Here is a 108,289-nt window from a genome sequence, read left to right as displayed (position 1 = left end):
CTTTAAGTATCTATAGAGAAAACTCGAAGCATCATTATAGGAAAAATTTTTAATGCGTTTAAATTTTTAAATTTTTACAAAATAGCGTAACGATAACGATTTATCCTCAAACGATTTCAAATATAGGCACAATTTTTTTTATTAGCATTTAAAGTTCAAATATTGACAAAAATTCGTCAAAACCATGAATATTTGCAAATTATTTGTAGGTATAATTCATAAAAATTTTTATTTATTAAGTAGCTAAGAGTTGAAAATTCAATACCAGATTTTCCATAAGTTAAGCTTATAATAATTATAAAATAACTTAAATTCTGGTGTATTCAGGCCATTAAAGCATAAACCTCATTTTTCACCAACCATTCGAAATGATATCCTAGACTCACAAATCATCTTCGTTTGGAATCGTTTTTCGTATACAACTAACTGAATAACCCGGCTTCGCCCGTGTGCAGTTATTAAATTTTAAATCAGATGTTTATTATTTACCTTCTTTCTTTTTTTGGTCCCCTAGCAACATTCCTTAAATAAACAACGTGAATTTTCAAACGAAAATAATAGCACGTAGGTTGTACAATTAAAATTAGAAATGAAAATAAACTATATTTTTTAAATAGCTGATCCCGTGCACTTCGTTGCTCGTTAAATATACTAACTCTATATGACTCAAACGTTGTTCAATTCGTTATTTAATATTCGGTGGATTATGTTCTGGATTTATCTTAAGTTTTCTGTTGCCTGAAATAAAAATTCTGATTCGCAGCAGTATATTATCAGGTAGGCAATCTACCTGCGGTAAATCGCGGATCTAGTGCTGTTTGTACGTAAGTGTATGATTTAACTCTAATAAAGTACCTATCAAAGTTATACCAAGTTTGAAATAATACGGTGGATAAATATAATCAATAGCTGACCCCGTGCACTTCGTTGCCCGTTAAAATGTCAATTCTATAATATGATTCGAATTTTGATTAATTTGTTATTTAATATTCAGTTTAACGATGTTCAAAACTTAGACATTCTTATTGACTATTTTGATTCTCATAATACTTGAGCTAGCACCACTTTAAAATGCTTTCTTATTGCACACTAAATTTATAGTACGTTTGTACGAATGTACCGTGTAAATTGCAAGCATTAATCTACCATTGCTCATGCTTTACGTTTATCAGTCAGTGAGTTAATCAAGTACGATTTGAAAAAAAAAAAAATTAAAAATACGGTGGATAAAATACAATGATGTGCCATCTCGTGGTTTTTAAATTGTTGCCTGTTGGTAAAACAATAAAACTTGGTATAACTTTTATGTTAGTCTATTGATTTGATTTTGAGATTTACGGTGCAAATTAACTTATTTCGCTAATTCTTTTTTATGTTGTTATGGTTTTGACAAAGTATAACAACAGGTCTACAACTATTATATTCAATTTTAACCAATAGCGACCTTACAATAAACAAAAATATAGTTTATTTTCTTGCTGGACAGTGACACGACATTGTTGTTGTTTTATTACATCCAGATTCCGTTCTTTTTTGGTGGATTTTACTAAAATTGTATTACATAAGAACCTTCTCTTGCGACCAATAGGAGCGAATCACCATTGAAAAATGTTACAATGAACGGAGAAAATAAATAATAATAATAATAATCAGTACTTTTAATTAGTTTTTTTTGTTAAAATTGTTACCATGGTTACCAACAATTAAAAAATTTTTTTGTGCACTTAAGAGGCCATAACTCCGGAACCACTTATTGCACAGCTTTCAAACTTCACAGAAACTATCTACATATCAATCTTAATATGCCATGATATTTTTATCCAAATCGGTGCGATGGAACTTGACTTATAAAATTACTTCAAAATGTACACTAATTCTTATATATATATATAGAGATGATACCTATCATTGGATTCAAATTTAACGCTCCTACAATATAATATAATAATGATCCATACGGCACCTAATGTACAGCAGAGCGGTACTCACTTACCAAACATGAGTCATCTTAAGGTTTTAAATGATACCTAAATACCTAACACCAGTAGTATTTAACAGCAGTTCATACAATTATTATTTTTTTTAAGCATATTAACCGTTTCTGCAAAGGAAATGTATTGCATGACTATGAGAAGATCGTGTTTTTAAAAAAATTATATGCTTCAATCTAATTAATATCTTCAAAAAATGTAAATCTCATGAAAAAATTAGTATCATAATGTCTAACTAGAAATTTACTTCCCGACAAATCTATAATTTCATAATCAAATCATAACAATAATTGTCTTCAATTATTCAGTTGCGTGCCATATAGAGTAAATACATTGTAAAATAATATATAGAAGGAATATACCTCTGTGTGTGTGATAGTCGTATACAGAGAGATGAACGGGAGTCACACAGACCTTAGATTAACGTGTTTTATGTTTGTTTTAATGTAATAATACGTACCCGACTGTTTTTCGCGAAGTCCCGTTCAACTGAACACTACTCTATAATCTGTATATTATAGGTTTAGGCTGGGTATTATCTAATTTATTAAAGGTACCTAACAAGGTATTTTATTAGTAGACTGTATAAGTGTATTGTGCATATTATATAACTAACAGTCAGATATCAATTACAAGAGAGTAGCTTAAAAATTAATTATGGTTAGTCCTATTACAAATTATAAAATATTGAATTACAGAATAATCAGGCACAACGAACGTGGTATTGATAATTTAACTATACACGATGTAGATTACCCACACTCGTATAAGTCAAAACGGGCGCATGTAAACTCCACAAGTATCTTTTTTACTGTAAACTCCACCAGAAAAAAAAAAACAGGTAGAATTGGGTTCATGTAAACTCCGCTAGCGAAGAAAATCAAGTACATATTAGAATAAAATTAATATCTATGATATATTATTGAAAATAATATCATATCGTTCACATTAAATATTTAAATCATAGTAAAACAATCATAATACATAATATTTAGGTATACCTAGTATAGTAATATAAAATCATATTTTTCATAATAATAATTAATAATTATTCACATTAAATTGTCAAAGTAATATTATGTTACACAGCTCCAACAGTTTTTATAAATGCATTATAATTTTTGTTTTTACACTTGTACGAGCAACAGTAGAGATCAACAGTATCAAGTAGATAGTTAAAAAAATTAAGACTGATGAATTATTTCTAAGTGTTTTTTTTTATTGAAAAGTATTTAATTTTATTAAACTCTGAAAAAAGTCCAAAAAGTACAATGTTATTATTAAACTGGGTGACGTGAAGGTTCTCGCTCTAACTCTGGTGAATCACGTCTAAAATGTGTCTATTCAGGGCCCCCTTATATATCATCCAGAGACTCCCGCGGTACCCGCAGATCCCTGCTGGTCAGTGGCACGTGCGGCTTTCGCCTTCCCACGCTTTACGTCAATCATTTATAGATGATTTCCTGTTGAGTCAAAAGTGTGTGTCAACTGTATATCTATAATATTCTACCGGGTGGTAATTATTAACCTATAATATTCTACCGGGTGGCAATTATATATCCATAATATTCCAGCGGGTAGAAACTAGAAAGCGTACATGCTATGATACCTTTTTGATTAGTTCTTACCCTTCATTTTTAGGTCTAAGTTATAATCTATTATAATAGCCCAATTATAATAATAGTTGCTACCCCTAATGTTTGGTTATTGTAGGTTATGGTATGGAGTTTATGTATTATATTTAGTATGTAGTATCAGAGAACGTTGCGCACCTCCATTTTATTTTACCAGACGCGTATTTTAAATTTTTGTAATACTTATAGTTGTTAAATAAATCCAATAAATTGCCTAGTTGGCCAGTAATTAATTTTATATTATTACTTTGTTGCAACATATTTTGTTTAATATAAAATATACACGGAAACACGCAGACTACGAATGATTATGCTGTCAAAGTATACTTAACGACTTTACGTGTTATAAGTGCACCTTGATTTAATAAGAACAATGTTGATAACACTAACCATGATGTCCGTAGCATAGTAATATTATAATGTTTATGGATAATAACAATTATTTTTGTCCATGCAGTAATACAGTAAATAAAACAATTTTTAATTTAATTTAATTATTTTACATTTTCCGACAGTTAATTATAAAAATTATCTTTAAAATGTACTTTTCGATATAGTAGTGTTAGCTATAATTTTTGTCAACTATGCAGCGACACTGACGCGTGGCCAACCGGTCCGGACGTTGCCGTAACGATCGTTCTGTTTCGCTATATTCCCGTTGGACACGATGCGTATGTCCGCGGACGAACTGCCGTACCATTTAATTTAAAAGTATTGTAATGATGTGCGTTTAAGCCATCATATCTTTTAAATGTAAAGTATATAAGAAAATAATTATAATAATTATTAGCCATTAAGATTAAGCACACACACATACACACACACATTAAGATATCATATTATAAGAACTCCAGTCTGCCGTTCAGGCGGGCATTCGCGTTATTATTGTCTTCTTGTACAGACGGCCAAAGGTTATTTTAAAAGACTACGCAGATTGTCTGGACAGTAAGATATAGTTAAATAGTTATAAATGTTTGTAATAATAATTAAAAATATATATATTAATGTGTATCAAAAAATTAAATACAATTAACAAGTATAGTGATTCAAAGAAAAAGATTTTTTACTCTAAAATATAAATCGGTCACCTAATTCCACATATCAGACGAAAGCCACGATTTCAACAAACAAGTCGACACGGGAATCAGAGAGGTAATATAAGTTATGGTTATTTAATAAATAATGAATTTAGAAATATACAATCTCCCCCGATTAACTAAGTAATCCTCTTTTTCAAATCACTACAATGTTAAATACAATAAATTGCATCTTGTATTGATTCATAAATATGTTTTTTAATCAACCCTGACAACAATTGTTTCCTAATACCGTTATATTGTAAAAGTTTTTCATGGGTTCTCTCGGAGATACAGGATCCAGGAATCTAGCACTTCCTGCATCATTCTCTAACCGGAATTACTAAAATATAGGAACTACCTATTGTTTATTATTATTTCTTTTTAATACATGAATCCATTCAAATACGTAGTTTATATTTAAAAAATAAAAAACTTCATGCTGAAGTATTTTCGTCATGAAATGTCCCGTTCACGAAATTACTAATTAGTAATTATAGTTATAGCCGAATAGCCGTATCTATAATTCGTATTTTAGGTTTTGAGTAATGGTTTGGTCTTAATTCTATAATAATTCATTCATTTTTGTTTCTGTTTATATGCTAGTAGTTGAAAAAATAACCTAGTTTCTGATAAACAATTGAATAAATTAATAAATAAACTAAAAGATAAAAATTAAAAATCCCCTCTATTTTATCAAAACGTATAAAAGATAAATTAAAACGGAAGTTTTCATGTAATTCAAAACAAATAACCGTCGATACATGCATTTTTCAACAAATAAATGTTTAAAAATGTATTCAATTTTAAGATATAGAAATTTAACATTTTGTACTTAAAAAATAGTGTATACATTTTCATAGTTTTAACAAAATTCTAACTTAAGTAGGTATAAAATATTTTTTGAAAAAGATGTTGGACCAAAGTATTTATACATTTTTTATATCGCTATAGAAAAAAATTTGTTTTAAATTAAAATTATACAAATTGCATAAAATTCTACAATTCATCGCTACATTTACATTTGTAAATGAAGATTTTATGATTTTTTTTTAAAAATTGTACCTATATTATAAAAAGAAAATTAGACATCTGAATTATAATGTTAAAAACCATTTTAAAAGTAAAACGTTTTAAATTGACAATTTGTATTTCATATAAAATATTATAAGAGTGTACGTATATTAAGAATAAATTACAAAACTAAAGTAATAATGCACATAATAAGGACGTCGTACCCGCGTGTACTGTCTCCGTCTTAAAATATACACACGTACGACATAGCAAATTTTCGTTCATCATTTTTAATAATGTGCTGTTAATTCTGATATTTGAGGGAATTTACCGATTATAACACTAAAAAGTAAGATTATTATCTAGGACTCCCATGTAGCCTTTTATTGATATAATAATTTTTAAGCAAGTTGTGATCATTTTAAAATGTATAGTTTCAAAAAGACTATAACTTATTGAAAAAATATAAAATCAATAAAAGCCTAATCGAGGCCCTAGAAAAGAATCTTACCTATAAATTATATAATAGGTCAATTCACTGTAATATCAAAATTAATAGCACACTATAAATTAAAACTGGTAAACGAAAATTTACTATGTTATGCGTGTATAAAAACGAATACAACACATGTGGGTACAACGTACGACAACATTTTAAAAGCAAATACATCACATCTGCTTCACATATTACAATACAAGTGTGATCATAAAAAACAAAATTTTATTATTTCACATTGAAACATAATTAATAATCGTTTCATTTGTGCCACACCTATTCGCATCGATTGATTGTATTCTTTAAAATAATTTACAAGTTTAATTAATAATAACTCTATTTTTTTTTTAAATAAGTTACTATTTTACTAAGTAAAATAAATTTTAATTTTATAGACACCATGTACATCTCATTGGGACTTCTATGGTTAGGTTTCAAAATAATTCACGGAGAAATAATTAACTGTCCAATTGGTAATTAAGTTGATTATAGAACTAAATATTTAAAAACGTTAAAAACTATTTATAATTGACTTATCAAAACACAAAGAAATAATATAGTATAGTTGATTTACGTTACAATCAAAAACTGTAGAAATTATTTTAATTATTATTCGTACTCCAAGCGCATAAACTTTTTTTTAAATTTTTATCAACGTTTATGAAATGAATTATACAAATTAATGTTTTTTTTTTTTTTTAGGTGGATTAACTAATGATCAGATTTGCAAGCAACTAACTATTGGTATTATACTCATTAAATATATCTATTTTAATATCAAAATCCTAGATCAGAGTTTCACAAACCATATCTTGCGAAATTTTGTTGATGGGTTAGGTTAAAAAAAATTATGCAATTTTCATATTTTACTTATTTTTTTGTATTTTTTTATAATTAATTTTATTTATTATTCACTATTGTATTTTATTAAAATTCAATAATACAATTGATTATAAAAAAATACTGTTAGAACTTAGAACTATCGATGATGGAAGCATATTCCCTCATTTGATTAGACTGATGTCTTTCTAAAGAAAGACGATACATGAAGACTAAAACAAATTAAAAATATATTCACAAAACATAATAAATTAATAGGAATAATAATTATTTAAACATTTAACAATGTGTAAATTTACTTGAAAAATGTATGAGTATTTGTTTTCTACTTCCTCAGACTTTTATAGTAAAGAGAATTTGTTTACTGGTCGTCGAAATTTTATACCAATTGAGTTGCGTAAAATAATAATGCAATTCTAAATTGTTTGCGGTCCATGTATAATATATATATAATATATATACATATACAAATAAATATTAAAACAAAAGTCAAATTTCACTCACACAAAATACTACCTATCTCAATGCGTAATCATAGAATTTTATGATATTCACTTTATTTTTTCGAAATGTTAAAAATAAATAAAAACAATAATTTATTTGAATACGATAATAAAATTATTTATTTAATTATTTATGACTATTCAGTAAATATCATATTACCTATCATGAGTTAAAAACAGAAATATAATATAACGACAACTTTTCATTCCTTATCCGATAAGTAGTATGTTTTAGTCGGTTCTGTATCCCCCGCAAATCCGGTAAATCCGACTACCCCGCCCTCCCTATCGTGCGCGTGCCATGCCCCGCCATGCCTATCGCTGCCATGCCCCTCCATGCCGTGCCCGGCCTTGCCCCTCCCCTCCATACCGTGCCCGGCCTTTCCCCTCCCCTCCACTACCTGCCCGGCCTTGCCCTCCATTCCTATCCACTACATGCCCCCCCCCTGAAAATTATAAGTAGTCGAATTCAATATACTTGATACGATTTAGTTAAAAGTTTACTGATATTTAAAATCATGTGTAGAATACATTCGTTTTGAAACAGTGTATTAGTTAATTTTAGTTTATTGAGAGTTAGTAACCGATTAATAATATAATATACAACATAAATAAGTAATTATTGATGAGGTCTCATTATCTTTTATAGAAGTGAAAAATGAAAGTGTCACGTACACTTTCATATTTCATCTATATTATCATATATTACATTATATTATACATAACATAGCAAACTATTATTACAATAAATTATTCATTATATTTTCGTATTTTCACTTACCTATATCAGAAATCAATAATCCTACAGTTATCAATAATCAGTCAGTACCTTTGTCTCCAAACTTATACTACACAGTACATAAATGAATATAGTTATGTCTTTTATTAGGAATATCAAATACATTTTCCTTGCTATATATTTTTCTTTATTTCGTTTTAAACTATATTAGGCATAATGATCAAAATAATGATCATACTTAGTAAGTATGATAAATAAAAAATAACGTTCTATTTTACCCCCCCCCCCCCCCACCATATACATGTAATCGCAGCAAGCATAACAAACACAGGTCTACTTGATGTATACTATGTATATAGTAAAAAAATTAAAACATTATATATTTAACTACTTAAAATAAATGGAAATATTTTTAAAGTAAATGGTTAAATTTCATCTCTTAGTTTAAAATATTATCATATACTATCCCATACCTAATATTATAAGCTATTATTATAATAGATGATTCATTATATTTTAATTTATTGAAATAATAATAAGTATAGTATTAATAGTATTATATTACACGATATGCTCAAAATTGCTCTACTTTATAAATTAAAATAAATATACCTACAATAATATATCATTGTTTGAACAGCCCAGCTAGTTGTTTTAACTGGATTGATCTTATTTTAACGTGGTAAGTAGATATGAAATATTTTAGCAATTCAAAATGTTATTATTATATTAATATATAAATTATATACATCCTTTAACACAATTAAAATTATCAACTGAACATATTAAAGAATTTAAACCTGATCAAAATTATCGATTATCACATTTATATAATTCCAATATGTTAATCGAAATTCAAAGATTATTACATCTGAATAAAAGTATGGCATTTAAATTTTGCAAAACGTTAGTGACATCATCATTAACTATGTTATGTGCTATTAATTTAATTGAAAATTTGATTGATAATAATTTTCAAGAAAAAGGTCGTATATATGGGGTTATTAATCGATGTAAATGTTGTTCATTTTATCATGATACCATTTATACTGAAAACTCTGTAAAAGATTTCAAATGGCGTTATCCATTGTTAACTATTCAACAATATGAACAAATTATTAATAACTGTTTAATTAAAAAATATTTCTCTAGTATATAAGATAAATTGGATTTCGATGATAGTAGAAAAATATATAATAATTTTAAACATTGTCAATATTTTTAGTGTAATAGAATACATATACCATAAGATTTTACGATTATATAATAAGTTTTATAGAAATTGTTATAAATAAAATAGTTGTAATAAATGTATACACATTTCTTTAATAAAGTATTATTGTTGTACACTTCGATAATACAATAAATATATTTTTCCACTTCAGATTACGTTATATTATTTCATTTAAGTATATATTTTATATATTTATATATGCTATATCTTTCATATATATATATATATATATATTATTAATCAGTTGCTAACCTTCCATGAAGTAAAATTAACTATTCTATGCCCGATTTTCAATACCAACATATTATTATATTTTTAACTAAAATATCATATTGAGTATATCAGAATTTAACTATATAAATAATACTATATTAAATCATACGTTGGATTTGACTACAATCAATATTTATTAATTAATATATTATATTATGATTTTATCATGCCTGTTTAATATATGATCCACGATATGTGTGTTTTATTTAAAATACACCTTGGAATAAATATCATACAACTCTATTGATGATTACCTACACGTTATGAGCTAGAACGAATAGAAAAAAAAAAAAAAAAAAAAAACCAATTATGTACCCATGGTATAATAACGAGCTTGAGAAACGATTAACTGATATATTTAGTAAACTACCTATGTGCATTAATTATATGATATATTAGAAATGATAGTCTAATATTGCTACCTATTAAAAACATATGAAATAAATTTCACGGTAAAATTATTCATATTATTTATTCATTACAAGTTGTATGGTGTATGGCGATATGTATTTAAGTAATAATAACATTTTGAATTGCTAAAATATTTCATATCTACTTACCACGTTAAAATAAGATCAATCCAGTTAAAACAACTAGCTGGGCTGTTCAAACAATGATATATTATTGTAGGTATATTTATTTTAATTTATAAAGTAGAGCAATTTTGAGCATATCGTGTAATATAATACTATTAATACTATACTTATTATTATTTCAATAAATTAAAATATAATGAATCATCTATTATAATAATAGCTTATAATATTAGGTATGGGATAGTATATGATAATATTTTAAACTAAGAGATGAAATTTAACCATTTACTTTAAAAATATTTCCATTTATTTTAAGTAGTTAAATATATAATGTTTTAATTTTTTTACTATATACATAGTATACATCAAGTAGACCTGTGTTTGTTATGCTTGCTGCGATTACATGTATATGGTGGGGGGGGGGGGGTAAAATAGAACGTTATTTTTTATTTATCATACTTACTAAGTATGATCATTATTTTGATCATTATGCCTAATATAGTTTAAAACGAAATAAAGAAAAATATATAGCAAGGAAAATGTATTTGATATTCCTAATAAAAGACATAACTATATTCATTTATGTACTGTGTAGTATAAGTTTGGAGACAAAGGTACTGACTGATTATTGATAACTGTAGGATTATTGATTTCTGATATAGGTAAGTGAAAATACGAAAATATAATGAATAATTTATTGTAATAATAGTTTGCTATGTTATGTATAATATAATGTAATATATGATAATATAGATGAAATATGAAAGTGTACGTGACACTTTCATTTTTCACTTCTATAAAAGATAATGAGACCTCATCAATAATTACTTATTTATGTTGTATATTATATTATTAATCGGTTACTAACTCTCAATAAACTAAAATTAACTAATACACTGTTTCAAAACGAATGTATTCTACACATGATTTTAAATATCAGTAAACTTTTAACTAAATCGTATCAAGTATATTGAATTCGACTACTTATAATTTTCAGGGGGGGGGGCATGTAGTGGATAGGAATGGAGGGCAAGGCCGGGCAGGTAGTGGAGGGGAGGGGAAAGGCCGGGCACGGTATGGAGGGGAGGGGCAAGGCCGGGCACGGCATGGAGGGGCATGGCACGCGCACGATAGGGAGGGCGGGGTAGTCGGATTTACCGGATTTGCGGGGGATACAGAACCGACTAAAACATACTACTCCGATAATATAATCATTCTCAGACTTCTCAAACAATTATAATGAGGATTATTAATACTAAACCCTATTACTCTTATTTAATAATATACTATATTATCTTATTATATATACTTCTCTAATCGCATTCGTTTTTATTATAAATTAACGTTGTTATCCATTTCTTATATTAGCTTTTAATATTGTATTAAAATAATAATTAATACCCAACTATGTAATCAAAATATGTTTTTGTAATGTAACCATTGAGGACTGAGCTATCAACCCGTACTTTTAATAAACAAATAAATTAACGGATAATTAATTAGGACTTTTTTATTTTTTATTTTATATGCCTATTTTTTCTCAAAACATTCAAAAGCGTTGAAATTATCCCCAAAAGCATAATTTGGTTTAACTAATAGGTTATTAAGCAACGTTCTCCTGAACGATGAATGACTAAAGATTCATAAAAAATAATTATTTTTTATAACTTAACAAATAACTTAGATGATATATATTTTAATTGATGTTTTAAATATTATTTCATATTTAAAACAATTTAAAAAGTGTTATAAGTAGAAGACTATGTTTATATTTCAAGGTATGTTATGCTATTTTACTAAGATAGTATTTCAAAATCAAGTTTTTGTTTATTTACAGAAAGTGTTTTGTATAAATTCTATACAAGTAAGTAATATGTTTATAATTTATGAATATACAATAAGTTATTTTAAGTTAAGTATTTTCGGTTATCTAGTACCTTTAAATATGAGAATTGTACAACGTGAACTTTTAGGAGTAGTTGTTTTGTCAAAAACTACTATGGAGCAAATATTTCAAATTGTATTAGGAATATAATATGTTGCAATACGCTTGTTTTCTATTGCTATAGTAGTAGCACATCTGGTGTTGAGTATGTAGCTGGTGTTGCGTGCCAGTATCAGAGTTGAATCTAAATGGTTATTTTGAATGAAAGTTAAAACTTACTCTAACCTCTTCATAATAGACGAATAGTTTTATCTGAATGTCGATTCCACACTACTATTACATTTTTATTATTCCCTTGCCTTATATAGTTATCAATTTCTCGTTAAGTTATTTCTAGTTGAATTTAAACTTTGCCTCAACTGGTCTAAACACGCATCTCGTAACTCCGTTTTACACACAAATATTCTTTTTATTTCTCTAACTGCCACCTGTAATTCTTTCTCTATCATAGCTCTAGCTTTTTCATCTAATGGTAGCAATAAAGGTCTTTTCCTTCTAACTTGCTAACTTCAAATTTCTTCAAGCTATTCGACATAGCACCAGAGATAACTACCATACTCGTTATTTTTACCATTGAAAATTCAAAGTCCATGATTATGAATTTATGTGTTTCTTTTCTGAATAATATAAACAATTGAATATTAGTAATTATATACTATGTTTCATTTTTATATTTTATAATATTTATATATATAATTATTGATTATTATGTTATACTTATTTTTATATTATTATTATTATTTATTTATTTATTTTTATATATATATATTTTTTTTTGACTAATATTAATATTAACGTGGTGATGGTGGTGCGCTAAATGGTATTTCATCATGTAACCCCGAAGCATAATTTCTCCTTCTTACATTTTGTATTTGTGATCTATAATTAACCAATCTTCTTGGTATATCAATCACTTGGCGATTGCTAACGTATCTACATTTTAATAGTATATATATAGCTTTTATAATTAATATAATAGATATTATGGCCAAAGCTATTGTAGCATACAAAAGATTTGAATGTATGAACAGATGTTTTTGACTTTGTTCTCTAATAACTTCTTCATCTATCATTTGTTGAACCTCATTAAGTGATTTAGACACACTGTGCAAATCTGTTAATTATATATTTGATGTGTTGTTCCATACATCACTCAATTTGTAATTTTGTATTTATATATATGTTTAAGTATTTTATTAAATATATTCTGTATTTTAGTAACAGGTACAAAATCTTTATAATTTGTACTCGAAATATCTTCTATAGGGTTCAACATTGCGTCTCGTGTGAATACTTGACAATTTGTGTCTACTATAGTTATTGCACCTGAAACCTTAACTTCTTTAACAAATGGTTCGGGTAAATCTGTACAACTTATTGTTAAGGTATTATCTCACACATGTATTTATGTATTTTTATTAAGAAATCTGTGATAAATATTTCTAACTAATGAACATTTGTCGACTAAACATCTCATTGGTAGTGCGTCCGGTGATTTAAAATTTAAATAACTGCATTTCACATGGAGTTCTGTCATTATTATCTATCATTGGCTGTGTAGTTTTCTGTATATTGCCGTCTCAGTGCAATCTTTTATATAGTATAATTATCGTATTTTTATCGTAATTATCTCTTTTTCCGTGTAGGTAGTAAATTGTTTTCTATCCTTAGTTATTGCAACATAAGTATATGTAGCTATGGAAACATACCATGCTTCAACCTCGTTTTCAACATGGTTTATTGGTATAGGTATTATATTATATAATGAAAATTCTAACGTCGATAACCAGTGGTATTCTTGTAATAAATACCAATTGTTCATTTTCATAGTATAGGTACGCTTATTTTTGTTATTTTTAAAAATTCACTTAATTCTGATGCTTCTGTTCCTATAGGAATGCTATATTGTTTTTTAATTGTTCGTTCTGCTGTTTTCAATGTTGATGCAAGTTCTTGTGGTGTCATAAGACTTGGATGTATTAACCCCTCTCTTGCAGCTGTTATTATCTGTTCCAACGTTGAGGTTTCATACGCATACTGATAAGTTCAGCGGTTCCCAACCTTTTTGAGACTATTATCCATAAGTCAGGTTAGATATTAACAAATACCCCCGACCCAAAAAAAAGGTGAGTAAAAAAAACAAAACAAAATATATATTATGATGATAATTATAATTTATTTTATTTTTTCAAACAAAGAAAATAAGAGTTTTTATTAATTTATTACGACTTATGAATAACAGCAATGAACATTAATGAGACGGTTGATATCGCTTTTTTCTAACAATTTCTTTAATATTCGGTTCAGTTTCGGCCAATGCACATCTTAGGTCGTGTTCCAAGTTTAATCGGTTTCTTGCTTTTGTTTTCATTGTTACCATTGTTGAAAATCCACTTTCACACCTGTACGTTGTGGAAAATGGGATCAGTATTTTCAAGGCTTTTTCTGATAATAATGGATACTCTACACCAATTTTTCGCCAAAATGTTGCTAGTTGTGTGTTTTCAAAATCTATTTTCTGTGTGTTGTTTTCACGAAGTCCTAAAAATTGTGATTTGGTTTCAATTTCAGTATCTGGAAATACATTTTCATCCACTGAAAAGGGTCTTAGCACCCAAGCATTTACTTGACGATTTTTTAAATCTGGAAAATATTTACTGATTGAATCTACTACTGATAATAAGTGAAGAGCTATTTGGTCTGTGAATGAAAATTTTTCATTTCTTTCGTCGAGCACCATTGTTAGTTCTGGGAACATTGAAATGTCCTCGACATCAATTCTGCGTTGGTAAAGTTGCAATTTACGAAGAAAACTGGCAACCTTATCTTGAGCAGTTAAAATATTCGTCATATTTCCTTGCAAACTGAGATTAAGTGTATTTATTTCTCCGAAGAAATCCGCAAGATATGCCAGTTTAGAAATAAATACATTATCTGTTATTTGAGCGTGAAACTCTTTCTCCTTTACCTTCCCTGATTTTTTCCTTTCTAGAAACAAAGCAATTTATTCTCGGAGCTCAAACACTCGGTGCAACACCTTACCTCTCGACAACCAACGTACCTCTGTGTGGAACAACAAGACGTCGAATTTTCCTCCCATTTCATTACATAAGTCCTTAAAAATTCTTGTATTTGTCGCACTGCTTCGGATGTAGTTAACAATTTTCACTACATGAGTAAATGTGTCCATTAAATCAGGTGGAAGAGTTTTCATTGCCAAAGCATAACGGTGGATAATGCAGTGGGTAAATAACGCAAATGGAGCAACTTCTTTCATTAATGTTTGGAAACCAGAATGAATGCCCAACATGGCTGGTGCTCCATCTGTAAAGACACCTATTAACTTCGACCACTGCAGCTCATTTTCATCAACAAAATTTTTCACTGTCTGAAAAACATCTTCACCGCGTGTGGTAGTACTCAGTGATTCTGAGAATAAGTATTCTTCTTTTAAGTCGTCACCTTTTATGTATCGAGCATAGCCAAGTAGCTGGGAACAAGATGCAACGTCGGTCGACTCATCTAACTGTAAGGCGAAGAAAGGACTTGACTTTATTTCATTGAGCACTGTGTCCAAAATATTCTTGCTCATATCCTCGATACGATTTTTGATAGTGTTGTTAGAAAGTGATATCTTATTTATCTTTTCAACATGTTGCTCTCCAAGAACAAGTTTTACTGCATCTAGTATACACGGTTTGATGAGATTTTCTCCAATTGTATGAGGTTTCTTGTTTTTCGCGATTCGAAGAGCGATGCAATATGAAGCTTCAAGACCAGCTTCAGTTGACTTAAAAAAGTAACCGGATGAATCCATACGTGCATTTTTTAACGCATATTCTTTACGTTTGAAAAATGCAATATCTTTTTCTGCAAACTGAGAATGACTTCTCTCAAAATGTTCTTTTAATTTCCTTGGTTTCATACTTTCTGTTGTGAGAACTTTGTTGCACAGAACACATTGAGGCTTCTCGATACTTTTATCAACAAACTTAGTAAATCCCCATTGTAGAAAAGCTTCTTTGTATGACCGTTTTTTCCCCTGTGTCATGGTTCCTGATTCAAAGGAAAATTATTAAAATCCAACTTTTACTTTACGTCAAAATAATCAGAAAATCGACAATACTGATCGATATTCAGTAGACGGCACAGACAAGTACACTAATGAACAAACAGTGAACGACTGACTGATGGTTAAAAGATTAAAACCATTAAATTAAATATCGATATCATTTTATATTTTTATAATAATAGTAAATAGATAAATAGAATATAAAATGTGTTGACAATTGTACAACAAAAATAATTCCAGGAAATTCAATATAATGTAATATTCTAAGTATTATTTGAAGGTAATAAAATTATCAGTGTCATTAGGACATAAGATAAGGTATTTCCCAAAACTATTAACAACAATATTATATTATACAATTTCACTTACAGTCATAATACACATGAGTAAAATAAGTACTTAAAATAAAAATAAATAGTTTTACTTTTACCCCCCAAAAAATCGTGTTTTTACCCCTTAGGGTGTAATTACCCCCAGGTTGGGGACCGCTGGATTAGTTATTATAGTGTATAGATTATGGACTTCGATAGCCAATAGTAAATCTAATACATCATCAGTTCTATTCTGTAATTGTATCATTCTCTCATGTAATTTTTGTTCTTTAGTTGATATTTCCTTATATAGTTCCTCTGTTTGTTTTAGTGAACTAGCAATCTTTTTAACTGCTGTTTTTACTACTGTTGTTTGTGATTTCACTATGTGTAAAATATTAGCTCCTGTTTCCTCTGTTTGTTTGATTCCTTCTCTAGTTTTCTTTGCACATGTATCATCGCATACACCAAATAATATACCTATACATGACGTTACCAACAAAGTTAACTAATCCTCTTTTGTTTCGTTTATTTTCTTGATAAATATCTGTTTGATTAATACTACCTCCTAATAACATATACAATCGTTCCTTTTGATTAGTTATTTCATCATATACCTAAATCAGTTATTACTATTTGATATTTTCCACACAAATCTATATGATGTTTGTCAGTACATATATTTTTTATATTCTTCATTTTTAAACCTAATAAATCATACGTTGTATTATAATCCTTAAGTGAAAAATACGTAACAAGTTTATACTCTGCTCCTATCAATTTAGTGGGGCCTAAATTCTCATAGTAAAAAGCCCTGGTATGATCATAGGGTACATATGTATAATATTCCGATGAATTTATTTCATTAGCACTGTTAAGTCTAACCATTATCACCAATCTAAAAGTAAAAATTATACCTTTATAATTTATTATAGTACTACTTAATAGTCTTAATAACATCTAGTTATATGGTTCGTTAATTTATTACATATCATTAATTATTTTTTTTTTAAACAAACTTTCTTAATCTATTCATTTATACTATAATCTTATATTTAATTAATCATTTGCTTTATCATTATAATACCGTTTTACATTATTTTTATGTACGGTAATGCCTTGTCGGCCACGTTGTATAACTATATTTTCATCTCCTATTACTTCATATGGTCCTAATCATAGTGAATTAAGTTTTTTTTTATGCGCGTTATCTTTAAAAAGTACTAAATCTTTCATGTGTATATCTACAGGATTCTCATTTTTATCATATCGTTCCTTACTTTTTACTTTATGTTCAATTAACTTCTCTCTCGCTGATTTATGTGACACTTGCATACTTTGTTTCAAATCGTATAAATAATCATCATAATTATATTGCGGCCTTGGTTAGGATTTTAATTTAATTGTTAGACCGTGTTTGCCTGATGATTAGGTATTGGTACTCCTAGCGTGTATTTAGATAAGTCATCGTGAATTGTTAAAGTATAATTATTACTAGACAAGGTTGTTGGTAATGGACCTATGATATCTAAAAATATTTTTTCAAATGGTTTTGTACTTGCTGATGTAATAGCCATTGGTTGTTTTACATGCCGATTTGAAATCTTATTTACTTGACACGATGTACAATTTCTTACGTACTTTTTAACATCATCTTTCATACCTTTCCATCTAAATTGCTTCTGTATGCGTTTAATAGTTTTGTTAACACCTAAATGACCTCCTAGTTTAGAATCGTGAAACTGCTTTAATATAGTTACTTTCTCTTCTTCCGTATATTCTACGTTCGCACATACCATAATTTGGATCTTAGTATTACGAAATATGTATCTTAACATTGACCTTACTTTTTCCCACTGTAAATCATCATTCATACCTAGTTTATTCATTGCTATTTTATCTAAATTATTTTCCTCACAAAACTGTTTCAAGTTCACTAACGCTATATACATATTCTTGTACGTTGACCTCTGACGATCTTTATTTTTCGTTACTAGAAATATTATTTACCGGTCATTCTGTACTACATACGGCGTATCGCCTATCACTTTACTAACTGGTAAAAATGAAGTAATTCCAAACTTACGTTTTATTTCGTAATTTATTCCTAATGTTAAATTATATTGTTTCGCTTTTTCTGTCATTATATGATACTCTACTGGCGACTCCAAAAGTGTACCTATAGCTTCTTTTACATTGCTATTGGTAATTAACTGTGTTTCCATTTTCCCAAGAAATTCCTCGTACGACTCGTTTTTAATTTCTTGTATCGAATACATACGACTTAACGCATCTACGTTAGAATTTTGCACCCCAGGTTTATATGGTATCTCATAATCATATTCTTCAAGTTGTATTCGCCAACGTGCTAACTTCGATAATGGATTTTTTAAGTTGAAAAGCCACGTCAAAGGGCGATGATCACTAAGTATTATAAATTTCCTTCCATATAAATATGGTCTAAACTGTTTTACCCCAACAATTATAGCTAGACATTCTAACTCGGTTGTGGAATAATTATTTTCACTTTTATTCAACGTCCGTGACGCATAAGAGATTGGTAAGTCTTGACCTATTTCTCCCTGAGATAATATTGCCCCTAGTGCTTTATTACTCGCGTCCGTAGTTAATACGAAAGTCTTAGTGAATTCTGAATATTTAAGTATTGGTTCAGAACATAAAGCTGATTTTAATTTATCAAATGATTTTTGACATTCATCACTCCATAAAAAATTTAATGTCTTTCTTTAAAAGATTCGTTAAAGGTTTCGCAATTGCACTATATGAATTTATAAATTTCCTATAATACCCACTTTAACTTAAAATGATTTTATATCCTTTACATTAGTTGGTTTTGGAAATTCTAATACAGATTTCACTTTCTTTTTATCAGGTTTAATTCCATTTTCTGATATTACGTGTCCCAAATATACATATTCACGTTTTAAAAATTCACATTTATCTGGTTGTAACTTCAAATTAACACATACAAATCCTAGCTCTGCTTATGTGGAACTTTATATTTTCAAGCATTTTGACTTAGACAAAAAAAATGTTATCGATAGATATTTTAACAAGTTATGTTGTACACAGACGCAAAAATAAAAACAAAAAACACTCCATTGTAAAATTATTCATACATTCATTACTTCGTCTAAAATCTAAAATTCAGTAGCTTTATTCAGTATATTATTTTTTTATGTTCCTATTACCATATATACTTGATACCACAGCTAAAATAAAGTAGAAGTAGCCACTAGAGTTAGTAGGTGGAAAAAACTGTCTATAAACTGTCAATAAAAATGTCTGTTTACTACGCTAATGGATCCATCCAGCATATGTGAGTATAATTTTTTTTCATATTGCATATTTTAAAGCATATTTCATTTGTTTTTAATGCAAAAATGCATGCATATTTAAGACTTTTTTAGTGCATGAAATTCACAGCCATAGTTATTAATTTCAATTCCTCACTCTATAGGAAATAACTTAAATTGGTAATAATTAAATGGAATGTTATCAGCTATTAACACGCTAGGGTTATCAAACCTTGAAAAATTTTTTTTTTAATTTTAATTAATTCATTTGCTGTTTTCCATTTAAGATTGCTGACTTATACCCATCTTGAAAATTAATCTACAAAAATAATTTCTTCCTCCTTCATGAGCTTACCTGGTTAAATGGTATCTCATGATTCAGTAGCTCAGTTTTTTTATTACTTCTACTATATTAGAAACTATCTACACATTTCAACACTAAAAAAGTTATATCAGACATAATTCCAGGTCAATATACATGCTGTTTAGCCAACTGTTTTGTTTTTTCCTTTCCTTGGTGACTTCTATAAATTCGCTTTAACATTTCACATCTCAAAACTCTTGTTATCACTAGGTATCCTATTTTATAAATACATTAATTCATCTTAAATTTTAAATTCTGACTTTATTTTATGAAAATAATTTATTTCACACTTTTCCTTTATTTTGTTTGTTCATCCATTCACATTATACTCTTTCACCCGTTTAATATTAAATCTTTATTAGTCTGTAACTAAAATTCATTCAGTTTTTCTACACTGTATTTTATTTGAGTTGCCCTGCTGTGTGTATTAAATCTCTCAGCGACTCATCATCTTTTTCTTTTTTATAAATTATATTTTTTGTCAATAAATCAGCAATACACATATATTTTCTAAGCAAATATTCTAATGAGAAATTATAATTCAATAGTTTTAATTTTAATCTTTTGAGTGTTATTTTAATTTTTTTCTACATTTTTCTTTTCGATATTAACAGTTGGTGATCTGTGTGACTGTGTACATTTTTACTTCACTGTAACCATATATGTAATAGTGAAATTTTTTACTGGTAAACGTTATTGCCAACAACTCCTTCTTAATAATAGCATAAAGCTGCTCAGTTTCTGTTAACCACCTTGATGTTAACCAATTTGCTTGTAACAAACATATATTATATACACATATTGGTTTTCTGGCATCAAAATGGATTAATAAAGATTTATCATTGATAATAGCTTTTCACTTTTTCTATTATCTGACCATGTCTTTTTGTCAAATTCTACACTGACTCTTTTTTTAATAATTCTCTCATTGGCCCACTTATTTTTGCTATGTTTGGTATGAGTTGTCTTAAGACGTTTATAGTGCCTAAAACTAAAATTTAAATATTATTGAAGTTCTTTCTTATTACTAGAATATTTTTATTTTTTAATTACTCTAATCTTTCACTATCGGGGCTCATGCCTTTTTCATTAAAATTTAACTTATTTTTGTTTATACTGTAATATTGATGTATTGAATTTGATATTGTATTTTCTAGCTCTGTCTAACACCTTGTCATTATTTGTTCTTGTTGATCTATTGTCTCTATTGCTATTAATATATCATCAAAATATATAATTACACCTTCCATATTCCCAAAGTATTTCTTATTTTGTTTTATAAATAGTACTGATGCTACATTTACTCCAAACGGTTATCATAAAAACCTATAGTCCCTAAATGGTGTACAAAATGTATAGTATTTATTTCACTTTAAATACTATACATTTTGTACATTTTTCGTCAAATTTAATATGGTAATATCCATCTTTGAAATCAACTACACTATACATTTTTTTATTTAAAAATTTTGGAGTTATATCTTCCATTGTTGGTACTTGACATTGTTTTCTCACTAACCCTGTGTTCAGTTCTTTTAGATCTAATGACATTAGAGATGAATCTGGTTTTTGTACTACAATCATATTATTTGCCCATTCGTTAGGTTTATGAAATTATTATTTCTTTTTTTCACTAATTCTTCTAACTTTAATTTCCACCTGGTTTTGAGTTTTTGGTACCATTTTAGCTACACTACCTTCTGGCGTTACTCCTTCTTTCAATTCAAGATTACATACATTAGGAAAACCACTTACACCTTCAATCACATCATTATTCTTTCTAATGAACTCGTCTTTGTTCATTTAATTGCTATATTTTAAATGTTTTAATAACTTTAATTCTGAGATTATTTATAGTCTCATTATTAACCTACTATTATAAGCCTCATATACAACAACAAACTCTGATCCTATACTTTTATTACCAAAAGTTGACATTGTTTTAATTTGTCACATAGGTTTTATTTTAAATCCACCAAACACTTCCAATGTAATTATTGTATACCTATTTATTAAATTGTGCATACACAGATATTTACAATCTTCTTTTTGATAATGTGTTTATATCAGCTCCACTATCTAATTTAAACTCATTTTTTTATTGTTTATTTCAAAAGTCTTACAGCATTCATTCCTTATAAATCATAATTTATGTACAGAAACTAATGAAAATGTGTTATCCTTCACCCTATTTTCAATTTTTATCTTTTGTGCTTTTTTTATTATATACTTGTTATCATATTGTCTTTTTCTTTTTACATACTTTGGCAAAAAAATTATATTCATTGTAGTTATTACAGCATTTTCCAAATACTAGACAATTTTTATATACATTATTTAAATTAAATCTATTACAATTTATCATATCAGGCATTTTACCATACTTACTCATCCAATGGTTGACTGACTGCTATTCAACTGTTTTTAAATTGACTCGTTATCGTAATCTCATTTTTGGCATCAACAAACGTTTGTTCGTAACTTCATGTTATGTCCTGTTCTGTCCTACTGACGCTAATTTGTTCAAATCTTATGATTTGGGTCTAAACGTTATGTTTAAAATACTTTTGCATATCTATTGAGTATGAACAATTATTGAACATGTACCTATATGGATATAAAATCTTAATACAAACATTTTTTATTCTAATTGTTTAATACAAAAATCCGGTATAATTTATTAATAAATTAAAATTTCCCTTTTGGTATGAATAAAAATAATATAATTTGAAGAACGTAATTTGAATCATGGTCTCGCAAACAAAAAAAAAAATAATAATAAGTACCTATAAGAATAAGAAATATAAGAAAATAATAAAAAAGATTTTTTGTTTTTTTTTTTTTGTTGGGAGACATTTCAAGTGGATACTACGAATCTCGATGATTATGATTAAATCGTATATGGCGTGTACCATATACCAGGCGCCTGTGTTATTTCCTCATCCATCCACACTGCCAATCTGACCTTTATATGAGAAAATGGAGGTTTATTAATAAGCGATAGCTCATTATTAGCTACGATGCCGGCTTTCCAGCTGAGTGAGCCACTGGGTCATATCCAGTACTATGTGTATACTGTATTTTTTCATTTAATTCTCGATATATCCTATATGACCAGACACATCAAGTGTGGCCACAGCAATTTTTGTGTTTCTAAAATTCCTATCTGGTTACAGTAGTAACTATAAGGGGTTAGGGGAATCGCTAGCTTAATCATGCCGTCAAGGATAATTTGTTTATTATTAATATTTATATAGTATTTCTATATGCATTATACAAGCATAATAAAACATACGTATTATTCGTTTTTTTAATTTTAAACTTTTAGATGAGATGAATAGTGTATGCATAGAGTGTAATTAGAAGTAACTTGTTAAAAAATATGGGGTATAGAACATTTTGGATGAGTAAATTCATAATTTACTATTTAGATACGTAACTTTGTTTTAGACGTTGGTTGTTTATTTGACACCGAATTTGTGTTCAGTAGAGTGGAAGAAGGGGCATTAAAAAATTATACATTAATGAAAATTGATAATATTTTTGTTCATAATCAGGGCCGGTTCAAGCAAATTTTATATGTAGGCGAAGATGAAAATTGCCACTTCTTGTTTTATAATTTATTTTTATATGCCGCCTCTATATATAAATATAAATTTTGCCACCGTAGGCTTGGGCCTACGTCGCCTTCGCCTATAACCGGCCCTGTTCATATTGATATAAATGATAAATAATTTAACATTTTTCAATTACCAAGCAAACGTTGAATTCAGTGGTATTAAAAATTAATCATAAATGCTATTCAAATTTTAGTTGCTGATGATTCAAGTGAAATATGTAAGTTATTTTGGATAAATATTTAATATTTAAGTTTAAAATTCGATACAATCATACGTTAATCAACAATGGTTTTAGTTTTTCATACTTTTTCGTTTGATTTAAAAACTACAATGGTAGATATATTAATTTGCTTTTTTTTTTTGAAAGAATTGTTTTGTTCTTTTTAATTGGTTTTGTAATCACTAATTATACAACATAGTGTATAGGTACTTAAATTCAGTTATACCTACTTACAATACCTTGAGAAAAATAACATAATTTGATAAAGCGTTAACGTATTTGATTACTTCTTATCATTGTTTTTTTTCAAGTTAAAAAGAAATACATTTTAATCAAATTATTATATGAATTTTGTTTTATGTTACCTACCTACGTTATTAAAATATGAAAAAAAATATAAGACAATATAATTAGTTTAATTAATATTGCAAAATTTACGGTTTTAAAAATATTGTTTTGTATTCTATAGTTAGTATTATAAAATTAAGTAAGTGTTTAAATGCATAATTTTAGTTAATAAAATTCAGATCAAATATCATTGTGTTAAAACACATTAATCTATATTATAATATTATATTGTGTAAGAATGGTGTGAAATAATTATAGTAATTCATCAATTGAGAACGGCTGAACCGGCTTGTATCAAATGTTTTTCAGTCGTTCATAATTGCCAGGAGAAGGCTTCTATAAAATAATTTTTTGGAAAAATCCAATTTTGAATTTGAATTTCTGCATGAGATTTAAGTAAATCACACACATGTGCAGTGTGCACGATATGATTCAACAATTTTTCGGGGATGTCACAGAGCTAAATACACTTTTTAGAATCACCGTAGAGATGACGGAATACTTAGAGAATCGTTGAAAAACTGTAGGATAAATTTCGAATTTTCATGTTTTTCGCATGATCAGCTGTATGTTGCCAGTTTGTGTGTAGGCAAACCATCTTCGTTGTTTGTTTTTGCGACGGTTATTTAAACAAAAAAAACATTATTGCTTATTATATCGCTTTGTACTGATTTAGGTTCCATTTAAATAAATTACATTAAAATTGGATCTATAAGTATTTTATTATCTCTATACAAAATTAGGGCGTGACAAGTTAGTTAACTATTATTTAATATACTACATAATTCACTAGAAATGTATGGCCAAACAAATTTTTTCGGGTCAGCTAGCATTTCTATGAAGATAATAAGGTTTTATTTTATAGTTAATATTTATGTTTTATGATGCATTTTAATTCTACGTACAAATTAAAAACTCCAAATTAAAAATAAATATTATTTATAATACAATTTTGTGAAGGATACGTTGAAAAATAGTACACAATAGTTCAAAAAATATTAAGTTAATATAAAATAATTATTTATACCTACTTACTTGATAGATAATAATTTGGACCAATTTTCTTTTATCCTTAAACATTAGTAAAAGGCCATTCAATTATTTATTATTGTTCGGTCTTTTCATATTTTCGAATTCGCCGCTGCTCGGCGGCAAGTGGTGACCACGCTCGGTCACTCGTTATATTGGTCAGCCTGATGCTCTCGTCACCCGGGCTCGGGTAACGACGCGTAGGCCGCCGCCGTAACCGTCGCTTTTTACGATCGGTGTGTGTGTATGTGCGTGCTCCCGCAACTACGTTCCGTCTGCTCCGTCGCCATTGTTTTGTTACATGCGTTTTGCTCTTGCACGTGTTTTTGCACATATTATATCACTGGCTTGTGAACGTGTGAATATTTTATATTTTTTGGCTCCAAGTTTTGGAACGTGCAGCTCTGCAGTCCAGCTTCAGTGTGGTCATCGTCTCAAGTCATCGTGTGTCGTGGCTGTTCGTCGTCTTGCTAACGGTGTTCCCCGTCTCCCGCAGATCAGTGGAAATTAATATAATATATAAATTTATTGTCAATTAATAACTATTGTGTTTTCGTTTCTTTAATCCCCTTGCTCACAAGAGTTCTGAGGACCGAGCGTCCGACGACATCACTAATAAGGATTCGTCAGCATACAATTATTTATTTTAGATTGTGATATTATCACTATTATTATTATCATTATTATATTATCACTTTCTACCCATGTTAGCGGTTATGTTTCTTTGATTGTAGTTTTAGTTGTTTTTGTGCGAATGTGCGACGCACGTCGTTACTAACTTACTGTATTATTATGTATGCATATTGAAATTATTGAAAGTAATAAATTGTTGTAAGTGAAAGTCTTAGTTATTTCTTACAAGATTTTAAAATTGTAATACCTAACTTTGTTGTTAATTTTACTAGGTACAGAAAATACGAAGGAAACATTGGATAATCTATATAGTAAGTACAAATACAATACTCAATATGTTAATATGATTCTACAAATATAAATTTAAACCGAAGGTATAGTTTATAAAATATGAATTATAATTCAATTTTAAATACCAAATAAATGTATGTTATGGGTAAAATAAGAAGAGGGTTAATGTATATCATGTTTACGCTATAAATTAATAATATCGCTCTTAATGGAATACAAAGCGTTTGAAGTATTGATTTGTCTTTTTCTAATATGAATAACATTGGATTTCTTTGATATTTGGTGTGACTTATTTTTTTTTTTCCAAGTGAATTTCTAATAATACACCTCAATATATTTTGATTTTGTTAAATACCTTTAGAATACCTAATCGAATTTTCATTAATTACTTTATTGAAACTATCATAATATGAGAAAATATTTTAATAAACTATAAATAACAAAACTATAATACGTCGAACAAGTGTACACTGAAAGTGATTGCACTTCACTGAACTAGGTACTCAAGCTTAAAATTATATGATACCAACATCTACAAAAGTACAAATTATATTTTATCGTATTTTATTTTTTTCAAAACCCTTGAACTAACCAGTAGGTAATGTATAAATTACCCGATTAATGTACAAAATAAACATTTTATAAATAATATTTTTATTTTATCTAATAGATACCTATGAATAGTGTACACTATCGGATATTCATACTGTACCCTTATCTAAAAATGTATTTCTAAGTTCAAACTCCATAATACAATTAAATCAAATCAAATCCTATATTTTGTTAAGTTTTTATAAATAGATATAAAAATAATAAATATAGTAAGATTAGGTAATCAATACCTGTGATAATATTATTTTCATTCCATGTATCTCATTATTTAGTTGGAATTGATGATAACGAAATGCATGAAGGTAAATATAATATATAAATTATTATGCGTAAAAAATACAGAGTTCGTATTTTTAAATGGCGAAGAATACAATGAATATAGGAGAGCGTGTTTCTTAAATTATAAATTCCTTATAATAACGTAATTATGCTCATTGTGCTCTTCTATAATTGGCGGTGAACTGCACTATTCAAAAAATAAACAAACTTTTTTTAAAAGTATTATACTAAAAATTATAACTTGGCTGTTTTTACAAGTGGAGATATATAATTTGGATCTTGTGACATCAAATTTTATATTTTCAAAATAAATAAATAAATAATAAAATTAAAAATTAAGAATGATGTCAAATTATTTAAATTATAACAGTTTATACCAATGTCTTTTATCTTAGTCAGCATAATAATTTGTAAGTCTTCAACAGGAATAAAACACAAAAATTCTCTTCGATTTATATATAAATCCTCAATTTTATCTACAAACCAAAAGCATATCGAAAACTATTCAATAACACTCACATCTGGACTTTCATCAGCAATAGTAGAAAAACATCCATATTTGCTTACGATATTCGTTGTTACCTATTTGTTTACCAGATGTATCAATTATTTCGTTTTGAACGCGGTAACTTAGATACGTTGCATTTGCACCCGCGACGATAATTACATTCGTTGTCTACATTACGTAGATCATCAAATTGGTGAATTCAGGTGTCGATCAGTTATTTATAAGTTTATAACATTCTGACATTCACTGCATCATACAGTGTAATGAAACTTTTAATAAATACTTTAATTTACAAACGACGGGAAAGTTTTATTACTAATCATTTATTTTTATTTATTTATTAGTTACCTATACATTTGTAGGTCAAGTACCTATTTTATTTTTTATTCCTGGTATTTCGGAGGGGGGGTAGTTAAAGTTAGGGTTAAACACACAACCTACTCCCTGCGTTCGTGCTTTTCGTTGAAGAATCGTTGACAGTTTGGTTTATTTTTCTTTAATATATTGTTGGTTATATTTATTCTATAGACAAAAGAAACGAAAAAAAAAACCAAGACTATGTTCAGTCAATCAAAACAAACTTAAGTATAAGTAAGTAAGCACCTACAAACTTCCTTCACATTTTTTTTCATGTAAACACAATGTTTTTATATAGCAGCGGTTCCCAAACTTTTAATTCGTGGTGATCTGCTGTGAATACTATGAAAGAAAAGAAAAAAAAATTCTAATAAAACTTAAATTATTTATTATGAGTCGTAATCTGCGGTGCACAGTTTTGAAACCGCTGTCATAGAGCTATGAAATATTTAAATATTTTTTATATTTAATAGTATATTTATTAAATATCTAATTTTGTCTTAACTATTTATTATTATGAAGATGTTCTGATATTAAAATTATAGTTGTTAATTATAGTCAATTAATTTTGAAAAAATCTAAGGTGTCTTAAAAATATTAGAAAACATTTTTAAATTTTTAAATAAATAAAATTTATTAATTTCATGGGAATCTTCTAAAAATCAATACACGAAATCTGATTCAATATTTTACTCAATGATTATTAGTGATTATTTTTATGATGATTAATGAATTCTTAGTAAAATATTATAACCTTATCTAATTATATTTTAAGAGAAGTTTGATATGATATTATAATGATTTTAATGTTAATTATGAACAGCTGAAGCTACATTTCAACTGTACGTGATATTTAGTGAGTACAAAATTGAACAGATATTAAATTTATTGTTTAAATCAAAATAACTAGATTTTATTAGTTACCTACGTTTTAAATAGTCTTAGATAATTAAAACTTAATATAAGATACAGAATCAAAATTCCACATCTTCATTAAATATGCTTTACTGTAACAATCAGTTACTACCAAAACCGCTACACTGGTAGGTATACAATATAAATCCATAAAATCAATCTTCAACACCTCCCACGTTTTATGAACCCTGATGATATTAGTTAGTTTAATTATATATTATAGTATATAATTTTTGTAAATCAAAGACTGTCTGGAAGTAATGGCTTTCTCAATCAACCGCTCAGTCTAGACTATAGACACGCATTGCTGGCGTGACCAATGGCCATTGGCGTCAATTTGACTTTACCGCTCGCAAAACACAATCCAGTAGCTTCATTTTTAAACTTAAATGCCTTACAATATTGGCACATAAAGTTCATTGTTTCAATAGCAACGATTTCATGTAAACTGTCGATTTCCACGTTATAATTGAATGCAGCTCGATAAGGGTTAAACGCAACATTAATATGTCGTTGATTTCTATTCCATCGATTAATTGTTCAATTTCATTCCGCGCTTCGCGTTGCTCGTTAGGCTGACTTGCTCTTTTATATTTTTGACTTACAGAACTGCGAGTTCTGCGACATAAGTTTGTACGTACAATTGCTGGTATTTTTAAAAACAGCCATAACAAAACTCTTTAAAAAATGATTAACTCTTATTAATCAACTTACTGTACTGTGGAATTCTGACGGATGCATCTGTTTTATACGATAAACCGTAACCAAGGAAATGCATATCTATATATATATATATATATTAATATTTTTCAATATTATAACGCTGAAGAATTTGTTTGTTAGAACGCGCTATTGAATTGAATTGAAAAATTATTTTTATGTTGGATAGTTCATTTGTCGAGGAAGGCTTTAAGCTAAATACCATTACGTTGAGACCAATAGAAGCGAATCATCAGTGAAAAATGTTGCAAAAATAGGGAAAATAAATAATAATAATAAAAAATTGTTACCATGGTTACCAAAAATATAATAATAATAATCATCGGTATTTTTAATTTTCCATGCAACTTTCTTAACTTTTTCTTACATAAAAACCTTGTCCTGATAATTACGAACATAATAAAAAAGAATTAGCGAAATTGCCCCAGATGTTCACACGTGACTCCATGACCAAGGAAAATATTGATTTATTTTTATATATAGAGATATAATATACAGATCTATATACTCTATTATTTTTGTAACCAATTACATCCCAATGTGGCAGTGTGCATTTGAAATGTATTTGATTTTTGTGATCCACACCTACATAGGTGAAATTAGGTGGGAGCTTGGGGGGTTAATATTTGGTTAGCCTCATCAAATATTATTATTTCAGATATTATCAATGTTTCACAATCCATAAACAAAATATATATGCATTGCAAATTGTCTACTAAAAAAAAAAAAATTGACCCTAGTAGTGCCTATGATGAGCTAAGGTTAGTTGGAAATTGAGACTACACAGTACATACTCTCAGAGCTTCTAGGAATATGTCTGCCGAATTTATTAGAATAATTAGAGAATTGGCTCCTCAGAATATCTAGTACTAAAAAAAAAAAAGATAAAATGATTTTTTCATTACAGGAAAATCATTGATTTTAGATGATACTATTCGTAAGTATATAGCATAATATTAAGAATTTTTTTGTTAATTTTATATATTAATGCGTTTACTTGCGTATCTTATAATTACATTACACTACATTTCTAGTTTTTGCCTTATATATTCGCGTAGTCGATGGTTAAACTCAGAATGATATACCTAAGTACTTTTTTGAACTATTACTTAAAAATACTTACACAAATAATTATAATACTATATTATCAATGTTAGTTATATTATTTTCATAAGAATGATTTCTTTCTTTATACATATATCGATAATCATAATAATATGATCAGATAATAATTAATCTATACACATTTTGTACGGACTTCATAGTTCATAGAGACTAAGAACAATGTGTAAAGAAATGTAATACTTAGAGCTGGGGAATTCTAGAAGTTTGCATATTTTTCAATAATCATCAAAAACATAGTTAAGTAAAGTATAAATTTGTTTCATATCAATTAATACGGGTGTACAAATTAAAATGTAAAGAAGCATATTTTCATCATTTCCGCATTTATAAGTGAATATTTGATAATTAATAATAAAAAGGCGTAAGATTTATACTTTTACAAAAGAAAAAATTAATTCTAAATAAATTTCCCGGACTTCAGATATGAGTATGATGGTTTTATTTATATAAAGAAAATATTTTAAAAATAGTATGTGTTTTTCTTGCATTGTTACTAATTGGTACAGCGCACGTATAATTTCCGATAATGATACCAAACTAACATTCTATAGAGTATAGACTATGAGTATGACCTTCACATACGAGAACAGACGGTCCAGTGAATAATTTTTTTTTCATTAAGTTGACAGTTGTTGTTGTGCGTTGTTGTTGTTGCCATTTTAAAGTAATATAGATTAGGTTATCTTATTTTACAGCCTTATTAATAAAGTAAATTACTATATTTTAAGATATTCTATGTATCTAATAAGCCACCAGTAGGCCACTACGAAGCTGCGTAGCTAATGTAAAATATCCGCCAGCAATCATGCCTAATATATTGAATTTTTGTGAACAAAATATCTATGGCAAAACCAAAAGTCGTGCTTATTAAAAATTATTTTTTTTATTGTATAAACTAGTGCTTCATTTCATTTTCAGCAATTGAAACACGATGGATTGAAGCTCTTAAAATAGGAACTGATACGTACAGAATTAAATTTCATGAAAAATTAGTATACCAATACGCCTTAAAACAAAACTCACCACCATCTTCCCAAATTTGGTCCAATATTCCACCATTGAAAAGCGAAAAGGTAAATAAAAAAATAAACATTATCAATATTTATCAAAACTAATAAAATTTATTTAAATTTTTTGTTTGTATATTAAATACGTAGGTACAATCGTTGCCAGATAAATTAAGACGATGGCGGCGGCGGTGGGGCTTTTTAGCAGCCCAAATTATACTGATACTCTATTCAGAATAACCTAGCCTACTTTCGCGCATGCAACTGAAGCGCCGGCAGTCGACCGACCCTCCCGGCGAGTGTTAGGAGCACTGTGATTGGTCGTTAGCATTCATCAGCGCTCCCGTAGCAATAAACATATGCGGACCAGACGAATTATTCTGAATAGAGTATAGTCGTGGTGTGTTTCGCCTAAGTCGCTTGACCAATTTTTTTTCATAAATATTTATAAAAATGAACAAAGATGTTTTAAATTTTTAGTACATGTAAGCAAAACAATTGTTTTTGACTATTAACGAAATAAAATTGTTCATTATTAGTTTTAATATCAACTTGAGTTTTAAACTGTTGGTCAAATGCTTTATTAGTAATTATGGACATTTTAGAAAAATGTTTTTTACGAATCCTATAAGCCGATAGTATAGATGGCTGTTTACTTATTATGTTCGTATACTGTTGTAGTAAGTACGGAGAAAAGCTGGGTTTTCGTTATCGCGCCGCCGCCGCCATCGCCGTCTTAATTTATCTAGTAACGGCAGTATATTATTATTTATTTATTTTTCAAAAAAGAGTACTTGGTCTCACTGATCGAGTAATCTCCTGTGAAGGCCCAGACGTTATTATGTGTACACGAGTATAATTATTAATAACATGTTTATTAAATGTTAAAGAATTATTAATTATATAAAACTAGCTGACCCGACACGGCGTTGCCCGTGTATTACTTTCTCTTTTTGCATTTTCGTATGTCGTGTATTAGTTTTTAATTTAATTGTATGGATAGTGCCAATATCACGTCAAATTCTCAATTTAATTTTGTGTGTGTGTGGGTGTGTTAAAGATTCATTGAAAACATACATTTATAGGCCTTGAATATTATTATATTTTTTTTATTATTATTATTAGCACCTCCTTATATACTACATTGGTTGTTTTTCCACTTGTGGCAAAAATGACTAAATGTAAATGTCATACATAGAGCACCTTACGTCACCAAATAATTTTTCTTTAGTCAAGAGTGCCATTAATTTCTTTACTTTAATATGAAATACTCTCGCTATAATGTCATGACGATCGTCCAGCTTTTGTCCTGAAAACAGTGCATCTATGATGTCTTTCCAAGTAGGGTTACATGAAAATGTGATGAATAGATCAGGGCGACCATGTACGCGGACATATGTCATGACATCTTGAGTTCGTTCATGTATATACCTAGGTCCGCCAGTAAATGATGAAGGAAGTACTATGATTTGACCTAGATTAGTTTCATTAACATCATTACTCCCCACATTATCTTTGAGATGAATATAGTTCTCAGCTCTTAGCTGTTTCTGATGATTCCTTATACAATTCAACCTTTCAGTTTCAATTTTTGCGTATAATTCGACCAAAAATTGACTGAAGAGGGAACGGAAGTATACAATATGGTTAACTTCATCTTGCCTAATCATAATTCGGTAAGCATAAAAGGATGCCGCAGAAACTTTTTTTTCAAGAGGCAATTTCGTAGTGGGATTACACAATGGTATGTCAATAGAGTATCCGTCCTCGCCATGGCAAAACATAAGTGGATACTGCAGAGCGTCGTATGCTCGATGAATTTCACTGATACGCTGTAGTTTATTATCGTGACTTTGTCTCTATTTTCAAATTGCTGACTTCCAATTATCAGAGCTATTTCATTTTGTGTTGGTGCGTTAAAACGACCAACATGAGCATTATTTGGTTTTCTGTTTTAACGGATGACCACTTTAAATTCTTTACAGTTCTTTTGCACCGCATTAATCGTGGTCTTAAATTGTTTGACATAACTGTTTTTTTCCTGGAGTATGCTTTGCAATTGTTTGACCAACCCTGGTTTGACGTCTGTAAAATTGGCGCACCCAGAGCGAACTTCTCTCTCATTCTCTCCTACAAAATATATTTGTGAAAATTGGGCATTCTGATCAGGTTTATGCATGAGACTCCCTACCAAATGGTACACCTGTCCTTGAACTTTGAAGGTAGGCATAAATCCTTCTGTTACAATTTTTTTATCCCCAAATGATGTCATTTTAAAGCACCCATTGTATTTTCGTATAAGGTCCATAAAATGATTATGATGGGGGTGTCTGTCCATAAGCAGGCTGTTGAGAGGTTCCGCAAATGTTCAAAAGATGGAAGCTGCACTTTTCCATTATTGCAGCACATTCCGAGGGTTTCTTCTTTCCATTTTAGAGCATTGCAGTATTCGCACTTGTGGTTCATAGAACCAAGAGCTATAGTTTTTTCTGCCTCATAAGCCAGGTTAGGATTGTACGTCATTCCTGAGTTGACCATTATTTTCCATGGAAGTGTTAGTCTTTCAACTTTCCGGCGGGGATTAGTATGCTCATATCGAGACTTAGCAGCTCTGCCTACCTCAGGATTATCTAGCTGGTACCTGGCAACTGCAGATCTGTTCACTAAAGGATTACGAAGTGCATATGTCTTTGCCGCGTTTTTAAGTTGTTTTTTTCTTATATTGCCAGTGTATCTGGCACGGCGTTTTCTACCCTTCTTCAGGGATAAAGAGAAAGGTGACTGCTGTAATATGGAATCTCTCTGAGGGATCAATATTTCTGACTCATTAGGCAGGTATACATCAAAATGGCCCCTAGAGAGATTTTGCGTAAAACGCATCCTCAATACAGGGTAACCTTCAATACCAAAATGCTCATAGAGCTGATAATTGCGGTAAACTTCAAAAAAGTTGTTGAACAATTGTCCAGCGGCCATCAATTCACATAAACCACCATAAGTATATAATTGAGACATGTCAGCAAAATACTCAGCGGAACTCATATAGTTGTTCCCATTCTTGTCGTGAGACATGACAGAAAACTCCGTCCAATTTTTTGTTACGTGGCTCACAATAAGCTTGCGTATTTCTTTGGCCATTTGCTCAGTTCCGTACATAAGATAGGAGAACGAATTAAATAAACAGGCACCATCTCCTGTAATAGGTACAACGATGTCAGATACCATTTCCCCATTCACGTTTAAAAACTCGATGACAACGGTGCAGTGGCTGATCGGTCAATGGTGGGGGGTGAGTAGTGCCGACGGAGTTGTAGGCAGCACGTATTCACCATTTCGCGTTATCTTTGTACTTTGACCGTCTACCGCCCGTACCTATTGTGTTTTGCAATCGCGGTTCGCCGATAACTTCGACTATATGTATATAGATTAATTAAACTGTGTATACACTTAACAGTGTATCAATACACTGAACAGCGATAAACAATTTGAAAAAAATACATATTTATAGCTATATAAAATGTATACAAACTTTAAAAAAATGACTAAATGTAAATGTATCAACACATAATACAAGTTGTTATAGCAACTATTTATAAACAAAAATTCCATCGTAAATCACAAAATCCCAGTTTTAGCATTCCTTTAAAATGCGAATTTTGAAAAATCCTTTCTTAGTGCACCCTTACATTGCTTAAGGAACCTCTGTACAAAATTTCAAGTCTCTAGACCCAGCGGTTTGGTCTGGGCGTTGCACAGACGCGTATTTAAGGAAAAACATGGTCAAAACCGAAAGAAATAAAAATAACTGAATAAGATAACTATTGACGGTAATTTAAAGATTACATATCAGAGTACAAAGTTCAGTTAGATAAACAATCTTAGTGATGACAAATCGAATAGTAGATACCCAATCTATTTGTTCACCACAACTCACAAGTGAATACTACAAATAGTGTTTTATAGTTTTGCCTTAATATAATTTTGTTTTACACTTCATATTTAAGTAGTTTATTACATTAAAAATAAACGTTATTTGTTAGTTATAAAAGATGGAATCTATCCCTGGAGGTAATTATATTAATTATCGTACTAATTTTAGCAATAAAATATAAGTTACTAAATATCATATAAAGTGTATAGTTATATATATTTTACATTCCGGATCAAGCGAGATCAACTTAAAATTGTAACAGGTTTTAATAGTCATACTTATAACAAATATATTAAAGCAAAAAATATTTGCTAATATCTGCGATATTAGTCAAAATTAATTAAATCATATTAAAAACCTGTAAATATACAAAAAAAAATATTTATAATTTTATTAAATATTTTTATATAAATTACTTATTTTATTTTTACTGCAAGTAAACCTATATTTTATAGTTATTAGGATCATATTAAATCATAAATAAATTATTCTTTTAAAACTTATACTATTTAAAAATTAATTTTTTATATAGGATCTCGATGTAATGATATTGTTCTTAGTAGAAGAGACTTGTATACAATTTTAAAAGAAGGTTCAACAAAATCGAAACATCCACATGGAAATTATGAACACTTAACAAAATATATACTAGAAATTACTAAATATCCAAATGAATTACCGAAGGATATAAAAAAGGTTTTATCTTATTTTATTTCCCAGTTTAATACCAAATGGTCTGCATCATCTCGAAACGTAGATTATTTTTTAAAAAAAAATTTTGATTGGTTGGAAACTAAAATAAGTTTTCCTATGTACAAAGCTTCTTCATTTTCTTCAAATGATATAAAAGTTAAGGGTGGAAGACCAAAAGTGGATTTCTCTAAGAGTAGTGAACGTACAAAACGTAGAAAAACTCAATTGTTAAGGTCCGAGGTGGGTTCTTTAGAATTATCTTATGCGGCTCAGATGAGTCTCCGTGCAAGTGGCCAGTTAGATGCTGCTAATGTGATAAAAGATGTGACATTAACAACACCTAAACGAGCAGAAAAATATAGAAAGGCTTATAAAGAAACGTCAAAATCAGTTATGCCCTACACTGACGATAAAGCACTTTCCCTTATTATAGAAGCAAAACTATCAAAGCATCAGTATAATATTTTAAGGTCTACTGCTAAACTCAATAATTGCAATATTTACCCACCGTATGAAAAAATTACTTTAGCAAAGAAAAGATGTTATCCCGAATCTATGACAATAACTGAAATTTGTGCAGAAGTTCGATTACAAGCATTATTGGAACATACATGCATACGAATAATTCAAACACAAAGTGATGTAATAAATCATTTTTCAGATGAACAACTTAAAAATTTAAAATTAATTTGCAAGTGGGGCTGTGATGGTTCAAATCAAAAGGAATATAAGCAAATGTTTGAGGACAATAATAGTTCTGATGATAACGTTTTTTTAATATCGCTTGTCCCTCTTCAATTAATTTACTGTGAAAATAATGAAAATCCACCAATATATGTATGGACAAATCCACGACCATCATCACCAAGATTTTGTCGACCAATAAAAATTAAATTTATCCACGAAACCACAAAAGTAATTACTATTGAAACCAAGAACATAGAAAATCAAATAGAATCATTGATTCCTTCTTCTTTTATTTTTAATGATCGTGAAGTGGTAGTAAATTATCAATTATTATTTACAATGGTCGACGGGAAAGTATGCAATGCAGTGTGTGATAATAAATCCACGTTAAAATGTTACATTTGCGGTGCAACATCTAAGGACTTTAATGACATTAGTAATATTACTCGTATAAAAATCGACGAATCGAACATAAAGTTAAATTTTGGGCTATCTATATTACATGCCTGGATACGATTTTTTGAATGTTTGCTTCATTTAGCTTACAAATTAAATGTAAAAAAATGGCGAGTATTAGATAGCAAAATTAAGGAAGTTATTAAAACTAATAATATTACGAGTAGAATTCAACAAGAATTTAAATCACAATTAGGACTAATAGTAGATAAACCAAAACCTGGGTTCGGTTCCTCAAATGATGGAAATACGGCACGCAGATTTTTTGAAAATTCTTTCATATCATCTTCTATAACTGGAATAGATGAAGGTATAATAAAACAATTTCAAGTTGTACTTTTAGTCATATCAAGTGGTTATAATATAAATGTGGATAAATTCAAAATTTTTACTCTTGATACGGCAAAAAACTTTGTCAATAAATATCCATGGTATCCAATGTCTACAACTGTACATTAAATTTTAATTCATAGTTCAGAAGTTATATCGTCTTGTATCTTGCCTATTGGTCAATTGTCCGAGGAAGCGCAAGAGGCACGTAATAAGGATTTTAGAAAATATCGTGAGGACTTTTCACGTAAAATGTCAAGAAAAGTTACAATGGAAGACGTTTTCAATCGTCTTCTTGTATCATCAGATCCATATATATCTAGTATGAGAAACCTGCCAAAAAAAGGACTGAAAACTTATTCTAAAGAAGTTTTAGACTTGTTACAACCTCCTGATTATAATTTAGACACCGAAGAAAATATTAACGATTCCAGTTCAGATTCTGAATATAATTCCAGTACAGATAGTAGCGACTAGCGAATGGAAGTTTATTTTTAAAAAAATGTTTATTTATTTTTTATTTTTTGTATGCTGTATTTCTTATTTTAAAGATAATGTACAAAATCATAAGTTTATTTATAAGTTGCTCTAAAAATAAATTAAATTTGCAACTTTAATGAATATTAATGATGTATTATCACCTTGGAATGTTATTTAAGTTATGACCATGTTTTTATTTAAATACGCCACTGTGCGTTGATGAGTGAATAGGGGCCGTCTCCTATATGTATATAGATAAAGATAAATAAGTATCTTACTGTCTAGTGAAACATAAAAATTAAACACAGAGAAAAATCATTGTAATATATAAACATTAGATAACAATAACTAGAATATAGAAAATACTTAACACGACTGGTTTTTCATCTTTTAAGTCTGGCATATCCTCGGGTGGTAATGACGGCTTTTCTCTGGCATTAGGCCACAAACTTTCATCGACCTGCAACCATTGTGGGCACTCCCACCACAATTTGTGTTCACGTAGTGGATTCGGCCTACAACCTCTGGAAAGTACGTCCACGGGATTATCACTAGACTTAACGTGTGACCATTCTATTGCAGCGGAAAATTGTTGTACTTCTCCGACTCTATGTGACACAAAAGTTTTCCATTTAGACGCTGCTGAACTTATCCATGCCAAAACTATTGTGTAGTCGGACCAAAAATAACGTCGAATATAATTAATTTGCAAACTGGGCAGTATTTTGTTAACTAAGTGCACGAGTAAGACAGCTGCACAAAATTCTAATTTGGTCAAAGAAATTACTTTTAGTGGGGCTATTCGTGATTTGGCAGCAATTAAGCGGTTGACGTGATTGCCGTAATCGTGTGTTGCGCGTAAATACATCGCTGCCGCGTACGCTTTTATTGATACGTCGGCAAAACAGTGTAATTATATACGGGTCGCCTTATCAACTCCTATTACGCACCATGGTATCTGTATTTGTACTATTTCAAATAATCCTTCATAAAACGTGTTCCATTCGTATAATGGTGGTGGTAGTCTTTCGTCCCAGCTAATTTTATTTGTACATAATTGCTGCATAAACATTTTTGCTGTTACTACGACTGGACCTTTTAATGACAACGGATCGAATATTGTTGCGATCGCAGATAGTACCGTACGTTTCATAATGACCCCATTATTATTCATCTTATCGATTTTGTATGCATATGTATCATTAATCGGACTCCAGCTCAAGACTAACGTTTTAATAGCACTGCCATCTAAATTTAGTTCGTGTAACGGATCGTTATCGTCATTTGGGATTCCAGTTAATAGCCGCCTATCATTCGTTACCCACTTCCGTAAATTGAATCCACATTCGTTTGCAATCGCCACTATTTCATCACGTAATTTAACGGCTGCGTCGATCGTTTGAGCACCTCCGAGATAATCATTCATGTAGAAATCTGTTGGGAATGCGGAGTTCGCTTCCGAAAATAATGATCTCGTATCATTAGCCAACCCTTTTAGACACGCTGTAGCTAGATAAGAAGCTGAACTCGTTCCGTACGTTACCGAGTTAAGTCTGTATTCCTTTACATCGTCTTAGAATAATACGTTTTAATGCAATCGCTTTCGAACTACCTTCCTATTTTAATCGGATTTTTTTTTGAAAGGCAACTGTACAATGAACCACCTGTCTAACCCTTTAGTTACAGTTTTTCAAAATGTCCAATACATTGCTTTTCTTCGAGGCTGTAATATTCTACTTTCCCTAACTCTTCTAGATACCAAAAGTTGGAAATTTGTTTTTCTAGTTGTTGACAGCAATCGCTTGGTATATTCTGCGCGACAAATGTATGCTCTAAATCGCGCGTGTACTGTTGTACAGACCCCGTAACCACTCATCTAAAGGCGGTTTCTTGGTGAACAAGCCCATTTACCATCGATTTAAATTGATCAGAACGAAACGTATCAAAAAATACTTCAGCCCCTAAAAGCAAATCAATTTCTTCGGGCTTCACGTACGTCGGATCGGCGAACTCTAAATACTCCGGTATTTTGCATGAGTTGTTTAAATATATCGGACCGGTCAGTAATTTGGACGTTACCTTTGGCAATGTCATGAATTCGATTGACCTTGTATACGCGTCAGACCGTGCTCGCACTTTCGCCGTGACTACAGTATCAACTCGACATTCGGTTGAGTACACTCCAGAAATAGCACAATCAAATATGTGTTTTGCGAGCCGCAATTTATTCGCTAAATTGTTGGTTATGAAATTACTTAGAGAAGCTGAATTTAGTAACGCACGCGTTAAAACTGGTTTGTTTAAACTACTAAAAATTTTTATTATTGCCGTAGATAACAAAAACTTAGTACCCGATGCGCTAGCTGCATGCGCGCTTATTGACATAGATAGTGCCGTTTCTACGTTTTGTTCGGCAACATTTTCGTATAACAGCGTGTTGTGGTGTTCTCTACATTATTGACAACCTTTTGACTTGCACTTACCGTTTTCTTTATGTTTTGATAAGCAATTGGTACACAATTTTAATTTGATAACATTTTCTCGTCGTTCTTTCACCGCGAGATTTAAAAATTGTTTGCATTTATAAATCGCGTGAGGCTCTTCACAAACATAGCATTTGAATTTTTGGTTCGGTTTTTGGCAAACCGTGGTGTGGACAAATAATGACTTGTTTTTAGGCTTAATATTTCCCTTTATCTTGTTGTTTCTTATCGGCATTAGCGACATCCCGTTTCCGAATGTGTGTAAACTTTGCGCGTTTTCGATCGATTTTAAGATTTGTAAGCAGCCCTTTAAAAACGCTATCAGTTCTTCGAATTTTTGGAACTTCGGGTTTAGGAGCTTAGATTTTCTATGCTCGTAATGTTGCATTGTCGAGCTTTATTGAGATAATATGTAACAACATCGGGCCCCATGATATAAGGTTGTAGCCGATTTTATGTGACTGAAAAGCTTGTCGACAAACTGCTTCAACTTTTCTGACGATTCCTCTGTTATGCTTTCTAAGTCAAAAATCGCCATTGTAGTCGTATGTGTTTGTACCATAATTTGTTTGTTGTTAAATCGCTCGTTTAAACAATTCCACGCAATTTTATAATTTTTTGTGGATGTTTTAAAGCATTTTACAACTTCGGCTGCGTCTCCAGACAGTGCGGCCTTGAGGTAGAAAAACTTTTGAACTCCTGTTAAAGCTTCATTTGAATGTATAAGTGCCGTGGACATATCGTTAAACGTTGACCATTCTTTATAATTACCACTAAACTCTGGTACGGTTAGTGCTGCTAACTTGACTATTGACGGTTGATGACTGCTGACTGTACGTCCCGGTAGTTCACTGTTACTTATATTTTGGTTTATTTTATAATCTGCTTTATTTAACATTTTTTCGCTGTCTGCGATAGCTTGAAAGTACAAATTTTTAAAATCGAATCCATAGTTTTCTTCGACTGTGGCAGCTACTTCATTTGTGACCTTGATAGCGGACTGTGTATTTTGAAATTCATCCCAATATTCTTCGATTTTTTGTTTTCGTACTCGGATTTGTGATACATTTCCATGTGTAGCGAAATCTTGTAAAAATTTTATGAATTTCATGATACGAACTTTTAATGTACCCCTCCGTATTGATAGAGCAGGTAGGTCGTCTGACATATTCACAGATAATCTGGTAATTGGCTTATAACTAAACTATTATCTTGCTTTGCTTATCGTACGATTCGCGCTGTTGCGTACGAGTTTTACTTATAGTCGCGTTTATCTCGTTAATTTTTATCACCGTACTGTGTGATACGAGCAATAATTGGGAATTTTATTTTTCTATTATTGGTATAGCTTATGGGAAAAGGGAGGAAAAAAAATTATAATGTGACTCTCTTACTTTAAATCCTGTACAAGTACTGCATACTCTCCAATGATAAATGACGTGTTTCGACTTATGGTGGTTTCTTCGTCAACGTTGTCCTTGTTCTGTGTTGTTATCCTAACTCCTTGCACTGGTGGAACTGAACTTTCACTGTTTTAAACGTATTCGAGACACTCTACAAGTTCACCGTGTGAATTTTTCGGCATACTTGCTATTATTTAATATTTACAATTTATCCGGATGAATGGACCAAATGTTTGGGCTGAAGGGGAAATTTAACGTAATAAATCCGTACTAAGATTTAAATATTGTAGTCTTTATTGAGTTTAATAAAGTATTAGTAATGTAACACGTCGAAACGGTATTGATTGTTAGATAGCTATGACACTACTAAAATATAATATAAAATAAAATACGACGAAGTCGCTCGGGCGACGTCTTATCGCGCGCTGGTTGTCGCACCGGCCTACCTGCTTTAATGATAATAATTTAATTTTTCCGGCTCCAACAGTAAATAACAGGTATATATTTTTCTTTTAAAAACAGTTTTCTATGCTCATTTATTTAAAATACAATATTATTTAAATGTAATTGTTAATATTGATATAATATTAAAATATGCAAATTCAGTAAGAGAAAAACAACTAATATTTTCCATTACTTTAATTTCCACGCGTCGGTCCTTAACGGCGTACTTTCTTTCTCAATCTTTCTAGTACTTGCTTATAAAACACTTGATTTACTTTCTGACACATTGGTAGGTAAAAATTCATAATGAACTAAACGAAAAAAAAAAACAATGAGCATTACTTTTATGTTTAACCAGATCAGACATTTGCCAGACTAGGTGAATTAGCAAACTTCCAATTGCGATGATTCAATTTTATATTAGGATAATATCAATTAGCCTATGTTTCGTTACCTGTAGTAATCGATTTTATAAAATTTGGGTAATCGATAACTCGAATTTTTAGTTCCAAACATAATTCAATGTGATGTTCCATTTGTTCTTCGGTTAATAGTACTGAGTATTGATACTATTTTGTCCACACTCTTATAATCCTATAAAATCAAATGATAAGTACCAATTGATATTCAAACTTCATTGAATACTCTGACAGTTAATGTTTGGTCTTATCTAATTTTGTTTCGAGCAAGAGTAATGGTATCAATTGGTTTTGGTGTTGAATGTTGATAGATGATAGTAATCTTCAATAGATAATCAACCTAGGAAACCTTGAATTCGAGATTTTGTTCAAAACGACCAATTTTGAATTCGTATTGTCAATTATTGATTTGAGATAGTGATTATTACAGTAAAAACTCTAAATAGCAAATTCTAAAGGATCATAAAAAATGTTCGGCATTGGGAAAATAAATTAATTATTAAGACATATATATATATATATATATATAATACCATAAATGATGTAAATTAGTTAATAACATAGCCAATGTTGTGAAAGTCAAATATTTTGCTAACCCATTTAGAACTATGACTAGAAAATAATGTTATTGTTACTTCTAAAAATGGATAAATTGTAAAATAATTACAATGCAACACCGTTTCTAATTGAATAAACAAATAATTGATATAACATTTGTATCAATTATATCTGAAACCATCCGGAATGGTCATTATTACCTGTGAAATATTTCTAAGTCTATCATTACCTGGAAATAAAAATAACCTATCGTTATTTCCTAGTTAATATCTGATTGTCCAATTTTATATCTTTATTGGTTAGACGTACCTATTCGTAATTTTTTACTTTTTGCTCAAAATTATACTTGAGTCTAAACCAATGACAGTGCAATTGCTGTAAAGCCTCGATAAATTCGATACTGATAGTAAATATCAAATTGGGAAAGTATCAATATTCGTTAAATTGTAATTAGATACCTTATCGTATTCAATAAATCATTAAATTAAATATTTATATTAGAAATATAAATATACAGTACATAAATGTGTACGACGTTAGAATATTTTTAGTTCTCGGTATATCAGTCCGTTATTTAAAGTTATTAAAGTATATCGGAACACTTAAACCTGTCAGTGTTTGTTATTAAGAAATGTCCGCTATTTAGAAGTGTCCGTTAAGAGAGGTTTTAATGTATTATGTTTTGAAACAAAGATCATTATCTCTAGTTTATTTTTTAATAATTTAACCGAAAACATTAAACTTTTTTCTGTTATAATTTTAGTCTGGGTATTAATTGATAACACCTCGTATATAATAAATATTATTTATGGTAAAATTTCTTTTTTAGTTTATAAATTATATAATATGTATTCTGTAGGTATACTTGTATTGTAATATTTATATTATTCTACAAAAAAATTATTTTAGAATCAAAAGACGTTTTCAAAAGAATACATGGTTTTAATTCAATCGTACTACAATGCAGCGAGTACCTACTACTTTTCTATGAAATACAAATTGGCAAATCGTGTGATCGATGATGGTAAATATTATAACAGACATATATTTATTAATTAATAATTTACGGGCTGTGCCATTTAAATGTAATAGTTTATACGTTTAAATTTTAAGTAAAGTATAGGAAATACACATATAAACGAATAATAACAAAAATAAAAAAAATCTATAAAGGTAGTTGTATTAAAAAGGAGGGAACATTATTGGCGATGGACATTATGCATTCAACGGTTCATTTTTCATACAATAACTTTTAAAGTGGGGAGTATGGAAGGACAAAGGTGTTCAGCTTGAAAATTGAGGAACTTTAAAGGTTATAAGTGATAAAAAAGTAGGAGATTCAAAACCTTACATAAAAATTCTACTAGAATCAGCCTACAGTTAGCTAGGTATTAAAAGTCAAAAGTCTTTGAGAATGGTGAGTTATCTTTTAAAGGTCACTGAGTATCTAAAATTAAACTTGCATACATTAAAAAATCTACGATGGAGTTTTCAAACTGCAAAAAACCATTTGTGGTTACCGAATTAGTTAATCGTACTCAAAAATGGGTCTCACTAAGGTACTAAGACACTAAGGTTTTTACTGTGTTTTTTTGGAAAAACTAAGAGTTAGTCTGTTTTAACGTTACGCTCTTTGAAACCACGGCCCCCACACAACCTAACTCATAATACTCTTAATGTAATATCTAAATAACCTCTACGTTATACTGTCATGCTATCATTTAGTATGTTATTGACATTCAACATAGTTATTAGTTATGTTTTTTTTATTAAATACAATTGTATTCAAGTGATTTTTTTTTAAATGGAAAACATGTGTGAAGTATTTTATAATAAACTAAATGATATAGTATCTAAAGACATAAATTTTTGGTTAAATTAAACATATGTTATTTCTATTTTATAATATAAGATATATTCAACTACGAGTATAGAATTATAATAATGTGATAATATATGCAAATACGTATTATGTAGCTAAATCAACATTAAACAAAACCATATTATTTATGTCAACATTGATCAAAATCCTAATGTAAATGTCTGTATTATTTTCATTCTTCAACATTCACTAATTTATTAGTTGTATGTATACACTAACCAGATGACTGTCAGCATTCTCAATTTCAAACATTCACAGTAACATGCTGCCCTACTAGTGGAACAAGCAATTAGTGCCAAATTTCAAAATTTGATGTTATTTCATATTCGGCATAATTGCATAATTACGGGGGTTTTCGCCTATAAAAATCACCGTAACCCCGCTAGAAATGCCTTTATAATTCATAATAAAATGTCGTATCGACCAAAATATTGTCAAAAACTAGGGGAAAACGCTTTATGTACATTCATGTAGCATGTCCTAGAGAATAAAGCAGTATATCTAATGGAGATACTTCTTATTTTACTAGTAAAATAATTTCCAATAATTTTAAATTATTTTAATACACAAAAATACTAGATACAAATGCAATATCTCTTTAAATACCAAAAAAAAAAAAACAAAACAAAAATAATGATCCAAGTACAAAACAAGTGTCTCAAGAAATTAAGAATGCCTATAACTAATATTTAATAAAAATAATGATTTTATGGTGAAAAACAAAGAAATCGAAAAACTCATTTTCCCAACAATTCAATTATTGGAGATAGTGCTTGTTTCACTAAAAGAGTAGCATTTATACTACATCTACCAGAGCCCTTACTTGAAACCTAACGTTGGTAAAACTAAATTTCAAGTGGTAGTTGAAAGCCGGGACAAAACCGTGTTGTTCTTCTATGATAATTATATAAACTGGTAGCTGAATGAAATTTAATAATAATGACTCAAATATTTTTAAATAATATGATGGAATAGAAATTAGTCTACAATTTGAAAATGAAGAAATGTTAAAGAAGCAGTCAAACAAAATTAATTACTGATTTATGCAATGCATCATAAAAGATGTCTACCATTCAGTGTAGATCGTATAGAATAAATGAATAACTTCAATCAAATTATGCAATTCATAATCTGATAGTTGTAAAGTTAGCTTTAATATTTAAGGCAGGGGTTACTAAAAAGTTGATCGTGGACAATTTTAAAGTTGATCATGTTTGAATTTATTTTTAGGGCCACGCGTCCTATATGTTTCTTAATAATTATAGTTATTCAATGAAAAAAAAAATATATCAATGAAAGCCGTTCATAAAAAGTGAAGTATATTTTTACTAGATCGTGACCAAAAAAGTTTGGCCACCCCTGATATAAGGCATGTCCACTTTCACAGTAAGTAACAGATGTGTTAAATGTTAAAAGCGACAGAGAAATATAACGCTAGATGATTTTGGTACAATTGGTTCATCAGACTGCTCAACTACTAAAGATCTGTTACTAAAGATTAGATCTAAGAGAGAACCAATATTTATTTTATTTATTTTAATTAACTTACTCCCAGTCGGACAATTTAACAAAGTGTATAAAGATATAACAATGTTACGTACTTATATAATAATTAACAGAAGTTGACTTAGATTAAAATGGACAAGAGATAGTAAAGAATTATAAATATATATATATACATAAGTGGCCCAAAAAATAAGCTACAGTTACAACTTGTAATTTAAATTTCAAATCGTACGATGCATAAGGTGATTGTAACAATAATTTGAAGAGTGTAATGACTAATGGAACGTGAAAATGATTATCAAATAGTCGTGAGCGGGGGGGGGAGGGATCAATTTGCAATAAAAAGCTGCAAAAGAAAGGAATTTATTTTACTCTTTCCAGTCTTAATTGATCTTTGGCTAGGTAGGGATGCCAAACTTCGACACCATACTCTATCTTAGAGCGTACCAGACAGAAATAGAGTGGAGGCAGTTTGTCGAGAAGAAAATTTTAGAGACTCGTTAATAAATTCTACTACCTTAAGAGCTTTAAGAAAAATTACATTAATGTGGTGTTTGAAATTAAAGAGGAGGAATAGAAAATGCTGAGATCCTTGAATACTAACACTCGTTCAATAAGAACGTCACTGAAGCAATAAAGATGGTAGATAGGAAAACGACTTCAAGTAAATTACATTATATGACACTTTTCAAGATTGAGCAACAAACCTAGACGCAGAATTCAAGTGGAGAAGGTATCAAGTTTAAATTGGAGAATGAGACAACTATCAGGAAAATCAATTTTTTAAGTATAATTTTATGTCATTGGTAAATCGGGGGGACTTGGCTTTGGTGATCCATTTATTGATAGAGTTAATAAATAGGATAAATAATAGAGAGCTAAGGTGACCTCCTTGGGGAACCCTCGTGGAACATCTATTAATTAAAAAAGTTAATCATGAACCTTAACAAACAGTTTCCTGCTCCTTTTGATAAGATTTTAACCAAGTAAGGAGTGGATAACCGATGCCAAGTCCCTGTAGTTCATTAATAATAAGAAAATGATCAACTGTTTCAAACAACTTTCTAAAATCCGTAAAAATCACGTCAATTTGGTTTTTCTGCTCAAGGCATTCAACGATGTACGAACTAAATAATTCAACACTACTAATTATAGTGGACTCTCAAGGCCTGATCCCATGTTGTTCTCCAATAATGACATGATTCAAACTGTGTTTGACCCTATTGTACATAAGTTATTTAATTTTTTTAGCGATATTAGGGATGAAAGAAATAGGGTGATAGTTTTACACATCGGGTGAGTTACCAGATTTATGAATAGGAACAACGGGAAAATTTTTTCAAATACCAGGAGCCACTAAGGTATGGGCATAGGTTATGGCAATTGAAGAAGCAACAAGCAAATATTTCATCTGATCCGTTTAAGCTGGTGTAACTTAATAAATGAAGAGATAGTAAGACGTCTTCGTGAGAAAAGTTTATGTCAGATGGCAGTTCGAAAGGCAATCCATTATGAGTTAGAGCAAATTAGTTGAAAATAGATAAAAGAGGGTTAAAGAGTAGAGGAAAATTAGTTGCAAATAAGTTAGCTGCCTAGACGACATAATTATAGGTTATGCCGTCCAAATGGACTGAAGAAGGAATGGATGAATTCTGTTTAAGATCGTGGACGTATTTCCAAAAACTACTAGGTGAAGTTGTTAGGAAATTCTCAGTTTCTTTTGAATGTAATTTGCATTTCGCTCTTAATTCTGAGAATAATAGATAGACCGAAAGTCACTTAGTCTTTTTATATTTTTGATGAGCTTGTTTTTTTTTTTTTTTTTTTTTAAGTAGACCGTAATTAAATAACACAATGGCATCCTCAATAGAATATTTAGAGAACGTGAGTAGAAAGCTAAACGATTGAGATATAGGCACACGATGTAAAATCGTGGTAAGCGCGGGAGCTACGGTTGGGAGGTTTATAATGTAAAAGTAAACTATGGCAGATAGTAAGCAAGATAACAAACAATTGGAATGAAAGCACAATCAATAGAAGGTTCATTACAGGTTGAAAAAAATGAGATCAAGAAGCACACCATGACAGTTAGGTTCTGGAAGAGATTGAGGAAAGAAAAAATATCAACTAGGTGAGTAGAAGAGGGTGTTAAGCAACCGAAGGTAATTGAGCTTAACCTATCTTTGATACCAGGATACTTGAGGTACCTGTATAGTGTATAATGATCTCCACAAAATAGAGTGTATCAAGAATTAAGAGACAAAATTAGTTGTTCAACAGCGGAGGTATGGAATTTGAGATTCAAAGACAGAGAGCAGAGAATTAGGAGGAACCAATGAGTAGTACTAATAATATTAGTAATAGGCATACCAACGAGTACGCTAAAAGAATCTAAAGTGAGAGTGATAAATGCTTGCTCAACATCTACATTACCAGGAGGTATTATGGTTGTTTTAAGATTGGCTTTAACTGCGATAAGAATACCTCTGCTACAAGAAAAGTTACTATTAGAAGAGTTTATATGCTGCCGGAAAACAAGGAATCCATCAAAAACTAATTCGTTTCTATATATGACAGGAGATAGCCAGATTTTAGTAAGAATAATTATGTCGTAAGAAATAAAGGAAGGAAACGAAGATCTTACTTTAAAGAGCTTAGTTCTAAGACCACATAAATTTTGGTAGAATATACAGAGGTTGTGATTTACAGAAGTCTTAAGCAATAAATTATCAGTAGGAGTTAACGTATTATTACATAATTGTCTTATAAGATTACAGTATTTTTAATGGTAGGGTGGAATGAATAAAACGTGAGCATAATTTAAAATTTCGAGTGTTGAAAGGCTGAAGAGTTGGATGGGTAGGTTGATGAAGGCGATGGAGGAAGAACCCCAGACATAGTGACTAAATCTTGTTGACTGCATGACACTACGGGGCAGGACTGTTTTTTAGATATTCTGTACAATTTTTGGAACACCGCTCATGTATCTTATCTGTAAACCAACTTCACCAAAATTATCCCGACGTTCAATTTCGAAATGACATGCCCATATTAATCCTCATTCATACTCAATTTTGTCTCTGACATTCTGGAAACTGGTCGGAAACTCAATGCTTTTAAGCTTAGCCTCATTAAACCAACGTAAAAAGCTAATCGTATGGTCCTTGGAGAGAAGGACCATTTTCAGCGGTCGGACATTATCGGAACGTACTTTACCAAGACGTACAAGTTTCATGGTAGATTTAGGGGAAAAACTATAATATTTACCAAAAGTTTGCTCCAACATTTTTTTATCATCATTGATATGCTGAGGAGAAGAAGAAAACGATGAGAAAATATCTGTAACATTTGGGTAAATTAAGATGTTGAATGGGCAGGAGACACAGGGCACTCCTCTATAATCTTAACTTTTAATTTTTAAGGATGTTTGTTTCCACCTTGTATTGAGCATATTCGGCCTTGAGTTCAGCGATCAAAGAAGAATGCTGCTTTATATCGCATTTAATCTCATTAAACTGCGAGACCTGCACTGCAATCTGCGACTCAGAGGATTTCAAAAATTCATTGCGGAAAGACTGGAGTGTATACATAAGGTCGCTGATAGTAGAACTCCTAATAAAAGCACAATTATCAGCAGATAAGACCGGGATAACATATTTTTTTTTTTTTTTATGAGGTACTTATTGTTGAAGCGAAGCAGTGAAGCAGTAAGTACAAACCAGAAGAAGTAGACTAGAATTGGAGGTCACAACCGACACTACAGCAACGTAGTAAGATACAGGTAAACTAAAAGACCGAATTTGTGGCGTCATACACAGATAGAGCATACCTTATTGTTTTGCAGCAGCGAACAAACATAAATTGTAAACAAATGATCAATAGCTTCAGAAGGCAATAAGTGATAAAGATTAAGTGAAATTCTGGAGTAGAACGAGTTTCAGAAGTGGAGATAGACCTTAAGCTGATCTGCTTAAACACTTCTGAACACTAATATGGACTCACTGGTGTAAAATAAGTTAAACAAAACAAAAAAAAAATCAATTATGGTGACAATACAAATAAATAAAGTAACATCAAAAACAAGCAAAATCACCACGCTGTTATCACCGTAAAAATATATATATATATATATATATTTCTTTGGAAAAAACAGTGAGATTCTAAAATTTCGGGATCACAGTGAGCACATATAGACGTAGAAAAAAGTAAACTAACCTGTTTAAAAACATTATGCTAATTGCTAAGTTATTATTGGAAAATTTCAGTCGCCACAAAAAATTCAAGTGTGATTCGAAAACTGACAGAAAACTGATTCGATGGACTGTAAGTGTAACTCATAGATAAGTGAAAATACAGAAGGCGGAATATAAACTCCACTTATAACAAACTTTAATGAATCAACAGAGACATTCACAAAAATTGTTGAAAATAGACATTGGTAGTCAGATTTTTTTATTTATTTCAATTGGCTAGTATACAAATCAACACAATTAAAGCCACAATATAAATCTAACATAAATCAAAACATAAGTATAAAATAAAATAACTACAAAAAAAAATAAAACTATAAATATAAAATGTAAATAATTAAATAAATAATAAAATTAAAAGTACATTGTCATGGTTTACAGATAAAATCCATAGTCTTAAGGTAATGTCTAGTTCAGATGGTCAGATTAAATCTATACATACGCCAATAAAAATACTACCAAAACTTAGAAAAGTTTTAGTTAAGTTATTTCTATCACATCTATAAACAATATAATTAATAAAACCAAATTTTCAAACAGGAATATAATCTTATAAACATGTTTTGATAATAACAAGAAATTCATAATTAAAAGCAGACACATTACATTTAATGTTAGTAAGTTTAGACCTGACACGTGGTGGGTGTCTTTTTGAGCCGGTGGTGTAATAAAATTATATAATGGTCAAAGGACATAACAGTGTCTGACCACATATGTTTGCTATCGAGTGAATAATTTACTGAACATATGTGCGACTATGTACATGTAAGGGATTATGATGATGCCACTATTATAGCGTTATATGTGGCTATCATTACACAGTTAAGACAAAGTACACAAAAAACTACCCACATTTACTAGATTTATAAGTACGAGAAAGACTTGAGAGCAAATTTATTGTATAAACACGTCCAGTAAATTTTTATATTGTTGTTTGGATAGTAAAAAATAGAACATAAGATATTAATTCGTCCAGTTGTTCAAAGTATTGTTGATCAAACAAAACCAAATTATTTTTAAATAACAATAACAAAAAAAATCTATAATAGTTCTTCTGAATTGATTATTGTAGATCTTATAAGATAAAATTGGTGATAATGTATAATTTTTGTCAATAATAGAAAACAATCAATTAAATTATTATTTTTACATTCAATCACAGATACTAAGCTCCAACAAAAATGTTTTCATTTAACAATGAAGTGTTTGTGTGTGCACACAATAAGTCACGATTAAAATGATTCGTTTTTTTAATTCTGTCATCGAAGAGGGTCGCTTGGTTATTTTCAATTCAATAAAGCTAATAATTTTTTTGCTAATTTAACTTTTTTTTTTTGGGAGGGGGGTATTATTTACTGATTTATATGATTAAATAACCATTTCAACGAAATTCCTTAAAATCACGAATATGCCGAAAACTTTCTGTAATTAAACATTTATAAAATGAGCGACTTTTTTATTTAAGTATATTGTTAAGTAATGAACACCTATTGTTTTATTATGTTTATTCTATTTTAATCTTATTATATTAAACATATGATTCGTATTCTCAGGTTTGAATTTTTTCATATCTATACGAAACCAATTGTATGATCTTAATACTAGTACAGAACAAGAAATAAGACATGCACGAATATGGTATATACTATTACAAACATTGAAAGTAGATATTACTAAGTATGTACCATATGAAAATACCTTAATAGATGAAGAAACTAAATTATTAGACGCAGAAGAAGAGTTTTTTTTATTTCATAAATCATTTCCCAGTTCTGCAGTATTATTGTTTAGAAGATATTTTTTAGACAAGGTAAGTACCGATATTCAATTTATAAAATATTAATTTATTACTAACAAATGGCACAAATTACCATTATTATATATCTTTTCTTTTTTAATGTTTAAATAATATATTATATATTTTTCCTTTGTTTAATTAACAGCAGGGAAGGCTTTGTGTGAACAATTATTCTTCTTCTCTCATCGTAAATAAAAAGAAATAACTAAATAAAATAGTACTTCAGTCTACTCAAAAATTATATATGTAGTTGATATTAATCCAATAATCAAATACTTATGATTTTGACTAAAAACAGATAAGAAAAAATAAAATAAAACTATACAGTTAATAGACAAAGTTTAACGATAAATTTTATCTATTTTATCGAAAAGTTTGCTAAAAGTATTACACTTTATTAAAAATTGTAATGCTTGTATGAGAAAAAACGATTCATGTTTTAATAGATTATTTTAACGTTTTTAACTTTACGTATAAATCTTATGTAATTCTTGTGATGAATAAATAGCTGATTGTAATAGCTGATGACAATTTATTTATGTTTTATATTTTTATCTTAATTTTTACAAATAAAAAATAGTACATTTTAAAGTAATAGTAAAGAAAATATTTTATGATTTAACTATTTAAATACTGTTGACTGTCTTAGAGGTATACATTATATAAAGTTACTAGTTGACCCCGTGAACTTCGTTGCCCGTTAAAAATGCCAATTCTTTAATATGATTCGAGCTTTAATTAATTTGTTATTTTATATTCGGTTTAACGATGTTCTATTTTGAATCTCAACAAAATTATGCAAGCACCACTTCCAAATGCATATTTTATAAAATGCTTTCTTATTTCACTCTTAATCTTTTATACGAATGTAGTGTGTAAATTGCAAGCCTCGATTTATCATTCTTTAGGTTCTACGTTTATCAATCAGTGAATTAGTCAGGTTATATTATAGTCATTCCGCTTAGCCTTAACATATATATATATTTTTTAATAGTTTGTGTAACAATCTGACTTATTTTATTAATTAACTTAATATTTTTTTACCAATTTCAACGCTTTAAAATCAAAATTTTGGAAATCGGGTGACGTGGTTAGGTTTGGTAAAAAAAGTTAAATAGCGTCGTCACAAAATGGGTACATAAAAAAGGCCTGTTTTTTATATATGTAAGGATATTTTTTTTACATATAAATATATATTTTAGAACCATATCATATACATAATTCAACAATACTTTTAAAATTGGTTTTTAATGTAATGGAAGTGTAAGGTGATAGTGTGTGGCGTGAAGATGCTTTTTTGACTCAACGATTATATTGCTGATGATGCTGTATTAGCACCTTCATCTGTTGGGTCTCCATTCTTCTCCTATACCTAAAATCCACGACTTTTTTTTTTTCGTCCTTCAAATTTTCTTTATGTATAATTTATGTGATCTCATTTATTACTTTGTCATTATATGTGCTGGATACAATACTATAGTCGGGAGAATGAAAATTGGACGTTGGCAAATATGAGGTAGCGACGATGTTTTTTCTTGATAAACGAAAGTTCTCAATCTGAGTATTGAAAATCTTGGCTAGTATACATCATCTATATGTTGCGCAGTCAACCACTACTACAGGTGGTTCGCTTTTATAGATCTTTTTTCTTGTTCGCCTTTGTGTTGCCGCGTTCAACGCTTATTAATATAAAGGAAATAATATGTTGGGCTTTCACGACTTTGAGGTAGGCAACATAATATGAAGCACTACCTCAACGCATTAAAATAAAATCTATATCTATACTACTATATAAAATGAAGTCGCTTTTTTTTGTTCGGGATAAACTCCGAAACTACTTATTCAATCATCGTGCAATTTTTTTTTTAAATTAAAGAGAACATCGCAGAGAAGGTTTAAGGCAAAAAATTAGTCCGATTAAGTTAATAAATAATAAGTTATTATTAATTAAAATAAACGTGTAAATTGTATACCTATAATCTATACATTGTATATATATTATTGTACATATTGTGCGGGCCATGGGTTTCCTGCTACCTGCAACCTGACCTTTTTGTTCGTCGAATTGTATTGTGTTGATATCGGCAGTGTTCCGAAAAGTTTATCACACGTACACCAACAACATGTATATCCAATATTCGTATTAATATCTTAGTTAATAACCAAGGCAGGTATTGTGCGCTAGCGTCGTCTGGCGTTTCCCACTCACTATCATCCACTGCATTCAATATCAATCATACGCCGATGTTATTTTCTGTCGTTACGTCAAGACAGTTGCCTTCAGTGTGTTACGTAGACTGCATCGCTGTTTGCCGCTGTTTTTGCTGCGATACTATTGTACAGATTTGAGACTGCGGTTGTTTTTTATATTTTACTTCACTCAGTTTATTCTATATATTAGTATAGTCTATACTGTATAGATTTCCGCATTTATTTTAACATCGCCGTATGCTGATATTATTACCTATCGTTGTATGGACTGTGTAATAGTTTTCTATCGTTTTCGGTAAAACACGTCTTTTATCGATTTTGATTGTTATTTTATTAACTGTTGATTGTTGGTTGGTTTAATCATTTAAAGGGGTAATTAATTGTATTACTTTCATTTTTAAAATGCCTAGATGAAAGTTAAACTTTGGTCGATCTCAGAATGATGCCAAAAGAATGCGTGTAGTACGTAGAGAACGACAGCAAATAATGATGATGTTGTTAGCGACAGAGGTTCATGGTCGAGAAAAGATTATTATGCTATGAACTATGAGTTAACGGTGGATTACAAAAATAACCCATCAGTTTTTATAGGAAATCCTACAATAGTTTGCCAGTTTTTTTCTGCTCTGAGATGGAAAGACGATTGCAAAATCTTATGTTGCTCTAATGGCAAATTAAAATTAGATGATATAATTATACCATTAGAACCATTGAATTCCCTTCTTAATGGAAGTCACACAAAACATAAACAATTCACACGCGATATTCGTTATTACAACAATGCTTTCCAAATGACTTCATTCAGAAGAAAGCAGGTAGTTCATAAAGGGTTTATGCCTACCTTTAAAATACAGGGTCAGGTTTACCACGTTGCCGGCAGTTCTTTCCCATATCATCCTAATGATCATAAATTTTTGCAGATTTATTTTATTTTCGATCCCGATACACAAGTATCTACACGATGTAACATAAATTCAAGAGAGATCCTCGACAGAGTATTAATGAGGTCCCTACAAGACATGTTAAATACTCATAATAGACAAGTAAAGTCTTTTAAAACAGCCATTGAAAGTGTTCCTTCTAATGTTACAGACTATAAATTGGTAATTCACTCTAACAAAGTTCCGAATGGTGAACATCGCGGTCGTTACAATGCTCCGTCAACGAGCGAAGTAGCCGTTATAATTACAGGACAACAATTCGACAAAAGAGATATTGTATTGCGATGTCGTGATGACAATCTTCAAATAATTTCTGAATTGCACCGATCCTACGACAGTCTTCAATATCCATTAATGTTCCCCTACGGTGAAGATGGATACTCGATAGATATCCCTCAAGTTGGTCCTGTTACTACAGTTAATACACAAAAAAAAGTTTCATGTATGAACTATTATTGCTATCGCATAATGGAACGCTAGAACAATTCAAATCATTTACTTAGATATGGCATGTTATATAACCAATATATAGTTGATCAGTATACCAAAACCGAATCTGAGCGTTTGGCGTTTATAAGACACAATTAAAAGACATTGCGTGCTGAAAGTTATATTCATCTACAGGACGCATATGAATAAAGCAATAACATTGGGCAATTAGTTATATTGCCACTACATACAATAAAATTTGTTTAAACATTATGAAGAATCCATGGTGGCGACGCTAAATTATATATTATAATATTATTATATTATTATTATATGGCTACATTACCACGAAAAGGTGACTAAAAGCGGTCTTAAATAAAAAAAACATCCAGAAACATCCAGAAAATAAATAGCAATTTAATATCTGAGAAATCTTGCAATAGCGAAGCAGCTTGCTAGTAAAATAATAATAATATGCCTGAATGGCTACCAAATATAATAATATAACTCAAGATCCGATGGTCATACAAACACAAATATTTGGTCGACCAATACTCACATAACAGTTGAAACACACACCTAGTTTTACACACACGCTACCGGACCAGGGCCTGTAGGTATATCAAAAAAAAGTATAGGTGATAAATACTCTCATTGAGGGACACGATTCACCAAAACCAATTATTGATAAAATTTCCATAAGAAATGAGTGGTCCACACGGTCAAAAGCTATGGCGAAATAACACCTATCTGTGAGCCTGGTTCAACTGCATCCAAAACAAAATTCAATTTAAGGTGGCAGATCGTTAGTATCTAAAACCATTTTGCTCGTCTATTAAAACTGTGTTAACTGAAGGCAAAATATTTTTAAGAACTAACTATTCAAAATGTTTAGTAATATAGTTCTGGATCGAAATTGGTAGGTAATTTCTAACATAAGCATTATCCCCTGTTTTGACTACTTGAGTTACTGAACTCATTTTAAATGATGAAGAGTAAATACCATCTTTTAACAAACAACAAAATATCAACCATAACGGAAAACAGTATGCAGACCTAATATTAAATAGAAACGTGCTAAGTAAACCATCCGGCCCAGCTGATTTTACATTATTCAATGAGGATAAACCATTTTCAACATTGATAAGACTGATTTCACATTTGTTAGACAGATCAAAATAAAAACAAGGAATATCAGTTGCTTAATGGTGTATTAACATAAACGTTACTAAAATATGAAGAGGATAGATTAGAGATTGATTCAGGACCCGAGTAAATAATATTATCCTAGTGAACTGTGTTCGGAATTACACTATACGAGGTATTTTTTCGTATTAAGTTCCAGAATATGCACGGATTCAGCTTAAGTTTATTTTCAGTTGGGAATAAGAATGATTTATAGCATTTTTTATATTAAAATTTATAACGGCTCCCAAGGTTAGGGAGCGCATTATAGTCTAAAGGACACCACGACGCTTTATATTTAATATGGATGACTTTTTTTGAGAATACTTAAGATCTTTATAAAACCAATGCAGAAATTTAGATGATGTATAAATTATTTCAGGTACGAAATTTGGCTCACAATAATGTAAAGCATCATGCAGTGTATCAGTAGATGAATTAACATTAAGTAACCTAATAGCTTCCAACCAATTGTACGAATTATGAAACTTAGATATTTCAGTATAATTTGCATGACGAAAATCAAAGTATTTATTAGTATTATCAACGAAAGGTAATTCACTGTTAATGAAAAATTTGATTTCGAATGCAGGATTATACGTTTCGCAGGTAACAATAATAACATCAGATTTAACAACAGAGAGTATTGTCTCATTAGAGAAGATGAGTAGTATATCATCATGCGAATTTGATACCTGGTTCAGCTGAAAATTTGATAAAATAAAACAGTTTTGGAATTCATTAAAATCTTGGACCAGGAGTAGAGTAAGTGAGACCAAAGTCATCGTTAGACCATGATATATCAGGAAGGTTAAAGTCACCACAAAAAAATGAATAAGCATCCAGGATGAAAATCAGTTACAGATTGAACAGCAGTAACAAAAGATTCATATAAAACAACAGGACTAGAAGATGGAATATACAAAGAACATAAAACAAAGGTTGCATAGTACACATGAAATTACAAAATACATTTGAGATTTACGATGGATATTTTTGTTTATAAATGATTGCTATTGATTTTTATTATTAATTATAAAAACCATAAGCTGTAATAATAAATTGGTGAAAATGGTAACCTATTGGTATATTTTATATACATAGATAGTCTACTCAATGATATATATTGGATACTCAAATATAGCCAAAATTATAGTATTAATGGATTTCTGGCAACAGAATTCGCTGACGTGTTGTAGAAATATTAAATGTTAGGTATACATTTTGTAATATCCAATTTACTGTTATCAACGCTGATCATCGCTAATAAATTTAAATATTAACCATCATAAACCGTGATAATTATTAATTTTGTTAACTTTGTATACTCATAAGTCATGTTATAACTCTTTAATCCAGTGTAGTATTTGTTTATGTTTTAAAAGTTTTTCTTATAAAATCACTTTTCGACACGTCACAAAAACAAAGTGGAAATGAGTGTACATATAGGTACAATGCAGTAAAAGTGTTTGTTTTGAATCAGGTCTTAAATATACAGTTTTCCAAATGATTTACTTTTGTTGAGACAGATTGAGTCCAGATTATGGTAACTACTTCATTAATAAAGATTTATGAATATATAATGTACTTTTTGGTAGCCTTAGATCAAGACAAAATATTACACATTGAATTCTAATCGTTAAGTTAAAAAATGTAATTTATTAAAACCAAGTAATTAAGTTAGAAAGTTAGTTTTAACATTATTATAAAATAATACGATTAATCAAGACCTGCATATTGCTATATTAGATATGTTCTCATTAAAGATCTATTAAGTTTTTAAGACTTATAGATGAAAATTTCTCAGTTTCATTTTTGGTATATTGTGATTATACGATATTATTTTATTTATAATTTATAAAATTGTTTTATATAGGTAGATACTATATAAGAAATAGTGATATGGCAGATCTCAAATAAAATATTTTATACAGATACATAATGCAATAATAAAATAAATTTCACATTTGTGATAGTAATTTTTTTGATAAAAACTTTACTAGTTTTAACAAATACAGATTAAAAAAAGTTTAATCCCCCCAACCATTTGTTGAAACAGATAGCAATGATATACCTGTTAATATAAATATAAAAACATATTCTTCAGTCCTTTAAGTCCAGTCCAAATTGATTTATTCAAATAATTAGTTTACAGTATACATCAACTATCTTATTTTTTGAGTCAATTAAAATGATTAAATTATTAACACCAGTAAAATCTACTAAATATAGTTAACACAATCTAATAATTCCATTCCAGGAAAATTACCAAAGATTTTTTTTTCTAAGTGTTGGTAATTTGACATTAACTACTGCTTTAAAATGAAACTTCAGATGCAAATTTATTTCTAAAATTAAAATTTACAGTAGCTCGTCAGAAAAAAAATAGCTCTTAAATGAGTAACAATTTTAGAATTAAAAAACAATTTAAAAATGTCAAGAAAATACAACATCGTCAATATAAATACACTATGAAATTATTGATATTTCCATCTGAAAATTAAAAAACTCAAGTTAATATAGAAATATAGTTGATTTTAACTGTGGTCTTAAAAAAAAAAGTAATTTGCCCAAAGTTTATTTTAAGTTTACCTCTGCTTATACATTTTTATTTTATTTTAACCAGATATTGTTAATTGGTTTTTCCCCAAATAGATAAACGTTGGGTACTCGGGTTTAGAATATCTAAGTAGACCAGGATTAAGTCTACTATTATTTAAAAAATTAAAAATTAAGGTAGATTCAATGAGTGAGAAAGAAAAATACCACACTCTGAATTTTGATGACATGAAAATAAAGAATTTTTTTTAGTATTCTAAATATTTAGACTTAATTAAAGGATTTGAAGAATTGGGCCTCAAAGTTCACACTACATGGTCTCTATTAACTTGTTTCTATTATGATCCGATGGAGCATAATACCATGGGCTATACATAAATACTAAAAAATAGGATACATAATTTGATCTAAAGTTAAGTAAAAACTGCTCAATAGAAATACTCCAATAGTTTTTAAAATACGTACGATAATCTCATTGTATTTATTTTTTTGGATTAAATAATTTATCTTATTATATCATCCTTAGGACATTGATACGTATACGAGAAATAAATTAAAAAATTATTTGGACCGTCCGACGTTATGGAATACATTTGATGACGATATTTTGTACAGGGATCATATTTCTATGTACAAGTTTTTAGTATTTTTCAATAAAAGTGTTGAAGACACTGAAAAATTAATTAATATATTTGAAGCAATCAAAAGGCCGGTATTATCCACCGAAGTAAGTACAATATTATAACTTCTAAATAAACTCGAGACGTATTTTCGAGTTAAAATATGATAGTTACTTTATATACAAATATAATGTGTAATATGTGCACTACATGTTGCTATATACATGGTGATATTGGTGAGTAAATAGATAATAAACTATCAAGCACGTAAAATAGAATTTATTTATAATTATTTTATTTACAAATTTACAAATTACGAAAGAATATTAATAAAGAACCATTATTTTAGCTTGAGTTTCTAGTTTAAAATGATAAATTAATAGACTAAATAAATTTAATAAATAAATTGTAGTGGTGGTCGAACCCTGATTTTTGAAATCAAATCCAACTTAAATATTTTTTAGAACTCAAACCTAAACAAATCTGAAAATTGTCTAAAAATCTCAAACTCAACATTTTTTATCATTCAAAAATTAAATCAACTTTAATTTCAATTATACTTCGAGTGTTCATATTACCTATTCTAAATTTTAAATCTATGTAACTGCAACTACATAATATATAAATTAAGTACGCAATATTAATAATTAGGTCAACGAAAAGTAGGCCACGATCATAACGCGCCTATCGGCCGTTTTTTGTTTAGGAGTATTATTATTATTTTTATTTTATAACAGCACAGATGGTTTTCAGGCGGCATTTCATCACATATCATAATACATTTTCGTAATATTATTTATATTGGTACGTAGTGCTGTTGTTTCATAAACGTGACAACATTCGTGATACGAATTATGTTGTTAACAATCTCTTATGTGGTTATGTTTTAATCGTCGTAAAAGTCGTAGGTACCGTGGTTTGCGTTATACCAGCTTATTCCTGTGTTCACATAACTTTGGTTTTAAAATTGGCGCGAGTTTTAAAGTTAAAATTGTTTTTGCGTTGTTATTAGTTATACACTTATGTAGAAGTATAAGAAAACACCGAGGGACTTAAAGTACCTAATGGAAAAGGCGCTCGACTCATTGTATGCCACGCTGATTCACCTTCATTTGAATTTGTGAAAAATTCGACATTGGTCATTCGATATAAATCGGGTAGTACGAAATACTATCATTCGCAAATGAATGCTGATATTTTTGAAAAAAAGGTTTGTTGAAATGTTGATCAATTTAGAAGAACCTTGCATCATAGTGATGGACAATGCTTTCTACCATTCTGCGCTAGTCAAAGATTACCTTAAGGCAAACACGCGAAAGGCAGATGTTCAAAAATGGCTCAAAAAAAATATATATTAATTATTCACCTGTAGAAACACTATGTGAACTACGAGAAAAAGTTAAATTGGCAATACCGGAAGAGAAAAAATATAAACTCGATGAAGTCGCATTGCAAATGGGTCATGAAGTGATAAGATTTTCACCTTACCTTTATCAGTACAACCCAATTGACCTGATTTGGGTGCAAGTCAAGGGTGAAGTCGCCAAAAAAAATACTTTCAAAATGGCAGATGCCTTAGATGCGATCATCAAAGAAGTTAAGACAAAATGTGGTGAACATTGCAGCAAACTCGAAGACGTGGATTTGGTAAAAGAAGGATTAAGGAATGAAATTTTAGAGACTGTCATATTTACCATAAATCCCGATGAAAGTTCGACTGATGAAGATGAAAATGACAATGACGAATTATTATGTTAATTTTTATTACGACTATGACTTTGTTTGTAAATGTATATTTTTATTATTAAATCTGACTATTCATATTATATAAAGCGTAAAAAATAATTAAAGTCTAATAATATGGTAGACATTGCATAATTTGAAATTATTTTTGCTGGAAAACATTTGGATACTCTTGTCGTGAAATGGTCGATCGGGGCCTACTTTTCGTTAACCACACTATAATAATATTAATACGAATTAAATTTAAAATATAAATATAAAATATTATTATTAATTATTTATTACCATGTAAAAATACTAATTTTTCTACTGATCCAGGACTAAGTCACTGTTTAGTTAATCCAAAATTAAGTTGGTCCTACTACAGCTCGACGTCTCCCGTTTTTACCATCGTGACATTTCTTATGCGTGCTTGCCTGTTCGTTTTCTATCGTCAATTTGACGACACGTGTTTTTTGTCGTACGTGTCTATCGTTTTTTTCGCAATTTTGATTGTAATAGATTTTCAGTTTGGGATACCTTTTACTTCATAAGGCCATTACAATTGGTGTGTGTCGTCTGATCTACGCGATGTACAATTTTTTGCGATGCTGACTCTTATTCGTAGTACCCTAAACGCGTGGTTACATTGTTCTTCAGTGTCGACCTAGATAATCGTTGATCGAGTTCTATCCTCCTTTTTAGTGTTATCAATCGGTAATTTCGCTGCTTTAGTGTGCGCGAATTTAAATCAACATATTTGACTCATGACCTTCAGTTATTTTTATATCGTGTCCAATTATCAATTGAGTCAAGTGGTTCGATAGCAGATTACAATACAATTGGATACAACCGGTGATACGTATTACAGGTTATCAGTTTTAGTTTCATTTTTAGTTTATCGCATATTACTATTATACTTGTATATGTACATATTTGTATACAGTATACAATGCGTGTTGACATTTACCTACATTGAAATGTTATATTTTGTAATATATTAAGCGTTATTTTTTAATATCATATTGGTGATATTACTGACATTGAATCATTAATATTATCTATCATTATTATTATTATTATTATCAATTTTATTGTAATAGAGATCCTCAAATTTTGTATATTTATTGTAATTATGTTATCTCATTCACCTAAGTATATTCTGGGGTCACCCCATGACAAAATAGATAGATATGATCACATGTTTGCTGATACGCATTCCCTTCACCAAACCCCATCTATTACTTAGTTCTCCGCATCTCATTGGTCGTTCATATTATCGGATTATTGAAATTTGTTCACAAGAACAGAAGTAGGCGTGGTGCGCTGATCAGACGAAAACACGTACCGATGTGATCCTATCTATCTATACCTATCTATTTTGTCATGAATCACTTACTCTTTAGTCCACATTTCCACAGCAACAATTATTAAATGCAATAAGATAAGATTGCTATTTATTTATTTTAAAACGAGTATCTACCTCACGTCAAAAGTGCTCGTTCGACACAAATACTAAACAATAGACATTGAGTGGATGTTGATCATTATTATGTGTGTGTTCAATTTGAATTAAATAATAGTTATATCATTGTACACAATCATCAAGCAAAAAACAGTAATCAGCTTATATCATATTACATTAAATGTCATCGTATGTTTTTTGATACAACTTTTTACGACATTTATTTATTTTTAATACTTGGTTGTTCACATTTTTTTCGAAAACTATAAAAATACATTATATCAAAAATTGGATTTGTGTATTCACGTATTCCATCTTAAGTTTTTAATTATATCAATATATAATTATAATTATAATAATAATTCATAAAAAAATACTGTGAATTATTAAATTTGACCTCTCTATCATAACTAACTCCAATTTGATAAGTAGGATTTACTAACATCACATTTTATACTCTAAGCATTTTATTAAGCTAATATTTATTTTATTTTTATTAAAATTATATTTTTATATTTTTATAATTTTGTAATATAGGTAGGTACTAATGTTTTTATAATACTTTATAATATTTTTAATAAACACACTCACACACACATCATTAATCATTATAAATCAAATGTATTTAGTACTCTGTTCATTCAGAATCTGAAAGATGTTTATAATTTAGTAGTTTCATGACAGAATTCATTTTTTTTTTCGAAGAAACATAAATAATATTATTGATTTTTAGGATAGATTATTAAACTATGAAGCAACTAAATTGGCATTGGAAATTGTTAAACCATGCATTGATTTAACTACGTCGTCATCTCATACGGATGAGTGTAGCAAATTTCAAGAGTATATAGGTAAATAGTAATACAGAAATAAAAAGTAATATAGATTATGCGTGATACTATAAATTTATAATTGTTAATATAGGTAAAAAAATAATTTTAAAATAAAAAATATATACTTTTTTAAGATTAATTAATATAAACAACTAAATTCTGTGTAAAGGCAATGTAATAAATCAGTAATAAAATATTACTTTTTTAAATTTTTTATTGTTGAATGTTCTTTGAATACATTGATATATAGGTACTAGGTAGTACCTACTATATTGTCTATATATTATACTCAAGTTGCATAAAATCAATTATTTTACGATTACCTATGTATTTTTTAGATTTGGAATCCATAATTATTTCCAAATTACGAATTCTACATGATTTGGAAAAGGAAAAGTTAATAGAAAAACTTATAAAAGTAAAATTTGTACAAATAAAATTTACATAAAACTTAAATTTATGGAGTATAGCAGAGGTTTCTAAACTTTTTATGGTATGATACATTAGAGAAATTGTTTAAATGTTGGTCAATCACAATTATTTAAATTAGCCTTTTTTTTCGCTGTTTAGTGGATTTACTTACGACATTTATTTAAAAAAAAAAATAAAAACATTATTTCAAAAAATGTATTATTTAAAAATACAATCATGACCCACAGTTTGGGAACCTCTGGAAGATAGTATTATTGCTACAATAAGGATCATAATATATATTATATTTGCTGCATACTTATTGCGTCCTAAATACGAAATTATACATTACGATATTCGAGTTGTGTCTGTGGTTTCTGCAAAATGCATCCTAGTTGCATCCATAATTTTCACATGACATTTATAAGTTGCGTCCAGGCGTCCTGATATAATTAAATAATTAGTTAATAATATAATAATAATATATATATATTATATAATATAGATATTTGTTCTTGGTAAACCAGATATAGTAGGCATCTAACAGATTTATAGTTAAATAGGAAATCTGGCATTCCTCCTTTTACGTATATTTTGACAACCGATCCATGTATCCTTTAAACAGGAAATAAGTGGTTTTAAAACTTCTTCATTATCAGTGTAATACGTACTTTCACATTATGTCTCAAATACATCGATAACGTCATTTTCCGGAACACAAGCTAAGGCAGATAGGTAACGAACTTGCAATGAAAATTCTGAGTCTGTTTTATATTTTTCTACCATTTCGGAAATAGTTTGAATTTTTCGCCAAACGCGCATTGCTTTGATGAAAAAAAACTACCATTTTATTTTGTATTGGGAAATCTTATTTCAAATGCGTTTATTAAACTTTGTTCAAAATCGGAAATTATTATTTTGGGATTCAAACTAATATTGTGTGTTTTGATTTCCGAAAATAATCTTTCATACGAACTACGAACTTAGCGTTTTATCCGGCATTAAAGTGAAAACCACTGGTATAATCAAATTATTCTTTATACATGAATCCTATATCGTATATAGGTATTCTTACTTTGCGCTATTAGTGTTTTCACCGTTAAAATGTTCACGGTTTTTATTTTCACTGTTTTACTTCCGCGATTTTGATTATCACGATTATTTTTCGCGGTTTTCACATAGACTCGATATATTTTTGTTGAAGTGAAACTTCTTTACAGAGAAAACAAACAAAAAAAAACTGACTGAATGAAGTTTTACTTTATCCCCGAGTACCTGTTACATGCACGAATTTAAAGTATTTAATTTAATTTTAATTTAACGAATTTCTTTAATTTTTTGTTTTCTATTTGAGTCATAGTTTTCTTTTTTTTATAAATTCTACTTTTTGTTTTTCTCTATTTGATTGTTGGTTAAATTTGAGCTTCAAATTTTATAATGAATGTCAGTTTGAACATTTTTCAATATTTCAATAAATTTGAAAATGTTAAGAAACGATGAATAAAACATCTCATTTAATTTAGAGAGAAACGATTTGTGGTACGCATCAAAGAGTTTGAGAACTTAGCTCAACATGAATTGATGGTTAAACATTTTCCAGCGAAGTATAATTTTTTTCAAAATATTTAAAATAAATATGAGCTCTATAATCGTTTGGTTTTATAGCCATTAGGTTTTCATAATAACAGTTTTTAACCATATTTGGGTTTTAAAAATGAAATACCAAACAATAATTTCAAAACTTTCCAATTTCTGAATTAGCTTAAAAACTTTTGATAAACAAATACTTTTCTCCAGCCTTTGTATTTAACTCTAGGAAAGATATTCGAAACTGTGTGTGTAGCTTTTTAAATTCTACATAAATTATATTTCGTGCAAAATATTAATTCAAATCATTTATTTTTACTAATTTTAATAAACTATAAAACACATTAGTATGTATTGTTATAGTCTTGTCTATTACTAAAAAAATACCAAAAAAGTATAAATAGTAGGATTAGTGTTTTTTGGACATCACTTCCAAACTATATTTTGTATTTTTTGTACTGTCGTCCATATGATCTTCGTAGTACGACCCAAAATATCACGTGTTTTATCTTCCGTCCGTCTTAAGGAGTGTGAACACGTTGAACGTAGTCGTCGTTGTTACGTTTTATACCACTGTCAGTTTTTTCTTCTGCAATTGCGAATTTGCGATCAGAGTTGCACATACCAACGTGCTTAACGTTGTTTTTGTCTCTCTGTTCTCTGCAATGGTGTATACCTAACCATCCACCACCAGCTGCTCTACAGTGTCCGTACATCAACAGTTGCAATCAGTTCTCTGGATCAGGTCGTACATATATTGGTTTATCAATATTACCGGACGTATTATATTCATATTCTTTATTAGTAATTTGTTTGTTTTTAGCCGATCGGTTGTGATCATGCCTTCTTTTACTAACCGTAGTATATAAGATAACTTTTATTAAAAAATGGTCTCAATAAAATCATTCATATTTGTTTTCATCAAAAATTATTTTGTTTTTTATTACCTAAATGTTAAGGACATTTAGCACTCATCGCCACGATTTAATTTAATTTATGAGTTTAACATTCCTCAACTACGTAGTACTGTCCACTCCCTTTATATACCAATCTTATGAAATTCACCATTAAAAAAATTCAAGTCGTACACTGGTGTTACGTGTGCCACTGTTAAGTAGTTAATTTTTTTCACTAAACATTTTAATTATTTCAAGATTTTGCATTACTATATGGTAAAATTTAAATTAAAAATATGATGATTGAATATCGAATTGTTAATTATTCTAACAAGAATGAAATGAATTTCCAATAATAAATTGTAAGCTGATATTTACAGGTAAAATATCGGTTATTTATGAGTTTATCACCAAACATTATTCTCAGTCACCGAATAATCCGTGGGCGCAACTCGGATAAAGTATTATTTATGGACGCAATTTGAATGCGCCGGATATATAACTTAATATAAACATTGTTTCAGGAACTAACAACTAATAATCATATTATTGAACAGAACGTATTACATTCAATTGTGACTGCGGCTATAGATATCGACACAGACTCGGATAAATATAAAACAAATTTAAAAAATGTTAAAAAAGGTCTTTTATTTTATTTTTATTTTGCTATTTTACAATCTTAATTATTCAATAATTGATATCAGTTAAAATTATTCGTATTAGCATTAAACAATTAATTAGTAATTAGGGGTAGATGGGGGGAATGGCATCCCATAATCAAGAGTTCGTGAATCTCTAATAATTATATAAAACCAAGTATATTAAAATGGTTTATATTACTACTATAAAGTGTTAGCTACTAAGTACTAAGTAAATACTTTAAATTTTTTAGAGTTAAGTGCAACATTTATTTTTTTTTTTAAACCAAATTACCAGTATTACCCCATATTTAGTAGTTTAGAGTAATTTCCGTCACATGTAAATACTTATAAAATTATAAATAATTATTCGAATTATGATCAGAATATGATGTCATCATTACATAAATATTTATTAATATTTAGAATTACAAAAGTGTGTAAATAATATATATGTTATGTAGGACATAGGTACTAAAATAAAGTATAAATGGTAAATAAAATTTAACGAATTTTTCATTAAATCATATTTAAAATACTTTTCGGTATTGTATTTAAGTTAATACCTTTTTAAATATAGATAAGTAAATAACATACTGAAATGTACTAAAGTAACATAGTGAAAATACTTTCCCATAAAAAAAATCATTAAATATAATAGGTATATAAATATTAGTCCTGCTCAGTAAAAAAAAAAAAACTCAACACAATATTCATGGCATTAAGTCAATTTATCATATGTACCTAAAAACTGAATTCCGTGTAACTGCATCTTTTTATGGTAGGTATGTCATAATCTTATAAAAGCAAGCTACAAATCAAAACCCAGAAAGGTAGATTTAGAAAGTTTTATTTTGCAGTTTTGCATAACATTACATGTTTCGACTTTTTTTTTTATAAAAATGTACTAATTAGTAAGTACTATTGTATAAATATTTTTGCTTCATAGTGACATAGTCTATATTAAAACATCTCTCCTCTTCATCATTGCTATAATAGGTGGTAATATGAAGTACCTATTGGACTTATATATATATATATATATATATATTATATATATATATAAGAAAGCCGAGTTAGTTGATACGGTACGTATAGGTAGGCAGTACAAAGTACAGGCACCACAGCGACCGGTCACACCTTATCAACCGCCACCATGGCCAAGTCAACTTAGTCGACTCTCGCAGCAACTCCCCAAAGGTTAGACACGACAGGAAGACAAGTCATGCTGGACGAATACCAGCCGCTATCGATCATCTGCTCTGCGACACGTTACGTCAACAAGACAACACGAGCACTATGATCGCCCGTGAAATATTGACAAGAACGTCGGCCAACAGACTTGCCACGTGAATACATCAGCTCTCGTCCGATCACGAGGATTAACCGATTATCATCTCCGTCACCAGCACCATAACTGACAACGGTTACAGCTCAATAGACACCGACCACCCACCCGTGAGGTCGATCTAAAATCAACCTCCGCCAGATCCGCGTCAAATTGGCTCTCCGCTGAGGATTCAGTCCTATAAACGAGTAAAGTTAAAAGTTCCACACTGATATCTGCTTATATTACTTAGTATTAAGATAGTTAAGGAGAGACTTTTTAGATAACTAGGATATTTCTAAGTTAGAATTACGTGACAGGTATTTTAGTACGAAGAAATAATCGCGTGATCGAAAATAACCGTGTTCCGATTGCGGGAAGCAATTACATAAAAAATCGCCACCCACCGTCTCTTACATTGCTGATTATCTATTATTACTGATTTATTAAATACATAGTACAATAGTATCACAATACAATTATATATATATTATATATGATATATATAATATATATATATTAGTATTATATGCCATCATACTATCAGTTAATTACAACTCCGGTAATGCCCAATTGTCGCGGACCTGGTGGACGGATGGTTGGCCAGGTCTTGATAGTTATAGTGACGGTGTAGTGGATGTGTATTGGCCGTGGCTGGTGTACTGTAGAATGGTTGTTGGCGGTATCGGTGTGGTATGGTCATTGGTGGCATTGGTGTAGAATGACAATAAATGAAAAACGGTATGCGTCTTGTCACAAAGATGGTCAGAAAAAAGATGTTTAATCTCTAGAGGCTGGTGTTCGTACGGTTTAGATTTACCTTCCCATCTTAGTATCTTACTAAACGCCTTTGTGGGAGTCAGCTGAGACACGTCATTTACGTCCCGCAGTGGTGGTTGATGAAATGCAGGTGCGGACACGTCGTACGTTCCGGTGCTTTGTATTGGAGTACTTGCTGCAATGTATATCATGTCACAATCACAGTTCTTTTAAAATTTACTAAAAAAGCATAATATGTATTTAGATTAACTATAAATAACTATGAAATAACTCGTAATCTTCGTATATTCAGAAGTAATTAAAACCATTGATCTAGAAAAGAATTTAAAACTCTTAACTTGAGAAGATTTTCATTTTTAAAAAAATTACATCGAAAGTTGTAATAAAACAGGTAATAAACTTTTGGTTGGAAAAATTGTTTTTATCATTTTGAGAATCTGCCTAGGTAAGCCTAACAGGCTTTGATAACAACACTAAGCAAATAACGTGAAGAGATTATTTATGAGATACCTATGATTTTGACAGGAATTACCAACTGGCTCCCATTAAATTATTTTTCTTTTCCTTATAATATGATGTCTGAGATTAAATTTAATACAAATTTTTTAAAAACCAATTTTTATTATATTTAGCAACAAACTTAACAAACTTGTCAAAAAAATGAATTTTTTTAAATGTTATAATATTATGATAATTTCAAATAAATAATATTTATAATCATTACTGTTAATTATTATTATTAAATTGACTTACTAAATTATACTAATATACATTTTAAAATTAGGATACTTCTATGTTAATGATTTTTAAGCAATCAATCACAATTTTTTTAAATTTTTAATTTATTCACTAGATAAATGATTATTTTCACAAAAGATAATGTGAGCATTGTAAGCAATCCCTAAGAAGATAGATATATTAAAAAATAGATCATAATGATAGGTAATATATTTTTCAAAACTAGAAATCCTAATTACTAATTCAATTGTCAAACAATTTTATTAAAATTTACAGAGAATACTGCATAGCATATTTCAGCCATTTTTTTAGGCCTAACTCCTATCATTGGAAAATTGTGTGATAAAAATGCATATATTATGTACATACGTAGTATTTCATTTTTAATAGTATTATCATTCTTGTTGTTAGTGCATAATAAGATGTTGTCATGATGATTAATCTGAAAATTACAACAGTTGTGATTACTCGTAACATTCGGACATATTGTGCTTAGTACAGCACTCAGAGTTTTCGGTTGGCACACATATTTATGTATAATTACCTTGATTTTAACCGGGTTTAATCAAATAAATTACCCCAGCTCACCTCCGAGTAATTACCTTTAAAAAATATGTAATAATGAATATAATATGTATTCTAAATTTAAAACAGACACAGTACACAGTACTGTATTAATTCACAATTTTCTAAGTTGTTTTTATTTAAAAATTATTTATAATACTTGATTTTTTACGTTACTTATACGTATATTCAATTCATAGCTTTATAATATTCAATTTAAAATATATCTTTTTATTTTTATTTTTAAGCAATCGAATTACTTGATACTTACGTCGAATATTATGATAGAAACCTACAAGTAAATAATGAAATAGAAGATGAAAAGTCAAATGTGATATCAAAAAGAACTACTGAGAATAAATTCAGTACACTTTTAACCAAAGAACAATTGCTTAAGAAATTAGCAAATACAATACACACTACAGACGAAAATGTAAACAATCTTTTTATTGCCTATAAGTGGTTAATGGAACTGAATGGAGTAGTTGTTGGAAACGATTTACAAACTGATGATCGAAAAAAAGAATATTTAGATAAAATAAAAAAATTGGCTTCTGAAGAAAAAAGATTGCTTTGCACTGAAAGTATTAAGACAGATGCACATTATATGTATCTAAAAACTAAATTAGAGAGCAAAGTAATTAGTCTTAATATTATGTTTAATTTCTTACTATACTAAAATGATGAGATATTTTATTTTAAATACCTACGTTGTAATGATATGTGATATTGTAGTGCAACTTGGATACTAAATTCGGTAATACGTAATACATTTGTTAAGGGGATTGGTGATGGTGATTTCCTGTCTTTGTCTAACACACGCGCAACATAAGAATTCAGACATTTTTTTTGTCCAACGTACCGATTGATACGGTAAAGCGATAGGAATTCTGAAAACAGATTTGAATTCGTTGTCAAGTCTACTTGAGAACGGCCAGTCCACATTTTTGATATTATCTGCCAAAATCTTAAAATTATTATATTACAAACGAGTAATTAAAAAATTGTCATATTTCAATTATTTAAAAAGTTATATTTTAATTTAAAAAATGTGGACTGGCCGTTTTCAAGTAGACTTGACGACGAATTCAAATCTGTTTTCAGAATTCTTATCGCTTTACTGTATCAATCGGTACGTTGGACAAAAAACACGTCTGAATTCTTATGTTGCGCGTGTGTTAGACAAAGACAGGCAATCGCCGTCACCAATCCCCTTAAAATAAACCGTAGTAATAAAAAGCACAAAGGATGTAACACAAACGGTTTTTTAGGAGTTTGATTAACACAATTTTTAAGTCATTCAATAGAAATTGAATAAATTAAAATATTTAATATAATGATTAAATATTAATTTATAGTAAATTACAATATTTATTATTGATCCCATGACACCCGTGTGGATAAATAATTGTATGAAGAGTATAATATTCTCTGTGTCTTAGTGTGCGACGAAAAAGTTATTATTGTTTTACAATCAAATATTTTTATGTTTTTATAATTGTTTTTCATATAAATAAGTAAAAACACTACAAACAATGCTTCTATCAGGATAATGTATATAATATTTGGGTTGTCAACAATAATTAGTATAGCCAAATAGTCATTGAAAAATAAATTTAGTCATATACTCATATCTATAAAAGCTTTGTTATTAACAATTAACAGGTAGTATAATTTATTCTATATGCATAGGAATTAGTTGGTTATAAATAATAGTAAAATATAATAAGAAGTTTTAATTGCGTATAATGAAATGTTTTCTTTTGAATTAATTAAAAAAATAATTTTACATAAATAAGAAAATTAAAAAATAATAATTCTCACTACTAATCTTAATCCGTTAGCAAACATTAGTTTATTAAGCTTATACAAAAATAAAACTACTACGGATTCACGGTTCAGCACAAAAATACCAACCGGCAACCAAGAAAGATAATTCAGTTTAAAATTAAAGCAATTTTCTACCATCAACGTTTTTACTTACACAAAAATATATTATTTAATGATATAATTTTAAAATTAACACATTTGTCACTCAGTTTTAAATCTTAATCATACAAAACACAGTGCAACCCGGTAAAATACGATTCAGAACGGTACCATTGAAAACGTTATTTTTGGTAACACGATTGAGAACGCTCGAGTTTTTTTTTCCAACGTTGCCAATTGTAATCAATCGATAATATGAGCATAATAATCTGTTGATACTTCGCGAACTTTTCCGGATTTTCCGGATGTTAATAGTAACTTAGATACCAGATACGAGAGAATGACGACTAGATATTAGATTTGCAGTTGTGCAAGATTGCAGTCGTCGCACTAACTATTCGTCACTTAATAATATAATAAAATGGAAAATAACGAAACTAAAATTATAAAAAGTGAACGAGGTAAAGACCTAATATTATTAGACAGTAATAAATTTCGTTTTATTCGGAAACGTAAAGGCACGAGGATGAAATGAAAATGTTCAAATAATTGTACTGCAAGCAGAGATGTAAAATTTCATGTTTTCACTGACTTGTTGAAACTTTTCAAAAAAATTGAAACTTTTAATTTAACACTTGTATATACCTCTAATTTGTTTTGTATATGATTCAATAGCTTTTTTTACACATCTAAATAATATTATCAAATAATTTAAAAGTGATTTATATAATGCAATTATTAGATGCTGGCCATCTTAATTGACTTAATTGCATTTAAATGGTAATCATTGAATAGTAATAATAATTATATTAATAATTAATAATCAGTGTTTAATTATTTATTTTCCTAGTAATTTATTGATTTTCCAATAGAAACTAAAATATTAACTTTTATGATTGTACTCAACTTAAACTAAAAATAATAACAAAACTAATAAATTTAATAAATAATAATATAATTAAATTACTAAAATTATTTTAAAAAGCTATTGGAAACATGATCTATGTTTACTATATCCTATCAAATATACTTAGTTTTGACATACAGACTACAGTAAGTTAAAGTGGATGTTATGATTTAATACTAGAGCCAGATAAAATATAAACTTTTTTTAACAGGTATACAAAAATGTATGATTGTAAAATGTAAATTTAAGACATAAATACCTTCCAAAATATTAAACACCATAAAAAGCAAGTTAGCAAGTTCACAAAACATTGGCAATTTTAATTTTCACTATTTTTCAAAAGCCAAATAAATGATATGGCAACGTTGCACGTAAATTCGTTCTCAATCGTATACCTACATTGTTTTTTGAGTTTTTTTTTTTTGGGGGGGGGGGGGGTCAACGGTAATTTCTTTGTTAATTTTAAGTGTTCTCAATCGTTCGGCCAAAAAAGTATAACGTTCTCAATTCATTCGATAGCCGTACAAACTTATCTTGATTACCATGAGAAAAATAAGACAAACCGCCTTTTTTTATGATTCATAACTGTTACATGATAATGTAACACTAGATTAACTAAATTTAAAAACTTTTCACTTTTGATGTTTCGACACTCGAAACAATTTCATTTGATCCTCGAAACGCACTTCCTTCTATTGTTAAATGCATTATAAATTATAATATCTATAATTGTTAATAAAATGGATTTCCAGTAACCTTCTTTTTTTATATAATTTTGTAATTATCTACCAGTAACTATCTTTTCCCTAGCAGTGATTTAATGCAATTTCCAATGAAGTTCAAGGTTACACATTTTCTTATGTATTGGAAAATTTTTATGTAGTGGAAATTTTTTCCAAGTAGATAAGCCAGTGTGTGCTAATTTCAATAACTTACCAACTTGGTCTATTTTAGTAGGTAAACAATTTATAAGGTAGGTACATAAAAAGGTGAATTTTTATACGAAGAATAGTTGAACCATGTTCTTTTTATTTTTTTCCCATTCAAAAACATCTTTAAAAACTAATCAGAACCAACATTTCTACAGTCTCTTTCCAAATTACTAAAATCATGAATAAAAATCACGACATAACAAATTTGCATTCACCAGTTTCAATATTATGCTGTTAGTTTTGATATTAGAGTGAACTGCCCTCTACAATTATACAATTTAAAGGTAAGCATAAGCGTGTGCACGGGGGAGGCAGGGGAGACGGCTGCCTCCCCCGCGAGATTTTCTGTTTCACCGCTATCTTATATCATACCTGTTTGTGCGACATCGCCGTTGCTCCGCCGTATGGCGCGTCGGATGTCGAACGGTCGCGAAGTTGTACCCCGTCCCCCTCCCCCCCGTCTATGTTCGCATATACGACGCGCTTCCAGCCGCGGGCTATCGCCGACCGCCGTCAACCAGTTCACCACGCACGTCCGTGCTTGGCCGGTCGATATTTTTTCTTAGCACCCGCGCCACCGGTATCGTTGTAACGTCCGGATCCGTCCGTCAACCACGTTTTGGTTTTTTTTCTCTTACACGCCGTGTGCAGTGCGCGCGTGTTCACTCGTTTGAGTTGGTATAGTGCTCGGCCGTTTCGACCTCACGTGTGTGTCACCGTGTTTTTTTTTTTTCTTCGCTAACCGTCGCGCGTCGCCGTTAAAGTCGACCTCGAGGTCTCATCCGCCGTAGTGCGCGTTCGTACTTCTTTGTACCGAGTCGATCGACTGGCCGTTGGCGTTCTCCATCACGTACGCGTGGATTATTACGACCGCGTTAAGGGGTTATATCATTCCCGCTTGCCGCTTCGTCGAGTACGTCTCCGTTCGTCGATCCACCATGGTTCGCGATCGTCCGATTTGGGGTGTCCACGTGGTTTCTCACCGTGGCCCTGTTCACCGATACGCCGTGAGCACCGTACAACGCAGGTGTGCCAACCCCGTTGTCGACGGTGCGCCGTTCGGTGCAATAGTCTCTGCCCGTTGCTGTTGCTGTCACAGTGGTATCCAGTCATTCGCCGTCGAGTCCAGGTCGGAGTCTGCTGCGACACTGTTGTCAATCTGTGCCCTTATCACCACCGTTAACAAGATAAGATTTTGTTTGTTATTTGTATATTAAACTGTATTCTCCATTCCCGTACTTCAGGCGATTGTAACGGTATGATCATACCCCCCTCCGTTCATAACTTGTAAATACGATTAGTACAATATTAATTTTGTTTAGTGCCCACGCGCACACCGTTTTAATTCTGTGTTTTATATTATTATTTATATTACAACCTGTCACGTACCCATGGCCATGTAAACACATAAGGCAAGTCAGCGTAAACATTCACGTCGCAAGTGTCGCGCGGCCAGCTATAGATAATATTTCGATAGCTCCGCGACGGTGCGATTACAATACCTACAAACCGGGGGGGGGGGGGGTGGAATCTGGATCTCCTTAGCTAAGGTATTGCCTCCCCTGCCAAGAAGACCTGTGCACGCTTATGAAGGTAAGATTACTATCCAGATCCTCAAGTAGCCTTTTATTGATATTATTTTTTAAGTAAGTTATGATCTTTTTTAAACTGTAAATCGTTTGTGTGTAAGACGGAGACAGCACATACGGGTACTTCGCCCTTTTAAGCAATATAAATTAATTCATTGTTAAGGTCTATGGTTGCAACAGAATTTGGATTCAATTTAATTTAGATGTTTGTTAAAACATGTTTTAAACCAGAGTTCAAAACAGAATGTTTTACATATTTCTACCTTAATTAAATTTATTAAATTAGAATATAATTAATATAAAATTAATTTTGATAGGTTAAAAAATCCTTACCATTAGTTTCTGTTTTAGAAAATAAATCGATAATTCGGTATTTTTTGTATATTATTTTCAATTTTCAGTTTTCTTTTTCTACTTCCAGTCCCACTAAGATTTTCTTTGAGTTCATCATCTTTTTTTTTTTTTTTTGTAAAATGAATATTAAAATAAACAAATTATTAAGGTTAAGTTTAAATAAAATTGACAACGACGGTCGGCTACTCGATAGGAACAAATAACAGTAAAATATTATCGTATAAATGAACATTGTTAATATAGTAGGTATACCATTTATTGTCGATCGCCAATTTGGCTAGTTTTTAAAATACATACTTAATTAATTATTACTTTAGAATCCCACTGAAATCAACTATTACTTTCAATTCAATTAAAAATATAAATATTCTTGAATCATTTATTTTAGTTTAAATATAGTCGTTACATTAATTACAAGAAAAAACATAAATTAACATATTATAATACATTTTTTTCTCTCTAAAATACATTTATGTTTATGTACAGGCAATATAATTAATTAACAACATTTTATTTTCAGAGTTTATTATCCCGTTATGATTGGGAAGCTTCTAATAGGCCTAGTGGTTGGATTTCGAGTATGCCAAGCACAACAAAATCAAAAAACAAGAACATTGACCAAAGCAAGGCTAAAAAAATGATTAAAAAACTAATATACCTGTTAGATAAATTTGAATGTCCATACATCAATATGATAGAAATATTTACGATCATATTTAGATATTTTTGGATACTTCAACTTGATTATGTTGCGATGTACCAAAGTATAAAGAGTGCTATTACCGAAATAGTTGTTACTCCTGAAGTAAATATATTTTAAAGCTAAAATATATTTTATATACCTATCTATATAAAACTCATAGATCTTTTACATACAAAAAAGAGGTGTGCTCCTAGAATTCAGAGATGACTCTATAATGTAATTTTGTAATTTCTATTACGGTTTCTAACCTCTAATTTTAAATAATTATTCATTATATTCTCCGAGACTTGCGCAACAGTATTTCGTTATGCACTATTACTCTTTTCAGAATAACGTTGCTCACTCGACCGATAAAAACTCGTCTTTTCCGCGCATGCTTGTTACCACGAGAGCGCTGACGATAACTAACGACCAATTAGGCATACCTAATTCAAATTTAATAATAAAAAAAAAATTGAATCACTTTCAAAATATTAAAAACAAAGTAGATTATACTAAAAAACTATTTTGAATTTTCGTTAGATATTAATTTTTTTTAAACATTTAGATTTTTAAAAAATAATAAAGAAAAGTTACATACTCTAATCACTTGGTTTTGTGTAGTAATAATTACCAGATACAGGATAATCGTACATATTGAACTGATTTGGACCTGCAGTGTAGATATTTGAATGATCAGGATTTTCTGTGTGATTTATAGTTTGTGATCGAGCGTGTTGGAACATTGGCAGATGATTTGAATGAAGCACGATAGGAACGGTTTGTGTTTGCACTTGTGATAGTTGTTGTAATGAGTCCTGATTAGAAATAGTTGATTGTGGCTGTGGTTAGGTTTTCGTACACTCGAAACGGAACAAAATATGTTATCTCATATTTTATTTATTATTTTTAATATTTAATTATTTCTTAAAATGTTTTTCTTAAATTTTGGGTTTGTTATACATTTTCTATGCTGGTTTTTTATTTCTCTAATTGCATTTAAACCCCAGATCTAATCATTCTTGATATACATTTATATATATATATATATATATATATTATACAGGTATAGTTTTGAAACACTCAATTTATTTCATTTTTCTTACCCATAACGATTTTGATTCTATGTAGAAATATTTACCTAATACCATTGAAAAAAAATAAAATATAAAATAATACGACAATTTTATACCTAAAATAAATTTTTATTTATATTTATAAGTTATAAATTATAACTGATGTGATGATTTCGTATTTTAAGTCCTACAAAATAAAGCTTAAAATATTTTTTGTAATTCTTTATTTTGTTATTTTAGCTCTAAATATCATAATTCTTATTTACTACTTTATTAACAAATTTTAGGACCATTTGAGAAATTTCGAAGCGAATGAATTATTAACTATGTATTTGGTACAACGTAATGAGTTTGGAATTAAAATGGTAAATCATGCATTATTTTTAATTAAAAATTTATAAATAGTACACATCTTTAAAATTTATTATTTATAAAGTACCTACCAAAAAATGTCTACTTTTTTGATGAAATATTTTTTGTCGAGTAAATAATTTTTGAAATAGCAGTAATATCAATATTTTACACATATTTTTTAGATTTAAAGTTTAAAATTTAATATATTAATATATTTAACACAATAACGAGTAACGACATACAAAAAAATATATTTTTTGCATCATTAAATTTTAATTTTAAGGACATGTATTTTTAATGTTTTAGGCGAATGTAATTGATGTTGGTAAAGTATATAAGACATTTTTGTTGGATCCTGATTTCCGTGAAAAAGTATAATAAAAAAAGGTACTTATTTTAATATTTTTAATTGTTCATAATACCTAATCTGAAGTATGAAAAATACTATAAATAATAATCATAAATAATTATTATATTTTTTTAAAAATATACACAGTGTACTTCAATAGATATCGAATAGCTGATAGCTCGTATATTGATCGCGAACGACTTTTTTTAAATCTATAAAAAAAAAAATAGTATATATATTATAGTAATATAGGAAAACAATTTGTAACGTCCTTATAGAATTCAATAACCATGCAATTATTAAGAAAAATTATTATTTTTTTATGGTAATAAATATTATAATTAATTTTATTAAAAATTATATAATGAATTTGATAGTATTAATAGTTATTATAATATAATACCTATTTATGTTAAAAATATTAATAACATAAATTATTAAAAAAAATATATTAAAGTAATACATTTTACAAGTCGCAAATAAAATTTAGTTGCCTAATAAAAGTAAAATATAAAAATTTGATGATATTTAAGTTCGACCTGTAGCTGGAAATCTGAGATAATCTTCAATCTTTTAATCAATTATAGTCTAAACAATTTCTGTTTTGGATTTTAGCACTCCAATCATTATACATTTTTTTTAATAGTGGATAGTGCAAAATATTGTTCTATTTTCATCCTATTTACTTGCTCCTCTTTTTACAACGCATTTATTAACTTCCATATTATTGGGTGCGATAAGGAGTTTAACATTGCAGAAAAATAATTGTGCCACCCTTCTACTGAGTTATTTGTTCAGGGTAAATCAGCAGACACTAAAGAATTGCATTTCCATATATTTATAAGAAATTTAGGGTCTCTTCTTTTTTTTATTTCTGTGTAATCGCCCTATCCAATTTTCCTAAAAATAAACTTTTAATGTCATCACTTCATTTTGAATATAAAAATCTGTTTCTAAAAGTTTCTCAAATGCATCAACATTATATAATAATAATAATATACCATATATTAATTTGTTTTTAATAATTGTTTGATTATTGAATTCTATGCGATGTTATAAATTCAATTTATTTAAATTGTCATACTATGAAAAGTCAAAAGTGAAATTATCGGCTATCTATTGACGGGACACCGTCTCAATCTTATTGACTTGTAAAGCATGTCAAATTTGTGTTCAGCGGAATCAATTTTATGTTGTTAGCTTTTACATTAGAGTAAATTTATCAATTATCGAACTTAAAAGTAATATTATATAAGGAATCTCATAGGCTTATTGATATTTTAACATTAAAACGAGTTAAGAGCATTTTTAAGTTTTAATATTTTACATATTTTTAACTCACTTAAAAATTAAAATATTAATAAAAACCTATGATATTTCTATTGATAATATTTTTATCATTAATTTTTATAATAGGTAAATTAACTCTAATAATTAATCTAATAGCATAACATGGAGACAACACAGCTGGGTATGGCGTCCTCTTAACATTTAATGTAATTGAATTATCAAATCCACAAGCGTTTATTTTATCAGGGGAAATACCATGCCGTGCAAGATTAGCTAGTTAAAAATAGTGTGATTAGTTTTGACAAATATTTGTTCAACTTTCCGTATTTCTAATTGAAATATTATTTAATATTAGAAATTTAAATATGAGTATGATAAAATATCACTTAGAAATATAGGTAGAGAACCTTTTCTGATCAGAAAAGTTTTTCGCTTACAAAGACTTATCATTGAATTAAAATATCACATTTCCTAATACCGTCTCCTAGGTAGTCAATGATGAGATACATACTAGACACTTAATATACCTAAAAAGCAGGTTTTCTGCTCTAGTTTATTTTACATAAAAAACCGACTCTGTAATTATAATTTTTCGTAATTATCATGTTTTACGGCCATCATTCATTGAAATAAAATAGTTTATTTATTCTTTGTTAATTATCCCTTTTTAGAATTGTTCATACATTATACTTAATACTTATAGAATAATATATTGATATCAATAGACTATTTCTTATAATCTAGAATATTTTAAATTTTAATGTGTATTTTACATTATGTTACAGAATAATATTGATTCTCAAGATTTTTCTGATAACCATTTATTGGTGGCGATTATTCAACAAAGAATCATTAATAATGCACTTTAATTAATTTATACTATAATTTATAAAACTAACTCTCTTAATTATACAATTTTATTTTTAATTATAGTATATTATACGTAAAATAATTTGTTTTTTATACTTTTATTGTAAAAAAGAAATATTTCAATATTATCACTTCATTACAATTGATTTAAAGTTATATACCTTTCAGGTTAGGTTATATAATTAAAGTTAGAGTACATAGTATACAGGGGAATGATCACGGGGGGATAAGGGTGTCATATCCCCTGTTATATGCCCACCACTATAGACTATAGAGACCCTTGTTATACAGAATATAATAACGCCTGTATGTAGGCGTCTTATCTTAGATATTTTTGCTTATGAGCGACAAGACTATAGTATCGGTCTTGTCGACAAGTTAGTCTTGAACCCGACTCATTCGAGTTAAGTAGTGTGCTTATAGAATAAATTATATTATTTTAATAACTAATAAAGTGTAATATTCTTATTTAAAATCCAAAAACGTCTATTCTTTTAATAATAACTATTCCGCAACATTTAATTAACACCTGCTACACAGAGAACGGTTTCAACAAATTGTCGTCTTCGGATACAACCAGAGACACAATATAAAATATAACAGAACATCACAGGCTCACGCGGTGGCGTTCATAACATTGGTGGCAGCGGTAGCCGTTTTCATTTTCATTTCTTTTGAAAGAAATTCTGTCTAGTGAGTGTTATATTTAAATAATTGTTGTAAAAGAAGTAAATACGAGTGAATATATTCACACGGAGGCGTTTTTACCTAAAATTGGCGAAGAAACTATTCTATAGTTCCCGATATTTACGTCACACGTATCTAAAACTACATCATAAGAGGTGCTACTTATTTTATACCACCTACGTAAAAAACGGGATAGCCATATTTTATCGGTCATTATAAATACACAATCGACGCGTATTGTCAATAAAAATACGCGAATTCGCACGATAAGCTACACTACATCTCGTCTACATCGATTAATTAGTAAACAGAAATTAATTAATCGTTCAAATTAAACAAAACCCACCATTGTGGTCTCCGCGCATAAAGGTTTCGGAGCGTAGAACTTCAAACGAAATAACTTGAAGACTACGTGGGAACGACACCGAGAGTCGTGGCGAGTTCAACAAGGGATCCAGATAGTCTGTCAAAGAAGTCAATTATTATGCAGTTCGGAGTAATTACTAAGACCGTCGTATTGTAAGTAAAAAAAAAATAAACACAAATATTTTTATAGTATAATAAGATTATTATCACTTACTTGAATAATAGGATAAAAATTATTTTTTATTTTTTTTTTGACCTACTGACATAGTAACATAATTGTAATTTTTTTTTATTTTTTTTAAATGATTATCATTTTGTTTTGTTGTTATTATACATTATAATAACAAACTAATACTTTTAATGTATGTCTACTCAATCAAGTAGTGATAATAGTAGCAGTGATAGGAGCCCAGATACATCTACAGTAAATAAAAATTATAATACTCCTATATCAAATAACTTTGACAGTAATTTAAAATATACTGGCCCAAATACTAGGTCACGAACTCACAAAAATAAAAGATACCATAGGAAATCTAGAAGTTTAGAATCATTATTCGCTGATATTAAGGGAAATATTTCAACTTCAGTACCTTCGGATCAAATAGGTGAAGAAAACACACCAAAACAATTAAATAAAAATACCGAACTACTCGGTTTAACATTTTTGGGGGTGGATAATTCGTGTACCATTTCCAAAATGAACAATACAGTTCTTTCATTAGAAACAGCCATTAAATTGGTTCCTTTTTTTAATGGTGAAGATTCAACCGATATTTATCCTTATCTTAGTGCATGTGATTTCGTAATGTCTAATGTCGATAACAGCATAAAGCCAGTTTTGTTACAAGCTATTCGTACAAAATTAAGTAAAAAAGCTTTTGCGATAACTCAACATCGCGATGTAGAAGATTGGGCAGGACTTAAGCATTTACTCGAATCAAATTTTTGTGCTAAACGTACACCAGGATATCTACAACTTGAACTTACATCAACAAGACAGTCTCAAGGAGAGTCAGTTCATGACTACTCTACAAAGGTTGAAAATCTACTCAACGAATTATGTAATGTGAGCACAAAGGGGAAATCAACCACAGATGCCACAGCAATACGTACATATATAAAAGAAATTACTTTAACGACGTACGTAGAAGGATTATTACCTCATTTAAGAACAGTGATTAAATCAAGAAACTTTGAAACACTGGAAGATGCGATGAAGGCAAGTCTTGAAGAGCAGAAAATTTATCAATCATCAAAAGAGACTCAACGAATACTTAAAGGAGGAAACCAAGGCAGAAATAACAATCATAAGTATTGCGAAATTTGCAATCGTAATAATCATTTTACAAATCAATGTAGATATGGAAATCGCAGTCAAGATACTGGCCAACAAAATATTCAATCAAAAGTACATTCAAATCAAAATAATAAAGATGTGAAAAAGATAACATGTACTTATTGTAACAAGCCGGGACACTCCGAAGATGTATGTTACAAAAAGAAAAAAACAAATAAATCCAACGGACAGTCTTCGGGAAACGGGCCAAGACCGAGTGGCTCGGGCAACCAATCGGTCAAAACATTAAAAACTATAGCCTTAAACCTGCAAGAACCTTGCCATTCAGAATCAAATTAATTGATAATCATGCTTTATATAAAATTCCACAATGTACAAAAAAGATCGTAAAGCTACTTGTAGACACAGGGGCTGATCTTAATTTAATAAAACTAGATGCTCTTCATGATGATGTTCAAGTATCAGACACAAAAATATTCATGCTACAAGGAATAAATGATCAAACAGTTAAGACTATGGGATTTACAATGTTGACAGTCATAAATGGAAATCGATCTTCCGAAAGTGAATTTCATGTAGTTCCGACAAATTTCCCAATTATAGGTGATGGTATTTTGGGAAAACCATTTTTAACGGAAAATCAAATTGTCATCGACGTGGGAAAAGGAGAAATTACATCAACATTAGATGACGTCACAACTATTCCAGCTAGATGTGAAGCAATTATTCCAGTAGATGTGTCAGATTTACAAATTCAAGAACATCAGAGCATACTAGTTTACGCTCAAAATATAAATAATGAAATAATATGTGGAAATATATTAAATCAAGTAAAAAATCATCAGATTCTTATAAGTATAATTAACCCAACAGAAACTCAGATTGTGGTACCCATACCAAAACTGACAGAGTTATCACACGAAATAATAAATGAAGAATCGATAAAACATTTTATACACACTGATAAGGTTACAAAAAATGAACAAAATAGGATTCAACTTCTAAAGAATTTACTCAAAACAGATCATATGAATCTTGAAGAAAAAGTATCCATCGAAGAATTATGCAGTGAATTTTCTGATATATTTTTTCTCGAAGGAGATAAAATTACATGTACAGATGCTGTATATCACGAAATAAGAACACCAGGAACAACGCAACCCATCTATCAACGACCTTATAGACTTCCATACTCACAGAAAGAGGAAATAGATAACCAAATTGAAAAATTGGAGAAAGATGGAATAATTGGACCTAGTGATAGCCCATGGAATGCTCCATTACTAGTAGTGCCAAAGAAGATCGATGACTCAGGTGGACAAAAATACAGAGTTGTAGTTGATTTCCGGAAATTAAACAACCTTACTGTGGGAGATGCTTTCCCAATGCCAGATGTCAATACAATCTTGGATCAATTGGGAAATGCAAAATATTTCTCTTGTTTGGACATGGCAAGTGGTTATCACCAAATTCCAATGCGATCAGAAGACAGACAAAAAACAGGTTTTAGCACCGAAAAGGGCCATTTTAAATTCAACAGGATGTGTTTTGGACTAAAAGGAGCTCCGGCAACTTTTCAAAGACTTATGAACCAAGTACTTATTGGTCTCAACGGTGTGAAATCTTTTGTTTACCTGGATGATGTAATCGTTATTGGAACATCTATTAAAGATCACGAAAATAACTTACGAGACGTATTTAAAAGATTCCGTAAATATAATTTGCAACTTCAACCACTGAAATGTCAATTCTTAAGTAAAGAAGTAAGTTATCTTGGTCACTTGATAACTGATGAAGGTATAAAACCAGATCCAAAAAAAATATCGTGTGTAGCTAATTACTGCACTCCAACAAATGCTAAAGAGCTAAAATCATTTCTTGGATTAATAGGTTATTATCGAAAATTTATCAAAGATTTCAGTAAAATATCAAAACCATTGACATCTTTACTAAAGAAGGATCAACAATTTATATGGACGGATGCTTGTGAGGACGCATTTCAAACATTCAGAACCATATTGACCAAGGAACCAATACTTCAATTCCCTGACTTTTCTCGACCTTTCAATATTACAACAGATGCCAGTAATTGTGCTATAGGAGGAATATTATCACAAGGAAACATTGGATCAGACTTACCAATTTCCTATGCATCGCGCACATTAAATAAAGCTGAAATAAATTATAATACTACTGAAAAGGAGCTGTTGGCAATAATCTGGTCGGTTAAACAATTTCGTCCTTACATCTACGGTCGAAAATTTAACATTATAACGGATCACAAACCTCTATCTTGGATGTTTGGAGTTAAAGATCCAGGCGCTCGTCTTACTAGATGGCGACTTCTGCTAGAAGAATATGACTATTCAGTCATTTATAAACCAGGAGTTCAGAACACAAATGCTGATGCTCTTAGCAGAATAGCAGTATCTACTACAACGGAAATTACGACTCAATCGACTAGCGAATATCAGAAATTTCTTGAAGAAATATCCCAACGTATCATTATAAACAATTATGTTACTGAAACAACAGGTAATTTATTCGATGCCGCTGATGAATATGCATTAGGACATTGTGTTTCTCAGGATTTTTGTATGCAAAAAGGGATAGGTCTCGAATTTAGAAGAAAATATGGTCAAATTAAACAGCTAAAAAATCAAAATAAACCGGTAACAGACATAGCTTCTTTACAAGTAAATGGAAGAACTATTCTTTACCTAATAACAAAAGAAAAACATTGGCAGAAGCCTTCTAATGAAAACATGTTTTTAACTTTAAAAAATTTACGAACTTTCTGCGATTCGAATAAAATAAAAAAACTTGCATTACCAAAAGAATCGTGTGGAATAGATCAATTAGATTGGTCTGAAATACGCACAATGATTCGATTCCATTTTAAAGGCTCTGAAACCAAAATACTATTGTTTATTGATGACACCTATACAGAAGAAGATAAATATAAGATTATCGAAGAATTTCACAATTCACCACTGGGAGGTCATCAAGGTATTTCCAGAACAATCAAAAGAATAAAACAACAACATACATGGAAAGGATTAAAAAAAGATGTACAAAATTTTATATCCTCATGTCAATCATGCCAGCGAAATAAAACCCTTAATAAAACCATCAAACAGCCCATGGTTATAACAACTACATCTTCCAAACCATTTGAACGTATATTCTTAGATATTGTTGGACCAATTACTACGTCTAAAAAAGGAAATAATTATATATTGACTCTACAAGACGATTTCACGAAGTTTTCTGCTGCATATCCGTTAGTATCTCATGATGCAAATACGGTATCGAAAGCATTTGTTGAAGGTTTTGTTTGCCAACATGGAATACCGGAGTCAATCTTAACAGATTGTGGTACGGAATTCATGGGTAAAATATTTGCTGCCTGTTGTAAGCTATTGCAAATAGACAAACTACACACGACACCATATCATCCTCAATCTAATGGTGGACTGGAAAGGTCACATCAAACGTTAGCCGCTTATCTTCGACATTATGTCGATAAACATCTTGATGATTGGGATGACTATGTACCGTATGCAATGTTTGTATACAACACGACAGTACATACAACAACCAAATACCAACCATACGAATTAATATATGGATTCCCTGCCTCAATACCACATACATTAAGTAGAACTCCTCAACCGAGGTACAACTACGATGATTATGTCTTCGAGTTGAAACAAAAACTTCAAGAATCACACGAACAATCTAGAGAAAACATATTATTAAGTAAAGAAAAATCCAAAGAAACATATGATCAAAACCGACATGAAATTAACTTTAATGTAGGAGATCGAGTTTGGATAAAAAATCACCAACCGAAAGGTAAATTAAGCCCTAAATGGCTTGGACCGTACTTGGTTACTCAATTAGAAGACAATGAAAATGTCATAATACAAAAAGAACGAAAAGAAGTGAAAATACACATTAACGATCTTAAACTGTGTTTTCCATAAAAAAAAAAAAAAAAAAAAAGATAATATAATATCATCTTGTATTATTAAATTTAAATACTTTCAAAAAAAAAAAAAATATATATATATATATAAGCTATAAACCTGTAGTCAAATAATATATAACGGTGTTTCAGAATAATATGTATGATGGCATCTCTTATTAAAACAGAACCCTTGTACAACATCTCGTATGCAAAAGAATCACCAGGAATTTACTTCGACTACATCTCCGACATGCACACAACAGCTGCAAATTGGGAGATAGCAGTATATTTAAATGTATCCATTTATCAAGCACATTTTTTACAAATCAAAAATTTCCAGAAAGAAACTCTAGCGCTTTGCAATGAAGCGACCGAAAGTTTTTCAAATGAATGCAGTTTCTTATGCTTAAAAAAAAAATTTTATACATCTGAAATTTGTTCGTTGTTTAAGACTACATCAGAGATAGTTTTTAACGAATTTGAATTTGAGACTAACAAATTAGTCCAAATAGTTGAAGAACAAGATCATTCGAAACATAAACGTGATGTAGCCAACAGTATAAAAGAAATGATATATACTCTGTTCGGGTCTATAAAAAGAGATGATGTTTATAGATTATACTCAAATATCAGAACAATGATAAAAAGCGGACAGAAATCTCAAAATTTAGCAGAAAGTAAATTAATAATTACTCCTGCGAATACTAATGATGCAATAATGATCAATAAACCAACTGTTGAAGCAACTACAGAAATACAAAATAACATAAGAAAAATTCGTCGGTTTATTGTAACAGAACGAGAAGAATTTAGTGATGAAAATATCAAATTTATATTGGAAAATCAAATTTTAAATCTAAAATTAATGTATAATCAATATGCTTTAGAAATAGGAAAAATTATTCAAATCTTACATTCGGCTATGTATGGGAAATTACACCCTTTAGTAATATCATCAAATCAATTATTAGATGAAATTAAATTGATAAAATTAAATCTTTCACCTGACTTAAACATTCCTGTAAACTTAGATGTATCTGGTATGTCTGAACTATATAGAATAATGCAAACTACAATCGTTAAAAGTAATGACTTAATTGTATTTATCAATACGATTCCTTTAGTATTAAGTAACATGTATAAACTATATAATGTTCTACCAAACCCAGTATATTTAGAAAATAATAGATTTATGTTTATACAACCTAGGTTTAAGTTTATAGCAATAACTATTGATCAGGAATATTTTATTAACTTAAGCGAAAACGATATTAGTTTGTGTATTGATACAAACCGTTTTAAAATTTGTAAGAACTTTTTAGCCAAAAGGGTAGTGACATCAAACGAATGTGAAATAAATTTAATTTCTTATTCAGATATAACAAAATTAGCAGATCTTTGCAAAATAAAATACACTTCATTTAAACATGGGATTTTTCATAAACTTATGTCATCAAATTCGTGGATTTTTACGGTAACAAACCAAAATCTAGTTTTAACGTGTTCAAATAAAGATTCAATTATAGAAGTATTAACTGGATCAGGAATATTATCACTAAGCGAACAATGTTCCGCAATATCAGGGGGTTATCGCATGATTCCGTTTAGAACAATTTATTCAGAATTAAAATCAGACTTCATACCAACTATGAACTTAACTAAATATATACATAATGTTAACACAATTAAAGAATTAAAGAATTTGTTTCCCCAGAAGTGGTATTTTCAAAGTATAAAGATGATAATGAAGTCACTATCCCAGAGGATAATTTAGATTATAAGCAATCTTTAATTTATACGAATTATTATATTATTGGTTTAATAATACTATGTTGTTTACTAATAATTATTCTGTCAATTATCATAATAAGAAAAATATTTAATTTTAAGAAAAATCAATAATGTCAATGTAAACCAACCGAGTTCGACGGAACACAATGAACAAAATCAAGTAAAACTTAATATAAGAAAAGGAAAATCATTACCCAAAATAATTGTTTAAAAGTAGGATAATGATCTTCCGTCTAACCCGGGGGGTGTTATATGCACACCACTATAGACTATAGAGACGCTTGTTATACAGAATATAATAACGCCTGTATGTAGGCGTCTTATCTTAGATATTTTTGCTTATGAGCGACAAGACTATAGTATCGGTCTTGTCGACAAGTTAGTCTTGAACCCGACTCATTCGAGTTAAGTAGTGTGCTTATAGAATAAATTATATTATTTTAATAACTAATAAAGTGTAATATTCTTATTTAAAATCCAAAAACGTCTATTCTTTTAATAATAACTATTCCGCAACATTTAATTAACACCTGCTACACAGAGAACGGTTTCAACAAATTGTCGTCTTCGGATACAACCAGAGACACAATATAAAATATAACAGAACATCACAGGCTCACGCGGTGGCGTTCATAACACCCCCATGAACTTTTTTTCTTATGCATTTATATATTTTGTGTCTATGACAATTAACAAAATAAAATACAGTTCTTCGCCTCATCCCCCCATTGGAAAAAGCTGAACACACCTCTGATAGTATTATAATTATATGAAAAATATTATCAATGATTAAATTACTTCATTAATTTAATCATTAACGAACGTTTCACCTCCTCCCTCCCACCATAAAAATGATATCTAAGATTTTATTTACGCTAAAAATTAGCATGATACTGCTTATTAATAAATAGTAGGGGGGCTGGTTAAACTATTAAAAATATGAATGATTGATGTCTCGGTAAATATTGGCATGCAAACTTAGATCGTAGGCTTGAAAATTCATACTAATTGGATTTTATTAGTTCATAAAAAATCTTTGATTTCATAAAGGTGGAAGGAGGGATCAGTGAAACGGACGTTAATAGTTATTCAAGTAGAAACTTAATACGTTAAAATTTGGTACATCAAATTATTTATAGAGAAACAACATTGAATTATTTCATTTAAGATTCTGATACTTAAAGGGGCAGGTCTTTATCATATTTATAGTCACAATCGAATAAATTGACTAAATTAGTAAAGAGTTATATCTAATCTTATTTTAGATACTATAAAATATACAATTGTATATAATATATTGTATATTGTTTTTGTGTGTGTGTGTATAATGACACATTTTTTTAAAAAAAAAACGTCTAATTTTCCACTTTAATGTAGATTTCTGTAGAAAATTGGATCTTGTTTAAGATATTAGTAATATACTAATATAAAAATTATATTAATTGGTAAGTTGGCTCGCTCACTCAATCATTCGTTATTTTTGTAGTTAGAATTGATATTCGGTAATAGGTACTTTATTGATGAGCTCGTTTTTCGTTGTGACAAATTGAAGCATTTCTTCTTGTGCTTCTAAGATTATCTAATTGTTGATCAATGTGATGAGCTCGACAATTAATGTTACGAAGGCTGATTGGATTACGGTTTTGATGGGAAAGATTAGATCTTCAAGGTTGTCGTATTTATTTGTTAAATAATAAAAGATATAAAAAATGTTAATTGTTTTGTTTTACAAACTAATCGACCGGTAACGTTGAAAAAATAATAAATGATCGGTAACCTAGATACGCGGCGGAAAACAAATATATTAAAAAAATTTAAATTGTTTAACACCGGTAACGGTGGTAACCTAGATACGAGGTGTATATTAACAGCTGGTATATAAATAAATTATATCAAGGAATAATACTTGGAAAATTTAAAATAATAATAATTTATATTCAAATAACTATACGAGTTTTTTTCAAGAAATTGTATTTTTACCGTTTATAAAAGTACAAAATCTTGGTTGAAATATTCTTATTTATATTATTATTCTTTAGTACGTGTCTGAAGTTATTGATAAATAAATAAATATGCATTGGTACTTCATCGCATATTCATAGTATAGCCATAATACTGTATTCTATAGTATAGGATATTTACTTAATAGTTTATGTTTTTACTTAGTATTTCAGTATCCAGCAATTAATACAATTATTTGTCAAAAAAAAAAAAAAAAAACTTGGAAGTTCTTTTGAAATAATTAATATATCGTTTTTTTTTTTTTTTTTTTTATTGATCAAAAAAGAAACATCTACAACAAAGGCCATTAGTTCTAAACAGTTTATGATTATACAGATATATGATATTAATTATAATTGATTATCTTACATATTATATGTATACAAAAACTAAAATGTAAATTATATAAAATTAAATAGTTTAGTTAGTTTCATAAAATTAATTATACCAACAATTTTTTCGTGATTGGGTCCGAGTTTAGTGTCTAGGTTATAATATGATATCCTGTGTATAACGCGTACTTGGTTGAATCTTAAACAGTCGGTTATTAAGTGTTTGACGGTTATCGCAGTTCCACAGGTTTGGCAAATGGTAGTTCCTCTCTTGATATCAGGAAACTGTGGGTGATTCTGGCGTGGTCAATACGGAGTCTGTTAAGAACAGTCTCCTCTTTCCGGTTGAGCTTTGAGTTTGTCCAGCGGAAGATATCTCTTTTGATTTCGTTCAATTTTGTATTTTGTATGTTCCAAATTCTATGCCATTTGTTTTTTGTATATTCGTTTATGAGTTTTTTCGAGTCGAGGCTTGTTCGTCGGCTATTTCATTGCCTCTTATACCTGAGTGTCCGGGTATCCACATGATGATGATATTTTTACCCAATACTGAACCTTTGTTAAGGTTGTTCTGGATTTTAGATGCAATATCACCGGAGTTGAATTGATTTTGTAGACTTTTTTTTATCGTACTCTGTGAATCACTAAGAATGATGAATTTGGAGTGTGCTTCATATATTATAATCTCAATAGCCATTAGGATGGCTAATGCTTCTGCTGTAAATATGGAGCAAATATTAGGTAGTTTGTGTACGATTTTTTTTTTTTTTTTGAAATATTATTGCAAAACCTACATACTTATGAGTTTTTGAGCCATCGGTATATACTTCCCGGAAGTCTTTGTAGTTATCTAGAATGCTTTTAAAGAGGTTTCTGAAGATATTGGGAGAGGCAGTTGTTTTTTTCGTAGATAGCGTAGTTTGATTTTGCGGATCTAGCTGTATATTTGAGATGCAATTCCAATATTTTTATTTCTGGAATAGTTTCCCCGGCGAAGTTATATATACTACATACTGGGATACTGCGAAAACTCCTAACGCCAGTCTCAGGCCACAGTTATTGACACTATCAAACCAGTTTAGTAGGCATTTGGATGCAGTTCTGTAAAGTGATGACTCATAGTTGAGTTTGGACTGGATTAATGCTTTATGGAATTTAATTAACGCGTTTGTTTCCCCACCACATGTGGTATTGGAAAGAATATTTAATATTTTGATTGAGTTACCATGGTAGGTTTTTAGGAGCTTTATGTAAGGGGACCACGATAATCGTTTATCAAAGATTAAGCCAAGCATTTTTACAGATTTTTTTGTGTGCATCTACTGTTTTATCAATTACTTTTATACTGTTTCTTTTTGTTGTGAATATTGTATAGCTGGATTTTTCTGGGGAGAATTAGAATTCAGTTTTTTTGCTCATTTTTCCAAATTAGTTGCAGCTATCTGAAACATGCTTTGGATAGTGTTTTTACATTTTCTTCTGCACGAGAAGTTAAGGTCATCGACATATAAATTGAATTTAATAGAATACACACAGTTTTCAGTGATGTCATTGATTGCAGTTAGGACTAGGGAAACCGAAAGAGCCAATCCTTGAGGAACACCATTTTCTTGAGTGAATTCATTTGTAAGGAAATCGTTTGCTCTTACTCGGAATGTGTGGCTTTCTAAGAAGTTGGTAATTACACTTAGAAAATTTCCATTGCCAATTATTTTATTAATTTTTACTAAAATGTTATGTTTCCAAGTGGAGTCGTAAGCTTTAGCGATGTCAAGATTTATTAAACCCACAATGTGTTATTAAATGTTTGAGTGATTTCCTCTTTAACATCAATCAAATTGTTTATGGTACTTCGATTTTTTCTGAACCCGTTCTGTTGGGAGAAGAAGAATGCTTATTTTTTAATAGCCAGTTAAGTCTATGATTTAAGATTTTCTACAGAAGTTCACTCATTGTGTTGAGTAAGGTGATCGGCCTGTATCCTTGTGTGTGGAATTTGTCTTTTCCTGGTTTTGAGATGGAAATTACTATTCCACTCTTCCAAGTAGATGGCCATGTTCCTTCTATAAGAAATTTATTGTATAGTGTTGTCAGTATATCGAATGCCTTACCCCCGAAATTATGTACAAATGCAAAGAGTAAATTAATTATCGGGTCCGGAACTATTGCTTTTAAATTTTTTTTGAAAGTAAAATATTTCATGTGGGGATATTGGATGATTCATTAGAATTTGGTCGATTTGATTTTCGTTAACGGAGTTAATAATAGTTTTCTTTTCAAAATTTTGTTTGAATGATTTGAATTCCATGTTGAAATTGCTGTCACTACTATTATTGTAAAAATATTTACCCAGTTTGTTTGAAAATCAAGTTAAAATTGCTAATTAGTTCATTTGAGTTTTTGTCCACTTAATTGATTTTGTTTTTTCTACTAAGACCTTTTAAGGATTTTTTTTTATTCCACACCAGTTTACTATCGACTTTGTCATTAATGCCGCTAGTTAATTTTTCCCAGGAAATTTAATTGCTTATTTTGATAAGACGTTTTAATTTAGCTCTGAGTTGTTCAAGTATTATGAAATCATCGGGGTTATTTGTTTTTTTAAAGCTTCATTTTTGCTGTTATGGCGTTTTTTTATATTTTGGTTTCACCATGGCACTTTGGGTTTTCATATTATGGCTTGTCAGAATTTCCATCAACTGTTTTATTCTTAATGTCTCCGGATTTTTTATTTTTGATATTTCTATTTTTAGGAATTCGGTAAAAAGGGGCCAGTCTCGGTTTTTCAGATTCCACCTTTCAGCGATATAAGAAGTGCCATTGTGACGAAGAATAATTTGTATCAGAATGGGGAAATTGCCACTGCTGGTGAGATTGGGCAATACATTCCATGCAGTGCGTTGAGCCAGATTTGCGTTGGCAAATTATAGATCAGTAAAAAGAGAGTTCACCGTTTAAAGGATTAATGCGAGTTTGTTTAGAGTTTTTAAGAAGTACGAGGTGTTCATTTTCTAACATATTTTCTATTTTTTTCCCTCTGATATCAGTTTTTTTAACCCCACTCAATGCTGTTACTATAAAAATCACCTGTAATTATGAATGGTTTCGGGATTTGATATAGTATGTTTTCGATGTCATTTTTTATGAAATTATGCTGATTAGGAAGCTAAATATTACAGCTGTTAAGTTCAAGATCCTTCAATTTAACTGAGGCTGCAACAACTTCTAAGTGCGTGGGTGGTTATGTTAATTGGTTTACTAGGATAATCTGATTTTATGTATACACCCCACTTGCACCAAGACAATTGTAGTAATCCGGCATATTACATTACTATTTAATTACATCATTTCTGTTACCCTGAGCTGATATTAGTTGTTTAAATTTAGAATACTGAATATTAATTTATTATATTTAATAATAGATAATTAGATAATTGGATTACGAACATGGTTTTAATAATCGTTTATATAGATTTTTAGGATTAAAATTATGTATTTAAATAATTGGTCATAGTAAACATGAAATAGAAACTTATAATCGAATTTCCTGTTTACCATGACACGTACGTATATTTTGGGGACTACGCCCGAATTTTAATATAAAAGGGGTTGTGGTAGTATTAAGAATTAGACAAAGTTAAGCCTCACTCACGCATAGACCGATGGCATTGTACTTGACAATACATCGGGCTAGCTTTTATTATATACAATATACATTGTCTCAGTGAATAAATAACTTTTAATTCAAACGAGTTGTTTATTAACTTCAAACTTCCTACACTCTCTGAAGAAGACATACGACAAAGTGGACTTCGTCGTTAAATCGTGCTGAGCCATATTCACCAAGACCGGCTCACTACACAATCAATTCTATTGAAGCTGTATTCATTGAAGTTGTTTAATATGCCGGTATTTAGTACGTTGAAGTTTTTTTATATGGAAGTATTTTCCTGGACGTGTATAAATATCGATAAGTGCATGTGCAATAGCCATGTAATGCCTATTATTGTTAATATTGTAATATGTATTTTTATTTTTTAATTAACTATTACAATATATTCTAACTATTTTACCCTCTTGTTACCTACTTCTTGTGATTATTTAGTATTTTATTCTAAGTAAATAATTATGCTTATACCTACTTATACCTAACCTAGTTATACCTATAGGCTATAAGATAACATAGGACACGATAAAATAGAAAGGAAATTATTTTATACATATTTCCTTTGTTTTTGAAAATTGTGAGGTTAAATATTAATTCATAACTTCATAAGCATTTAGAAATAAATAGTAATTATTAACTAATATTAATTTATATTGCATACCGAATTATAATTAATGGGGTTATATCTATTTACTAAGTATTTAGTATAAACTATAATGGACTATTATCCTTATTCCTTAGTATTTAAAAGAGAATAAATCCGGAAGTTTTCGTTCAAATTTCTATTACAATACGTCAAATTTTTCAGAAAAATTAGCTGATTCACATTTTGCTTTAAAACATGTATGGTCTCGTTTGAAAAACCAAAGTTGGTATCGTCACAGGATACTCCTTAAATGTTGTGAAAAATCTAAGTACTTTAAAATATTGTCTTTAATTACATTTAAAAATTCCAAAAATCAGAATTTGAATATATGCATAATTTAAGCATAAAAATGGGGTGAGAATCCTTAAAAAAAATGTTTATTTTTTTTGTGTGTTTAGAAAGTTGAGGGACTTTCATTTTAGAGGGGAGGAATGTAGTAAACCCAATACACTTGTATTGTATTATATTATTATTTAGTTCAGAAAAACATACTATTTCCGCGAATAAGGATTTTTACTACATTCAGCGGAAACAACATGTTATATTTTCATAAATATATAGATTATTATAATGGGATCACGCCACTCCATATCAAGCCTAAATTATAATTATTAATAATACTAGTTCCCTGTACGACATTGAAAACTCATATAAATACGAATAGAGAATCTAGTATTATTCAGAAGGTAGTTAACGCTAGTGTAAGACTATTGCACGTCGCGGACTTCGTCACAGCCACATCGCCGCGAGTTTACGGTCAATCCCAATTACTTATAATTATACATAGCAGTAAGCTATTTTAATTGCGTTTTGTTTCATTTATTTATTATTTTATTATGTAACATAATAAAATAATAGTTTATTTCCATTAAAACATCAAGTGTTTTAATTTGCAATCACCTACATTTCTCATCAACAACTCAAGTTCAACCAAGGAACGTGCTACATCGTTTAAATAATAATTAGTACCTATGTAGTCGCAGTGTCCTGCACACTACATACACAACAATCATGGTAAATGCCCAATTCATATTTCACCTAGCCCTGGCTTAAAATTTCTACATCTCATTATCATCATCATTGTTGTCGGCATAAGCATATATTTTTTTTAAATTTGAATACGTATTGATTTTGATGTTCTAAAGGTAACAAAAATCAATAATTATCTTCAAAATTGGACGTACTGGTTCACTTAACATGTTTTCTGGATAACTGGTTTCGTTATTAACTTTTTTTAAGTTAACTAAGTCGTCATTGTGATCGAGGATTATTTTAGTATTATTTGCATTTTTTGTTTGTTCTTTTTCACATTAAAAGTTATTAAAAAAAATTGTCCATGTTCAAAATTTGTAACACAAAACCTTTCAACCGAACAATGAACTTATATAGCAATTAGCAATTTAATTATTTGGTTTTTAATAATTGTATTCAACATTTAACCGTAATAACCATGATATATCTTAAGTAATTACCACCATAAGCACGTAAGCACAAAACCCTAGATAACAAAACTATTATTATTTTTATTATTATGTCAGCGCGGCACGTGAGAGATCGTTTCTATCGCCAAATCAGTCATGACCCCTCGAGCTAAATTTCAAAAAAAAATTAACAGATAATTATTGAAACAAATAAAAGCAATAATAAAATTCTAAATTAAGTTTTGATTTTGGGGGGTCTATTAAAATAAATTGGGGAGGGGGCTAAATCCCCCTAAGCTCTTTCCTCCTGATGTCCACCAATGCGCGTGATGCGATAACCAAGGGAAACCGGGCTCCATTTTTAAATATATATATTTAACAATAATAATAACAATAATAATAATAATAATAAAAAGGGCGGTTACAAATCAAAAGAACCGGATGCTAACGAAACGACCAAAAAGAGTATAATATAATAGGAACCAGGGGCGTAGCTAGGATTTTTTTTTTTGGGTAGGCCCACTATAATACTTTTACTTTTATTTTATTTAAGTACCTAAATACTAATATTTTTACAAAATACAATTATTAATATATATATAGTATATATTTATATACTCGTAAAGTTGTAACTTATAATATACTTATTGTTAATTTATAATATATTTTTAAAGTAAATGTTTTTGCCGCGACAGAACTTACGATGGAATGCAGTTTTCTGCCGCGACTAGCGCAGGTGATAGACAAAAGGACCGGGTGACCAACTTATAATTATATACAGAATGTTCACACTTTAAGTATAACAATATCACTGCAACGACTAGCGTACAGTATATATATATTACGTATAAATTATATATATAAAAAGGTTCGTAATGAACAATAATTAATAATATGCGGGCGCCCAAAATATTAACATCTGAAATAATATACTAAACTAATAACAATAATTGCACATATAATAATGTGCGCTTATAAAATATAATAGGCGTTTGAGTTCAAAGACCCTCGACGCCACAGGTATAAAAAAAATATAATAATAAACCGTAACTCTTTCAGCTGTAAAGGACCCGCATAATCGACCCCTACCTGCTTAAACGGTCGACACGGCTTTACGCGCGGACCCGGTAAATCTGCCATAAATGGGTACGATGGTTTCGCGTCTAACCTAACACACACCGCACAATTGACTAAAATATGGTGCAATACGGACCGGAGTGAGATCACCCAATACTGGCGTGTAACTAACGCAGCCAAGACCCGCGGACCTGCGTGACCCGATAATAAATGCCATCGACGACACAGCAGCATCGCGAAATGCGACCGTTTTGCTAATAGAATCGGGTGTTTACAATCATAGCTCACTATTGAATGCCGTAGACGGCCGCCTACGCGGATTACACCTGCAGTATCGATAAACGGAGCTAATCGCGCTAGCGGTTTCGAAGAAATGCGTGACCCCGCGGACAACTCCCGCCACAGCATGGCAAAGTGTACTCGTTGCGACTCCGCCGCCAACACACGCGCAGCACTGTCCAACTCGGTTTTACGTAGAAAGGCGGGGACGCTCACCTCCGAACCTGACGTTACTACTGACTCCGTCACCCCACTCCGCCGGAGCGCGACCTTTCGATGACAAGCCTTTACAAAACGCCGCACATACGCGACTACACGCAACATGCGATCAAAACTAGAAAAACGAACGAACCACTCCTTCTCTTCGTCGTCAATGCGCGCGGCACACGACACTACGCGCAACTCAGGCAGTTCACACAGAGGTAACGACGGGCGAGAATCGTCCCATTCCGATGGCTCGCCGTACGCTATCTGTGGACCACGCCAATACAAATCAAGCCGCGCTAAAGCTGCCGGCATGACGCCTCGCGACGCGCAGTCAGCGGGGTTATCGGCTGACACGATGTGTTGCCAATAGCAATCCGGAAGTAAAGAACGAATTTGGTGTACTCGATTGGACACATAAACTTTAAATGATTCATGGGGGGCCGTCAACCACGACAGCACGATCGTGGAATCCGACCAAGCCCGTAAGCCGACAATATCGAGTTGCGGCGATAATATTTTTTGAATGCGACCTAACCAACGGGCTAACAATACCGCGGCATTCAACTCTAATCTCGGGACCGTTAACGCTTTCGTCGGAGCTAACTTAGTCTTAGTACCAATTAAAAACACGGACTTATCCACTTCGACATTTATCATCCGCACGTACACAACAGCCGCATACCCGACCTGTGACGCATCGCAAAATCCTAACAAATAACAGGGAGCGCCTTGGCGGCCGTTAATATGTCGCGGTACACGGACATCTAATAGTGACGGCAACTCAGAGACAAATGCGGACCAGTCTGCGTGAATATCGTCCGGCAGAGGGTCGTCCCACGCGACACCGTGTCGCCAAGTCCGCTGCATGATAGATTTTGCCAGAAACACTACGGGACCGAACAGACCTAACGGGTCAAAAATGCGAGCAACAAGCGATAAAATACCACGCTTCGTGAAGACGGGCGACGATTCGACATTTAACGCGCAACAAAAATAATCTTGGTCGGGATGCCATGCCAGACCCAACACTTTAGTGCCGTATCCGTCGTCATCCCCAAACGGCATCGGCGCGCACGCGCAATTGGCGGCCGGAACAGCTCGCAACACGGCCGGCGTGTTCGAGGCCCATTTCTTTAACTCTAACCCTGACTTACTCAAGACCGAGATCAAATTCGACTGAAGTTTTAACACGTCGGAAATCGAGTCAGCACCGTCACAAATGTCGTCGACATACGTTTGGTACTCAAGCGCGTTACGTACAGAATCTAAACCGTCGCAATCGGTTGCCGCGACAAACGACATCGGCCGGGGACCGTACGACTTCCCGCCATAATCTCCCGTCTTGCGCGCTGTACCTACCTGACGGCTTGCCCGCTTTGGACACTTGCGCAGCCGCGGTACCAACCTTCTGAGGGTCAATGACAAGCTCCAATATGGACACGCGCGTGCGAACAAATTTTAATAAATCGCCAATTGACGGAAACTCCGACTTACTGCCCGACTCGAATAACTTACGCGTAGCGACAGGCAGACGTTTAAACGCGAGCGTGAATAAAATAAAGGACCCCAAATTCGGTACATTGAGCGCTTCGAGTAGCGAAATATTTTCGTTAAACGTACTTATAAAATTATTAAAGTCCGACAACGATTCCTGCGACATAACTGGAGAATTAAACAATTTATCTACTAATGACGTAGCAACTAATCGCGGTCGATAAAACCGCTCGGCTAGCACTGACCATGCGAGTGCATAATTATCTGCGGACACGGGAATACCCCGTAACGCGTCGGCTGCGTCGCCCTTGAGACAGCCTATAAGATAATACATTTTATCGTTGTTTGAAATATCCCGCGAATCAACCTGTTCCGTAAATCTATCGCGAAACGTTGGCCATAATCGGAAATCCCCGTTGAACTCCGGGAGCGGAATCTCAGGTAACCGTGTCGCCGGCTTTGTGCACGAAAGCACTGGGTTTTGCGCTGATTGACCGGTAGACCCTAACTTATCCTTAAGGTACGACAAATCGATAATATCAGCTCCCTTTGGGGCTAACTTCTCTGCCGCGACTTTGCAATAACTCACACATGTCCGCACCTCGGCTAGTAACCCCTCATCATACTCGGAAAGCCTATCGAGCTCACACAGGCCGTCCAACACGGCATCATCCTCAGCTCTAAGTTGTATCCATAGCGCATCTAAATCACCGGCTAAACTTGTCACGGTCGGCCCTAACGCAGGCTCCGCCTCGAGCCGCAATGCAAAATTATGCACAGTCTTAATCTGGTTAATCATACTCGTCCGCCTAACCTTAGCGCGCTCCACCGCGCGTACTTTACGCTCGGACTCAGCGTCCTCTCCGACCATGACGGAATATATAGTAACCTGCTACCTTATAGACACCTGTCACCGCGCGTTTTAATCCCGGCTTCGCGCAGTGAACGATATACTAAATTAAAATAACCTACCAAAGCACTGTGTGCCCACACGCAAGCCACCCACACGCCCCGGCAATCAACACAAAACGCTGCTGAACCTCCCTACAAAGGCCATAAAACCACGCTCTGCTACCAAATGTTTTTGCCGCGACAGAACTTACGATGGAATGCAGTTTTCTGCCGCGACTAGCGCAGGTGATAGACAAAAGGACCGGGTGACCAACTTATAATTATATACAGAATCTTCACACTTTAAGTATAACAATATCACTGCAACGACTAGCGTACAGTATATATATATTACGTATAAATTATATATATAAAAAGGTTCGTAATGAACAATAATTAATAATATGCGGGCGCCCAAAATATTAACATCTGAAATAATATACTAAACTAATAACAATAATTGCACATATAATAATGTGCGCTTATAAAATATAATAGGCGTTTGAGTTCAAAGACCCTCGACGCCACAGGTATAAAAAAAATATAATAATAAGCAATCGAACACTAATAATAATAATTGGGCATTAAGGTAGTAGTATACAGATAATAATTTTACTGGCCACTGAACACGAGTGGGCAAATATATGAACGGAGTGAAAATATATATGACCTGATGGCGACGGCGCTGGACAACCTGGCTCCTTGGTACAGACGACGACTGTAGCTGATGGTGGCAGGTTAATGGCGACAGCAATAGACACTGATAATTTTATTGATGCAGACGACGACTGCTGCTGATGCTGACAACCTCTCTGTTGACGATTTCAACACAATTTACATAGTATCGTGGAGCACACTCGATTAGAAAAAAACTTCGAAGTGGCAAAAAATGACACCTCGTGATCACACGAGGTTTTGTTGGTTGCGACACGCAAAAAAAAATCAAAGGTGAACGAGCGCGTTGCTCTCAGGTCAACCGTTGAGAGAGAACCGACATAGACGCCGGGCTGGCTGGCGGTTCGGCCATGGTCAGACGAGCTGTCACCAAACAGCGGAGGGGGGAGCTTGCCGGACACAGCTTTATCTTGTAACCGGACACCTTATCTTTTGCCACACCTGTGGTGTCCCGAGGAGATATATATAATTTGGCCAAAAGGAAACCGTTCCATGATCGAACAGTAAAAATTTTAATCTTCTTTTCTTTATAACAGCAAACTCGTCAATAACAGCCGACGAATTATCCATAAATTGTCCACTTATTTCCCTTTCTATGAAAAGTAATGTCAAATCATTTAGTCTAGAACTTTTCATAGTTGATCCGAGGTATGTTTCACTCTTCTCATTGTTGAAAAGCTTCTTTCAGCAGAAGCACTAGATATAAGAATTACAACAATAAGTTCAATTACTTTATTTAATTCTTCAAATCCAACTTTATAACTTTGTACTTCATTCACTAGTTCAAAAAGACCAGAACTAAATGAAAATAATGTTTTCCCTAATACACATTGATATTTTAGTTTAATGAGAAATTCATCAGACCGATAAAATGGAAAAGTTTTTGCAAAATTACATAGTTTTTCACAGTCTAAAAATTCTTTTGAAGTTTGGTCTAGTACACCTAAAACTGCATAAAATTCACCATTTTCATCAAATCGCCTGTTCATTTCAACACTTATGACATCTAAAATATTATAAAATATTATTTTAAGTTCATTTTTTTTTTTCATAATTTGAAAAAATACGTCTTTTACCTACTTTTTCTACTACTGTAGAAGTTATGTAATAATCTGTCATTCTACTTGAGCCTTGAGACATCCTATTTGAAGAAACATCATTATTTGATGGTGTAGATAAATTTGCATTTTGTGCAATTATCAATGACTGTTCATATAATTCATAGAAATTTTTATCCTTACATAAATCCGAAATTTTTTTTTTTGTTGCCTTAATTAACATAGTGCACTGTCCTATATTTAAAATAGATGACTGTAAGTTAATTGAAAGACAGTTTACGATGTTTAATATTTCATTTAAACAAACAAATATGACAATAACTTCAAACTTGGCAAACTATAAAATCAATCCCTTTGCCTCTGCAGTCTCTCGTTTTTTAGAACTTTCTTTAAATGTATTAAGAACTTTTAAAATACTACCAAAATGAGTTTTGAAAAATTGTATACTTTTATATTTTGAGACCCATCTTGTATCACAGTGCTGTGGGATTTTGAAATTTGTTTCTTGGATAAAAGCATGATGACGAAGAGTAGATACTGATTAAAATGCAAAAATAGCTTCTAATAAGCCTATTATTTCGCCTACATCTTGAACATTTTATGTAACATTAACAAGAACTAGATTTAGTCTGTGAGCATGGCAATGTATATATGGGCATGGATTTTTTTTGATTACACACAAACAGACAAACAGACGTGAAAGCGAACTTAAGAAAAGTGTGTAAAAAAGGGGGTTGACCGTAGGATAATAACAAAAATAATAATAAATAATTAAAAAGTGATATAAAAAACTAATGATAGGTACCTAATAAACATAGGTGGCAAAAGGCCGACCAATAATTGTTTGACAGAAAGTAATATAAAACAAAGAGAATAAATAACAATAAAATTATAATAATAATTACAATATGATTATTATGGCAGAGTGTTATAGGGAGAGGACGGAAGGTAATTAAAAGTCGTCGCGCGGACCATAACTAAATAATATATAGATATGATCACAACTTCGTGATACGCAGGTGTCATGGCCGCCACTGGCAGTGATATATAAGAGATATACCGACCACGCCTATGCACTTGTCTATACCCGATACCGGCCGTATACAATTAATAATTATGATGATGATATTGTCGCCGTTGTTGATAAAATCCGCTGGGGGCGCGACGCTCTGTTCGCCTTAATTTTCTTATTATAGTTCTCACGAGTCACAGCTCACCAATTACTACCGTGACGGATTGACTATTCAAATATCTAAACATCTAAATTTGAATGAATTCTATATCTAATTTAAGTATAATAAGGTGTTTAAGTTTATTTGTTAAGCGTCAAAAATGCCAGGACATCGCTGTATTGCCCCCGGTTGTAATTCCGGTTATGATTCTTGCAAAGAAAAATATCATTTTTTCACAGTTCCTGAGGATGATATTAAATTACAACCACGGACAAAAGCAATTCAGAGGAAAAACTTTTTAATAAAACCTCGTCAGGTAGTTTGTGAACGACATTTCCACGAAGAAGAAATTTTAAAGAAACGAATAATGATTGACAAAAATGGGACAATTTTAGCTGGGGTATATTTTCTATATCTATCAGGTATAATTAAGTACCTATAGTTGATTATTTTATGGTCAATTATTGTTCTAATATTGTACATATCTATTGGTAAATTTAATATTTACTTAATATGAACACAATCTAATTAAAACAATTAAAAATTAGATTGTATTAAGTAAAAATATAAAATAAAGGAACAATTCTAGTTTAGCAACTTATCAATTTTCTTAATTTTTTTTTTTTTTTTTACAAAATGTATGTTTTTTCGTGCTTCATAAGAAGGTAATAAAGGTAGGACAAACTTCGTTATGAAATTATTGGTAAAAAACTTCAAAAAATACAGTTTTTCCGTTACCCGTATTTTTTAAAAAGAATTGGATATTTTCCAATTTTTTTTTGAATGTATGTTTTTTAACTCTTAATAAATTGCTGAAATCAAAACTTACGTATCATATTTAATTTTGAAGTTTTTGCAAGTAAATCTTGAAAAATAACCTTTTTTAAATTTAATTTAATTTTTGTACTTAAAATGGCTAAAACTATTTTTTTTAATATTTGTATTCTAACTTTGTACAGTTATAGATAAAAACGTTTTTAGTAAAGTGACAATTAGTCTATCAGACTTAGTTTTAGAGTTACAGAATTTAAAAGATAATAATACAGGTAAATAGGTATAAGGTAGTACTAAGTAGGTTTAATTGTAATGCCACAAAAAAATAATACAAATAAACAAGGTAAGTAGATAAAATTCAAAAAACTTAATTTCCTCGGTCTCTGACCTGGATTCATCATTATTTGCTGTCGTTTCATTTTCTTTAACTGGTCCATTTGGATTATATACTCCTGCCACAAGTTTGAAAAATTCAATCAAGGAGTTCTGGCCCGATGACCGACATAGTATCCTAGATATGGACAAAATAATACACCAATTTGCTGAAACTAAAGCGAGAAAAGTTAATTTATAATTATATTTGAAATCTTAATTTTTTTTTAATTCTGCCTAAATAATTTATGTAATTTTGTTATTGTTAATTATTATTAAAATATAACCATGAATCATATACACATTATTATTTCACTGATAATAAATACAAATTATACCAGTATTAAAAAAAAAAATTACTACAAATACTTAAGTAATTATAGAGCCCCAGACCTAACCCCCCTTTTTTTACCTTTATTAAAGCACGCAAAAACACACATTCAGAAAAAAAAATTCAAAAAAACTGATAGGATGCTAAACTAGAATTATGCCAAAATGAATAGCAATTCTATTTCCTTGTTATTCTAAAACATCGAACATATTATTAATCATTGTAATTGTTACCATTAGATACCAGCCCATACTTTTAATAATTAATAAATATATAAACATATTATTTTAGAAATTAATAATTATAATTTCTCATTATTATTATATATAGGCTGTGTATAAAATTCCGAAATCAAAAGAAGGAGCTATACCGTCAATATTTCTAAACTGCAGTCTAAAGACATTGCTATTATTGATTCTCTTAATGATTCAAAAGGAATTTTCTCATTCTCTAAACTTCAAGAAAATATCAATAGCATTGTTTTTCCAAATGGATGGAGCAGGCATGACATTCCTGGAAGGTTGATTATGTTTTATTTTTTTATTGTTAAAACAGAAGAAACACTTACAGAAAATTATATTCCTACTCCTATTTTATATAAAAGATTATGCTTAGGAGTGAATTTAAATTTCCAATGTTTTGTTATGAATATATTAGTTAATACAGACCTTTTTGGATCAAATAAATTAAATTGCAGTAAAGACTTAGAAGATATTTTAAAACAATTTGATACCAGTATTATTTGTAAAGGATATAAATTAAAAGAACAACTTCTGCATTCTAAAACTACATTTACAGATCCGGCTGGTAATCTTAGACATATCATGTGTCCACTCATATTAAATCAAAATAATGACTGTAAATATTGTAACAAAGCTATATGGACTATTATGCGTAAAAGGCTCCCTTTACTAAAAAATAATACTATTCCAAAAATAATTCATATTTTATCTAGTCCCAAAGTACAACAACTTCGTAAAAATCACAAATTGACATTGCAAAGGAAATATCGAGATATAGTACTCAATAAAAAGCTAAAAGATAAATTATTTAATATGCAAGGTTAGGTCAAAACTGACCTCAATGAGTCTTGAAGAAAGACTAAAAACTAATGAGATACCTACTAATCAACGGGTTGCCTTACATGAAATTTTGTCCGCAGCACAAGTTCTTAATTTAAAAGGTCGCAGATATTCCGAAGATTG

General features: G+C 30.2%; 2 protein-coding genes and 2 long non-coding RNA genes across 6 annotated transcripts; 2 read left to right on the top strand and 2 right to left on the bottom strand.

Moving 5' to 3' along the window:
• Positions 1–6,476: 6,476 nt before the first annotated feature.
• LOC114128775 (uncharacterized) lies at positions 6,477–83,053 on the top strand. Of its 3 annotated transcripts, none has more exons than XM_027993362.2 (22): positions 6,477–6,684; positions 6,914–6,955; positions 12,174–12,200; positions 24,159–24,182; positions 24,655–24,672; positions 26,468–26,506; positions 27,371–27,400; positions 28,414–28,476; positions 29,066–29,098; positions 30,785–30,814; positions 31,921–32,075; positions 44,803–44,917; positions 53,085–53,341; positions 61,181–61,381; positions 65,195–65,312; positions 65,633–65,712; positions 68,713–68,833; positions 72,487–72,875; positions 78,470–78,754; positions 79,995–80,072; positions 80,368–80,448; positions 82,486–83,053. In XM_027993362.2, exons 1-21 carry the CDS (start codon positions 6,612–6,614, stop codon positions 80,437–80,439), a joined length of 2,250 nt encoding a protein of 749 aa, XP_027849163.2. In that variant the 5' UTR covers positions 6,477–6,611; the 3' UTR covers positions 80,440–80,448; positions 82,486–83,053. The 3 variants fall into 3 exon arrangements, with proteins under 3 accessions (XP_027849163.2, XP_027849164.2, XP_050061489.1); XM_050205532.1 differs by having other exon boundaries at positions 6,648–6,684; positions 25,965–26,506; XM_027993363.2 differs by lacking the exon at positions 24,655–24,672.
• Positions 29,355–30,074, bottom strand: LOC126551639 (uncharacterized). The gene is made up of 2 exons (XR_007605541.1): positions 29,872–30,074; positions 29,355–29,775 (listed from the first exon to the last, which is right to left on the bottom strand). It is a non-coding gene; the product is annotated as an uncharacterized LOC126551639 (long non-coding RNA).
• On the top strand, positions 33,063–38,723 carry LOC126551624 (uncharacterized). Its single transcript, XM_050205533.1, has 2 exons — positions 33,063–35,836; positions 36,473–38,723. The coding sequence occupies exon 2, from the start codon at positions 36,751–36,753 to the stop codon at positions 38,233–38,235; it is 1,485 nt and encodes a 494-aa protein (XP_050061490.1). The 5' UTR covers positions 33,063–35,836; positions 36,473–36,750; the 3' UTR covers positions 38,236–38,723.
• LOC114128777 (uncharacterized) lies at positions 70,249–76,725 on the bottom strand. Its single transcript, XR_007605539.1, has 5 exons — positions 76,379–76,725; positions 72,219–72,276; positions 72,044–72,116; positions 70,698–71,111; positions 70,249–70,355 (listed from the first exon to the last, which is right to left on the bottom strand). It is a non-coding gene; the product is annotated as an uncharacterized LOC114128777 (long non-coding RNA).
• Positions 83,054–108,289: the final 25,236 nt, after the last annotated feature.

The sequence above is a fragment of the Aphis gossypii genome, chromosome X (assembly GCF_020184175.1).
Source record: "Aphis gossypii isolate Hap1 chromosome X, ASM2018417v2, whole genome shotgun sequence".
NCBI classification, from domain to species: domain Eukaryota; kingdom Metazoa; phylum Arthropoda; class Insecta; order Hemiptera; family Aphididae; genus Aphis; species Aphis gossypii.
The sequence above is the reverse complement of the archived record's forward strand: the minus strand, read 5'-3'. Positions and strand labels throughout refer to the sequence as shown.

Excerpts from the sequence above, each read along its gene's own strand:
- LOC114128775 (XM_027993362.2), top strand. The coding sequence starts at position 6,612 with ATGTACATCTCATTGGGACTTCTATGGTTAGGTTTCAAAATAATTCAC. Across the intron at positions 32,076-44,802 it reads CACCATTGAAAAGCGAAAAG|AATCAAAAGACGTTTTCAAA; the intron begins GTAAATAAAAAA and ends AAATTATTTTAG. Across the intron at positions 72,876-78,469 it reads AAACTAAATTAGAGAGCAAA|AGTTTATTATCCCGTTATGA; the intron begins GTAATTAGTCTT and ends TTTTATTTTCAG.
- LOC126551624 (XM_050205533.1), top strand. The coding sequence starts at position 36,751 with ATGTACAAAGCTTCTTCATTTTCTTCAAATGATATAAAAGTTAAGGGT.